The 144,179-nt window shown below is 42.0% G+C and overlaps 1 protein-coding gene and 1 pseudogene across 2 annotated transcripts; both read left to right on the top strand.

The window, feature by feature from the left end:
* The first annotated feature begins 35,881 nt into the window (after positions 1-35,881).
* On the top strand, positions 35,882-114,338 carry LOC147895441 (Spc97 / Spc98 family of spindle pole body (SBP) component). 2 transcript variants are annotated; one of them, XM_087383497.1, is made up of 22 exons: positions 35,882-36,081; positions 44,155-44,258; positions 44,350-44,408; positions 44,525-44,573; positions 44,742-44,876; positions 45,063-45,194; positions 75,518-75,601; positions 75,704-75,802; positions 76,005-76,096; positions 76,272-76,344; positions 76,448-76,600; positions 76,687-76,803; positions 76,905-76,958; positions 99,510-99,593; positions 99,811-99,885; positions 100,013-100,183; positions 100,332-100,457; positions 100,566-100,673; positions 100,793-100,855; positions 101,012-101,086; positions 101,653-101,882; positions 113,988-114,338. In XM_087383497.1, the coding sequence occupies exons 1-22, from the start codon at positions 35,967-35,969 to the stop codon at positions 114,112-114,114; spliced, it is 2,325 nt and encodes a 774-aa protein (XP_087239623.1). In that variant the 5' UTR covers positions 35,882-35,966; the 3' UTR covers positions 114,115-114,338. The 2 variants fall into 2 exon arrangements, with proteins under 2 accessions (XP_087239623.1, XP_087239624.1); XM_087383498.1 differs by having other exon boundaries at positions 101,765-101,882; positions 113,988-114,123.
* LOC147895442 (uncharacterized) lies at positions 109,954-111,662 on the top strand (annotated as a pseudogene).
* Positions 114,339-144,179: the final 29,841 nt, after the last annotated feature.

Here is a 144,179-nt window from a genome sequence, read left to right as displayed (position 1 = left end):
CATGTATCTACTCTATCCATATCTATTGGTCTTTTCACTACCATGGAAGCTTCCCCATGGCCTCCTACCAAAAGGACATATAGGCCAATAGCATCCACTTTGAGAGTCACTCCTATATAGGTTTCTTGGGTGCCACACCTAAAGCACTTCATCCATGTATTACCCTATCTCATCCCATATATCCACTCCATCCATATCTATTGGGCTTTCTAGTACCATGGTAGTTCCTCCACAGCCTCCTGCCAAGAAGACACATGGGCCACCATGGGGCTAATAGCATCTCCTCAGAGAATCACTCCTATGTAGGCTACTTGGGCACCATGCCTAAAGCAAGAGGCTGAAAATGTAGAGGATTATTTTTCTTTTCTTGCAATGTGCCCTTTCATGATGCAACAACTCCTACCTAGAAAGTTTACTATGCCTTCTAGTTGTTGCTAAAGCATGAGCATCATCTCTTACACTTGCTTCCGAGGCTCTCCACATCACACATCTGAAGGAGTAGTGGGTTGATCAAGAAAGACTTGGAAAGACTCAATGAGGCTTGGTGTCGGTATGGATGCACCATAGTCTCTGATAGATGGAGTGACACAAAGAGGAGGCACATGATATATATCTTGGTGACATGTTGTGTGGGAAGCATCTTGTTGAGGGTGGTGATGATTCAATGCTAGCCTAAACATCACATGAGATTGGAGATGGAGCCAAATTGACTTTTTCCCATTACTTCCAATAGTCCTTTTGTTATTCTCCCATGCTATGTCATTCTTCCTCTTTCCTCCTAATACCCCTCTATTATGTCCTCAATTTTTTCCATAGGGGGAGAAATCCACTACACTCCATGCCCCATTGTGGGTGTGGGGACTAACTTCTCCATCTTGCGCCCCCTACATATCATCCAATCTTCAATTTTGTCGCCCTTATCCCATGATCTAACAATTTTATCTCCATTCATATTAAAGGAAGTTAATTTTCTCTTATATTTGATTGGCCCCATCCTCTTTTTCCTAAATCATCAAGGCATCAACACTTTTTTACCACATTTATTCACTTGATATTACCCCCTAGTATGTATGTGCATGTGTGCATGGAATCATGTGTGTGTGTGTGTGTGCACGTGCGTGTGTGCATGCGCATGCACGTGCATGTGCACATGTGCGTGTGCGTGTGCGTGTGCGTGTGTGTGTGTAAAGCTTGTGATATTGTAGACCTTGGTTAGACCTTGGTTAAATGGTGACCTGCTCAATCTCAATGTTCTCGTATCTTGTCAAATTAAGTCCATACTTATATAGTATATTGATGCATTTGTATTTTCTCATGGCAGTTAAAAGTTAGGTATGTCATTAGTCTTGTAGAACACACACATGACAATAAGCATAAGATATTGAAGGATCTCCTCTCACCCCCATCCATCCACAAAAAAGATCATGCTAGAACAAAACCTAAGGACATACCCAACTTTAAGAGGATGGATTTCATTTGATAAGAGGAGTTGACAAGGTAGAAGAACATTGAGATTGAGCAAATCACAAGTCACCATATAGCCAAGGTATACAATATGACAAGCTTTATACATGACAATAAGCATAAGATATTAAAGGATCTCCGCTTACTCGTGTCCATCCATAAGAAAGATAATGTTGTAATTAAACCTTTAGTTGTGAGATTGCACGCTTCAATGCCTTGTTATTGATATCACAATATTCTCATGCCATTATCATAATTTGAAAAGGGCAAATTTAGAACCATAGCCATAGGTAATCCAAGAGGCACTTCAACGTCTGTTTCACCATCCTCTAAGTATTCCATAGCATGGAAAAGAAACGGTCTTTTGTCCTTTATCAATACCATGAATAAGGATTCAAGAAAGATTTTTTAAGGCTATTAATTGTGGTAATAACAATGTCATCCTCCCAAAATTTGTATCTGTTCTATTTAACCGGTCATAAGTTAACTTCCAAAAAGTCAAAATTGAGTTCATGGGTGAAACACCAAGTATATAGCATAAATCATGCCGCAAACATTCAAGCACTATAATTGCCCCATTAATTCAAGGTTTTTTAGAGGCAATGTTGTTGAGCTCTTTTCCAAGTTCTATCTTTAAATGGTTTTAACTAGCAATATCGTGATTACATGTAACAACATGTCTGCATTTAATATCAACAAACTTTTGAAAATCATGGCACATACAAAGCAAACCAACGTCATCAAAAAATGTCTCTTTTGGGGCATATAGAGTACCCTTTAATTTTTTATGATACTTCCAAGAGAATAGGAGATTATCAAACAAATGAATCTCAAATAAAAGACCGCATTCATGACAATCATTGATGAAAAAACACTTTAAGATCAATACCCTCAAAATGAGGTTGCCAAAAAGCACATGAATAATATGGGTATAACTATCAAACTGAGTGCTCTGTAAGAAAAATTGCCCATGCACTGAACGAGTGATGGTTCTTGGAACCTAAAAAGATTTTAAAAACACTTTTTAATAGGGTCATCATCCTCAATTAGAATAATACGTGAAGACATGTTGCTACCATCATTATCATGTCGAGTATTTTGTAAGTCCCCTGTCCACATGTGTCTTCATATATTTTGTCGCCTCGAACCGATGAGTGGGAGGGGTAAGACAACCCAACAACTAGCTTATATTCTCACTGCCCCTATAAGTAGTGATAGCATTTGAATCCACCATCCTATCATTTGAATCCACCATCATTTGTCCCTTGTCTATACAAGGAGGGGCTCTAAAACCACCTCTCCTATGATGTTGTTCCATTTCCCAACACATGCTGTGTTGACACTACCTCTCCTATCACTCCTATAAGCTCTTTCCTCAGTGGATCTAGCTCTCAAGGGGTTGATCATTTTGATAATAAAGTCTATCCCTCATCCACTGAGGCCAAGGAATAACTCAACCTTGGGATGTTAAATTGTCAATTGTACAACCTCTATGACCATCTCCTTGTAGCCTGAGAAGATCATAGCCTATCTGACATGATAGTTAAAAAAGGAAGAGCACCATTCTAGAAATGAACCATATGTATGTTACGAGAATTGGAATTATCCCATTAATTTAATCCTTCAGTATTTAGTTTAGTGAGATCTAGCATTTTTGTCGCACAGCTGATGCATGTGTACTCGCTGTTCCGTAGTGATGCATGTGTGCTCCTACATGGCTGGATATATGGCTGTGGGCTGTATGAGTGTGTAGCATTGTGTGCATTACTTACGTGATGACGGTATGTGTAGCATGTGTGCACCATCTGTATGATTTTATTCATGTATAGCATCAGGTGCACCATGAGATGGTATGTGTTGCATGTGTGCACCATTCATCTGTGATTTATTGATTTCGCGTTTCTATAATACTGAAAGGTTGATTGATTGTGGTGATTAATTCCAAGGTTATCGTATGCTTTAAATTTTTCATTACTATTGATCATGTGAATCCAGAGGAAGAGTAATTGATCAGGCGATGGCATCTGGCAAGCATGATCTGCCATATTTTGGGCATGTAGGCACAACTCCAGTGATGCGGGGATGAATAAGGCTTATGCCTAATTTTTGATATTATAAAAGCTTATGTACATATTTGAATTTTGGAATATTAGTGGCTCGGCTAAGTGTATAAACTAAAGTTAGAAAAAGCTTTATTTTTAGAAAAAGCCAGCTATTCTAGAAGGTGGATGGGCTTTTTGTAAAAGGGTGCATGGAGGAAAGCACAGCGGCTTTTGTATGATTTTTGCTCAAAAGCTTTTTGGGGAAATATACATAAATACATAGGAGGTGGAAGGAGAGCACACTCCTATGGGGGGAGATTGCACCCAGCACACTTGTTCTATCTCTTCCGTTTGTGAGTTTTGAGAGTTTGTGCGTATTTTTGAAGAGTGTTGCTATGTTTTTCAAGGATTTGCAAGTTCCGTGAGCGTTTCCCGTCGCAGTGGTATCAGAGCCAAGGTTTCATCATCCATAGCAGGGGAAGCACATGCACCTCGCATCCTCGAACAAGAAATCGCAGCACACATCAGATTTTGCGAACACAGCGTACAAAAGCGCAACGAAGTTCGAAACAACAAAAGCAAACAGTACAAAACGGCTCGCAAACAGGAAAACGTGCAGCGAAGAAAAAAGAAATCACAGCAAAAGAAGTCGGTCGTACGTAGACAGGTCGAAGCATGCGAATGCACACCCGCGCCTTAGCTCCTCCAAGCGTACGACCAAGGCAGTGACCAAGGCATAGTCCTTGGCATAACTTGCACTAAAGGCACCATTGGCGCTGTTGGCTGCGCGTGAGGAAGCTTTGGGAGATTGCTCTTAAAACTTCCCAAGAGGTCCCCCATCCCAGTACTGTTCTAGCTCAAGTCCCCTTAACAATTGGTGACTATCCACTAGATTAAGTCACTTTGTTGCTCTATTCTTTGAAGTTCCTAGTCATAAAGATATCCTTCAAGGCAAAAGTGCAAACAAGGGAGCAACCCAACGGATTTTGGAAGAGGAGCATCTCAAAAGCAAGTGTTCACAAGAGCGGGAGGCAGTTTATAAGTGCTATTCGGACCTTGCAACGTGGATTCACTTGTTGGAATCGTGTGAGTTCGAGAGCCCACAGAGATACTATCCGACAAATAGCCGCTTTCAAAGCTTGGAAATCGAATTGAGATAAGTCTTGTGTTTGTGTGTATTTCCTTTCATAGTGATTTCTTCTTTGCACCGTACACATACTTAACTATGTTTGGAACGTGTATTCCATCAGAGATAGGTTATCCTGAAGATCTACATCATGATGAGGATGTGGAAAACGATCACCATCGATCAAGAAGAAGTTCAACACCGATTTTACTGAGGAAGAATGGCGAGAACGCTATCAGCATGAGAAGCAACAAAGTCAAGAGATTGAAGATGCTCTACGCCAAGTGATGACAACTTGGAAGCCACCTATATCGATTGAGGACGAGGAACCTATGCATGCATCAGATTCACTGAATGCATGGAAACATCATGCATGGGACCTTGAGTAGGAACTTGAGTACATGCGCAACATGTGCGACACGCATAAAGCCAACGAAGAATGCACAAATCGAGTGTTAAAAGAGATGATTTAAGTCACAAAGAAACGTATGAAGGACAGAGATGATGAAAAAAGTAAAAGCAGCAAATCATCAGACACCAATGATAGTGAGCTTGGAAGAAGTAAGACGAGACATCAAAGGAAGAAGAAGCGACATGTGAAGACTTCACTACGATGACATCATGACACTACTCCTTCACATGAGTCCAGCGATGAAGACGTGGGAAAGGCCATCTTGAAAGCACTCAAGCTTCGTGATAAGAAGAAGTCTGGTAAGATTAATCGCAAAACTTTTTCTTTTCCAAAATATGATGGTAAAAGAGATGGACAAGCTTTACTTGTGTGGATTAGTTCTTTCAATCATTCCTTTTTGGGAGAACAGTACGAAGAGATCGAGAAGGTAAAACTTGCTGCAAGTCACATGACAAGCAATGCACAATTATGGTGGAGTGTGGTTGCCAAAAGCACTCATGTTCCAAAGACATGGGAAGCATTCAAAGATAAAATCAAGAAGCGCTTCCTACCTACACAGTTTGAAGAGGATACTCGTAGGCAATGGCAAAGATTGAGGTAGTTGGATAATGAGAGTGTGGATGCATACACCGAGAAATATCTTTCCTCTCTCCTCCATTGCAAACTATTGAGAAAGTGTCCCAAAAGGAGCAATGTCGTACCTTTGTTGAGGGTTTACACCCTACTATTCGTGCTGATGTACGTATGCTTCGACCATCTACAGCTTCTGATGCTATGGATTTGGCATTAGAGTCAGAAAGAAAATAGGGAAGAAGCTTTGCTACTCGCACCCCTCGAGCAAAGAAGCATACTTCATACTTCAAGCAGGAGGGTGTAAGTGGTGGTAAAGTTGGTAGATATGATGGTAAGTCTAATTGGCAACCTGCTAAGTCACGTATTAATCAAAGAACCAAAGAACTTGTCACATGTTACAAATGCAAAGAGAAAGGACACTACTCTTATGAATGTCCAAAGAATCCACTTGCTACACACAATTGCTACACACAAGACAGGTACCCAAACAAAGAATGCTACCAACAACAACAGAGGCAATGGAGGGAGAACCAATGGACATACCAACGGTAATAGTCAGTGCAACAACTCCGCACAGATCAACTACATTGATGATGGATCCCATGATAAATCTTTCAAGCAAGAGGGCGAGGATGAGGACAATGACATTGAAGATGCCGACTACACCCCTTCAGGTAAGTGTTATTCAAGTAAAAGTGCATCTTATTTTCGTACTTCTTTGTTACATATGACTGCACTATTGCATGAAAAAGAACATAGTGTCTTATTTGATGATGGAAGCACCCATGATTTCATTTCGCAATGTTTAGTTGAAAAGTTAGGGCTTGCAACCATCAAAAAAAAATATAAAGTCAAATCAGCTTTTCAAGGCCACTTGGATGACAAGAAAGGGGATAACTTTTTAAATACTACTATCTCCATCACATATTGTGAGAATGCAATAGTAGTGACTAGCAATAAGTTGATAAAATTGAACACTTAATTGTACAATGTGCCATTCTTAAAAAAGGTTAAATGTCACAGATAATGCTTATATTAGGAAAATTTCAATGCTTTCATGCAAATTAAGAAAACTGAACAAAGAGTTTGAGGATGATGGGTTCAAGCAAAAAAAGAGTCATGGAGCAATATTGAAATTCCTAGAAAGGAATTTTTAAGAAGCAACTTGGATATGGGAAGAATCTAACAATGGCCAAGTAATTTGGATTCATTGACTTTAGATTAGCATAATACATGAGCTGAATGGGAAGTAGTTTCACCCAATCCAACATGATCCGTTGATTGTTTTTCTCACTTGGATTCAGGTGAGAAATAACACCGACTAATTGGAATGGTGTGTACCACACACACACTATTTCAATATATGACAAGTAGATAGAGGAATCTATTTGATGAGCATTAAGGCAATCATAAAATAATTGCCTTAATGACATCCAAAAATAGGAAAATTTGGAGAAACTAAAGTCTCGAAAGATTCTATGATTTCTATCGTTCCAAAGAGTCTAGAGGCCCCAATATCTAACTCATGCAACAAAAAGATGAAAGTCTAGCCTCGATGGATAGATGCCAAATATCCAGAAGAGCCTACCAAAGGAAGCAATAGGGAATCTGGCTTGGAGACATTGTTGTAATAGAAGCAAAAAGTCACAAGTGACATGGCATTGCCAGAATAGATGGATCAAGGATTCTCTTCCCTAGGAGCCAAACACTTGTGACAAAGAGCAGGGGCAATATGTCATCGGGCTAGGAGTAGACCAAATGGAATAACCCCTAACATACTCACCATTAAAAAATTATTGGCAAAGAGGCAATTTGCATCTCCAAAGTAGTCACAAACTTTTGTGCCACACTTGGGACAATTATGCATAGACCAAATTTGATTTCCCCGATCTGAAATCCAATGTGGAAGCTTCAAAAACTTATACAAACTGGCCATTGTTATATTAGAAAATGGAAGAGGATCGGTGCCCAAATCCTGGCAATGTAGTGCCCAATCTCTAAGATGATAAGAGAGCTCGAACTGTGGTACTAGTAGGAAAGAATGAAGCATCTGAGAAAGAGAATGCCAAAATTGTCTATAATGCAGCCCCAAACCATGTTGTTTGACTATCAATGGAAAGGAGATCAATGTACCATCTGGATGTATCAATCAACCATGAAGTAAGAGCACATGGGTTCTTGCAAAGCAAGGAAAGGATCAACGCAGACTTTCTACACGTAGACATAGAGAAGAATTCTAATCTTTAGCATGTAAAACCAAAAGCTTTGATTTTTGGATATTACTTACAAGCCAACAACCAATCCAGACAAGGATAGGGCACTCATGAGTTGCAAAATATCTTGCTCAATATTTTTGGGTGTGAAGAAGGAATCATCCACTGCTTAAGCTTGTGCAAGCATGGGCTTTCCCCCTTATATGTCTAATCAATGCAAGGAGTTAGTACCCACAAGGTAGTCTATACATTAAAGCATCGGATGTCTAGCTATTGCATATAATAGTGAGCTGAGTAGGCATCATTGTCTCACTAATTAATGCAAAAACCAGTGATTAGAAATATCTCTAGACAAGATGCAAGCAGTTATATTGCTTACATTTTATATAACATGCTGCATTTTATCCCCAAAGCCCAAGCACTGCATGGTTTGAGATATGAAGTCCCATTGTGCAATATCAAATGCTTTGATGTTATCTACTTGTAGCGAAAACACATTTGTTATTTGTATTTTGCATATTGTATCCCAATATAAGAATTGGAAATATTATCAGTAATATGGTGATGATGTATGAAGCCATGTTGGGGGTAGGAATATATATATATATATATATATATATATATATGTATGTATGTATGTATGTATGTATGTATGTATGTATGTATGTAAAACCATGTAAAATATCTTGCTTAATATTTTTGGGTGTGAAGAAGGAATCATCCACTGCTTAAGCTTGTGCAAGCATGGGCTTTCCCCCATATATGTCTAATCAATGCAACGAGTTAGTACCCACAAGGTAGTCTATACATTAAAGCATCGGATGTCTACCTATTGCATATAATAGTGAGCTGAGTAGGCATCATTGTCTCACTAATTGATGCAAAAACCAGTGATTAGAAATATCTCTAGACAAGATGCAAGCAGTTATATTGCTTGCATTTTATATAACATGCTGCATTTTATCCCCAAAGCCCAAGCACTGCATGGTTTGAGATATGAAGTCCCATTGTACAATATCAAATGCTTTGATGTTATCTACTTGTAGCGAAAACACATTTGTTATTTGTATTTTGCATATTGTATCCCAATATAAGAATTGGAAATATTATCAGTAATATGGTGATGATGTATGAAGCCATGTTGGGGGTAGGAATATATATATATATATGTATGTATGTATGTATGTATGTATGTATGTGTATATGTATATGTATATGTATATGTATATGTATATGTATATGTATGTATGTATGTATGTATGTATGTATGTATGTATGTATACACGCACGCACACACGCGCACACATACACACACACACACACACATATACATATACATGTACATATGCAAATACATACATGTATACATATACATATACATATACATGTACTATATGTGTATATATACATATACATATACATATGCATACATATACATACGTGCACATACACATACATATATATATGTATGTATGTATGTATGTATGTATGTATGTATATCAACCACCTTATAAATGACCGGCATAAATGTGATGGGTCTCCCAATCAATGGGTCTCCAATCAATGACTCAAAGATTCTTTTTGGGGAGTAGCTTAACTAGCCCTTTCTTCTAAGCATCAAGCACTTGTCGATTTTCTTAGGCATAATTTATCATATGCAATAAAACTGGCTTGAGAGCATCCCAATATGCAATGGAGAATTCCACAGTGACACCATTCCAACCCAAAAACTTCCATTTGCCACATGATTTTAAAGCATCAAACAACTCCCTCTCTATGAAAGGTGCATCAACAAGTTGTAGTTCTTGGACGGGAGTGATAATCAAAGAGACATGCTGCAAAATCTTGTGTCTTGCAAAGTAAGCCCCCTGTGAGCAAAATCCTAGATCTCCAAATTATTGAGTAAAAGGAGTGACGCAAGCCTCAAGGTGCATCCAAGAAGAAGTCTAAACACTTCTACTATCAAAACCCGAGAATTATTTTGAGTCCACCTCTTATGATGCAGGCTCTTAAAGAATTCCTTCGAAGAACAACCTTTATCAAGGAGAGCCTCTTGCCTGGCTTTTGTTTCCCATTTCACAATCTTACAGTCATGATTGGCTAAGTAATAAAAGTCTTGCCTGATATAAACATGCAAGCACAATCTTCCACTCATCACGATATATTTCACAATCTTCCAGTCATCACGATATATTTCCTCTGAGAAGTTTGAAATCCATGCCTTCCCTATGATGGTATGTTCTCATAACATTTTCCAATATCTATTATCAATGCATTAGTATAATTTCTATCCAAAAGGTTCAACTTTATATCATACACAAATTTTACTATCCAAAATGATTTTAACAATATGTGTGTTTGTGCTAATATTGCATTACGCAATCTATCAGCTGCCTCCACAATTCAACCCTTCTAAGACTTTTTGATGGACATCATCTATCCACAAAACTTGTCCCAACCCTTAGGAACAAGACTTTCTCAATACTTTTGGGTTCGCGTCACCACAAGCAAGGGGTCAATGCACTAGGCAATGCCTATGGTGGTTCACAATCCAACACTTCTAAGCATTTTCGATGGACATAGTCTATTAATGAAACTCATCCCAACCCTTTGGAATGAAGACTTTCCTAGTACTTCTAGGTTTGCACCACCACGGGGTAGGAGTCATTGAACTAGGAAATGCCTATGGTGGCTCAAATGTTTGAGAGATTCACATCGCAACCCTTCTAATCCTTCTTGATAAACATGATTTATCAAAAAAACTTTTCCCAACCCTTAGGACCAAAGACTTTCCCTATACTTCCAAGTTCCTACCACCATGGGGTTGGCGTCATTGCACTAGGCAATACTTATGGTGGTTCAAATGTTTTAGAGATTCACAATCCAACCCTTACTAACGACTTTGATGGACACGATCTATTAACAAAACTCATCCGAACCCTTGGGAACAAAGACTTTCCTGACACTTCTAGGTTCTCACCACCACGGGATAGGGACCATTACACTAGGCAATGCCTATGGTGGTTCAAATGTCGTAGACAACCACAATTCAACCCTTCTTAGCTTTTTTTATGGAAATGATTCAATTTTGACTTTTGTCATAGATATTTCTTAATGGCAGCTTACATGCAAGTTTAAAATTTGAGTAATTTGTGATGGCCTTTGATTAAGGGGGGGACCCTAAGAAGATTATGGTTTTTAATATAATACTTTTTTGAAATTTCAAGAATTTGCAATGGCCACCAAAAAACTTTCAATGGAAAGAATAATGAGCCTGAGAAATACATTGATCATGGTTGGTACGTAATGGCAAAGCCAAAGTATTTTCACTTGGTCATCACTTTGGCCAAAGTGACAAGTCCCAAATTTACCATCCAAGAAGGTGAAAGTGGTGGTGCAATCATGAGGCTAAATGTGACCAAAGATGGGTTCATGATAGTCTTTGTGATCATAGCTGAAAAGGCAAGTGTACCACAGAGTTGTGGATAAGTGGCAAGAAGAAATTCTTGAGAGAAGTGCCAGATCTAGCAAAGTATCTAGAAATAGGTGATGCCTTATGTTGAATCGAGTGGTCCACCAGTTGGTGTAGTTGGAGCATATGTTCAAGCTTCAACATTTTTTCCTCCTTTGACAGCAACTGTCCAATGGTCACTGCAAATTGGAGCAGTGAGCAAGGAAAAGAAAAAGACACCATCTAGGTTTGATGCCCATTTGGAAGCTATAGCTATACCTAAAAGAGGAGAGAAAAAACCTCCACCTCCAGAAGTTGACCAAAGAGTAACCCAATAACAATAAGGAGAGAGGTTGAACAGTGATGATGATAGAGGATGAAGAACTACAAAAGACACCGTTTCAAATTCAATACTTGCAAATAATTTTATAACCAAAGATATACACATTGAATGTGATGAGGGCTATAGATGGTAGGAACCTCTAAATATTCTATGCTGACATCACACATTGATCGAGCTTCTTTGTTTACCCTAATGAGGGGTTTGGGCCACACCAAAGCCCATGTTTTCAACAATTTTGGTTTTCTCCATGATGTGTACAAATTTTATTGAATAGTTTGTTTAAACTATTTTATTGGGGGAATATTAAAATGCTTAATGATATATAATATAGATAGTTAGATTAATATTATAACGGTGAATATTAACTTACAAGACAATGTAAATGTACACCATGTCTCTCAAAGTACCCTTATCTTTTGATGTCTTTTGATGAGAATATAAGAATCATATAAATTGTATCCCCATTCACTTTATTCAAAATCTTTCACACCCCTAAAAGCGCTTATTTTCTATCATGCTCTTCTCCTCTTTCTACTTCTTCAAGTACTTTATTTCAAATCTTTCACTCCACTTTATTAGTCATAATAAGAATATAATAATTATACCATTCATATCCCTAGTTTCTTTATTCAAATCTTTCACATCCCTACAAAAGCGCTTACTTTCTCTCATGCTCCTCCTCTTTTTGCTTCTTCAAGAACATTTCAAAACTTTCAGTCCACTTTATTAGTCATGATGAGAACATTTCACATCCCTGCAAAATCATGTTCTTTCTCCCATCCTCTTCTCCTCTTTTTGCTTCCATCTCACCCTATAGTTGTGCACTGCATTGTTTACACTTACTTTCTCTTATCATCTTCTTCTCTTTTCGCTTCCATCTTGCCTTATAGTTGTGCACTACATTGCTTATCTCATCATTTCCAAAGCACTTGCTATCTTTTCTCATCATTATTAAGAAAGTACACTTCCTTTCTCTCAGCCTTGCAGATGGCTATGGCTCTTATAGAAATAATATTTCAAGTCTGGCTTGTAAGTTTAGCAAGCCATACGCACTAACATAGATTATATCGCTAAAACACAAGACATCAAGAGGAGTGAAAAAGAGAACCAAAAATGATTGACACAGTTAGAGAAAGAAGATTTTGTTGGGCAAAAGCGGCAAGAGAGGGAGGATCTCAAGAAAATAAAAGAGAGTACATGAGAGAGTAGATTAGAAATACAAAAATTGCATTCAAAAGATGTCTTATAGAAGAGCTCATGAAGGGCTATACCCAGCAGATGAAGTGCAAGTGATTAGGAGTAGATAGTCCATTTTGCAAGGAAGAATCTCAAATTCTTTTTCCATCTTTTGTTCTTATAATTATATCGATGAAGAATCGAAGGATGAAGGAGAGTATTCTGTTGCTTTTGAAATAGAGAGTCACAATATACATTGCCACTGAGACACACAGAGTCATTACTTGCAAGTATTCTTGTAGCTATTGAAAAGTGTTTATTAGAACCATGAGTACTTTGAGATTTTAGTAACTTCTTTTTATGTAATGAAAATCTTGTGTTTTCCCCTCTCTCACATATAGCATGTGCCTCATGTTCCCCTATTTCCCACATACGCCTTTTGTCATTATGCTTTTCATGTACTAATGCAAAAAATGTAGAAAATTGTGGATATTGCAACAACAACTATCATCTTCGACATTCCAAAATCTTCCAATGAACACTTAAAAAGTTATGCAAAGAAAGAAAGAGCCACATAAACATAGAGATGGACATACAAAAGTAGCTTTGCATTCATGCCAAATTCATGCAAATAGAAGAAACAACATCATTCATAGAAGGAAGCAACAAGCATTGTATTCATAATTTTTGGACTTGTATAAAGTCCGATTTCAGAATTGGACTAAAGAAAAGTCCAAAAATATTGAATACTATGCTAATGTGTTTCTTTAAGCTAACTTTTTAAACTAGCATTTTGCACAAAACAACTAATAAAATACTTCCTATAAGTATTTATTGCATTATACTTCTTAAGATTAACCAAATATTTTGCTATGATTAACCTATCTTAGGAAAAAAAGTACTTAAAGTAAAATAATAAAAAGAGTTATATCACAAGGATAGAATTGAAAGTTAAACATGGGCTAAACATATTTTGAATGTGCTAGTATAATGGTTTTTCAAATAAACAATATACAGTATTTAAACAGTTGTGGGTTGATCAAAGTATGAGGTTGTCTCATCAATGATCATACTCTAGAAATAATGAGCTTCCTTTTCATTGGATCCCATAACCCATATGCTTTGGGTTTCTTACTATAGCTTATGAACTACATTTAATGGATTTCACATCTAGTTTACATATGAAATGTGAGCACAGGCAAGAGAGACAAATACTATCAAACATTTAAGCTTTGAAAATTGATTCATTAAATAAACTATAGTTCTACATGATTCTACCCAACAATGATGGAAAAAAAAATTTAAAATGTTTTCTACAATAGGTCCAATAATGGCACCTATAACGATTCCCAAAAATGATTATTCTAAGGCATTCCAAAATGTGGGTCTTTTGAACCTTACATCGTGGTTGAAAACTATGTCTAAGTTGGGCTCAAAATGATTGAGCTAGTCTTATAGGAGGCTATGCAATAGGCCATAAGGATGGTTGACATCTATGGGCACTTTCAATGCCACAAGGGGAGGTTAAAGACTAGATTAAGGTTAACAAGTGCAAGGGGGTCAAACAAGGTACTTGGGCAGGCTATGTAGAGCTCTCATATGTACTCACGATGGCATTGAGCTTGAGGAGTACATACATAGATTAGGCTATGGTCACCAAGAAGCATTTTGTAGGATTTCATAAGTGTTGGACCATGTATAGGCTTTCATAAGTGTACAACCAACCATTTAGAGACTAGTAAAAGCCTATTTACATGGTTTCCTAGAAGATGAACACCCACACACTTGAGCACTAGTAGATGACACCACTTTGAAAGTTGAATTTAGTGCAAGTTAAACATCCAACACCCCTTGTATGTTGTATGTTGTCATTCATCATGGATGATCAAGCTTCATTTTATGCACTTAATTTTTTCCACAAGTAGGGATAAACGTTTGGCTATTAGCACTGGAGAGGCAATTTGGGTTTTATATATATACATATATACATGTGCGTGTGTGTGTGTGTGTGTGTGTGTGTGTGTGTGTGTGTGTGTAGACAAAAACACCCCAAGAACATGGCACTCGAAGCCCTTAAAAGCTTATAACAAGTAATCACTGTATTATATTCCAATAGTATGTAAAGCTTGCAAATACATCAAGAAATCAAAGTTGAATCTTTCAGGTGTTTAATACTCCACGTCGGGGTCCACTTACCTGCCACCATCCTGAAGAAACCAATTGTCAGAACAATGGAGTTTTAAATGGGTAGACATGTAATGCTTGCACACCCCGGTTTGTTATTGCTTTACCTAGGAGAAATAGACCCATCCAAATTCATAATTGCATGTTACAAAGTAAAAATGCTAGGAGGACATCATGAAATGTTGGAGACAGAAATGTTGGCCTGTCATATAGGAGGCATTAGGAAGGGCAATAATTTTGAAGCCAAATTACCTAGCCTTCCATATAGGAGGCATAGAACGGCATTAGAAAGGACAATTGTAACAACAGACAATGCATTTTGTGGAAGAAGCATAACATAGGTTAGCTTTCTAAGTAAAAAGTAAACAACCCATCCAAACATACAATAGAACATTACATTGTGTCATAGCTTAGTGCGTATTTATGAATTGTTTAGCAGAGGATGTACTCACCTTTCATGTAGCATTCATTATTAAGGATAATTATTTTGACAAAAATTCCTAGGCTTCCATAGAGGAGGCATGATAGATTTTTAAGCCTTCCATGTAGGAGGCATTTAGAGTCTAAAAGCAGGCAAAGACCTAGCCTTCCATAGAGGAGGCAAAATTAGCTTAGCAACAAACAAAAAGGAGAAATAAAAGGGAAATTTGTATTAAAACACAATCATCTAGCCTTCCATAGAGGAGGCATGAATCAATTATCTATGTCATTATGTTAGGAAATCATTAAAAAATATCAAATCACAAGTAGATGCCTACACAAGCAAAACATGCGACTTGACCCATACGAAGGTGGGAATAAATTAGAGTAAACCACCCAAAAAAAAGTTATTAATGATAAGTGCATGTTGCACCGGGGGATGCTTCAAACAAGGTAGGCCAAAAGAGTGTCTCAATAGATCATGGAAGGGACAAGCCCAAGTTAGGTCAAGAATAGTGGAATCTCAGTTTCACATTTTCTTGGTTTTTTGCAGAAGATAGGGTCATGTTCTAGCATTTGTATAAGCATGATGCAATGTCAATCCGTCTTTTCTAGCTTCCTCCATTTTTTAATTGACAAAGGCAATAGCGGCAAGATCCAAGTGAACGGACATACGGGCCGTCTTTCAAGGGGTGTAAGTACCAGATGTGTCCTAAAAGGAGACATCCATTTGTTAGTACAAAGGGTAAGTAGACAACAAAAAACTATCCAATATCTATAGAGTGCCCATTATCTTACTCTACAAGGAAAATTATGACATCACATAGAACTATCCAATATCTACATAGGAAAATCATGTTGTAGCATTGTACTCTAGTTAATCAACTGCATAAATGAGATGTCTCCAAATGACCTAATATGTGCACAACTAAAGGGTTAAAACGATGAAATTGCAAAATCTCGTAAAAATCTAGAAAGGAAAAGAATTTTTTTGGGGGGCATAGGCAATTAGATGCCAAGAAAGAAAAAAGATTATGTTTATTAATTAACTTACTTGCCGTAATAAACACGCTAATGTGTAAGTCAACCAAATCGATAGACTAACCCTTAGAACAAATGAACCATACGCTATCTAGAATCTTAGATCACCTAGCCTATAAGACTAAGTAAAAGACATAACGCTAAATGTAACACTAAAACTAACACTAAAAGTAACGCTACCAATAGGACTACAGATAGTACTAAGAGTAACACTAAATGTAACGCTACAAATAACACTAAATGTCGATCTGCTATCTACATCTACACACCAAAATAGGTGATGCACATGATTGAGAGAAATCATACACTATTTCTCAACATTTAACAACAGTAAAACTAATCAAGAGAGCGTGGCATTTTAGAGAGCAACACATGTTGCTTTATTAAGATTGTCATTAAATCAAAGATTGCAAAGAGCTCGGCGTCTTGCAGAAGAGACGATCAACTATGACTAGTAGGTCTTCATGGAGAGGGAGAGCAGAACTAGCTCATAAGACCACGCCATCATTCGATAGGACTGGAGCCATGGTAGAAGGAATTAGGAGGGCCAAAGAAACCATTGAGTAGGCAGGCAGCATCGAGGAAGATTCCAAAACTACCATGGAATATTGGACCATAGCAAGCATACAAGGCAACACGCAGTAGGACGACATGTGATATGCCCATGCATGAGAAGGCTAGCAACCAAAGGTAGCCACAAAGCTAGCTCTAGCACTACTATCTCACCTTTGGAATGCAACACACCAGGCGCAGCTCAGTGAGACACTAGGCGAGACACTATGCAAGTATGCGACAAGGGTGGGTAGACAGCGTGACCACCAGCAGAGCATAGTCCAAGTAGCTACGTAGCCAAAGATGCATACAGGTAAGAAGAAGCATTGAGGTAGTGTGTAGAAAGGTGGGAGAAATAGGGAGCAGCATACAGTGTCACAACAACATAGATCGAAGAGAGAGCGCGAGAGGCCAGCGTACCAAGCAGTTCATGTAGGAAGCATGTAAGTAGTTGTAAGAGTTGAGAGAGCATGAGAGGCCAATCAAACAAACCTGAGAGGAGGCCATGAGCACTAGGGAAAGAGTAGGAAGGGGAGGCGTAGCTGTAAGGAATGAGTTGAAGAGTGGGGAGGACTTTGACATCTAGAAGAGGGAGGGAGCACTATAGAAATAGGAAGCACCATCCTACTAATAAATGTCCACCATATGCACCTCAAAGTAGGGCAAGGATGCCAGCTAATCCCATCTTTTTATCTAACTGTAAAATACTTAAATAAGGCACAAATCTATTAGTTCTTAGATACCCAAATGTTCATCCATAAGTCCATAGTGGCAAAAATTATTGTAGAACGGTAACCGAGGGGGAGGGAGTAGTGCAAGAGAAATCATATGCATTTTTTACTCCCCTTAATACATACATTTTAAAAAAACTTTTGCTCATTAAATCCACGTAAGGGATAGATTAGGACTTAGTACAAGATGTCATAAAAGATTTGGGTTGGCTAGTGTGTTGTAAACCTGTGTGTATGTGTGTGAGGAGGTATGAGTGGTATAAAAAGTGTGTGTGTGTGTGTGTGTGTGTGTGTGACTATAGTAGGGCTAGGGAAATATTTTCATGAGTTTAAGATTTTAACCATTACTTACGACAAGAAATTTGGCAGCATTATTTTAAATATTCATGAGGAAAATATTGTCAAAAAAGACGTCATAACAGGTATGGACTAGTTCATGTATGTAATTCTAAAAAATAATTATTAGAAATGGACTATCAAAAAAGGTACATAATGAGCTTGCAAAGATTTCCCAAGTCTCACCAATAAAAAAAAATGTGTGTGTGCATATGCATGTGTGTGTGTGTGTGTGTGTGTGTGTGTGTGTGTATGGGAGGGGGTACAATTAAAAAGTTTGTGTGTGTGTGTGTGTGTGTGGAAGACAAGACAACAACCCCTTTTGCATAGTGAAAAGACAAAAGAGTCAGGGTAAACGATAGAAAGAGAACATTATAGAATTAAGGAAGAGTTTGAGTCGGTAGGTAAAGCACCTACAAAGTTGCATAAAAAGTATATAAGAGCTTTGATAAGAAATGACAATAATGTTTTTATAAAAACATTTCTACAAAAAAAAATGGAGCTTGGTGAAGTCATGATAAGCATCTTTTTTATTGAAGAGGAGAGTCGGCATACCTACCACCATCCAACAAGAAAACATGGTAAGAACCAACTTAACTTTAATTGGGAAGATAGGTGTTATAAACACCCCTCCCTTGTTATCAAGGTCACAATAAAATAGTGGCTTAAACACAGACTTAAACAGCTCGATGTAGACTTTAAAGGTGTAAAAAAGGGGCCTAGAGAGAATTTGAAAACAAGGAAAAAGGATTTAAAAAGTTAGTTTTAAAAAAAATCAAGTGAAATTAGGGAAAATTATGCGGAAGGAAGAGGGAAAAATAGGGAAGAAAATAGGAGAAAATTGGTTAAAGATGCAGGGAAGGGGGGAGAGAGAGAGAGAGAGAGAGATTTAGAGCTTTAAGGTAGAAATTAAAAAACAATTAGGAGGAATTAGGAAAAATTAGGGAGTGTTTGTGAGATAAAAGGAAAAGGAATTAGAAAAAATAGGAAAGGGAAATTGAGAAATTAGATGGATGCAAAAGAAAAAGGAGAATAGATTGTGTGTGTGTGTGTGTCTGTGTGTCTGTGTGTGTGTGTGTGTGTGTGTGTGAGTGAGAGAGAGAGAGGTATGTGTTTGTCCTATCAACTACCCTGCTACAACAATTCTCAATCTACTAGAGTAAACCAAATACAAGCATATATCATTGCCCTTAAAATGGCATAAGTGAGAATAATCCATTACCATACCATACCTTCTGACAAAGTGTCAAAGTGGGACTCAATTTACATACTCACATTCATGTCAGTAAATTGCAAAAAGTACAACAATACTCATGATTAGTCTCCAATAGAAAGTCCAATCCTATTTATCAATAGTTGGAGATAATCCACCGTAGAGTACTCCTTGAAGTTGCCAATACCGTATCTTCATGCCTTAGATTTTTTAGTGCAAACCCAATGGAGAGGTATGCCAGTTGAGCAGCAAGTTATGGTTGATATGGCAGCCATAGGGTTACATATGATGACTGACCCCCCCGAGCACCATGGGACGAAGGCGCGGCGGCATCGAGTTGGAGGTGAGGGTGCACGGGTCATCGTCAAGGGCACGACAGTGTCGGGTTGGAGGTGCGGGCGTGCGGGGCGACGTCGAGTCGGAGGCATGGGCGCATAGGATGTGGCTGAGGGCGCGACAGCATTCGGGGCACTACGCATCGCGACCCGACATCACGACCCGACTCGGGAGCCTGATGCACCACCATGGGATGGGGGCATAGTGGCGTGAGGTTAGAGGCAGGGCTATGCGGGTCATCACGAGGGGGCACGGCAGCGTCAAGTTGAAGGTGGCCGGGGCTGCGGCAACATCGAGTTGGAGGCGTGAGCATGCAAGACATGGCCGAGGGTGCAGCATCATTTGGGGCACCACACATCGCAACCCGACTCGAGAACCCGAGGCACCACCGTGGGACGGGGGCACGAGGGCGTCAGGTTGGAGGCGAGGCTCTGTGGGTCGTCATCGAGGCCGTGGCAGCATCGAGTTGGAGGTGCGAGCGCGTAGGGCATGGCCGAGGGCATGGTAACGTCGGGTTGGAGGCATGGGCGTGTAGGACGTGGTCGGGGGCACGGCAGCATCGCAGGTGCTCGGGGCCTTGTCACACAAAGCATCACTTTTATTGAAGAGGGGAGTTTGCATACCTATCACCATCCAACAAGAAAAATGGTGAGAACCAGCTTTAACTTAAGTTGGGAAGACAAGTGTCATAAATAACCCTCCCTTGTTATTGTGGTCAATAAATTCAACACTTGACCTCAGACTAATCAAGCTTAATGAGAACTTGCAAGTGTAAAGTTTAATTAAGGTAACCCTTAGGAAAAGACAGGGGAATAATAAATAAGGAGATTAATGTGAGCATCTAATCACACTAATATTAGTACAAGAGAAAGAAAAAAGGTTATACACAGCAAAAAAAGGGGGGGAATAAGAAAAATTTAAGGGAGGTTTAGTAAAGGAAATTTATATTAGGGAGTAGGGGGAGGGAAGATAGGGGAGAGTGTAGATGAAAATATGTATATAGGGAAAGGGGGGTAAGATGATCAAATAGAGAAAGGGGGAAGAAACGAAAAAAGTATATAGAGGAGGGAGGAAACAATAACTGTATAGAGAAAAAAGGGGGAAATTATATATATATATACCTATACATTAAATAGAAAGGGGGAAAGGTGTATGAAGATATATAAAGGGGGAGAGGAGTGGAAAATATATATTAAACAAGAGAAGGGGGGCGAGGACAATTGAGTGAAAATTAGGTGTAGTAGGGATAAATTAGGAGATAAGAAACAATAATGGAAATTTTTGGCAAATAAAGAAAAAAGGCAGGGGGGGGAGGAACCAAAAAAAAGGTGTGAAAGTTTAAAGATTTTTTTAAAAGGTTTTATTAAAGCTAAAAGAAACATGGAGAAAATAATCACAAGAAAGGGAGAAAAAAGGGAAATAGAGAGGGGAGGGAAGGAAAAAAGGGGGCTTTAATAAGTAGAGTCTGGGGAGGGCAGTACGATTTATAATAAGACTTTTTTTCCCAAGAAGGAAGACCGGGTGAAAAAAAGGAGGATCAAAATGATTAAGAAGGGGGAGGAGATAAAGTAGGAGGTACTACAGTACACTAGGTGCAAGGCAATCATCGTCAAACATGCAAAAGCAAGAAGTAGTTGGGATTCTGAGGTTGGGAATCCATGGTGGGTGAGGTACGAGCCAAGAAGAGGGGGTCACTTTAAACGGCATGCACACGAGTGGGACGTCAAGCAAAGTCAGACTCAGCACCATTGGTGGTGGCAGTACTGCATTACGGAGTCCAAAAGAGATAGTCCACGAAAGAAGAATACGAAGTAAGGGAGCAGACTATAGATGATGCGAGCGGACTCAGCAAAGGTTGTGGGCAGTCATGCAATGAGGACTAGGCACTGGGTAGTGGAGGAGATCGAAGTGTGTGATGGGTGGACCGTGGTACGCATAGTAGAGGGGGTTTATTAAATAGGAGGAGATTTAGAGTAGTCAGGAGGTTAGGGTAGGAGAGGAGACCGACACCCGAGATAATTAGGGAGGCAGCAGCCACAATGATGAAAGTGTTTGTAGAAATCGAGGAATCAAGGGAGCCAGACTCCAGAGTAGTCACAACATACGACGTGCGAGGTATTAGGAACTAGAGGTTAGGGAGGTTTTAACACGTGACATGAGGAGGGTGGAGGTTTAGTATATATATTTAAAGGGAAAAATGGGGGGCGGGAGGGGTCATTTGTTTTAATAAAGGAGAAGAGTAAAAGGATGGGAAAAGGGAACACTTAAGGAAGAGTTTGATAAAAAATAGAAAGACGTTAGTGTGAAAAACAAAGAGAGATGGGGAAGAAGAGAGAGAGAGAGAGAGAGTTAAGAAAATTTTATAAAAATATTTAGGGAAAGTTTACAACAAGTGAAGAAAATTAGAAAAATGGAAATAATAGGGAGAATTAGGAAATAATTTAAGCAAAATTAGGGGGAATAAAGGAGAAAACTAGGGAAAAATTAGAGAGGGAGTGGGGGGAAGGAAGGGAAAAAGGAAGGGGGGGGGGATTAAACATGGAAATAAATAGGGGGAAGGGATAAAAAGTAAATTAAATGTAGAGTGGGAAGTGATAGTAAGTGTGTGTGTGTGTGTGTGTTCATCCTAGCAAATAGTCTATCCTACTTCACTATGAGACAAATTTCATTTCCAACAAAATGTTCAAGTGAGCCAGATGCACCCATGTGCTCCTGCCCATTTCCAAATGACAAGTGGGAGTAATCCATTCCTATTCAACTCCTCCCACAAATTGCTAAAGTTTGAGTCAACTTAAATAGACTCTAATGGCAATCATCCATTATTACTAAGCCTCTTCTCAGAAGTTACAAAGATAGAAGTCAGATTTACAATCCTTATCATATTGAGAAACTATAAAAAAGAGACAAGTCTCCAACAAATAGGTCTTTCTCATAATACAATAATTGAAGATAATCAGTTGTAGAGTGATCCTCGAAGTTGCCGATGCACTTTTTCCAATCCGTCAAATTATGCCAAAGAATCAACTATGCAAATCCGATGGAGAGGTATGCCAACTTACCAGGTACCATCACAACCAAATGAAAATTAGAACAATTCATTCAAGCTGTGGTAGCCAGGCTTCAATGCCAGCACAAAGTTGTTATCCATGTCACTCTATCTAAACCAGCATAATCAAATCTTGGCATTATAATATTTGAAAGTAAGTTGGCATTTAGACATTGAATGAAATTCTTATAAAATGTTAGAGCAATTCCCAAGGGAGTATATAGATTAATCAAAGGCCCCATTGTCCTTTGATCAGTTCTCAACTAATCATGATGTTGAACATATTAGGCCTACAAACAAGAACCATTAGGCACGTCTGTCCGGTCAATGAGAAACTTGTAAAATAAATATTCATGAAAAGGTAGATAGTCCCAAGTTTCTTAGTATAGTGGTCAAATAGAATTTCAAAGGAGATTCCTTTCTCTTCAACCTTGGACTCTTGCCAATATTCCTCCTTGAATCCAATATATCAAATTTATAATATACACCATATACACATTGGAAAAGTAATTAAAGGATGGAATTTCTAAATTTAAAGTTAAAGACATGCTTATGAAATGCAAAAAAGTTCATAAGGGACTAGGGATGTTAACAAAATACAAAACTCCATCCTTTAGGGGTTTGAAAATAGAGAACTAAACTAACTATGCATTCCTAAAGGAAAGAACTGAGATCAATGAGATAGTCAAGATATTATTTTGTTAAGACAGAATGCACTTCTCTCTCTCATTTCTCAAAGGGAAAGAGGGAAATAGATACAACATTACACTCAGAAAAATAGTAAGGGAAACATAATGCGTAGAATACATAACAATCAGAATTGTATTCATCATCAGATAACAGCCAGAAATTGTCAAGTGGGTGGACATACAAAGCACTAAAGGAAAAACTATTTGTCAAAATCACAACACTTTTTTGGTGCATCACAGCACTTTGTTGGTGCATTTTCAAAATGTTTTGTTGGTTATGTGCCAAAGAAAAAGCTTAGGTTTTTTTATGGTGTTGAGTGTGAGCCGCCACTTCTAGGCTTCCATGGTTGAAGTTGCTACTTGATCTTAATAGAACTTCGCATTGGAAAAGCCTTAATACAATATCAAGAAATCTCATTTTGCTTTTTTTTAAATTATGAAACGTTCTTTGAACATGGAAATTGTTCATTCTCCAACATATAAGCTACTATTCCTACAATTGACAATGTTATTGTAAACATGAAACCACAAACACTCGAAGCTAAACACAATCCATTGAATTTGATTGTGTATTGAAGCTACTAGCCTTATGTTCACAATGTTGTTGTAAATATAGAAACATGAACGGACATGGGGCCCTGTTAGGGAATTCAAACGTTGTCGCAAGTGAGCAAGATGGAGTGGATTCTTCTAAAGTACTTGTTGCTAAAGACTGACTGAGTTGGGATGACTTGAAAGGGGACATTCTTGATTTGTCTAAGCTTTTTCCTAGAGTTGAGGGGATCTATCAAGGCTTCAATAGACATTTTGAAGGGTTAAACACACAACATTGCTACGAAGTTGATTGAAGGCTTCCCTCATTTGAAATACAATCGAAACAATGAGGTTCTATACTTCCAATGTGGTGTGTTTGAGTGGGACACTAGTATGGGCAAGCGGTACTTGAATGTAATGGCTACTATGTCCCATCTTGGAGTTGTTCAATCAACCTCCTCAACCAACTTGGAAATGCATTGCCTAGGTGTCAATGCATTCAGGATATGTGCAAACAGAGCAAATAATATGGACTTGAGCTTGTTGTGTCTCAAGCTTCTTCGTTTATCCTTGAGATTAATTTCTCCCATGATCCTATCACAAAAAATATGAGCCAATTGAGAGGATTCCCCACCTTGGCATAATGCATCAAAGCAAAGTTATTTGGAGAGAAGTAATCATACTTGGTCAGCAAGAGGACTTGTTTTATGAACCAAAGGCACTATTCCTTTCATTGCTCACCTTCCAACTATTTCACCTTTCGAGTGAGCTCAAGGTCCAAACTCCCTCACCATGACCTCGTTAGGGTACTTGCATGGAGCTTTTGTCGGAGCCTCAGGATGCAAGGGTAGCTAAAAAATCCTAGAAATAAGTTAAGGGGTGATAGGCATCTTGCTCCCCCCCATTATCCTTCAAGTACTAGTGCAAGGACTAGAATTGCTCATCCACCTCCATGTTCATTTCCCAAGTCGACCATGGAAGCTTACAAAACCCATGCAAACTCATAATCTACAACCAAATAGCATTTTTTGTAATTATGTCATGCCGTATCCAAAGCTAAACTCTTACCACTCTTCAGAGGTGATTCCAGTATTTCTTCATCATACTCCTTGGTTGCTCGACTACACAACACTTGACTATGCAATGATCACCTTGTTGCTCAGGAAACTTTTGGTTTCTTCATCCCCAGGTCAAATCCTATTGTTGAAATCTGTAGAGTGGTGGAATTTCTTTCAGCTTGTTCTACAAGCGCATCTTCTTCCGCTTTCACAAATGGCCATAATACACCTCACATGTTGATGAGAAGGTTGAAACAAAGGTCAACACGATTGAAGGAAATCCACAGTGAGCAAGCAATAAGGACAGAAACTCTAAAACAATGAATGATCATGCACTAGGAATTTGAGTTTTGAATAGAAAATTTCACACGTGTGAGCAAGGATAGAGTGGAACCATGAGTAACACGATATTTCATTTCTAGGGGGAGATGTCTCCTGCTCGCTCCCGCTCTTTGCAAAGGGATCAATAGAAATCGGAGAGCTTTGAGGAAACTACGGAACAACCCTCTTTTCTTTATACGAAATTTCGGTCTGAGGGAAAACGGCCAAAATCACAGTCACCATTTTGAGTACTCATGAGTCCATTTATAACTTCAAGGTATCAAAGTGCAACTTTCAACTTGGCAGATTGGTTATGATTCTCGACCAGTTCTGACCCACTCGAATCAGTTTCAAACCCTGATTGCTTCCAACCTATTGGATTGATTCCGAAGTTCAATAAAAGGCTTCGATCAAAATCCATTAACTAGTTTGGGCAAAGTGTATCCATGCATATCTAGTAGTCGAAATATCCCTTGACCCAGATCCTCAATGATTTGATATGGACCATCATATCTTAACTTCAATTTTCCCATAAATTTACCCAACTTAGAGTTAAAAATCAATGCCCAATCTTCTTCCTTGGACACCATATATTTGATATCCATGTTCACCCATGCTCATCTATGCTCTTGGATAACCTATGCTATGTATCGACTTTGTACTCTATCCTCCTCTAGCCCTGCAAGTTGATCACATCAAAATACCACTAACTCCTCGAGACTTAATTTTTTTGGCGTGATCCAAAGACTGCTAGCTATGAACTCCATTGAAACGATTGCTTCCAACCCAACCAGAAGGGTGTCATTCTGGTGCTGACTTTGTACATTGTTCGAAATGCCCACAATGCAGAATCGCGCTTAGTGTCCCAATCCATTTTGTTAGACTGCAATACTGTCAATTTCACCCCCCAAAAAATGCTTTCTTATTGCTACTCTCTTGCCTGCCCATTTCACTATGGGTGGTATGTGGATGCCATTTGTGGACAATCATATTAACTTATGTTAGTTTCTTCACCGCTCTTCCCAAGATCGCCCTGATCAAACACCAACTCAATTGGACATCCAAAACGAGCGATGATCTTCTTATACAAAAATTTTGCCATGCTACCCATGGAATTGTCCTTAAGTGCTTGCGCCTCCACCCATTTCATGTAGTAATCTATCTTGCTGCTAGAATATACTTATTCCTTGTATGCCATGCTGCAAGCTTAAACGGGCCTACAAAATCCAACCCCCAGTTTTGAAATGTTTCAAGTGGGAGAACGAGATTCAAAGGCATTCGATCAGCGCCACTGGATTTCCCATCTCTCTAACAATACTAGCATTTTGTTGCAAAATTATGAGAGTCTTTGGTCACTGTCGGCCACCAAAGTCCAGCTTAGGAAATTTTTTGTGTTGTGATGTCACCATCAAAATGACCTCCTAATGCCCCTTGATGGGCTTCCTATCACATGGTATATTGCTTGGATGACCTAGTCAATTTTGTGCATGTATAGTGCTCTTGCAACTATCATAAATGGTTTACTTCTTAATGCAAATTGGCATCTTTGGTCAATGTAATATCCACTTCCATGTAGACCCAACCATTGTTATAGAGATGCACTGACTTCTTACAATTGCAGCTTGGCAAATTTTTTTTGCAAAAAAGAGACTTCTATTAAGTAAGAAAGAAACTCGCTAGAGCAAGCTCTGTGCGGAAATACAACATGCTAAGCATGTAATAAAAAACTCCTCAAAAAATTGAGGTAGAAAGAAACCAAGGCTGAGGCTAAAAATGCCAACTCAACCCTGTAGAAGTCTCAGCAAGGAAGGGAGAGTCTCTCCAATCCCTGAGACAAGTAACTCTCCTAGAGGAGGCTGCTCGAGAGGATCCCTACATGGTCACCCAAATGGCCATCAGAGTGTGTACCGTATCTGTCCAAGGTACTGGCCAAGGTCTGAGAATGGTGAACCTAAGAACCCTCCATAGCCTCAGTGCATCTGGCTCTCCAAATGTGCCATGCTGCAATGCTAGCTAAAACCTCCCATGGAGAGTCAACTGAGGAATGAGCAGCCATGAAGAGAGTGGCTGGAACATCCTCTAGAGAGCACGACTCCACAAGATGTCATCGGATGTGAAGAGCCCAAGAGGAGTCATGTCTCTCAAAGAAAACGTGGGGCCCTAAAAGAGTGATCCAAGCCACTGGTCCCCAGGTCATATAGAAGGGGAGGCAAACAAAAGTGCTGAAAAGTCTTGCAATCCCCTTCCATATGATTCTCGCCTGTCTGCAATCCCAAAGGCAATGTTGAATTGTCTCTGAAGCAGAAAGGCAACGAGGGCAAGTAGGGTCACCCCGAACCTGGATCTCCATTGGTTCACTGCTATCCCACCATGAATAGAAAGCCAAAAGAAGAGAGTGATTTTTCTATTTCGGTGGGATTTCCAGAGCCTCTGCCAAAAAAATTTCTGCAAGTCTGCAGAAATCTGAAAATTCTCCCAATAAGGAGCTCTGGTGGGCCTCCAACCCCTACAGCTGAGCTAGAATTTCTTGGCATTACTAATTGTGTAACGAAAGAAGGGGATGCCCTTCTCTCGGTGCCCTTCATCTATCCACTCCCATTCCCCAGGGTCCCACTGCAAAAACTTAATTGGGACACCTCCATAGGGCCACAGCCTCCATGAGCCCAGGACGATAAGTAGCGGGTCAAGATCCAAGTACCACTATGAAAAAGAGCCATGCTCCATGAAGCCCACTATCCTAACTAGCTGAAACAATACCTCCAACAAGATACCGTCTGTGGATCTTGACAGCCTGCCCCCTGAAGAAACATCAAAGACTAGGGCATCCTCATGTGTGTTATGTAAAGCAATCACCTGCAAAGGAATTCCCAATCTGGAGAATGCCCCCATCCAGGTAGAACAAGTAATCAGCATGTCATCTATGTCCACCCAATCCAGGGCAAGGCTGCATCAATCTGTTGGACTCTCCCTGCACTCCCTCTAAGATTATGAACCATCTGAGCCTGTCGGTCTGCAGGAAGCCTCCTGAAGGCTTTCCATGCTCCCACAGTAGATGCATGGCCCCTCTCCCATCTTGGCCACTGCATGTAAAGAGAAGCTCCAAGTGGTCTGCCATGCTCATCCATAATACTACCATTCCACATGATAGGTTGCCTTTTAATCTCTTCACGGGTGGAAGGGGGAATCCTGTTAGGAGTACTCCTAAAGCTGGCCCATGCTTTCAAGATAGCAATCATAAGAGGGGAAGAAGGAGATCTAAGGTGGGTTGTGGTGAAAACCCATCTGGTACTGTGTGTCCAATCAGCTTAGCAATTTGACATGGCTTGTCTTCAAAACTGAAGTCGAACACATATTTTTGTGCAAATATTAAACACACGCTCATTGCAATTACATTCAATTGATTTAAATTCAGATTATAATCTCCATGTGACTTGCTTTACCTTTGTGAATCTAGAACTGCAAATCCAACAAGATATATAAACACAAAGAAATTTGCTACAATCATAGCATTTGAAGGAATGGGTACATTGCTCCTATACAAGCACAAACTCTCCTTACTTTCACATGAACTTTTACATCGCTTGGACTTCAAATGATCACAGCACATTTCCAACCAAATGTAAGGCAATCAATGTTTCTCATTTCAATATATAAAACTAAAGCATGTCACTTTCACACCTTCTTACAACACTTAGCATAGGTATTGCTTACAAAACCATCTAGTTACCCAATTGGGAGATTTCAACATCAACATGCTTGAACATTCTCAAAAGCAAATACAACTAGCAAATCTCATGGAACAACATCATTTGCACCTAGTGAACCCAAATTGACCACATTTGGACAAATGCACCGATTACCAACAATTACTTTGGAACAACCCAAGCATACTGGACTGACCATAGCCCTGTTTGCATACCAATCTCCTGCCCCTTACCATTGTTTATAGCAAGCTAGAATTCCATCCTTAATGCAATGATTTTTGGCCACCTTTGTAGAGTCATTTTCTCTTAAAGAACTCTTATGAGTTATAGCAATAGTTAATTAACAAGAAAAATAAGAGCTAGTGCTTATGTGCACTTGTGCTCTCTTGTTTATTATTGAATTTAATTGTTCGCTCATAATAGGGACGCGATCACCCCCCACGCCCCGCCTCCCCTCCAATAAAAAAGCTAACCAACAGATAATACTAGGCCAACTCAAAGTGGGCACATTGCTCGTGGCCTGTGCTACCATGTAGCATGCTTAGATCTAAAAGATGGAATACCCAACATCAAATAAACATAGACTCCCAAGAGAATCTTGCACCCTCATGCATAAATTCTTGAGCAAGGCCAATACATAGGACTCCCATTTACCAACATGAACTCCTCCATTAAACACCACCCTATTTTTAATTCTTAAGATGGCAAGAAAGGCCTGTTTCAAGTGGGTTGAAAATTGATAATGTCATTTATTGGGATTTTTTTTTCAAAGATTCACGTTAAATAGACAAGAGAGCACATGATGTGCTCGACACTGCTGCCTTCATTATTTTAAATTTTCTAACATAAGGGAGTGTATCGATAATTGATTAGGGGAAAGGGAAAAGAGAGTGCACACACTACAAAAAGAGAGAGAGAGAGAGAGAGAGAGAGAGAGAGAGAGAGAGAGAGAGAGAGAGAGAGGGAGGGAGGGAGGGACGGAAGGGGGGGGGGTGTCAAGCACAAGGAAAATGAGAATAGAAAGGAGTGAATAGAGGCAAGGGCATCCAAAATTGATTGGAAGGACATTATTTTTCAAAAGTGTTAGTAGAGCGCTGGTGCTTGGAAGGCAATGCTAATAAACGCATGCACGTGTGCACACACACACACATGCGTGCGCGCTTGACAAGTCATGTCAAGAATAGATATACAATACAGTCATGTCCAAAAAGTCTCCTCCTTTGTTGTACCTCAAGTAATAAGCCGAATGACAAAAGATTTATATCTTTTTCATGGGATTATGAAGAGGTCACTTAAATATATTTGGAAGTTCAAAAGGACAAAGAAGTTTATATTCTTTATAGTTTGCATGGTGAGATCAATCTCACAATAGTGGACCAATCAAACTAATCCAACCCAATATACAATATGGGCTATTCATGGAATCCCAATATATACATTAGCAATTAGTGGGCAATACTATTGTGTATACTCTTGGACAATTAACCGGAAATACTCTTGGCTATAGTCATGGGCAATTAATTGGGAATATTCAATGGGTATACTCTTAGGAGTACCGAGGGGCCAGCTGCTGCAACATTTGGAAACCATGGCAATAGGGGAGAAGGTGATGAAACAAAACGGCATGTATGTCAAGAGCCACCTCACATCTTTATAAAGAGGACACGTGGCTTGGAGATCTCCACTACTTGCTTATGCACAACTCTCTCTCCTCACCTTCCAACCCATTGGACAAGCTTCGTGACTAGTCGCCTCGCCCTCCAACACACCTTACACGAGCCATGCAATTTAAGGTAAGCTACTATGTGTGCAATTCTAGCTTCTCTAGGTAAATAATTCCTAGTATACTCCTACTACATGACGAGCTACCTACGTAGCCTTCCACTACCTACCGACTCCTTGCTACGGTGAAATAGTTTGCTGGTTCTACAAACCGGTTGTGAACCTTATCAACTAGTCTATAATTAACGAGCTCTTGCATGGATCAACGAATGCAGTGGGAGTCACCAATGGCTCAAGAAGTTACGTAACTGCCTCGCATCTCATAAATATAATTGAGTGGGTTTTCTAGTTCTACACACCAGCAACAATCTATGTCATGCATGAGTATGCTAGTTACAAAGGAAACTGTCCATCTATGTTCATCTACACACTATCGACACCTAGCTTTCCTTCAAAAATCCGTGTGGTTCCAGGGATGAGCGTTCATGCTGCCCATGGGATTTCGTAGATCTGGGATGGCAACAGCAATGACTACGTTGTGGGACTTCAAGATAAGACTCCGAGTATAGTCACCCTTTGGTGTAATACACAACTATTCTACAAGCTTATAAGCTTTGCTGGCATCACCACCTAACAATGCCTTGATAATGAACGAATGGGTCATGAATTTTTCACGTGTGACAACACCTCTCTCTACTCACTTTCTGGTCGAGATCTATTGCTAGATTGTATTCATAAGCCGCTGGCATTCTGTTAATCTCTACCTACAACGTTTACATATATTATGTAAGAGATATCTCTCTCTCTCTCGCTCTCTCTCTCTATGAAGGTCCATATACAGGCCTTCAAGGTGACATAGAAGGACCATTCGGGCTACTTGTTCTACTACTTTTATGAGCTATCCATGCGCCATACCAACTGCCAAGAAAATGCATGGCCAACATGCTCTTCAAGACACCGTGAGAGATAGGGTTGCCTAAATATACAAAGAGATTCATAAGCTCACTTAGGCTTAGGATAGGGTTCTATCATCTACTAGTGCCTATGGAATTGATTATGGCTTATGGCTTAGTTGCTAATGACCTTTAAGCTTCTGGTTGGGTCGTTTGTGAAGTTGGTGACTATGGCTACAAGTATGTTCTAAGGAATCTTATATGGCATGTAGATATTCTCTACGGTCGTGCAAATGCTTTATACGTAGGTAAGAACAGGCTAGTAGATATTCTCTACTGCCATGCAATGCTCTTCAAGCAAAAGCCACATTATAAGTGGGTAAATACAGCTTACAAGGCTCTTTGTACATTACCTTTGCATGCCCATATGCTTAGAAAGCAGTTACAATAAAGTACTTATGAGTATGATCAATAGTACATTCAGCTCAATAATCTATAAATATCACTGGCTCACTCTATGCTCGTAGTATGGCTACGGTGACTTTTTCCTCTCATACCTAATTAGTCATTAAAATAGTCCACAGGCTTATCTCTCCTAAACCTATGGAGCTATTACTCTCTTCTATTTACGGTCATTCTCTTATCGACCATTCTCCTAATTCTCAAGGGTGGTGGTAGTATAGAAATATGTACATAGAGGTGGATAAATTAAAAAGGACTCTAATAGTACAAATTGTGTGAATACTCCTTTCCCTTCCAGGACATCATTGAAGTTCCTCACCTTATCGATTGGCATCATCAATGCTTACCATTCTCTAATTGGCCATTCTTATATTTATTTTCACATGTGGCAATATGTGTGTATGGATTATGGAATCTTTCCAATCCATATGTTTTTTGCAGAGTAATCTTATCCTTTATTTTGGACATCGATAACAAGTCCAACAATGCTATGACACCTATCTTCCCTTCTAGTTTAAGCTATGTTCCTAACTCAAGCTTGCATTGTTGGTTCAAGTTTGGTGCAAAAGTTCTTTCATGGAAATTTTATTTTTCCCTAAAAATATTTTCTTTTTACGATTCAACCACCATTTGATGTTAGAGTGTTGTTCATATATTCTTGACCTTCTTGAGGGGTTCTGATTTGATCTTCACACACACAAACACACACACACACACATACTTTTCCTTTCTTCCTCTTGGCCACACTAATTATTTTTTCTGCCCCCTGTATATTCCTTTGAAATTCCTTTAAAACTTCCTTTCCTCCTTTTTCTCTCTCTATAATTTTTTGCTCACTCTCTCTTTACCCTTCTCTCCCCTCTCTTTCTCCTAAAATTTCCCCCCCTAAAACCTCCCAATTTGTCCCACTCTACCACCTCTTTAGTTTTCACTCGTTTCTCCTAATTGTTTCTATTATCCCTTATCCTTTCTTTTTTCTCTTTTGTTATTTTTTTCTTAATTTCCAAACTCCTCTAGTTATTTCCTAATTCTCCCTATTATTTATATATATATTTTTTCTAATTTTATTTACTTTATATTTTCCTTTTTCTAAGTATTTTTCTTTTTTCTATTTTTTCTTATTTTTTTAATTTCTCCTATGACCTTTGTTCCTTAACCCCTCTTAATTTTCCATATTTTCCCTAATTATTTCTCATTTTTGCTTAATTATCACTCTTTTTCCTCGTTCTCTCCCTATTCTTTTCCCTTTTCCCTACTTTTTAAATTAAATTTATTTTTTCATTATTTTCCTTAATTCTTGATTTCTATTTTTTCTTTCTCTTAAAATTCTCCTTACCCCCCCTTTTTTATCTCCCTATTTTATTCCTCATTAAACTCTCTCCCCCTACTTCGCCCTCCTTCTACCTAGATTTTCAATTTTTTCACAAATTTTTGCTCTAATCTTTTCCCTCTTATTTAAAATTTCCCTCCTTTTAAAAATTCCCCCTAACCTAATCTCTCACAACTACACTAGCTCCTCCTAAACAAACCACCCCCCCCCGGAGACTATCTATTCCTTATCTCTCCATTCTCCCAACTCACTATATGCCTAGCCTCTCCCTTCCTCGACTTAAAAGACTCCCTTGCCTATAAATTACCTCTCCTCCAACCATCTCCTCCTAGTCACTTCCAACCCCCTCGCTTTTTAGCCCTCTTGCGTGCTCACTCTACTACTCTCTCCACAACCCCCTGCAGTCACCTGTGCCACCCCCTCAGTTATAGCACAGTGCTTATGACCGTATTGTCCCCTGCAACGACTTGTGCTACCCCCTTTACAGTCTTTGTGAGCCGTATGCCTTTCCTCATTGTGCACGCTTGCTCTATTCCATTCCCGTCCCGTCGGCCACACTACGTAGTCCTCTGCTCTCCGCTGCCTCTAGGTCATTATTGTCGACCTCGATTGCCATGCTACTTCCTCGATTGTCGCACTGCCTCAATACTCCTTACCTCTGAGTCCAATGCGCGCCCCCACACGTTTTGTCTCTATAACTTTACATTTGCAGGTTTGCCTTTTCTCTCATCTCTCATTTCATAACTTACATGCCATTATTTGACTTACTTGGAGTAAAAAACACGTTCCTCTTTCCTTTCATATCCACCAAAGTCCCCCCTTCTTTTCTCGTTTATCTAACCCCTCTTCTCTTTCATTTCCCCCCTCTCTAAACCTCTTACTTTATTTCTCCCCTTTTATTTTCATGTCCCTCATTCTCTAGCCTTTCCCCCTTAAGCTAAATCTTTATTTTCTCAATAATTCTCCCTCTCCCTCCCTTTATTACTCTTTCCCTTGCCCCTACCCCCCGGTCATTCCTCCTTATTTAGCTCTTTGTTATTAATTATTCTTATTCATTTTTTCTCTATTACCTTCTTTTTACTATGCTTCTTGTAACGCCATTTTAATGTTAATTCTTGTATTATAAGATTTAACATAAGTTTATGCTTACATGATTATAATCCCATTAGCAAAGTTTGGGGTTTCGCTCCAGAATTCTTTTGCTTGATAATAGCTTAATGTTTCCAAGTTTATTCCATTTAGTCCACAACCTCCCCTTAATTTCATAGTATGAAAATTTAACCTACTCTCAATATATTACATCAAGCTTTGCAAGTTTGTTTGTCAAGTTCTCGTGCTTATTGTGGCACCGATAACAAGGGAGGGGTGTTTATGACACCTGTCTTTCCATTTAAGTTTTAAACTAGTTCTTACCATGTTTTCCTTGTTGGATGGTGGCAGGTAGGTAGATTCCCCTCCTCAATAAAAATGATGCTGCCAACGACTTATCAAAGCTCGACTTCTCACATTTCCTTTTTTCATAAAAAAATGTTCACCCTCTAGTGATGTTGCTTCATTCATAGTGGAATTTCTATTTATTTTACAATTTGTAATTAAACATTTCTCATTCCTACTTTAAATTATCTTCTCTTCGCTATGGAAAGGGGTGTTGTAATGTCTTCTACACACACACACACATACCTTGACACACACGACCAACTACTAGGGGAATCGAACATGGGTAGGCGCTCAAGCGGGCGAAAGCTTAAAACATTGAGAGCTGCTTGACTTCCAATTTGAATATTAATAATTTCATTTGGTATGGAAAAAAGATGAATAGCATTCATGAGGCTTGCCCTGTAAATGCGAAAAATGCTCAAAGGAAACCTCTAAAGTTAAAAACACTGTAAAGGAAGCCTCTGTTTTAATTTTCCCTAGTGGATGGAGTAAATAAAATCCCGTAAAATAATTTTAACTTATGACATTTGAATAGACTAGTTGAAGTCATGGTTTTTTGAATATCCAAGCATCTTTGACTGCAATTGCTTGGCATAGAACCCTTATCCATATGATTTGGTTGGTTAGGAATGACTTCGTGTTTAGGCATGTTCGAAATCCTAATGTTTTGCAAATAGGGTTGAGAGAAGAAATCCTCAGGAACCTTGAGTTTTTCAGTCATAAAAATTATGATCTTCGCTTGCCTTTGCAATTGCTCAGCGCTGCTATATGATTCTTTCATTCCATTAATATAATTTCCGTTGATGCTCTCAAAAAAAGAAGAAGAAAACTTTCAAAATGAACCATTACTAAGAAAGGGCATGCCAGAAATCATGGAGAGAAATATTATGAAAAAATCGAATTAGCACCCAGCACTGCTTTACTCTGGAGCAAAGCAACTATAGATTGAAAGGAAGTCTTCTTTCCATGGTGGATGGAATAAACACAAAATAATGTGAAGATCCCACAAAAATAATTTGAACTTTGAAAAGGAACCCTCACTGCCAAAAATTATGAAAAGAAAATACATTGCGTTACTTTGTGGCAAAGCTTGTGGCAATCTACAGTTGAGCTTTTTGAGCTTGGAGGCCTCGTCTCTGCTCTACATCGGAGCCTTGATGGACGCCCATCTCAGTTCTGGCTCTCCTGAGCCCAGCACCGGCGTCGCTCGACAGCTTCACCACCTCGCCTTGGATGAGAACGCCCCCGGCCGGCCATCTTTGAAACCCGACAGTACGCCCTGCCTTTTTTTCAAATATCCGTCTCATTCCGATTGGGATTTTTTTTGTATACATACATTGGCACTGCGGTCGTAGAATTAAGTAGCGGATCATGGACTCCCGAACTCCACTGGTGCTAGCAGGCGTGTACTAAAGGCGCATTCATGCATAGAACATTGGAACGTGGAGTAGTGTGCTGGCAATGCTGCTTTAACCCGAACCTCAAAATTGTCCGGCTGAATGGCTGCTTCAAAACAGTCCCTGATAACAACGATTGGGGCGTCTGTTATCGCCAGTGAGATAGGATCTGTGCTCCTGTCTCCATGTAAGGACTGGGCACGTAAAGCACACTACCTTGGGATGGCGTGGCAACCTCATCGGTCGGGATAGCCAACATTGCAGGGGCAGATTGGAGCAGCTCAGGGCCATGTAGAGGACCCACAGCAGGTTGGAAGAGGGTCAGCAATTATAGCTCCGCCTCATCTCAACAAGTCAGGCCTAATTGCGAGGTAATTGCTCGCAATCGGGTCAGCAGGCCTATACAAGGATGGTGTGCCCTCCTTATTTTTCATCTTTTCCCTCTGTCTTCAGCCTCTCCAGCAATCGGCCTTTAGACTCAGCTAGATGGGCACAATAGAGGAAGGATGGAACGAGCTTGCAGCCTTTATGTGGGCCCTCATATTCAGGGAGACCTAAATGTTGTGGACTGTACTTCAGCATTGCAGAGGGCGATCCTATGGAATAAAACTAGCGATGGGACATCTGAAATCATGGCTGTAGGACTCTGGATACATGCTTGCTACATTGGCATCCGGGAAAAGCATGGATAGTGGCTGAAGGAGGGCATGTCCAAAAGTCATCCCACCAGTTGAATGGACGCCAATCTGCTCCCTGTCACAAGCACCAGTGGGTAGTCCCAAACAATGAAACCGATAACGGGGTCCATTGTTTCCAAGAATAACCGAAATTTGAGTGCATGTTTGGAAGGCAAGGGGCCTTGTGAGTGACTTCAACACCAGGTGTTTTTGGGGCAACAGAAACATCCTATTTGCCTGGTCACCAATTTCAGCGTGCTATTGCATGTGGTGGGTATGGACTGTGGGTTTTAGGGAGAAGCAACACAAGCCTTGAATTTTTCGATTGTCTCCATCACATCACTCCACAAACATCAGAAGCAGCATCTCAATGCACAGAATATGGGGATGCACTAGCGGAGAACTCAGGCTTTCGTGAGGAACCACAAGAGGAGTCCAATTTTCAGGAAAACATAGAGTTTCAGACGAAATCCTTCTTTCTCCTTATCCCCAGTCATGGACACAGGGGTCCATGCACATGCATTTAGTAGCTTTGGGATATAGCATGTAGACCATGTATGGCTTATAGAACATAACAACTATTGGGGATTTTGTGAGGCTTCTGTTCGGTATGTCATTTGAGGCAACTTGTAAAGGAGATCTCAGAGAGATTTTTTGGTAGAACTTTAATGAGGATTTGAATTGAGGATCTCGCACATATGTCACATTTTCCACATACTGACATATTTTCTATTTAAACAAACACTAGAATTGTGCCATTCCCCTTGATATCCAGCTTAGTAGCGTCCGCAACTCCAACCATGACTGATCTAATGGCTAAAGACAGTCCCCCTGACACGTCGGTGCTTGCACCCATATCTAGCTATTGAAGTTGTCGTGTTTCGAGAGTACACAAGTCTCGTTTGCTGCCATGAGATGCTCATGCATAGTCTGCTCCTGAGAAGCAAGTTTTGTCAAAAGTTTTGAGTATTCATCACTTCAACTCTCAAATGACTGTCCCAGGTATGCATCAAAGGCATTATATGGCTGTCACATTCATTGTAAAAGATATCACCATCCTGAGGTGCATCTTGTATCATGAGATGGCTGTTCGTCACATAGGGGTGGCTGCCCATCCAAAGGCATATAATGCTTAGTAATCTCCATTGTGAAGAAACGTTCTAACATATATTTGCGTGCTCGATATTTATTGATTGATATTCAGTTTTACAGGCATAGTCCAAACCAAATGTTTGGAAGAAGCATGTATGATAAATTTGTAATGTTTGGTATATTATAGGCCAAAATACTATCCTCCGAAACATATTCAACCTAACTCTGAAACCCTTGCTAGCCCTCCCAAGGTGCAAAAAACACATAGAACACATTTAAATAACAAGATTTAAATTGTAGATGGTATAAAGTTAAAACTGACGATCTCAATGTACTATATAACTTTCACAAGTGCAAACAAGGGCGCATGTGTACAATGATAAGAACCAAAAGAGACCCAAAAGTGGGGTCTTAGATCCCCCCTTCGGTGAAGGTATGTTTGCCCTACACCATATGACTATGATACAAACGTTTGGCTTATGAACATACGAGTACATTTGAAACTATGTTTGGCGGTGTCTCGGTCATTGGATTGCATTTACTTGCTGTGTTCAATGTAAATCTGCCTTCTTCTCTCTAATTCATTGCTGTAATGCCCAATTGCCACTATTTCCTCTTGCTAGATGAGAATTATTGAGCGTATTTAGCATTTTTGACAAGCTTGCCTTTGCCCTTCCCACTTTCCGTGGGCTGCAAAAGCTTTTCCATGATCGCCTAGCATGTTTTGCACCAGTTGTTCTTGTGGATAGAGCAAGCCGAGTTCAGCTTAGTTTGTACTTGTTCCATGCTCAGTTTCCATGAGCGCTAATAGAGGAGTGATTTTGCACTAATCGTGGCATTTGGTACTTGTTTGGACTAGGTGACTGCATCCTACTTCCTCAGATGAATTGTGATTTGCTTAGGAGCCCCATTTGGAGATTATTGAGAGAGAGTACGCACAACAGAAGCTAACCTAGAGAGAGTTATTGAGCCCAAGGACCCACAGAATGATATATTCAAATCCAAAATTTCTTATCCTTAGTGTGTAGCTCAATAGATGTGCATTACTTAAATAGACAATGCTCGAAAGAGCAAAATATATTTCTGTCCAATGTGGACACAATATGGCTGAAGTATCCTAGATACATCACAAGTATAATTGCAAACTATATCATGGTTGCACACGTTCATCCAAGATGGATATAGCAACCTATGATAGTATAGGGAGATCAACATCACGTAATCAATGGTGCCAAGTGTAAGGCATGCTGAAAAGTCTCAAACGTGGGTCGTGGTAGAGCCTTTGTGAAGAGATCTGCTAATTTATCCTCCATGGGAACGTAGAACAACTGTTTATCTCTAGCTGACAGTCACTCTCAAACACAATGATAGTGTACCTCAATGTGCTTTGTACGCGCATGAAACACTGGATTACGTGCAATGGCCAAAGCACTCCTATTGATTCGTCATCTTCCAGCAGTACTGCTCTTCTGCCTCCAACTCAGGAACATGGTAGATGGGATGGCAGAGATGCACATGATCATGTTGTAATGCATTGTTAGTTAAAAAGAGTTATAATTCCTCACATCATCTTGCAAAAAAGCATCACTCAGCTCATTAGACCAGTCAGGAATTTTTTATGGAGTGGACTTGATGGCACGGCAAATGTTGCAGCGAGGATGCTTGGGATAAATTGGCCTCTTTATATTAGATCCACAATGAAGCAAGAGTTGCATACTTTAGAAAGCAATTGGATGCCTCAGGGAGTCGGATGTATATTTGACCAATGCCAAAAATACTTTAAGGAACAGTTGGCCAACATTGATGAAGTTTGTGTCCACTACACTTGGTGGACTTCCTGACTCCTATGAAAGGTTTGCAACCACTTTGAGATTGGTGGCCATGGGCAAGCCTATACCTTTGATGAGGTTGTCACTTTGTCGTTGCAAGAAGAGCAAAGCTGTGCAAATCGGAATGCTTCTAACAAATGGTGATGAAGCATTTGCTACCCATTATAAGGGTAGTTGAAAGATATCAAAGTCATGTGGGAAACCCAAGAATAACTTTGGTAATACTTATGGTGCTAATAAAAGCGCAGACAGGAAGAAGAAAAGCTGCAACCTCTGCAGAAAGCCTGGACATGACATTTTGAATGCACGAAGCACGTTGAATCAGACAAGAAGAAGAAGCAGTCTAGCCTTGCAATTACTAATGCTTCATCTTTACGTGAGAAGGATGAATCAGCAAATATTCTTCATCATGATTGGGCTTTTGTTGTCGTATGCTTGTATAATCCTTCAGTTCATGATTCATTTAGTACTGGGTACTTTGAAAGTGGTGTTTCCAAGCACATAAATTCATGCAAAAAATTGTTTTTTTCTTTTAATGCTGCACCTAAGGGGGCACTATGACTCGTGACAATAATGCTTCATAGGCCATGAGAGTTATTGGCTAGGTTGAGCTTACTTCAACATCTGGTGATCTAGTCTCTCTTTAAGATGTTTCATATGTTTCGAGAATTAAAAAGACTCTCATATCCGTTTCTGCTATTGCTACATCTGCATATAGAGTTATTTTTGATGGTACCATTGTGCTGTTTAGGTTTTCAGAAATCGCAACACCATTGTCATCATTGGAACGTTGACAAGAGGTCTGTATGCACTAAGCATGTTGAGGCTTATTATCATTATGTAAGAGAACGACCGTCAGAAGGAAATATTCACTTGTCTTATGTTCCAATGCAAGACAATTTTATAGATATCTTCACTAAAGCACTACCACGACCCAAGTTTGACGCTTTTTGGCAAGCTTTACTCTTGTTTCAATTTGTTATATGATACTCTCTTCCGTGCACTTCTATAGGTTGCCATGTGCAACCATGATATAAATTCCACATATCTTTGAGATGTTTCCAGAGTACTCTTTACTCTTGATTCAATTTGTTACATGATACTCTCATCCGTGCACTTCTATAGGTTGCCATGTGCAACCATGATATAAATTCCACACACCTCTGAGATGTTTCCATAGTAATAAAGCCATACCATGGAGGGGGGTTTGTTAGAGCTTTTTTTGGTGGCGTCTCCTTGTGTTACTGAGGAAAAGTTTGCAGACCCTGGATTAACAGTAAGGATGTTTGACATTGAGATGTGGTCAGAAGAAGCGTTAGATGACTTTGTGAAGGTGAAGGACAGCATTGGTCTAAGCACTTCGGAAATTTATTTGGAGTGGACTTGTGTGCCAAGGTGGTTCTACAGTGTCTTTTGGGTGTGAATCTGTCGAGGTGTTGATAGGGTTGTCATTCTATGAATTTTAGGATGCAGGTTAAAGCTTCCAAAGACTCGAGACTGATATTCACCTAAAGGGCCTGATCTTACTTCCTCATGCTCCTAGCAAATGTGAGACCACAGCTCGTATTCTTTTGTCCAATGGCAATGATCATATGCATGCATTTGCAACCGCTTCTTGCTAATGTTGCTCTACAACGAGTCTTCTTTCTTCTCGTTGTTTCTCCTTTTGCAAATGTTCCAAAAGGTCCTTCCATTTCCATTTCTATAATGTGCCATTTCTTTCCTCGCCCCATAATCAATTTCTTGTGACTTAATCAAGATTTTCATCTTTCCTATCTCACAGCCTTTGTTTAGCTCTTTTGCAAGCCATGAAAAGATGCATCTTGCCTTTGACGCCATGGAGACAATTAGTGAACCACCACTAGAGTAGAGATCAGCTAACTTGTAAGGCAAGCAGAGAATAGAAAACGATCTCCTTGAGTAAAGAAGATAATGTCAAACCTAAAGAACTAAGTCATGTTGAGATAAATTTGCACGGGAAGGTTACAAGGTGGAAGGAGGAGAATGTAATTTTTCGGGCAACAAGACAAGGGTGCAGAAGATCTGTAGGGCGGGAGGTGAAAAAAATTCAAAAGTGTGTGGAGAGAAAATTTTTCAACTACCAAGATTTCCCCCCTCCAACAATACATGCTAGCAAAATTGTTCACTTCCTTCTCCCTTTAAAAGAACCTCTTTTTGAGATTTCATGCTCTGCATTTGGACTTCCATTGCTTTCCCTTTCCCTTTCCCTTCCACTACAACAATTTGTCTTTCGTCCTTCTTGCTGCCTTCTCTTATGACCAATGGAACCTCAATGGTCCTTTGCGATCTCTCATCCATTCTCTTCTTTGTGCATAGTTCTGTATGTGAGCTCCCTAATGTAGAGCTACTATCCTCAGTAGTAGAGTCTACGTTTTCTAGGACTTTCTCACTTGAGTCATGCTGCACTTTTTTGCTTGATTCCACATCTGAGCTCCCTTTATCTTTATCATAGAATGTGGGCATGCAACTGAAGTAAGTACCAAAGTACTCAATCCCATGGAGGTCATCAATGACAACCACATCAATTTCTTTTCATAATACAGTCTCTGCAGCTAACCCTATTCCATACAATGTGACATACCAACCTTTCAGCCGATATGCTTCTACCATCTCTTCTATTAGAGAAGGATGCTTTGGATGTCGAAGCTTACCTGGATGTCGGTGGAAACTGCGTGGCATGTGTTTGGAGCAGATCCATTGGACAAGGGAAGCACCCATCTGGGACAGTAGGTGGAGTTTGAGGGAGGCTTGCTGACCTGGAACAGGTCACAATCAGCTCAAGGCCCTGCAGTGTCTGCACAAAAGACAGGCGGGTACTGTACGGACTGTTAACAGATGCTGTACGGAGCTTTACCAGGTGTTCTAGGGCTGGAGCATGGCTGGCAACAGGCCATGACAGAATGATCTGAAGGCGCCTCTTTTGCAGAGGCCTTGAGCCTTGGTATATGGCTGGCAACAGGCTGAACAGAGGTGGGGCAGACCCGGGCCAGTGTCAGGCTGACACGTGGCAGGTCAGCCTGCCTACAACGCTGGTTGGGAGCCAACCAGGTCGGTTGGTTGGAGGCTGCTGGTCGGCCAAAACAGGCTGCCCGTTAGTTATTTTGGGGGGGCCACCAGCCCCTATAAAAGGAGCCCAGTGGGGGCTCACTAATCATCCAGTCCAAGAGTCCAAGAGCCATTTGAAGAGCAGGTTGGAGCAGCAACACAGCCATCCTCCAGGAGGACCAGGGGCTGCAAAGAGGCTGGGTGTTTGCTGAGATAAAGAGCTTAAAGGTTTCCTATCCTAGGCTGACATTCAGGGCAGCAAGGAGGACGGATCAATGGGGGAGCCTGGGCCTCACCATTGGCTGCATTCCAGAGCAGCAAGGAGGTCGAGCAATCAAGGTCAAGCACTGCCTTACCAGTGGCTGTCCGGGAGGATTAGCCCGAAGGTGCGTTTGTGGGGCACGACAACAAGGCCCAACTTAGCTCAGAGGGAGCACGCAGGCTGAGTGTTTTGAGAGTGCCATGGAGGTAGGAGAAACATTGTTTTGTTTATGTATAGGTGTGCACATGTAGATAGCACTCTGCTACAAGAGGCTGTCACTGGGCATCACTTTTATATTGTGTCGTTGTGGATGGAAATATAAGTTTTGTTGGTTCTACATCTCTCCTTGGCATTGCTCGTTTACTTGCTGTATTCATCTACACTATGTACACGTAGGGAAAGAAGTTTAGGATTCCACATATCTTACACCACTGTGTGTTCCTGGGCTCTATTAGTCTTCCACTCTGCGTACCCTCTATTTTCTTGTAGGCCTAGTACAATTAGTCAAAGTCAGCGCATGACTCATAGGAATTTCAGTCCTGAACTAGGCTGACTCCTAGGACTTTCAATTGTACCCTAGTCCTACACTATGTTGGCCATTATATGACTTCTACTTTTAGTTTATTCGATTCTGGAATTTACGTATTGTTCTGGTACCTGTTGTTGTCTCCAAGCGTACTTGCATCTAATAGCATTGAGCGTTGGCTGCTTCTATTCTGGACACCAATTGACACAAGTAATTAGATTAAAGCATGTTGTCCATGGTTAGCAGGTTGATCTTTTGGATCAAAGCTTTCTAAGTGGACTTTGAATGTGAAAGCATATATCTAGATTACTCCAGGAACATGCCCAAACTCATACACAATACAGAGTGCAGCTTCAATCTCATGATAGTTCATAAGGTCGAAACCATCACATGCATTTTAATTGAGTTTATGTTTCTATATTTTCTCTTAAAACTCATCCTTTTATTTGTATATGAAAATGGATCTCACCACCAGCTATGTGCCTGTCATGTTCAGAATTGCTTAATCATTCAAAGTCACTGATTGAAGGGGTCTCATACCCTGCAACACCAAGGTGGAATAGTGAGAGACCATTTCTGACGGGGCAACTTTTTTACCAGGTGACAGATTTCATTAGAGACTAAGTTATAAGAGAGGAGAAATGTTTTGTTGGCTGGAGTGTTATTGATTAGGAATTGTTTATCTGTACAGGATAACAAATTAAATCAGCAAAGAACTGGAAGCAAAGGCAGTTTACCAGATACTTTCAGGTGATAATCTGTTCATCTAAAGTCCTTTACTCAAGCTTAATTTTAAGACTTTTTGTCAACAACTAGGCGTGCATTAGTTTTTATCTTAACCCAGGAGATCTGTTGTTTTCCTGCAGTACTGCCGATCTCGGTAGAGCAATTGGCGTTTTTTCCCCATCTGTTCAGGTGTGACAATAGTAATTGTAAGATAGTGAGTGAGGGATTTGGAGGTTTATTTATTTGTAGGTCTAGCAATATCATTATACTTAGAATGAGGCGCTACATCTGTGTCAATTGAAAGTATGACCATAAGATTGCAGATGATGAATTGAATTGAAGATGACTGGGGTGCAGGAGCTGCTTCTTATTGATGACTTGCTGTTTACAATGGTGGGTATAGAAGGAAAATACATTTTGGTAAAGAGGGGAAAGCTGAAGGAAGCCCTGGTTAGCTTTCAAATAGATCCATCCATGGACTTATCTCTACAGGTATAGAGTGAAGAGTGAGCTCTTTATTTGTGTTGATGAATACTTGGTGCCTTTTGTAAAGGCTAAGATTGCAACTTAAAAAGTCTGCAGTGCTTAGGGAAAGGGAATGAGAAATTGAATTGATTTTCTTTGTTTAAGTAAGATCTCAATAAAATTGACATGCTGAATTTGCAATCTTTGTTGAAGGAATCGGCAAAACGGATCCTACCCCTTTGTGAAAACTACCTCATTGTGAGCCAGTTCACAGAATCACGTTCACATTTCAAACATGGGTTGGTGAATCATGCCTTTGCAGCTGCAATTAGGGCCATTCTCCAGGTTGGCATTCCATGTCTTATCAACAATGCATTTTATCAACATACAGATGTACTTTGGGTGAAACACTTAGGTTCTTCATTTTTAACAGTAGAAGATCAGGGACAAAGCAGTGATTTTCTTGGAGAGATGGGATAGGAAAGAATGACATAAAAAGTGTATGCTTTTCCAAGTTGCAATTTCCTTTTACCTGCTAACTGAATATTATTCAGTGACCGGTGGGTCCATGTTTCCTTCACATAAAAGGGCTGGCCGTTCCAAAATGAATCTCTTATCCTGCCAATTTGTTAATATCAAGTAACGATCCCTTCAATTGTCTAACATGTATACTAGATCTACCATGTGTTAAGCCAGGCAATCTCCAACTCTAGAGGACAGGATAATCAAAGGCCAAACTGGCACAAAGGTAAGATAAAATACAGGTAAAAGGCCACAGGTGAATCTCTGTCAGGACGAAAATCAAAGCCAAAATACTCTGTTAAAACCTCGTCAAAACAGGCACCAGAAGAGCCCAGAATCGGAGGCCAAAACTGGCCAAATTCTGGCCGACCAAAAACTGGCCGACCAGACTGACCAGGTCGGCCAAAATCTGGCCGACCAGATTGGCCAGGTCGGCCAGATCTGGGCCGACCAGCTGGCCGACCAGCTGGTTGACCGATTGGCCCTTCCCTACTTAAAGGGGGGGGGCCTAGGTGCTCATTCACAACTTTTGCTCCTGAGGTCCCTGCACACCCTGAGCTCCTGCCTCCTTCCTGCCTCCTAGCTGCCTCCTCTCTGCCTCTCCTTCCTGCCTCCTGGCTGCTCCATCTTCTCCTCCAGATCTGCCCCAACTTCTCCTCCAGATCTGCCCCAACTTCTGCTCCTACTTCTGCTCCAAATCAGCCACAACTTCTTCTCCATCTACTGTTCTTTTTGCTCCAGATCTGCAGCAAACCTTGCATCAGTTTGCTGTCCTAGATCTGGTTCAGTTTCAACTTGTGGAGCTAGTGCAGAAGTCCACTACAGTTGGCTGCCCTGGAGGACTGATGTTTGCTCCCTCCAAAGCTTCTCTCTGATACCTTCTCTTGTATTGAGTTCCTTTGGTGATATATATTTCTTCTTCAGCTATCATTAGTCTTCAGTGTTGTTTTATTTATCTCCAAGAACTTTCTTTATACCATGCATCCTTTTGGTAGTGCTACCTTGTGAGCAATTTCACCATTCCACGTGACTGATCCACAATATCGAGCAATCTAGAACACTCATTAGTCTTTAGTGTTTTACAACACTCAGGGACATTCAACTAGACTTTTAATCTTCACTTAACTGGATATTTCTTTTATGTGGATCATACCTCTATCTTGAGCCCTCTAAAAATTATCTTTGGCATGTTTTAGCATTTGATGCATATCTGCAAGGAGTCCTTAACAGGTTTTATCTCTTTCTCCTTAAGCCCTTCAGACATTGGTGCTTTAGGTTAATGTTCAAAACTTCTATATGCAAACTCTGAAAATTGGAAGATACTCTGTCCAATCCTTAGTCTTTTATGCACATATGCTTAGAGCATATTTCAAAGATTTTTTTCTCTTTTTGTTTGTCTGTCTAGTTATGGATGATTAAATTGTACTCAAAACAAAAACTTATTTCCAATCTATGGAAGATACCCCTTCAAAGGTGATTATCAAATTTCTATCTTGGTCATTGACAATATTATTGGTAGCCCATATAACTTGCTAACTTAGGAGTCTTTACAAAATTTTGGGTTATAATAAAATGAGTCTTTGTGGTCAACTTAGATTCTATCCACAACTACCCATACAAAGTAGAGGTCCCTTTTTGTTTGTGTCCAAGGTAGGTCAACATAAAATCTATTGAGCAAATTTTCTATTTGTTAGATGATAATTTTGGTGAGGCACCATATAAAATAGTGCCTCTGTCTCGTCAATGCATGGGTTATAGGGAAGATCTTTTTGTCATAGGTGAGTACTTTTGTGCTTAGCCTAACTTTCCACTATGTTAGAGGTATATACACCTTTGTAAGACTAGAATATCGCCAATTGTACAAATTTAAAGTTTTTGTTGTTCTAAATTCCAAAATTTTACAAGGAAAATAAAAGAGAAAACGAAAGAGAAGAAAAAAGAGGTAACAATTTTTTTGGGAAAAAGACATAACTTTCTACTATGTTAGAGGTATATAAACTCTAGAAAGATCACCTGATTCCACTAGATCAGATCAACTGTATCATACGGCTGGACCAGCTCCACACATTGCGGAGTTGGGGGGAGGACCAGGAGTTCCCCACCAAGATGCGATTCTACCACGACCATTTCCTCAAAGTACCAGTGGATGGAGTGATTATTAGACTCCAGTACTTAGATATTAAACGAGTCTCACAAGCCTTGACGATTGTCATCCACACACACCCATAGAGCAGCAGATCCATAGACTATGCACCATGGAGGAGGTGGAGACAGAGGAACACTTCCTATCTACTTGCCTTGTATACTATGAGATCCGAGGACAATACAACTGCTTATTTCAAGAGGGACACGGGTTTTGGCCTCTCTCTCGGCTAATCCATTTCTAGGACCAGGCCTACATCAGTCTCTATTTGATGGAGCGACGATATACACAGGGGAGATCGTCCAACCAGAGGGGTCACCATCGATAGGGCCCGTCGGATACAGAGGTCACGGAGACCACGGCCCCCACCGTCGAGAGACACGAGCCGACAGACACAGATAGGAGATATCTTCATAGCTCATAGGAGAGCCACCCTTGCACCGGGCTATGTACTTCGATCTTGAGTATGAGTACTGAATTTTTATTATTATTGTTTTAGCTTACTGCATAGTACTCTGTAAAGGGCCTTAACAAGCCCTTTGTTTCAGCCCACAATGGCTTGTATGGGTTACTTTGATTGTACTTTGTCTCATAGGCCCACTAGGCCTCCAGAAGATGTAAATACATCTCTCTCTCTCTCTCTCTCTCTCTCTCTCTCTCTCTCATATACAGGTAGAGTTTGCTATGACACCACTTGATTCATGTCATCTTCCACACGGTGACATATCTTCACAGGGTATGGGCCTTGCCTAGTTGGAGGCTACCAAGGTTGGCATTAGAGCCATCCAAATGACTAGCAGAGAGTGGGGATAGCACAGCTTACACACACATATCCAAATGGTTTGACAGTCAGGGTATTCAAATGGATCGCCTCACCCCCTTTCAGTATAGCTTGGATGCTAGATCCCACGAGATGAGATCAACCGTATCATACGGTTGGATCTACTCCAACTCTATACATCACGGACTTGGGGCGGAACCAGGAGTTCCCTACTAAGATCCCGTTTCTCCAACGATCACTTCATGAGAGTATCATAGAATGGAGTGATTACCAGGCCCCAATATCTGGAGGACAGACACGCACTGAGGATTGCCATTGAACAGATGCAAGTCTTGTCCCATCAGCTAAGGATTGAAGCACGGAGAGCCACAGGCACACCTAGAGAGCAACAGATTGCAAGCTATGCGCATTGGCAAAGGTGGAGACAGAGGAGCACTTCCTAGTCTTGCCCCGCCTACTATAAAATTTGCTCCAAGGCATCACATTACTAATAATATTGCAAATGCTTATATCGGCATTAAGTATGCAAAATATACCCATCAAGATGTACTCTTATTACAAGTGGATGTTGCCAAAGCCTTTGATTCGACTTCCTTTCTCATACCATGGCCCTAGAATGGGTTTGGGAGCTCAAATGAGAAATGTCGTCTATTGGCTATATCGTGATGACAACGCATCCTACATCTTAGGTACAAAACTTACACCAGAATGGGGGACTTTGGGTAAATCAATATGGCAAGGATGCCCTTTCAGCCATTTATCATATGCCGTTGATATGCACACTTTTTTAAAATATTTGGATTATCATATTCATGAAAATGCACCACATGGTTTACAATTACCCTCAGGATGTCACTTTGTTGCTCAAGCATATGCAAATGATTCCAAGGATAGTACCACTGTTTTTTAAAGGAGGGGCACGGATTTGGGCCACTCTCCTGGTTGATCCACTTCCATGACCAGGTCTACGTTGGCCTCTTTTTGATGGAGATATGGCGTGCAGTAGATGAGACAGCAGGAGGTGACAAAACCACAGGAGACAGATCGAGCGCAACAACATGTCATTGACTTCTATGCCATCGAGTTAGCCCCACGACACATTGGGGTAGATGAGGAGGAGGTAGCTGACACGAGGGCAGCATTGATCAGCGGGAAGAGACAGCGTGAGCATTGGAGCCAGCGACACAGAGGATGACCAGAGCACACACGATAAAGGTCCAGCCCATCACTACTCCACTCAAAGGAGACCGCCCGAGTCGAGGTGTCACTCTTGATATGTCCCACTAGATATACAGATCACAGTGAGAGACAGCTTGCCAGATGCAAATACGTCGCATCTTTGGGTCTCATTGGACAGCCCCCATGGCCCCCAGATATGTTTTTGGAGCACAAGCTTTGCATGTTTGAGTTTTTGAGAATTTGAGATTATAAGCTTAGCTTAGCACTCAGCAAAGGCCTTAGCGAGCCCTTTGCTTCAGCCCACAGTGGCTTGTATGAGTTACTTTATTAACTGTACCTTGTCTCATAGGCCCACAAGCCCTCCCGAAGACATAAATACACCCCCCCCCCCCTCTCTCTCTCTCTCTCTCTCTCTCTCAGACGATGGAAGCTACAAAAAGCATGGGAGTGCACAGGGAGGCAATGAAACGGATGGAAACATGGGGTATAACCACTCATATACTAGAAGATGCATGTGAACTAATGGGAGATTGTGATGCAAAAAACCCTACAAAAACTCTCGCAAAACCCGAAGACAAAAATGCTGTTTTATAATTAACTTAATGGACAGCCATGGGATGCAAAATACCTCGTGGAAGACATCTCTGTTGGAGGTCAACATCTCCTGATGTCACCTTAGTGAGTGAAGGCCTTGCTTCTGGGTATGCCTGCCCATTGTGAGGCTAGGTTAGGTTGAGTGTGAAGGCACATAGGCATAGAGCTTCTTCATCATCTTCTCCAGCCTTCTCCTCTCCTTTCTTCCGTCACACCTGTCACAGGGACGTGGTGGTGATGGTGAAGTGTCTAAACTAATTGTCACTGAATTTGGCCTAGGGTACTAGGCTAGGGGCCTTAGTTAATGCCCACAAGGTACCTATGATCATTAAGGGCAGTGTATCTGTCTCTACTATCTCACAAAGATGAAAATACAGCCAACTTAATTGATTGCCTTTGTTCACAAACCAAACTCAAAGCATAGAACTTCACTGCACAGCATCATGGAACCATTCAAGACAAGGGAGGCTAGAATGCCCCTACTCAGAAACATAGAGAGTGACACCTGTTGGCCCCAACACTTGGCGCCGCTTGCGGTATTTATTTAAACTGGTTAGCTCAAAGATACAAAGGGACTCCCTTCATGAGCTCACCCGCAGGTGCAACCCAGTACAACGCCAACCCGTGGCTGTGCTAGTGACCAACTCCTAGTGCTATTACCTTGGTTCCTTTTAGTAGACATGCATAATCACAAGTAGACCAGTCTGACAACATGCCAAGCAATGCATTATCCATTTCCAAGCCATTACCGAGCCCAAGGCCAACCACTGCACCCCTAGGAAAAGAGTATCACAACCAGTGTCCCAATCCTCTCCCGAGCCAACAGCAGGGCATCCAACCTAGTAGGAACTCAGTAGGAATGGCTGTAGCAAAGAGTGTAGAAGGAAGATGAGAATTCAGCCAACAGAAAGAGCCTGTTTCAGCCCGAAACAGCTCCAGAAGTAGGATGAGAAGCGAATAGCAGACTGTGGTAGGAGGGAGCTGCCTAGGAGTGTCTTCCAGCACCAGAAAAGATCAGAGAAGAGTGCGTCCAGCAAGCTGTAGCAGATCAGCCAATAATGCGTCCACCAGAACAGAGTTTACAGCCCACAAACAGCTCCGTTTTCAGTGCGCCTTGCACCAGGCAGGAGCAGGAAGAGAGGCGCCCATGAATATGACTTCAGATGCAGAAAAGAAGAACTTCTGTCGTGAAGAAAGTCAAAAACAGCTTCAAAAGTGGCCCTGAATGAAGGCGTCCAAGTCCCAAAAGCATGCCAGCAACAGAGGGCACCAAGGAAAGGAGAACTGTCCCAAAGAAAGCATGAAATTCCAGTTCAGCAAGCAAAGGGAGGGCTGTAAAAATCCGCCATGAAGAGAATGAGGCTGCTCTGGCAGGGGAGAAGTCTCAAATCAGCAAGGAAGGGAAAGGAAGGGCTCCAGGGCATTCCAGGGACTTCTAGAGGTGACACAAGGCAAGCAGATAGGCCACCAGCAGAGACCTAAGCAAAATGAGGCGTGGGATTTTTAATGCCCCTAGGGGGTCAGATGGCACACCATGACCCTAGTGCAAAGGAACCAATGACCCTATTTGAAGGATCTCTAGGGGGTCAGTTTTTAAAGGATGACCCCACTGAACCAAACCAATGACCTTAGAAAATGAAACCATTCTAATAGCACCAGGAGTTGCACTTGTTGCACATAAAATCATAGGTACCTTTTGGGCATTAACTAAGGCCCCTAGCCTGGTAAATTCAGTGACAGTTAATTTAGACACTTCACCATGACCACCATGTCCTCGTGACATACCCCCCTCTTGAAACAACAAACTATCTTGTTTGCTGTCCCAAAATTAGAGGTAATAGAAAAGGGTGTGACAATAGGCATAAAACAGCCCATAATCAATAGTACAACATCACATGAAGTACCAAAAATACAATGTACATAGAACAGGACTGCAGATCCATTCGTATGTCAGTGTATCAACCAACTGGAGTGTCATGATCACTCATCATAGAAGTCTCATGGCAGAGACACTGTCAACATTAGTGCCTCGGCGGGTGAAACCGTAGTGTCACCAAGCGACCTCTAGATATCCTGTGAGCCTACTTGCATTGTGGGTGCGGAGGTGCTACCGGAGCATCCAGTAATGCTCCAGACATATGCTCTGCTGAACTGGCATGAGAGACTACCGCAGTAGGCTCGAGACCAAATGCCTCCAGATAGAGCTGTAAAATTTGAGGTGAATCTGCCAATTCACTCCCTTCCATCTAGATTGCATCGTTCGTAGGATAGTTCTTGCACTTCACACGATAGTGTCTGGCAACTCTACCATTAACTTTCCGTTCCTTGTGTGCCACAATCTACTCAGGAATCAAGACCTCATCTTGCTCATCAACTTCAGGTTGCTCTTCGACCGGCATATCTTGTGGCACTTCTCCATGAAAAGGCTTCAACAAGCTAACATGGAAAGCATTGTGGATGGTCCACTGCTCAGGTAGCTTCAGCCTGTAAGCTACCTCATTGATCTTCTCAAGAACTTGAAAGGGGCCGTAGTACCTCATATTCAGCTTAGTGTACAGCTTTACCTTCCCTTTCTTGCTCTTGAGGCGTGCTTTAAGAAAACGCAGCAACACCCAATCACCTTTAGTGAAAAACCAAGTCCATGCAATGCTTATCTGCAGCTCTTTTTTGTTTATCTTGGTTGCGTTGGAGGGATTACTTAACCTTTTCATAGGCTGCTGGCAGATCCTCCACATACTCATCTGCCACAAAAATTTTCTCCTTTGTATGCAAGATAGGAGGAACCTTCCTCGCTCCTTCCACTATTTCAAACGATGCCTTACCCGTGGAAGAGTGCACTGTATTGTTGTATGCATACTCAATCAGTGGCAAGTACTGTTCCCACTTTGTTTTGTGCTCAAACACATAGCATCGAAGCAAATCCAAAGCTGTAGAATTTGCCTCTTGTGATTGACCATCAGATTGTGGATGATAAGAAGATGAAAACAGCAGTGAGGTTCCCATGTCTTCAAACAAACCTCTCCAGAACATGCTGGTCATCCGTGGATCTCTATTGCTCACGATAGACTCAGGCATCCTATGATACTTGAAAACAGATTTTAAGAACTCCTTTGCCATCTGCTCTGAAGTAATCTTCTTCCTTACTGGAATGAAATGAGCCATCTTGCTGAATCTGCAAATTATGGTCCAAATGCCATCATGACCAGAAGGAGTGCGAGGGAGATCAAAAACAAAATCCATGGCGATACTCAGCCATGGTCAATCTGGTATAGGCAAAGGTTGAAGTAAACTGGGCTGTTTCTGCCTGTAATACTTCACCTTTTGACAAGTGATGCATGTCCTGACATAAGCCTCAACATCCTTCCGTAGTGAAGGCCAATAAAAGTAGTGCTCCACTGCTTTGACTGTAGCCTATTGCAATACCCCTATGCCCTGCATACGGTGGGGCATGACTTTCAGTGAGCACCTTATGCCTCAATGGCTGCGTTACACACAGCTTTCCATGCATCATCATAAATCCCTCCTTAAGTGTGTAACGATCATGCCTATTGCCCTCCATAAGCTGATCATAAATATGTGCAAATGCATCATTTGTAGCATACTACTTCTTCATGGCATGTAGCTCATTGTGATAATCAATGGTAACTGCAGATACCTATGGTTTCTTGGACATAGCTTCCGTACGTGGCCTTCTGGAAAGTGCATCAGCCACTACATTTTTCTTTCCAGCCACATGTACAATCTGAAAATGAAAAATGGAAAGGAAGTTTGCCCATCTCATGTGCTTTTTTGATAACTTTCTTTGAGTGAGTAAGTATCGCAGCGATTGATGATCAGTTTGCACATAAAAATCAGCACCTAAAAGATAGTGCTTCCACACAGTAAGAGCATGAATTACAGCTACCAACTCTTGCTCATATACATTCATGTTGTGTTCAGCATCTCGGAGCAGCCTGCTCTCATATGCAACCACTCTACCTTCCTGCATGAGTACTCCTCCAACACTATTGCTGCTTGCATCACATTGAACACAAGCCAAGAAAACTACAAACTTCATGTAGGTTCTTCAATGGAGCATTTCTTGATTGCCTCTATCTTGGCAGGGTCCATCCTCACTCCATCTCGTGAGATGATGTGTCCCAAGAAATGTATCTCTGGCATGAAGAACTCAGTCCTCTTGGTGTTAACCAGTAAACTGTGTTTCTTGAGTTTTGCAAATACAACTGCCAAGTGTTGCCTATGCTCCTCTTCATCTTTCAAGTGCATAATAATGTTATCAAAGAATGTACCCACAAACTTCCTGTGCTCTCTGAAAATGCAATCCATCATACGATTGAAGGTAGCAGGAGCATTGGTCAAACCAAATGGCATAACAAGAAACTCATAAAGCCCAAAAGTGGTCTTGAAGGCAGTCTTATGTACATCTTCGGGCCTGATTCGTATCTGATGGTAACCACTCTTCAAGTCAATGCGACTGAAGATGGCTGATCCCTCTAATCGATCCAAAATATCATCAATGCGTGGAATAGGAAATCGATTCTTGATAGAGATCTTATTCAAAGCCCTGTAGTCAGTACACATTCTCCAAGATCCATCCTTCTTCTGCACAAGTAGGACAGGAGAACAGTATGGAGAAGAGCTTGGCTGATTCAGCCCCTTTTGTAGCAATTCATTGACCTGACACATGATCTCCTGCTGCTGTGCCGCACTCACCCTGTATGGTGGTCAGTTAGGTGGAGAACTGCTAGGAATGATATCAATAGTATGATCTTCTGGCCTCTCAGGAGGTAACTCCTCTGGAAGTTCATTTGAAAAAAAATCTTGAAACTGAAATAAAAACTCAGTTTGCTGTTTTTCCAGCTTGGAAAAATCAGAGTTATCCTCATCAGGTTCTTTTTTGTCAAATCAAATACGCAGAAAGATGCTTTTTCATTATAGAGGAAATCGCCGAAGCGGATACAACTGGGATTGATTCTCCCTTCGAGTTTACATCAATGACTTGGGTTTTACCCCTATAAGTCAAAGTAAGCTTCTTGTCATGTGTATCTATGATAGCATGCACACGGTACATCCAAGGCATCCCCAGCAAAACATCACACTCAGGTAAAGGCATCACATAGAAATCCTCATAGTCCACATATCCCTGAATGTGAATCCATAGCTTCCCTATGATAGGAGTGACAGGGGTACTAAGCTCCGGATCAGCCATGTTGGCCTCACAAAGAGGACCAATCTCCTCTAGTCGAAGACCCAACTGAGCTGCAAGTTCATGAGTAATGAAATTTGCTTTGGCCCCTGAATCAAAGAAGTACAGACAATGCTGATCCCATAGCTTGCCCCATGCTCTGCACATCTCTGTCTTCTTCTCATCATGCTCACCCCCAATAATGTCAGGTATATGGCCAGCACTTGGCTTGGGCTTCTTGCCTCTGGTGTCCTCTCTATTGCCTTGATTAGTGTCAGCCCGAGTTGCTGCAGGTTCTTTCCTCTTCTTGTTAGGACAATCTGCTGCCCTATGAACCGTCTCTTTTTAGAGGAAACACCTCCCTTCAATAAACAACTTGTTCCTCTCCTCAGGAGTGAGAGAAGAGGGCTGCTGTTTTCTCCTTTGTCCTGCCACAAACTTTGATTTAAGGGGGACTTTTCCAGCTTGCTGTGGTTTCTTTGGCTCCTCCTTGAAGTTGCTCTTGAAACCTGAGACTTTGCTCTGTATGAGTGAGTAAGCTGTGTTGGCATTCTCTATCAATTGTGACATGCTGGAAATATGTGTCTTGGTGCAATAGTCCCTCAACTCTTTGGGAAGACCACAACAATACTTTTCAGCTTGCTCTGATATGGGGACGGTTCTGTAAGAGCTCACAGGTAGAAGCGCATCCCAAAACTTCTTGTTGTAATCCTCAAGATTCCTGCATTCCCTAGCATTCAAGTTCTGCCACTGAGTCATGACATCCACTTAAAAGTAGTGGTGAGCCATGCGGCTAAGAATGCCTTTTTGAATTCAACCCAAGTAGCAGGTGTTTGGCCCTGGAGGAGAAGGTTAGACCACCATTGCATGGCATTTCCCTCAAGGAATGTGGCTGCCTTCCTGATTTTCGAAGACTCTCTGAAGCACCCTCCAGCAAAAGCCATATCAAATTGCTGCAAGAAAGTTTGAGCCTTCATGCTATCTGCATGACCATTAAAGGTCTCAACACTGCTGCCCCCCCTTCCTTGTAATCCTTCATCTTGAGCCTGGGCTCCAGCTGATCATAGCCAGGGGGCTGCAAATAAAGTGGCTGCTGTCCTTGGGGTCCTTCAGGAGCTTGAAGAACACCCCCCACAGTTGGGTTTGCAAGCACAGGTGGTACTGGCTGAGTGTGTGACATCATAGGGCTGCCTCCCTGCAATCCAGGCTATATCCCCACATTAGCATACAAAGAATTTGGGGCTGGCTGTGAGGTCATGGCCTGAAAAATGGATCCTCCTCTAAAGTGTGTAGGCTGAACCACATACTGTGGTTGGGCTTGCTGCCCTTGCTGCACATTCTGAGCATTGCTACCATGCTCATTCCCATTTGGTCCTTGCCTCTGTGGCACTGCAAGTGGCTGTACCACTGGTGTAGGTGGCTCTGATAGTGGCTGTATCACTGGTGTCGGTGGCTCTGGTAGTGGCTGTCCCACATGCATCTGTGGACCCTGAATGGGTTGTGCCTCTGCCCTTGGCATCAAAGCTGGATTATGCACAATCTCAGCAAAGCTCTAAGTTTGTTGAGTCAAAACTTGCAACATAGAAGCCATCTGTGTTTGCATTACTGCCATAGCATTTGCCTACACACTTGGGTCAACACCCAATGCAACTGTACACACAGGATTTTGCATTTGTGGAGCTGGCTGCCCCAATGCATCAACTTGAACATTCTGCCCTTCATGGGCTGCATTTTGCACTCTTATTCCGGGGTGTGCTCCCCTTATCTGTGGCTCTGGGTCAGACTCTGAGTCTGCATCATAACCAAGCCTGATATTATCCATATCCAAAAGCAATGGATGGCTGTACCAAAATCAGCAAAGGATTTCTCTATCCAAGCCTTTGCTGATTTTGATGATTTGATGAGGGTCCCGGTAACGGAACCACTGTAACCGGCCTTAGATCACTAAGGGCAGTGTATCTGTCTCTACTATCTCACAAAGATGAAAATATAGCCAACTTAATTGATTGCCTTTGTTCACAAACCAAACTCAAAGCATAGAACTTCACTACACAGCATCATGAAACCATTCAAGACAAGGGAGGCTAGAATGCCCCTACTCAGAAACATAGAGAGTGACACCTGTTGGCCCCAACACTTGGCGCCCCTTGCGGTATTTATTTAAACTGGTTAGCTCAAAGATACAAAGGGACTCCCTTCATGAGCTCACCCGCAGGTGCAACCCAGTACAACGCCTACCCGTGGCTGTGCTAGTGACCAACTCCCAGTGCTATTACCTTGGTTCCTTTCAGCAAACATGCATAATCACAAGTAGACCAGTCTGACAACATGCCAAGCAATGCATTACCCATTTCCAAGCCATTACCGAGCCCAAGGCCAACCACTGCACCTCCAAGAAGAGAGTATCACAACCAGTGCCCCAATCCTCTCCCGGGCCAATGGCAGGGCATCCAACCTAGTAGGAACTCAGTAGGAATGGCTGTAGCAAAGAGTGTATAAGGAAGATGAGAATTCAGCCAACAGAAAGAGCCTGTTTCAGCCCGAAACAGCTCCAGAAGTAGGATGATAAGCGAACAGTAGACTCTGGTAGGAGGGAGCTGCCTAGGAGTGTCTTCCAGCACCAGAAAAGATCAGAGGAGTGCGTCCAGCAAGCTGTAGCAGATCAGCCAAGAATGCGTCCACCAGAACAGAGTTTACAGCCCACAAACAGCTCCATTTTCAATGTGCCTTGCACCAGGCAGGAGCAAGAAGAGAGGCGCCCATGAATATGACTTTAGATGCAGAAAAGAAGAACTTCTGTCGCCAGGAAAGTCGAAAATAGCTTCAAAAGTGGCCTAGAATGAAGGCGTCCAGGTCCCAAAAGCATGCCAGCAACAGAGGGCACCAAGGGAAGGAGAATTGTCGCAAAGAAAGCATGAAATTCCAGTTTGCTAAAGCGGTTCATGTCCAGAGGGGGCTTCTTCGACAATACTTGTGCCAATCTTCAGGGATGGAGTATCACACGACAGATTCCTCCAGTCGTTCCGGTGGCACGATCGATTCCTCCAATTGTTCCAGCGGCACACCCAGCTCCCTGGCGTTTGTGTTCCATCCAAGCGCTGAGAGGGGTTCTTGGAGGTCAACATCTCCTAATGTCACCTTAGTGAGTGAGGGCCTTGTTTGTGGGTGTGCGCGCCCAGTGTGAGGCTAGGTTCGGTTGAGTGAGACCCTGTGTTGTGGGTGCGCCCACCCTCGTGAGGGTAGTCTAGGGTAGGACTGACAGTAGGGTTGCGTGGCCATCCTAGGCCCTTGCTGGGACTCAAGGCAGCCTATGAGGAGGTGCCTATGTGGTGTGCATGCGTGGCCACCTATAGGGCAACATATATGTACTTGTCCAGCCCTAAGAGCCTATGTGTAGGCAAAGGTGGCCCGACCTACTAGTCGGCCACCTAGGCACTGCTGGGTGGTTTGGTCGGGGCAGGAGGTCAGCCCTCTATGGCTAGGGCGTGGAGAGCCAGTCGGCTCACTAGGGGCCTGGGAGTTGGTCCTTTTGGCAGGGGATCAGCCCCCTATATGCTATGGCTGAAATGGATATGAGGTGTTTGCGGATGCCTGGTACATAAAGTACATTGTCTAGAGTGACTAGACCACCAGGTTCGGAATAATGGCAACTTGCCCAGTGCCTTTTGCTGAATAAGATGCATTATTGGCACATGTAACTGTTACCCCCTTTGGTGCATTTACAAGTGAGCTGAATAACTTCCTGTAGGAAGTGATGTGCTTGCTAGCACCACTATCAAAGAACCAGGCATCAGAGGCATTAGGATCATTAGAAACTGTCATGCAAGCATCATGAATGTCAGGATTATATTGACAAGTAGCAAGAAAAGCCCAATGCTGATCATGTGCAAAATTAGTTGACTTGTGTCGATCATATGGACTAGGAGTACCAGAAATTGCAAGACTAGACTCCTTTTCAGATGCAATTCTCTTCCTGTACTCAGAGATATCATGCCCAGGTTTCCTGCAATGGTTACATCTCTTTTTCTTCTTCTTCTTCTTCTTCCTAGAAGAAGATGCATCATGGGAGTGACCAACATGTGTATGAGGGGGCTTACCAGCTGAAACTTTGCCTTTGCCCTTGTTTTTATGCTGTGCAGCAAAGGCTTGATCACTAGCCATAGAAGCATGTCTATTAGCACGGCTTTGTTCCTCCTGTAGTAAAAGGGCAACCAGTTCGTCAAAGGAGGAATGGTTGGCATTGCCATCTGCAACCAATCTCCTATTAGTAGCAAAGCCTTGGTAGGAATCAGGCAACCCATCAAGGGTCATATAGACAAGCTGAGAATTAGGAACCACCTCATCAATGTTGGCCAACTGCTCTTTCAAATCCTTCACACTAGTAACATAGGCATCCATATTACCACCCTCTTCAAGCTTTAAGTCCTTCAACTGCTTGTGGAGATAGGAAAACCTCGCCTCATTCCGCACTTGATATAAGGATGCAAGCTGATCCCATGCTTGCTTAGCTGTCTTGTATGAATGGATATGAGGGATAATGACCCTTTTCACTGAAAGAGCAATCAACGCATGTGCTTTGGCATCACGTCCATCCCATTGAATCTGCTCCTTAGTAGGAGGCAAAGTACATGTAGTGGAATATGCAGTTGCACTAGAAGTATACCCATCAATAGATGAGCGTGAGGCAGTACCAGATGTACCAGAGGCATTACTAGAAGCAACAGGTCTAGTAGGTCTGACCTCAGTGCTTGAAACAATATTCCAAAGATTCTTGGCAACCAAGACATGCCCCATCATATAGGCCCACATGGGGTAATTTGTGCCATCAAGTTTGTCCTCAGTCCCAAGCATCCCAAACAAATCATCCTTATTGCTAGCCATAGTGCAGAAATGCAAGGCAAAGGCACCAAGTGACAATGCAAATGAGAGGAGGGCAATCTACCAAAACCAAAAGGCAAATTGCTGCTCAAGATTCAAAGCTTTTCACTGCAAATACGTGGCTGTCTCAAGGTGTACTTGATGCAAAAAGATTCCCAAAAGTCAACACGAGACCTTCCAAGGAACACGGGGCCTTTCCACAATGCCAATGAAGCAAAGAAAGGACTCTTTTGCTGGAAATGAAAGGAATCAATGTAGTAGAAGCGTACCAAGCGATATAGACCAAAAGTGCAGCAAGGAAAATGCTCCAAATGCGAGCATAGGTAGTCACCCTCGGAGGAGAGGTGAAATGGACAGCAAATGGCAATGAAGGGTGCCAAGAGAAGGCTGCAAAATGGAATTACAGCAAGAGAATGTACCCCACAAGGAGGAGAACACCTCGAAATGAGTGCAGCAGCAATGAGAGGAGAGAATCTCGCAGCCCGAGGCAAGGGGAAGGCAAATGAGAGCAAATGGGCTCAAGGAGAGGTCTCCAAAGGGCAGCAGCAAGCTCCAAACCCTAGCAGCAGCAGGGCTGATTTAGAGCTTTAGAATGCTGGCATGCTTCACGAGGCAGCTCCAAACAGCTCTGTACAGACCATAAATGTGCTGTATAGCAGGGAAAGTGCACTGAATCAGTCCGTACAGGTTGCTGCAGCAGTCCGTACCAATAGTACGGCAGCCCATACAACAGTACGGCTCACATGTGCAGAGGCGCCTGCTGGAAAACAGATCGAGGGTGCCTAAACAGCTCCGATATGCTGAAAACAGCTCCAAAAATAGCCGAAATGCACAGCTGGAGCAGCTGCCTATGTAGCAATAGCACTAGAGAGTCGATTTTCAGTGATGGAACTCCTCCAGATGGTCTCGAATCACTTCAGCTTGCAGCAAATGCCTTAAAAATGAGCTGACCGCAGGTAGCAAGGTAAGAATGGCTGCCAAACAGCTTGAGAAAGCTGCCAATGGCTGAGGGGAAGGATCCCTAACCTGCTCTGATACTGTTGTAGGCTAGGGCAAGCAATGGAAGCTCAAGAAAAGAGGCAATGGAAGCAAAAAACGAGATGCTGAAGTGTGTTGCTGCAATTAATGAACTAGTACGAAGTATACACAATATAACAAAACCCTAGGACAGGGTGTCCTAGTTGGACCAAGTGTCCTAATTGGTACATGTACTAGTTGTAACATGTGTCCTAATTGCCTATAACTAGGCCTATAAGGCCCAAACCAAGGAATGAGTGGCACCTATAGATAGCCCATAGAATGGCCTACAATCTTGAGCATCTAAGTTGTACTGAAAGGGGGGAAGACGATCCATTTGGATGCGAAATCATTTGGATATGCGTGTGTACCAAGCCATACTAATTCCCCTATGAGCTAGGCATATAGACGACTCTAGTGCCAATCTCGGTAGTCTTCCTCTAGGTAGAGCTCAGACCCTGTGGAGATAGGTGACCGTTCGGAAGATGGCATCGACGTGGATTGGTGTCATGTCAAGCTCTGCTTGTATGATTTGGTGAGGGATAGAGGGTTTGCTCCAAATCATCCTACAGCCCATCATCACTTGCAACCTCTCGAAACGCCGTCACTCAGTCTCGCTGATAGATCAACTCCCCAGAAGGGTGCTGCATACATGGCTGTCAGTCTCACTAGTGTGTCGAATACCATCCTTTCATCGAGGGGTCCTGAAAATGTGCTTGAAAGCATAATCTCTCTAGTCGAGCTAGACCCCCCTGCACTCACGTAAGTCGTGCCCTGATTGTGTGAGTCATCATGAAGACTGGAAATGCAAAGATTGCCCCTAGGTAAGTGTATGAATGTACAATCTCCTCTGGATCCCCTCGGTAAGTGAAGGGGTGTTGGTGAAGAACTGCACGTGAGGTGTTGAAAATCATAACCTTGGTCTTTTGAAGATTGACTGTCAGATCTCTCTCTGTGCAAATCACCTGGAGGGCTTGTAGGTGCCGTTGTAGGTCCAGAGACAAGAGGACCATGTCATCTGGATACATCATGATTTGTATCATTAGGTCAGCCAACAATGATCCCTCGAGCCCTAGGCGGTCAATGAAGGTCGTGATGTCATCAATGTAAAGCCCAAATAATGTCGGTGAGAGGGGCATCCCTGCTTCACTCCTATGGTGGTCTCAATCTAGTTTGATAGGCCTTCAAGAGTGCGTACTCTCCCTCTGACTGACTCATATAAGCTCATCGCTGCCCATATCATGTCTCCTGAGATATGCATCTCCTGAAGTTGTCTAATCATGCAATATCGTGGGACAGTATCAAAGGTCTTCCGAAAGTCTACAAAACATGCATAGACTTTGTCGAAACTTGATCTTGGCGCCTCGATGACTGCAAGATCAAGATGTGATCAAGGGTGGAATGCTGCCTTCGAAACCCAGCGTGCCCCAATGCCCTTTGCCAATGTGTCTCCGTGTAGGGGCTGATCTATCTCTCTAGTACCGATCCATATATCTTGGCCAGTGTATGAGCAATCATGAGGGTACGGTAATTCCCAGCGTCCATGGGTCTCTTGCCTTGTGTATTGGTACAATAGTGGTGGTACTCTAAGCAGGGGGAAAACCGGGCGCACAACATTATTGAACATCTATGCTAGGGTCGGGGCTAGGGCCTCTGCTCAGTGCGCAATGCGTAACCCCTCGTGATCCTAGGCTCTCCGATTGTGGAGTCGGCATAAAGCAGCTCACACATTTTGTGCTGTGAACAACTTGCATGTGGTGGGTCTGGGGAGGGAAGACATATTTGGTAGTGTCTAGATAGAAAAGCCCGCCTCTTACGCCATGTCAAGCGTTGGTAGATCCACTATGCCTCTGGTCTTGTTAGGTGTTCCAAATCCTGCTCTCATGTGAGGTGAGATCTCATCTCTTGGCATCATCATCAAACCATGGATTCTGGGGCATCTTCCTAGATGGGGAGCGGGTTGCAGAGCGAGTCGTGGGAAAGGACCTGGTCCTAGCATCCTGGACCATTGCAACCAAAGTGCTTGAGGCATGTGAAAGATCTGCGTCATCTCCCAAGTGGGTCGGTAGATCGCGTGATGAGAGCGAGAGAGACATCGCGTGATGAGAGAGAGAGAGAGAGAGAGAGAGAGAGAGAGAGAGAGAGAGAGAGAGAGAGGGGCATTGCAGGCCTATGAGAGAAGGTACAATAAAAAAGGTAACTCATACAAGCTACTATGGGATGAAGCAAGGGGCTCGCTAAGTGCTATGCTAATAATGTAAAAAAACTTATCTTGCTGTGGCGGGTGGCGTGGTCTTTGTGATCTCTATATGGCCATATTAAGAGGGACACCTCGGCTTGGATGGTTCCCTTTGAGGAGAGCTGATTTAGGCTGAACCTCCATCGTACATGCTTTGGTCACCCTTTGTATCGTGTGTGGACTATGCATCTCTAGCTCCATGGGTCCACGCCATCTCTTTCCACTGATCCACTTTGCCCTCATGTCGGCTACCTCCTCCTCCTCCACTCCACTATGTTCTAGGACTTACTCAAATGCATAGGAATCCGTGACATGTCGCTGTGCTTCGTCTATCCTAGGGTCCTACGGTGCTATCTGCCTCAATAGGGTCTCTCTGTGCCGTTAGATCTTGATCAGGTAGAGGTTAACACAGACATGGTCATGGAAGTGGATCAGTCGAGAGTGTTCCAAACTGGGCAGGAACACAGGAAATGTTTCTCTGTCTCCACCTCCTCCATCGTGTAGGAATGTTTTGCAAGGACATCAAGATCTCTTTCTGTGAAAGGTCTTCCCTTAGTAAGTTGCGCATAGTCTACAGATCTGCTACTCTATGGGTGTGCCTGCAGCTCTCCGTGTAGGGGTGACGGAGATCTTATCTCGTGGGTTCAGGGGGTCCGGTGCATCCAAGCTGTATTGAAAGGGGGGGAGTTGGTCCATTTGAATACCTTGATTGGCGAACCATCTAGATACCCATGCATACCATTCTATTCTAACCCCACTATTTACTAGTCTCTTGGGTGACTCAAGTGCCAACCTTTGTAATCTCCAGCTAGGCAAAGTCTAGACCCTATGAAGAAATGTCACCATCTATTTGAAGCAGTGTCATGGTGAACTTTGCCTGTACTATCTGAAGAGGAACCGAAGGCTTACTCCAAATCATCGGGGATCCCATAGTCACTTGTAGTCTCTCAAATCTCCTCTAGTCAGCCGTTGAGAGATCACTCCCCAAGAAGGATTTTGCATACATGGTGAAGGGTGTTTTGTTGGCGTCACTAGTTTATCAAATAGCCATCCCTTCGAGGGAGGGTCCTAAAAGTGTGCTCGAAAGCACTATTGCTCTACCGAGCCGGAGCTCCCTAGTTGCTTGAATCATCGTGAAAACCGGTCCCATGAAGACTGCACCTAGATAAGGGTAGGACTGCATGATCTCCGTCGGATCCCCTCGGTAAGCAAAACTGTGTCAATGAAGCACTGCCATGAGGTGTCCAAAATCACGACCTTGGTCTTGCTAAGGTTGAGTGTCAAGTCCCTCTTCCTGCAAAACACCTCTAAAGCATCTAGGTGTTTCTGTAGGCGTGCTACAGAGGAGGATATGAGGACTATATCATCTGCGTATAGCAATATTTGGTATCATCAGATCAGCTAGTAGTTATCCCTCACCTCCCATGCGGTACTTTCACAGTGGCATGACTTGTCATACAAACTTAGCAAGAATCTTGATGATTACACCCAGAGGTTTTGGGATGTTTTGCTTCCATTGAGCTCTTACAGGCATGTTTCTTTGAAAGAGCAAATAGAGAGGTACTGTTGTGGATTGCTTAGTGAGCTACGTGATTATTGCATCAAGACCAAGGTGGGTTCTATGACTCAATTAATTGAGAATGCAAGGACAGCATATGCATGGATGCAAGAGAAGAATTTGGGCTTTATGGACAGCAAGAAAGAAGACAGCAAACGGGCTGCCAAACACCAGGATAAGGACATCAAATCTGAAAATAAAAATTATGGCAAACGACTGTTTCAAAAGGGAGGAAAAGCCCGATTCAAAGTTGGTCAAAGGCGTGGACAGCCTAATAAACAGCTCCGTACCAAGTTATCTGATGAAGAGAAAAAGTCACTCATGGAGCAAAACAAATGTTTTATATGCAAAGGAGAGGGACACCGCTCTTATGATTGCCCATCCAAGAAAAGAGACAGGTCAGATGATGATAAGAATGGTGATAAACAGGCTGATCGGAAGGGCAAAAGGCCTAAACATTCCGCAGGACTTCTTCCAGATGTGATTGGGAGTTTGCCACATGCACATGATGAAGAGGAAACGAAAAAGATTGAGATGTGCAAAGCATGGGGAAAAATCAGAAATCAGAATTGTTTGTTTTTCTTTGATTTTGGGGCAAAGGCGAATTTCATAACTCCTGATATGGCAGGAAGGCTTGGCATCAAGCCTGAGGAAATGGGACCATCCGGCATGTGTGATATGGCCAACCCTGAACTCAACACACCTGTCACTCCTATCATTGGCAAGTTGAGGATGCATATCCAGGGATATCAGGATGCAAAGGACTTCTACATTATGCCTTTGCCAGAGTGTGATGCTTTGCTTAGGATGCCTTGGATGTACAGGGTGGGGGCTGATGTGCAGATGAGAAACAAGAAGATTTCTTTAACTCATAGAGGCAAAAATCATGTACTTGATGTAAAGTTGAAAGGGGAGTCCATCCTTGTAGTTTCAGCTTCTTGTATTTCCAAAGTAATAAAGCGTCATATTTTAGTGTACTTGATTTTTGTCAAAGAGGACAGCCAACCAGTTCAGGAAGGCTCTACTCTTTCTGCTTTAGATAGAGAAAGGGCTGCTTTTATTTCAGATTTTCAGGATTGTTTCTCAGATGCACTTCCTCAAGAATTACCTCCCAAGAGGCCCGAGGATCATAATTCCAGGAAGCTCACCGCCTAATATACCTCCCTATCATGTCAGTAAGACACAACAGGAAGAGATAATATCACAAGTGAAGGAACTCTTGGAAAAGGAATTAATACAACCAAGTAATTCTTCTTACTGTTCCCTTGTGTTGCTTGTGCAAAAGAAGGATGGCAGTTGGAGAATGTGTATTGATTATAGGGTTTTAAATAAAGTCACAATTAAGAACCGTCTTCCAATTCCACGCATTGATGATATATTGGATCGGTTGGAAGGTTCCTCAATGTTCAGTCGTATTGACCTTAAAAGTGGATACCATCAGATAAGGATACGGCCTGAAGATGTCCACAAGACTGCCTTCCGCACTTCATTTGGCTTATATGAGTTCCTTGTGATGCCTTTTGGTTTGACTAATGCACCTGCCACTTTCAATAGAATGATGGACATAATTTTTAGAGCACACAGAAAGTTTGTGGGCACTTTCTTTGATGACATCATTGTGTTCTCTAAAAATGAGCAGGAGCACAGGAAACACCTTACTATTGTGTTTCAAGAGTTGAAAAGACACAAGCTGTTATTAAACACAAAGAAAAGCGATTCTTTATGCATGAGATTCATTTTCTTGGTCATATAGTGTCAAAGGATGGAGTCATAAGATACACCCTTCACAGGTGTTCACGGGTATTTGGACTGACACGGTTCACACTTTGATAGCCATTTGGGCTAGCATGCAGGGCCCTTCATGGGCAGCCTCTTCTAGAAGGACTGTTTTTCTTCGAGTTTGGAAGGGTTCTCCCTTTTTCTCGGAGGCTTCTACTGGATTGAGATGGCACTATCAGCCCCAATTCTTTCTTTTTGGCTCTTGAGCTTTTCATGCATTGCATGGTGTATCCCGTATGGAGCTTGCTCTAACGGTTTTCTTTAATACTAATTAGAAGTCTCTTTTTGGAAAAAAAAAAAAGGATGCAGTCAAGATGGATCCTGCAAAAGTTGAGGCCATAAGGAGTTGGCCATTCTTGAAAAATCTGCATGAAGTCAAAAGCTTCCTTGGGTTGTGTTCATACTATCGGAGGTCTATAAAGTACTTTGCAGAAATTGCTTCTCCCTTGCATGCTTTACAAAAGAAAGTTGTACCGTTTCGGTGGGGACCAAAGGAAAATGCAGCTTTTGAAGAGTTGAAGCAAAAGTTGTGTTCGGAACCCGTTATTATCTTGCCAGATCTTGCAAAACCCTTTGCTGTAACTTGTGATGCATGTGGGAACAGCATAGGAGGCACTTTGATGCAGGATGGCAGAGTGGTTGCATATGAGAGTAGAGTTCTCAAAGATGTTGAATTGTACTTACAAACATACGAGAAGGAAATGTTAGCAGTGATACATACTTTGACCACATGGAAACATTACCTTCTTGGAGCTGATTTTTATGTGCAGATAGATCATCAGTCACTCAGATATTTTCTCACGCAGAGAAAATTATCTGAAAAGCACATGAGATGGGCTAACTTCCTCTCAATGTTTCATTTTCAAATTGTACATGTGCCGGGTAACAAAAATGTCGTGGCTGATGCACTTTCCAGGAAACCAGAGCCTGAAGCAGTCTCCAAGAAACCCAGTGTTTCAGCAGTGAGCATTGCTTACAACAATGTGTTAGATGTGATGAAAGATCAGTATGTTAATGATGCTGATTTTTCAACTATTTATGATCAGTTTTTTGATGGTCAAAGGCATGATCACTATATGTTGAAAGAGGGTTTCATTTTGATGCATGGACGACTCTGTGTCATTGATCAGATGTGACAAAAAGTCATAATGGAAAGTCATGCTCCTCCATATGTAGGACATAGGGGAATTACAGCAACAATTACAGTAGTGGAGCAATACTTTTATTGGCCATCTTTGAGGAAAGATGTGGAAGAATATGTGAGAACATGCATGGTTTGTCAGAAAGTAAAGTTTGACAGGCAGAAGGAACCTGGGTTGTTACACCCTTGGCTAATTCTGGATAGACCATGGCAAAGCATAGCTATGGATTTTGTGTTTGATCTTCCGAATGGGAGCATTATTTGCCTTTGCTGGAATATGCTTACAATAATACGGTGCACACATCCACAGGTAAAGAACCTTTTGAAATAGTGGAAGGTGCCAAGAAGATACCTCCCATTTTGCATACAAAAGAGAAAATCTTCGAAGCTGATCGTTTTGTGGAAAGCCTTGAAGAGGCTTACAAGAAGATCAAATATGTCTTGTAAAGAAGTCAGGACAAGCAGAAAAGAGCAGCAGATAAGCACCGCAGGGAATTGGTATTCACAGAAGGTGATTGGGTTTTGCTGCGTCTTCAGAAGGCAAGGCTGAAAAATAAGAAAGGCAAGGAAAGGTTGTACACAAAACTGAACATGCATTACTATGGTCCTTTCCAGGTTTCTGAAAAGATAAACGAGGTAGCTTACAGGCTGAAGTTGCCTCCGCATTGGAAGATACATAATGCCCTTCATGTGAGCTTGTTAAAGCAATATCATGGAGATGTTCCCGAGAATTTACCTGATGAGGTACAGTCTGAAGTGGAAGAACAGGATGAACTTCTGGTCCCAGAGCAGATTTTGGCATACAGATAGAAAGCTCAAGGGTAAAGTTATCCGTCGCTACTTGGTAAAATTACAAAATTACCCATCACTTGATGTGAAATGGATGGAGGAAGGTGAACTGGCAAATTCACCTGGGAGCGAGCGTTTGGAGCATTACCTAGTGTTCGAGAGGGGGGTAGCACCTCCACTCCCTCAGTACAGACGGGCTCACCGTGATTTCATGAGGTCGCTTGATGACACTGTATGTTTCATCCGAGATACTGAGCTGACAATATTTCTGCTGTGAGACTTCATGATATTGATGCATCTTGACTATTGATCGTCGGGGATCACATAGATTTTGGGCAGTATATATGGATGGATGCATGCCTCTCCTAGCCATATTTTCACTGTCTTTGTATACTCTAGCTCCGGCTTTCTTGTATACTCTTCCATGGTATATTTCATTTTCTCTCCTGTGTTTTGGGGCAGCAAAGTGTGGTTTGCTGTTTCAAGAGAGGGGTATGACACAAGGGTGTGAAATTCTAAGTACTTTAATGTACTACAAGACCGTGACAACTTTGGTTTTAAAAGTCCAAGCGTGGGCTTAATAATGTGTAATTAAACGCAGCATGGTGCCTAGCACATAAGCGTAATTAATCGCTAGGCCCAAAGGCATTCCAAGGAATTAAAAGAGTGGTTGTTGGAAAATGATGATGTGGCATTTTTAATGGGATCCCTAGAGGGCCATGTACCTTTAGTGGCCCCCCTAGAGTTCTAGGTGGCTCTAGTGCTTTCTACATGCTCCTTTGCCATTCCTGGACCTTCGTAGGCCTTCTAAACTTCACACGTGTGGTTTTCTCTCTCATCTTCTCACTTTGTTGAGATTTTGGACTGGTTTTTCAGCCTCCTTCTGCTGAATTCCGTTTTTCTTCATAACACCTCACCCATTTGGATTCCTCGACTTCCGTTGGGCCCGATGGCTTTCCCTCTACCTCCCCTTCGCAGTGATATGCTTTTCCCTCCGTGTGTTTGGTAGAACGGGCAGAGTTGAGCACTTCTTTTGCTGGTCAAATTTGCAAAAGTGGCTTTTTCTGGACCTTTTTGCTTCTATAGCCTCTTGGGCCTCTCCTCTTGCAAAGCTACAGCTTTCTGTTGAATTTCGAGTGGTCCCACGCGCTGGTTGACTGGTTTTTCTCAGTTTCGGAGGACTTTCCGGCGACGAAACTTCTCCAAAACCTTCTCAATGCATTCCTCTCTGAAGCACGCTTCTTTTGAGCCCAAGAACTCCCACTTCTTCGCAATAGAAGTGCTTCTTTTCGCATTTTTCAGTGGAATTCTTGCTGGTCGGCTCTTGTAAATGCTCTTTCTTCATGCCTTTGCACTCCTCTTTGGCTGAGAATGCAATTGGGCATTGGCTACTATGTCCTCTTGGCGGTTGAGGACTTTGGTTTGAGTTTTCAGGGCTTGGTAAGTTCTAATTTTGCTGTTGCAATTTCTTTTTGCCATAAGCTATTGGTTGGCTTCATGTGCCGCCTCTTTCTTGGTTCATAGGTGCCCAGGCAGTGCTACATGAGCCATTCTTTGGTTGGATACTTTGCTGATTTTATTTTGGAGCTTTGAAAAGCTTTGTGAATGCCATCTGGAAACCACTCAAAGAGAGTGTAGCTGGGGTGCAGTGTGATTGCATCTGGAGAGCCAATGGAATTGCACTCGGAAAAGAGAATGCCTTTGGATTGAGCCTATGGGTTAAGTGCACTTATGTGATGGTGTTCTATGCTTGAAAGCCTTGCGAAGGCTCACATCTGATTTTTTCTTCAAGCCATAGACCCAAGTATTATTTGTGTAGCCATCTATAAATGTGACATAATACAGATAACCACCAAAAGCAGGTGTCCTCATGGGACCACAGACATCACTATGTATGAGCTGTAATTTGCGAGTAGCTCGTACTGCACCATCCTTTTTAAAGGGAGATCTATGCATGTTACCAATGATGCATCCCTCCCAGGCATGAGGAGGAGGTGACGCTAAAGGAGGCAATGCATCAACCATAGCATGCTTGTGAAGTGTCATCAAGCTGCCATAGCTCATGTGCCCATATTTTGCATGCCATAACTTTGCATTCTGCATGGCAGCAGTGGAAGTGCTTGCTGTAAGTGCAAGATTGGATCTTTTCTCATAAATATCAAGCTAAGACTTCGATACAAAGTGCCAGACAACATCGAAGCATAATCATTCTCTTTGTCTTGGACTGCACACTTAGCATCATCAAAGATAACCTGAAATCCTTCTCGATTGAGAGAAGACACTAAAAGTAAATTCTTCTTTATACCTTGTACATAAAGAACATCAATAATCCTCAAATCTGTGCCATCCATGGAGGTAAGTATAATGTCACCCACTCCACACACTAAATAAGAAGAATTGTTTGCACATGTCACCTTCTTTTTAGTGGGTGGTGCATGAGGAGATGCAAAAAGACTCTTCCTTGAGGTGATGTGCTTGGATGCACCACTATCAAATACCATGTGTTCAGTGTCTCATTGATACTGAAAGAGCATGCATCCTTCGAAGGGTCATAGCTGCAATTCAGGAAAGCATATGAGTCATCCTCAAGAGTGGCTGTAGTATCTGGACCAGCCACTGAAAAATCTGAAATGCAAGACAAAAAGGCATAATCCTCTTCCACAAAGTTGACTGTAACATCCCCTCTTTCATGTGCATGAGCTGATGCATCTGAGAGAGCCATACCCGAATCCTTTTTCTTCTCCTTTGCTATTCTTTTCTTGCATTTACCAATGTAGTGACCCGGCTTCTTTCAGTAGTGACAAATGCCCTTCCTCGTTGGCTTCTTTGCATCACCTTTAGCCTTATGAGAGGGCTGTCTGGAATCAGCTTTATGCTGTTGTGTGGGCTGATTTCCATGTTGCTTTTGTTGCCCTTTCCCTTTGGGCCTGAACTTTGAAAGCATTGCATGCTCGCCAGCCCGTGTGGCCATGTTCTTCCTTGTTTGCTCTTCCTGCAACAAGAGTCCTACCAACTCGTGAAAAGAAAGAGGATTGCTACCCCCCCTCAATGACAAATTCAGCAAGGTATGAAAACTGAGATATGACTCAAGAAAAGAATTCAGAGTGGTGGTAATCATCTCTGAATCATGAATGATCTCATCTATATTCAGCAATTGTTCCCTCAAATCCTGAAGCTTGGTGAGGTGAGCATTCATGGAATCACCCTCATCCATATGTGTGAGATAGCTCTCTCTTCAGGAATGAAACCCGGGCATCATTTCTGGCTGCAAACATGCTCTCTAAAATATCCCAAGCTTCCTTCGAGGTCTTGCATGACCGAATGTGAGGAATGATAAACCTTTTGACAGAAAGGGAAATGACTGAAAGAGCTTGTGCATCACGTGAATCCCACCTTTTCTGATCTGGTGTGGGAGCCACCAAAGCAGCAACTGCTGCTCCTACCACTTGTCCTGCACCTTGACCTCTACCCCTGCCTCCCTTGAGTAGGAGTGACAGGCGTAGCCACAATTTCTGGCCTTGTCTCATCTCCGTTGACATAATCCCATAGATGTCTGCCAACTAAGATGTTGCACACCATAAAGCTCCACAAGGAGTAGTTGGTGCCATCGAACTTATCCTCCTGTGTGAGGACACCAAAGACCTCATTGGGATTGTTTTGAGCCATTTCTGTCAGACAACTAAAAAAATGCAGCAAACCAGACAAGTGAAATCCCTTCCTGGGATGTAAGATGCACAATCAAAGTCTGCAAAAAAAATCTGTCCAATGTGACAATTTGCAGTCATAGCCTATCAAAGGCTTAAAATGCACCAGAATGCTCTACAAATGCCAAAAATCTGCAAAATCTGTCCGCAAAAAATGGCAAATGTTTGCAATGTGACTCAAACTGAGTCCAAAACTGCTTGCAAAACTCCCAAATTATTTGTCCACTGCCAAATGCAAAAGCCCCAACTTTAGGCAAGAAATTGCAACTGAAAGGAGGCAAATTGACCAAAAGCCCCAAATGTTGCCAAAATTGCACTTTGCCTGCAAGGCCCCAAAATTTTGGACAAATTGCACTTGCAATGTCTGACAAAAAATTGCACAAAAGCACTCTAAACTGAAAAAAACTAAGAAGCCCCAATCAAGAACCTGCAAAGGAAGGTGTCTGCAAAGTGATCCTGCAAGAAGACCCTGCAGAATGTACGGACGCCAAAGAAGGGACCAGACACCTGCAAAATGTATGGATATCTGTACTGTGTACGGACTGCTGCAAGGTCAATGTATGGAACATATGGGTGTATGATAGCATGGGTGTACGGCAGTACGGAGTAGGTCGTATAGTATGACAGTATGGTGCAGGTACAACTTCCACGTGCAAAGATGTACGGCGCTTGTGTTGCAGAATGCAGAGTATGGAACTTGTACGACGAATGCTGAGTTGTACATCGCTTGTACGGCGATACCACAATGTATGGAGCTGACAGCGTACGGATGTACGGCACTGTCAACGTACGGATTGTACGGCGTTGGAGCAGGAAGCGTATGGGGCTGTATGGTCGACGAGCGTGCAGGCTGTAGGTGTATGGACGAAATCCGTACGTTGTACGGACGAACAGCAGCAGCAAGAGCGCGAGCTGTAGGCTTGAACCTTGGGAGCTCGGATTGGAGGCAGGAACTTAACCTGGCTTTGATACCAAATGTTGAAGTTGGGAGCAAGAAGCAAGAGAGCAGAGAGCAAAACATAGAATGCTTGAATAGATAAGATAGAGAGTATACAAGTGAGGAGGTGGTTTTGTCTACGTGACAAAACCACTAACCCACCAACTGTGGTTAGGGGGAAAAACCTCTAGTGAGGGAAAAGTGCCCCCAACTCACTTATGGATTACATTGGTCACTGCCTAGAATATGCCAATAATTCTAACAACTTGGGCAGCTAACTTAGAGAAGAGAATGCAAGCTAACTCAGAGAAGAGGATGCAAGCTAACTTAGAAAGAAAGAGAGAAAGAAAGTTTATTCGGAAGACCGATGGGTCTATGAGACTGTGAAAAACCTGATACAATGAGCTGTGGTAGTGGAGCTACTAAACGAGCATCCACACCAATGCAGAATGCAAAAAATGCAAAATGGCAGTACTGAGTCCTAAGTACAACATAGTCATATCCTGACTATACATATCAATCAATCTTAGCATCATCATTGGCATCATCATAACCATCATCATCATCATCGTCATCAACAGGACATCAGGATGGATTAGGTTGTGGAAGTGGAGGCATGAGGTCAGCAATATAACGCTGTCGCCCCCTCAAGGGTGTAGTCCTGGTACGTCTCATGGTCGTAGCTCTGCATCTAACCAAGGCCACTGTGACCCCCGTCGGTCGGGCTCCGACCCTAAACAAGGAGGGGATGTCCCCAAGTGTGATGTGTGAGTCAACCCTTTGTCTGAGCTGTTGGGTCACAGGCTCCGGGTCATGGTCATGTCGAGGTCTCGTCTCGTGGGGGTCTATGTGATTTGGCTGAAAGAACTCCGTGATAGAGCTCTGAGGTATTAGTCGAGGGAGAAGTCTTCTCATGTCTCCGTGCTCGGAGTATCCTATCGTGGTGTCTGAGCATCTCATGAATGAAACCAACCAAGCATCGTTGGTCTGGGTAGGAGAGGACTCAGGCCAACATCCCATAACTATCTCTGAAGAGGCAGTAGAAACGCCCTTGGATCTCATAGTAAACAGGACACCTGAAGATGAAATGCTCCTTTGTCTCAACCTCCTGCATGTCACACAGTGTGCATATGCGCCTTTCCCTGGGTAACCGCTCTGCTCGGCCGCTCTCGATACGAAGTCTATGTGAAGAGACCCGGAACGGCCCAAGGGAGATCCTCAGCGAGTGGGGTAGGTGAATCTGCGTGTATCCTGGTGGATCAATGAAACCCTCCACTGTGATATGTAGGAAGTGATCTCTATAGAAGCCCAGCTTCACTAGAAGATCACTCGGGCCCAACCAAGTCCGGAGTGAATGCGAGCAACAAGATTCCTCGGGTTTTTAAGGAGGAATGCATTGCTTACACTTTTTATGGCAGAGTTTAGTGAGGTTTCTTCTAGGTGTTTGCTTCATAGTCAGGGTCAATCCTTTGGAATCTATACCCTTGTTCCAGTTTCCTAACATCCAGCTACTCCGAGCCCTCCCTTGAGAGTTTTAATAGTCCCATTGAGCTGACCGCCAATGGTTTCAATGGTTGTAATAAAACTTTTTGGCATTCTCGCTATTTTTTGGCAAGTGAGAAAGGCGGCCACCGCTCCTTATGCCTTTTATGTGAATATATGCATGTCTTAAATTTTAAGAGGGCATAAACAAAATGGAAATGTGACCTCGCTTGGGCTCCTTAAAAACTCTTGGTTTGTTGAGACATTCTTTACAATGGTAGAAGACTTCTTGTGAGCTCGTTGAGTTCCTAAAAAAATTGGGTTGTTTGGAACCTCTATCGATGGCTATGGTCAAGGTCTCCTTGTGATCTCATTGCATTCATGAACTCCATCAATGTCGTCTTCTAGGCTCATTGGGAATCTATTGCTCCTTGAAGGTAGTCTAGTCATATATGATCAAAGGTTTTTTTGAGGTCTGTGGGAATCCATGGCTCCTTGACGATAGTCATATTAATCAAAGACTCTCGCAAGTTGCTTATTCTTGTTTGCAGAGAAGAATTACCTTTGATTTGCTTAGTAGGTCTTTCGTTAATTTTTGTTTGTGTCTCCCCTCCCCCCTCTCCCCCCCCTCCCGCCCGTTTTCAGTTCTTGTTATGCATGGAAAGCCACAGAGGGGAAGCTTAAAGCTAACATTTGGTTGCTTACTGCATCTGAAGGACTAAGGTTTACCTATGTAACAGGATTACCACGCAATGGTTGCACAGCTGGAGCATCAGTTTCGGCTTGGTAGACTTTCGCTTCAGGGCCTGTGGTTCTTTTGCCAGGTAATCTTGTCACGTTGGCTAGTTTATCTTTGAAGTCTGGATCATGAAGTATAATGGAATTGGTACATATATTTTATGCAGTAACATCCTTTTTAATTGCAGCCAATGATGGGGGCTATGCAAGCGCTTTCTAGTGTAGTGCAGAAAGCGGTTGGAAACTCACTTTCAGGAGCTTCAATTCTGAACTTACTAGAAAATCAGGTGTGCTTGGTTTTGCCACCTCCAATTCTCCTATCTATCTTCATAATTGTTGGCAGTCTTCTTGCTTCTACTGACCTCATTGTGGTGTGAAGGAAGTGGAAGGCTCCTGCTGGAGGGCTGGGTCTTGCTAGTGTTGGGAGGAGGCTAATTAAGCTGTGACTATATGGGAAAGATTTGACCAATTTTTGTTTTTAATGCACAGGCAGCAGCCATAGCAGGGGATAGTGCGGCAAGATCTTCACTTCAAAAGCTTTCTCAGTATGCAAGTGCTCCATACTTGGGGATTCTTGAACGGTATGTAACTATTTCAAGTTTCAGCATTGCATTTAGCCTTTAATATACAATTTTCTTCTCTGTTAAGATTTGGACGAGTAACAATTCTGTAGAATAACTGCCATATTTGAACTTGCTCTCAAGTTCATATTTGTGTTGCTCAAGATACCAACAGTAAAAAATAATCGTCTTGAAGATGGGTGTATGAAGGAGTAATTGATGATCCATATGGAGAGTTCTTCATTGATGAGAATAAAGCACTTCAGAAGGTGAGTAGGTTCAGTTTGACTTTTGTTGCTGTAAGCCCTTTAAAGAAAGTACAGCTGCATAATGATTTCATATTTTGAAGCTAATTTGTCATGTCTTTCTCAGGAGAGCTTAAGTCAAGATTACAATGCCACCTATTGGCAACAACGCTACAGCATAAAGCATGATTTGCCAGGTTTTCTTTCAAGTGCAGCTGAAACAATACTGACTACTGGGAAATATTTGAATGCAATGCGAGAATGCGGGCATAGCATACAGGTGCTGGTTCCCAAGGAAGATGATATTCCTCTCTTTCATCCACACACCTTTGACTAATATTTTACTGATCAGGATATCATTTACAGATTCCATTTCCAGACGATGTAAAATTATCAAATTCAAGCTCTCGACATTATCTCGAGAGGATCAATGTAGCCTACAATTTTGCCAGTGCAGAACTTCTTAATCTAATTGTTCAAAAGGTCAGCTGTCATGGAAATACAATGAGATCTTTACATTTTTAATTCGTTGCAGGGTTTGCTGATAGATATTATTTATATGTGTGACTGGTTGGTATGCTTAGTTTGATCTTATGGGCCGACTCCGTTCTGTGAAGCATTACTTTCTTGTGGATCAGGTGAGTTCCTTCTCTGCAGAACTGCAGTCATTCATTCATGAAAGCTTTGATTTTTAATCGAAGTATGCTGATCTTATCTTTTAACACGAATGCATTTTAGAATTGTTGAAAAAGAAGAGGATGGAGGGTTTAACATCACTGAGAACTTGGCAAGTATTTTTGCTATATTTCCCTCGTTGTAGAATTCAATGGATCTTCTTGTTAAGAAGAATGGCTTAGAAGGAAAAATCCCAAAATGAGACCCAGATACCATGTTTATAGAATTTGCAAAAGTAACTGATTACTTGTTACATTGTGATGTTTTTACAGGTCGATGCTTTGTTGTATGGAAAAACTTTACCCGTAGTTGTATGAGAATGTGTTCAGAATAAATTGAAGGGTTCGATGAAATTTTTAGCTGATAGTAAGAAGTACTTCCAGAGCAAAGAAGAATGATCTGTCTTGAACAAAAGAGACAAACTTATAGTGCAGTACGTTTTCCTTGTTGGGGGATGTAATATGCTCCGATACCAACCAGCTTCCCTTGAACAATGTGCAGTGGAACCACGCTATCACTTTGAGGGATGACTCACAAGACAAAAGCGTCTCCACTCACAGTCCTACTTCAATGGGTTATCGAATACAGCCGACGACACGAATTTATGAATGCGGATAATGCAAAAAATGCTTCTTGATCACACATAACTATCAAGGAGCTTAAATCCTGCTCAACCTCTATTGAACTGTTACAGTGGCACTTAGGCTGCAACAGTGAAGAGATGGTGTCGATCCTGCTTCCTTGAATGAGGGCTTCAGTAGGTTCCTTGTTCTTGCTCATCTTGCAGTTCTTGGCTGCTCCAACTCGCCTTGCGAGTTGCGACTGCATCAACTCACTCGCAGCTTGCAATTATTATCCTGGGTTAGGATAGAATAGACAAACTAGAGCCGCCTGCCTGTTCTGTAAGATCGGTATGATGGAGTAGAAGCGCCATCACCTCAGCCACCATTCCGCTCTGGCGACTATCTATCTCAGCTTCGCCATTGCTTCGATGATTGTACCACTCGTCTGTTTGTTGCTGAGCCTGTTTGTCAGATTGCTGAGCCCATTTGTCAAACAATTGTGTTATTTAGGCCTTGTCCATCTTCTTTTGTACTGCTCCAGGCGCAGTCTCTCATACAGATCTAGTTCAGATCTGTCAAGCAGCTGACCATACCTATTCAGATCTGTTCAAATCTTACTGCAACTTCCTTGACCAGCTGCTTCTAGATCCTTACCACACATGCATCGTTATACTATTCCAATTGACCGCCAAACCCGTATAGATCCATTGGCACAATACGGCTTAACAAGAGCTCTAGTTCGTCAATACATTTCTGTATAAATTTGCATTTGCAGATCTACCTAGCAGCAAAAATCAGCCATACAGTTCTGTCAATGCATTCACAGTGTTTGCCTTGTTGGCATTGGCAGAGAATTCGAGGCTTTTGCAGATTTGTGACCCATTTGCAGATTTGGTTCATTTTGCAAGAATTTGGGATCAGTTTGAGTTAGCATTTGTGGCTTTCGCAACAGATAAGTTCTGCTGCAAAATTTGCAGGTCAAATTATACTTCGGCAGAATTTGCAGACAGTTTCCAGTGCATTTGCAGTGTTTTTTTGGTCTTTCAGATTATCTTGGATTCTTTAGAGACCGCACAGAATGCAATTGATGTTTTTTGGGTTTTGGCCCAAGAGGATAAGTTGGATGGTATCAATTAAGCTTATGGTAAAAAACGTGCTTGTGGTCAAAAGCTTGTGGAGCTATGCCAAAGGGATGATGATACTTGTCCAAGTGATAAAGTTCAGAATCTACCTCAAGGAGGTGTTGGACGAGGTGATGGGTAGAGATCAGCAAAGATGGGAGCCGTCAATGGACAATGGCGGTGAATCTTTTGAGGCCAATTACGAAAAAACATAGAATTGGTGATAGCTAGAGCTCCTTTCGCCTGTTGAGTGCAGGAGATTTTGCAAGAATACAAGCATCAGCCCTAGCTGCATTGCAAGAGACTACAGAGATGCAAATAGTGTCTCTTTTAAGATGCCACTCTGTTTGCAATACATTGAGGGACAAGGACATAACACTTGCTATCTGCATAAGACACGATTGCTCCACTGAGCAAATGACTTGTAAATTATATTGCTCAAATGATCTCAATAATTACAATATCATTTTTGGATGAAAGACCTTTAAATTAATTGTTGTACAATGATGTGTTGGAATTGATACAAATATCTTTAGTGCTATTCTATTTCATATTGTTCCTTCTATGTTGTGTAACTTTGAAAAAGATTTGTTTTTAAAGTGGCTTTTATTACACATGTAGAGCAAAGATAATTGCTTGAATGCAAGCTGTGTAAGTCAAATGTCATAGCTTTTGATGGTTTTGATACTTTGGTGCATCTTTCAAGGATAGTGTTTGTGACTACATGCAGATATAATCACTAGAAGCTTGCTAGAGTTCTAGGACAACCCTTATCTCTTTTCTTTGCTATCTTACCACTCACCCTCAAGCTTCTAATGCAAACCTAATCCCCAAGTTCATGTTGTCTTATTCATTCCTTTTAATAAAATAATAATCAAACAAAGGGTAAGAGTACTTAGCGTCATTAGTGTCCAATGGTTGTCCCTATTGTCTTTCTTTTTGTGCACCTCATGGAACTTCTCTTGCAAAGTAAACAAATGGTAATGCTCCAAGTGATCAACTGCTCTTCTATGCTAGCATGCCTCTGAGTATCTTTAGAGTAATGCATTGAGTAATATATTGCCTTGGTTTCAGTTTATCAAGCTGAAACAGATTAACAATTGGGTGGTGAGTCCAATCCTCAATCCCTTACAATGTATTCTCCCATTTTACTCTCAAAGATACAATTGGTAACCTCCTTTTGAACTCCACAGGTATTGTAAGTAGGCAGGGATCAAGAGGCAACTGACCATGGCGAGGACATCCAAACAAAATGGGGAGGAGAACGAAAGAATTTCCTATACAAATACTTGGATATGCAACTTTGAACGCCCTGAAGAAGTCTTCGTGCATTGACGATAAAAGAGCAAACAGCGTACGTTATGTGGCACACTACAGCAACATAGAAGACAATTTCAATACACAGAGATGGGGCACAACATGTATGCACTATACAACATTATTTGTGCTATACACCCCACAAAATCTGCTATGTAGCACACAGTTTGAGTGCACACATGGATGTGGATCTAGGTATACTATATAGCTCACTATTTGTGCTCCTCAAACCTATATAGTTGATGATCCTCGCCTTCCATGCAAGCATTGCATGCTTCCTGATTGTCGATGAGTTGGGGAAGCCTGTCTACTATTCGGGATTCTTGCATTGGATCTCGAACTAAGTATTTGGCATGGCCAAATTCTTCATGCCATAGCTTTATGACATCCTTATCGTCCTGAATAAGTGTAGCACGTATCTTGTAGATGCTTTCCTCCTCTATTCCATTGGCAATTAGGGATCTTGTGGCCTTGCACAACACCATCTTCGTCAAAGACCACACTCATCCCATTTCTTGCAAGCTGGACAGTAGGTTCTTGAACAGATCCGAGATGTAAAGTACCTTGTTGAGGACTTTTCCTTCTCCAGCGGTTGCCTCGAACGGCATTGTTCAGATTTCCTTTATATGGGATGGCTTCATTGTCACTCATAGTGGCACTTGATTCGGACCTCACTGTGGTGATGGTTTGAAACCAATACCGATCTTTCACATGCGAGTCAATGTACCACTTTTGGGCACTTATCTTTACCACCCAAAGTTAGTGCGAACACAGAGCATCTTTCCATCACCCGGTTAAACATAGGTCTTTGTTGATGATGTTTACTGATTTTTTCTTCACGTTGGCCGAACTACCTTGCATTTGTCGTCTTTACCTTTGCGGAATTGATTTACTTTTGATTTGTCTTTTCTCGTGTTCGAACCTGAACCTCCTTCTTGCTTCGGTAGTCTCTGGCAAAATGTCCTAGTTTGCACAGCTGAAGCACATTTCGTGCTTCCTATTGGATTTTCACTTTGTAGACCTTGAACCCTTATCTGGCTTCTTGCCAGGTCTTCCTGTGTTGTTCGCTTTTGCTAGAAAGGCTTTGTCCCCATATCTGCCAAACTTCTTCTCTCAAGCCTAATGGCACCAACTCTTCTAACAAGACTAGAGCCGATCTACGTTTGCGAGAATCTCCATGCTCGAATACCCAAATAATAATATAAAGCCCTAATTTTGTTTGGATAAATCAGTAGTCACAGGTGCACCATTGTTTCTATCTTTGAGTTATCATCAAACATATAGATACACAAGCATGCTTTGCTTGCTAAATATGTCTACCTTTTGTTTTTCAATTTGTTTTTCGTTAGCTGTTGCTTCTTTTATTTTTCCCCCCTTCTCCCCGCCCCCTTTCTCTTTCGTTTTCTCTTTTATTTTCTTTTGTAAAATATGAATCTATATGATTGGATATATTCTAGTCTTACAAAGGTATATATAAGACTGCTAGAATACAAATTGTACAAGAGAGCATGAAAGCTCTGAAATTTATAGACTAGATGGCCAGCCATGCTTTTTGGCTTTCCGCCCCAAAAATGCTGGAGCTTTTTCCTAAAGAAAGCTGGCTGGATAGGAAAGTATAGGCTTTTCCCTAGATGGCCAGCAAAGCTTTTTGTCGTGCCCCCTCAAAAAGCTGGAGCTTTTTCCTAAAGAAAGCTGGCTGGACTAGATGGCCAGCCATGCTTTTTGGCTTTCCCCCCCGAAAAAAGCTGGCTGGACAGGAAAGCATAGGCTTTTCCCTAAAAGCGGTCGCCTAAAATCTTTGCAGTCACTTTCTCTCTTGTGGGGCCTCTCTTCAAAGCTGGTTGCCCACTTTATATGCTTTTTTCCTTAAAGCGTGGGAAAATTTAGCACTCTCTAAGCTTCATAACACCATTAGAGGTTAGCTAATGCATGCATTCTTGTATTTTGGGCTAATCCTAGTCCTCTGTGGGCATCGTGACTATGTACATAAGCAAATGCAAATAATAAAATAGGAACTTTCTCTAGTTGACCAAAGTTTGCTCTCTTTCATCAAAGGCAAAATAGTTCTCTTTATTGCTTGGGATAAATACAATACCGTGACATCCCTTCGGCTTCTAATCAATCGTCCTCAATTGAAAAGCCTCTTTATACAACTGTAAATTTGTGGTTACTTTGAGAAAAATTCTTCGTCAACCCACTTGGCATCCAATGTCGAGTAGTTCTTGAACTTCTTAAGGTATCTGCGGATGACCTTTTCTTGGGACTCTTTCTTTTTTGTGCGATGCACAATCTGCTCGCTTTGGAGGATCTCGTGCATCTTTTCCACCTCTAGTGGCTCTTTCAGTACTGGTTCTATAGGCTCACTTCTTTAAAAGACTCACAAGAAAAGCATTGTGAATCTTTCAGTATTCTAGAAACTCTGACTTGTAGGCCACTTTGTTAATCCCTCGGTTATCCAAAAAGGTTCATAGTAGCTGGTAGAAAGGTTTGGATACACGTTCTCTTTGCCCTTCATCCTTTAGAGTCTTGCTTTCTCGAACTTGAGTAAAACCTATCCCCTTCTTGGAGATCCTTCTCTCTTCTATGCTTATTTGCTGGCCCCTTATGCTTCTCTGTAGATATTTCTATTGCTGACAGAACCTAAGCAAGCAAAAGCTGTATGAAGTGTGCCTGTTTGTTGAATTTGTTAATGATAGTCCATATTCAATCATTCCTATACTTTGATCTAGGAAGAGTAAAGATAAAGTCTATTGCTATGCTTTCCCAAGGTGCTTGAGGCATGGGAAGAGGCATCAAGAGTCCTGGTGTCTTTTTTCTTTTTGGCAAATGAGACATTCTTTCAAGCTGCATCTTCTACTACAGGTACTGTGCCTCCTACACAGGAGCAGATTCAGTGGGATGGTCGTGATGCCAAAGCACATGCCTCGATTGCTCTTTCAGCTAAAAGGGTCATTATCCCTCATATCCCGGTCTTGCAAGACAATAAAGCAAGCATAGCTTGCATCCTTATATCAAGTGCAGAATGAGGCGAGGGTTGCCTATATCTGCAAAGGTAATATGGATGCCTATCTTACCAACGTGAAAGATTTGAAAGAGCTATTGGCTAACATTGATGAGGTGGTGCGTGATTCTTAGCTTGTTTCTAATACCCTTGATGGCTTGCTAGAATCTTATCAGGGCTTTGCTACTACATTGAGGTTAGTTGCAGGTGGCAATGCCAACCATTATTCCTTTGACCAGCTGGTTGCCCTCTTGCTTCAGGAGGAACAAAGCCGTGCAAACCGCAAGGCTTCTATGGTTAGTGATCAAGCCTTTGCTGCCTAGCACAAAAACAAAGGTGAAGGCAAGGTTTCAGTTGGTAAACCCTCTCATTCACATGCTGGTCACTCCCATGATGCTTCTTCTTCGGGGGATAAGAAGAAGAAGAAAAGATACAACTATTGCAGGAAATCTGGACATGACATTTCTGAATGTAGGAAGAGAATTGCATCTAAGAAGAGTCTGGTCTTGCAGTATTTGGTTCTCCTAGTCCAGATGATCGACATGAGTCAGCTAACTTTGCTCAAGACCAGCATTGAGCTTTTCTTGTTACATGTGAGTATAATCCTGATGTTCATGATGCTTGCATGACAGTTTCTGATGTATCTGGTGCCTTGCTTGTTGATAGTGGTGCCAGCAAGCACATCAATTCCTGCAGGAAGTTATTGAGCTCACTTGAGCATGCATCTGAGGGGGGGATCGTTACATGTGCCAATAATGCATCATATACAGCGGAAAGGCATTGGCCAAGTTGCTATTACTTGTGTTTCTGGTGGTCTAGTCACTCTAGACAATGTGCTTTATGTTCCAGGCATTCGCAAGAACCTTATCTCTATTTCACCCATAGCTGCTTGTGGCTATCAGGTTCTCTATGATGCTGCACATGCAGCCTTTACCATGGTGTTGTTTGGGACATTGCAATACTTCTGTTTCTAGTTTCTTCTATAGATGTGAGTCTTTTTGTAATCCATCCTTAGCATGAGATGTTTAGTATTTTTTGTTTTTTTGCATTGAGCTTTGTTCCTTTGTAGTCTAGTGATATTGCTTTGTGTTTAGACTCCATGGTCTCCTTCTCAGTCTTTAGGTATTCTATTGTGTGTCTTGCGGCCGGCCTTATGATCACGGAATCAATTGCACTTGAACTCTGAGGGTTAGGTGATGAATTAACACCCTTAACCCAAACTCCCTTACACATGGATTATAATCCAAATGCGAGGAGAAGAGAAGTAGAGTCTCCCCTTGATAAGCTGGTTTTAGCTTGCTCTAGTCGCTCTTAGTTTTGTATTGTTTCAGGTCCCATAGGCCGATTTTTGGTCTGCAGAGGACGATAATATATTATTATTATTATTCTTCTCCGTATCACGGGTGGCCTCCACGTCCCTCTCTCGGTAATCCAGACTTCCCGCATATCAGCTAGCTTCTCCTCCTCCACCCGTTGTGTCCTGGAGCTGACTCAAATGCATGAAAATCTGTGACACGTCGTTGTGTCTGGTCAGCCTCTGTATCTTGTGGTTTGGTCGCCTCCTGTTGCTCTCTGATCTGTCGTAGTAGAGTCTCCCTATGTCGGTGCATCTCAAGCAAATAGAGCCCAATGCGGACCTAGTCATGGAAGTGGATCAATCGTGATAGAGAATGAAGGATTTTCTCTAGCATGTAGAGCTTCTTATAGGATGACAGACTGCAATAGAAGAGTTAGAAAACTAGATTGATGATCTAGAGTTTATATAGACTAAGCAGTTGTCCATCGCAAAATCATTTATGCCTAATGTTTACCTACTTCAATAACACCGTTGTGCGAGAGAATATTTTTCACTACTAATCAGTTTGTTGAGGATATATTGCAAGTTATTGAGCAGATTATTAAAAAGAGATTTCAGCAGCATGGTATTCAGAAGAGGATCTGAGCATAAGAGTTGAGATTACCAGTTTAGTGGCACATGGAAAATGTCTTTCATGTGAGCACAAAGAGATATTGAAGAGAGATTGCAGTGATACTTTTGTATTTTTTGACATTCAGCATCAAGAGGAACCGTAACTTGAAGATGTACTATTAAGAGAAGAATACTTGCAGATGATAAAGAGGCGATGAGAAGTAAAAGAGAGAGCATACGGCAAGGGCAAGAGACAAGACATATCTAGAAGAGGACCTTTGTTCATTCAAGCAAGAGGGAGTGTCATGACAAGAGAAATAGTCAGTGTTGTCAATGATACATATTAGAACATTATTACATTATATGCCAATTTAATGGTGCGACATGTATTTATATTTATGATGGACACCGATCGATATTGTTATGGCGGTGGATCATTTGAATAGATAGGGCCCGTTGAGCTAAAGCCATTGCTTCAGACGGCATCAAATTGGACATGTAACACTTATTTTATTAATAAAGATGTGCACTCACGTGTCTAGGTCTTAGGGGCAATAGAAAAGGCTAGGGTGCATTAGAGTGCATTGAATGGTAGATGCATGGGTCACAAGCTAGGGGTAGGTCTAAATGGGAAGATGGAACTTGAGTGATCTCAAGGGACATTGATGAAAGGGTATCCCCCTTCATTGTGAATCTCACGTTGTCTACCACTTGCATATCGATTATCAAGGCCCTTTCATTATGCAATTTTATCATTGCCTCATATATCTGCCCTCTTGAGCCTTGAGGATCTGTAAAAATTGGGATGATGGGACATAATTATCAGAGGGGATCTCTTAGGAGTAAACATATCTCCCAGTCTGTTTAACAACTATATTAGCAGTGTGTCTAGCTTATCAGCTTTTAGCTTCTCTTTGTAGATCTGGGCCTGCTGTTCAAACATATTTAACAGTGGTGCATCCGGTTCAGCAGTTACTAGCTCCCGTTGTGGTTCTGAGCATCATTTAATCGCTCCAACGATTAATCTAGGTTGGAATTAGAAGATGTCCTTGTATTAGTTGCCTAGGTGGAGACCAGCAACTCTGAACGTACATCAGATGGCGCAGATAGTCCAGCTTATCTGGGTCAACTGTAGCAGCTACTGGCTCGACAAGACGACAGCAACTGGTGCGTTTGACAGCAGCAGAATGATGCGATTTGACAGGTGGCTTGATGGCAGCAGCATTGGTGCATATTCTCACATTTTTTACAATGAGAGAGAGAGAGAGAGAGAGAGAGAGAGATTACCAACCTCTACGAAGGACCAAAGGTTCTATGAGATTGAAAATAACATGATACAATGAAAGCTAAGGGTGGGGCCACTAAACCAGCATCCCTACCCAAAGGTTGATGTTTGTGATGAGAAAAATATACTACATTGCGTTGTCACACGAGAAAAACTAAAAAACGGAAAAAACATTGAGGAATCCCCTAGCCATCTACCCTCGGCCTCGTCGAGCATGGGATCGAGCATGCATGGCGCACAGGACGGGACCCCACGCGCCCATAGCCACTCATCATCCGATTCAAGGATACTCAGGCTCGACTTGCAGCACTCAGGCAACGTGCTACACTACGGGACCACCCTACTATCTTCATGGATGAGGATCTCACACCTATGCAGGTGGAAGAGCGGCGCACCCTGCTTCAGCAGTGAGATGTAGCCCGTCAGGAGGGGAAGTGGGCTGTCGTCCGAGATGGCCGCCTATTAGTTGGCCCCCGCCGCCGAGCCCCACCAGGTACTCCAGACACGGTAGCAGACTCCCCCCCCAAATAGGGAGACATGGTCTATGAGACTCAGACTCAGCACACAGTACCCTTGGCATGCACCGTATGGAACTGTAATGGTACCCTATGGTCTGACCCTGGGAACTTCTCAGAGTCATACACTGGACGCGACATCGTTTTCTATACAGAGACACATGAGAGCCCCGAGCGCCCTCTCCCCTTGGTCAGTGGCTATACCTGGGAGTTAGTATTCCGTGAGGAGACCAGATATACTGGGGGGGTCCGAGGGTCAGGCGGAGTTGCAGTACTCCTTCGCTCAGCGCTCATGAGCTTGACATCCGTGGTTAGACGGGATGTCCATGCCCGTTACCTATGGCTCCGATTCCGATGCCCCTCCACACGCGACCTCTTTATTGCAGTCTGCTACTTTTCTCCTGAGACGTCACATTTCGCACGGATGCTTCGCGAGGATACGGGGGTATCCCCCTATCTAGATCTCTACTCAGACATTGTGGAGTTCTCCAGACGCGGAGAGGTCCTCCTAGTTGGGGATTTCAACGCAAGGATAGGTGCACGTCAGACATCACTCCTGGACTTCCACTCAGATCCGGTCCTATTACCTGAGATGGACACAGAGGACTCGGGCTTCCCTCGCTCCTCGGCTGACAGTCGCGCTCCCGTTACTGGGTATGGGCAGGCTCTTTTGGACCTTGGACGTATACATGATCTGGTCATCTACAATGGACTAGATCGGTGGCCTGCCTCCTCTGGTTTCACATGTTTCCCACATGGCGGAGGCGAGAGCAAGTTCAAAGCGGAATACATCATGAAACCATGAGGATAAATAAACCCCCTCAAAATGGGGTGGAAAACAACCAAGGCTGAGGCTGAAAGTGCCACCTCAACCCTGTAAGAGTCTCAGAGAAGAAAGAAGAATCCTTCCATTCCTTGAAGAAAGAAGCCTTCCTAGCTGAGATTGCACGGGAGTCTCCCTGCATACTTGTCCATATAGACATCAAAGTATGTATGGTGTCTGTCCAGATACTAGCCAATGTGTGCGAGGGATGAACCTCAGTTCCCTCCAATGCCTCTGTGCATCTGGCTCTCCAAATATGCTAGGCTTCTATGCTCGCCAGTATCTCCCAAGAGGTATCCACAGAGGCATGTACAGCTGCAAAAGGAAGGTGTGCGACCAACACCTCCAGATGGTTGAGGAGAGACAAGAGGAGCTCCTCTTACAGTGGCTTAGGTTTGGTGAGGGCTGGCGTCGAGGAAGAAAGCCAGTGATAGATTGTTGCTGGTGGTCGACCTGTCCAGGTCCATCCCTCCTCCTCTGTAGTATCCGTGATGTGGCCTACTATCTGACACGTGCTATCATCACTCTAGTGTTCTGTCTCCGCACGTTGAAGAGAGGGGATGTGTTTGTGAGTGTCCATCCGGGGTCAAGTCTATCGAGTCTCCTCGCTGGCCCTCTGCTATGTCTAGTTCCTTGCTGTCGCTTACGCAGGTCAATGGAGGAAAAATCCGTGATCGTGCCTTGATTGGGCTCAGCCGGCCCCTTGTATTCTCTCCTTCATACAAGTTGATCTCCATGTCTTTGGGCCTCAATAAAGAAAATACCCACACACTGTTGATTTGGATGTTCCTGCTATGTGTGATGGAGTTTATGGTTTTCAACCTTATGAGTGACTATCATGAGATTGAAACTGCACTATTTTGTGTTTTTAGGGGATGAGTTTGGGCATGCTTTTGGACTCATCTAGATATATGCTTTTGTCGTATTAGCGGACATGCAAATTTCACCTTGTGAAGTTTTTGTCCATGTTGCGGCTTGCTAGTATTGCAATAATTCTTTCTATCTTAAGTGGTGCGTTGCTCTATTAGCTTGATTTAGATGCTCTTTTGGGAGAGACTAAAATGAAATCGTTTAGTCTTCACAAGTAGTTGTAGCTTGAATGAAAAGATTTTGGACAACTTCTTGATTAGCCTTCTCCTTTAGTGCTAGCCTTCGTCATGGCTGAGTCTGCCCTTCATTTCGGGAGTGTTGATAGAAACTCAGTACGAAGACTTGGTATAAATGGATGCTCAAGTATGTGGGGGTGTGTGTATTTGTATGTGTGAGAGCATATCTTTACACTATGGTCTACACCCACTGTTGGGCACTGATGACGTCAGTGGGGATGTCATAGTAGCTAGTCCCTGCTATGTGTGATGGAGTTTATGGTTTTCAACGTTATGAGTGACTATCATCAGATTGAAACTGCACTATGTTGTGTTTTTAGCGGATATGTTCCTGGATTCATCTAAATATGTGCAATGAACTCTCTGAGTGGGCCAAAATCGCTATTGAAAAGACAGTGGTGCCCGTACATGGATCTCATATTATATAGGGCATTTGAATGCATAGTGATCCTTTGTCTCGTCTCTTGCATATCACATAAAGTGCAAATCCGTCCCTCACGCGGATGCTCTCTACCCGTCTTGTCTCAACCTGTAGCTTGTGTGAAGATACCTAGAACTGACAAATCAAGATCCTCAGTGCATGCGGAAGATGAATTTGGATGGGTGTAGTCTCAGGTCTGGTGGTTCGATGAACCTCTCCTTTGAGATCTATAAGCAACGATCTCTGTAGAAGCTGAGCTTCACTAGGTGCTAACCAGGTCCTATACGTGTGGAGCTACAAGAGATCCTCTCTGATGACTTGACTCGCCCCCTGATAGGTGAGGGGAATGAATGGAGCCTTGAGGCTATACTGAAATGGTGGCAGTCTGTCCATCTGTAGTCCCAAGCCTGCAAACCATTTGTGTGTCCGAGCATACCAACTCCTGTGTTCCCTCTATGCCCCCTATGCCATCGATGAAGTCAGGCCCAGCTATGGCAGTCTGCGTCATCCGGATGCCGTGGTACTAACTCCCTAGACCCTATGGAGATAACTGACCACTTGGAAGATTGCATCAAGCTGTATAGGGGTAGCCCCAAACTCTCCTAGTTGATTTGAGTATAAACTCTCTCCGTATCTCTGTTGGAGAGAGAAGATTATTGAAGGGTGAAAATACTCAATATAATGAGTGGAGCCTAAAGCGGAGCGTGCTCTATTCCATTTTGGTGCCTCATATATAGGCAAGAGACTACAATTTATTGACTTCAAGTAGGCGTGGTCCGATGTGGTCTCCTTGTTGTGGCCTTGCGTCGGACAATTGCCATTGTCACACCCATCGGTTGTGCCTTTGGTTTGGTGAACATGGAGGAAAGATCCCCGAGCTTGATCTATGCATCGACACGTTGATGGGTTGGGTGCATCTCTTGCTCTGTGATCACATTCTGAGTGGAATCTAGCTGAGCACCCTGCTCTCGTCTATGTGCCTTTAGCAGCTGTTCTCTTTGTCGTACGGCCTCATGAATGAGAGTCACTAGACAATTTAACAGTGACAATTTGTAGATTAGGCAATGTGTGTAGGCCTTAAAGATGATCTACGATCCTAAGGACCATTGAGAAAATCTGACTCGGGCCACGAAAAAGGACAAATGTGTAAATAAAGATTATTTGCTATTGGACAGATCTTCTTATGACTATCAACTCATTTGGAATCTAATAACTTCTCACATGGAAGTGCTTTGGTGAAGATGTCTGCAACATTGTCATGTGTTGACACATAGATCATACTGATCTCCCCTGCATGCAACTTCTCTATGACATAATGATAATGAACTTCAATGTGCTTCGTGCGAGCATGAGACACATGATTCTTTGCCACTGCTATAGCACTCTGACTATTAGTGAGAATTGGAGGACCCTCCAATATGAGATGAAGATCAGCGAACAAACGTCGCAGCCAAACACACTCAACTGTCGCTGTGAAAGCTGCCCTGTACTCAGCCTCACATGAGGAAGTAGCCACTATAGATTGCTTCTTGCTCAACCAAGAAATGCAAGCATTGCCCAAAAAGAAACAATTACCACTAGTGGATTGCCTGGTATCATAGTCTCCAGCCCAATCTGAATCACTCTAAGCATGCATCTGCAAGTCACCCCCCCTGGGAAACATCAAGCCAAAAGACTTTGTGCCTTGCAAATATCTGAAGATGCGTTTTACAGCGTGCCAATGTGTTGTCTTTGGGCTGTGCATATATCTGCTCACCTGAGATACTGCATACTGACTATCGGGCCTGGTATTGCACAAGTATATGAGACATGTAAAGTGTGACATCCACTGATTCACCAGCATCATACATAGTAAGCTTCAGCCCGGGCTCCATGGGAGTGGAAATAGGCTTACAATCATGCATTTTGGAAACCAACAGGGCGATCTCCTGGGATGTCATCTGGCTCCTGTGACATTCCCTTCTAGTAGTAAGGGAGGAGTTACCTTGGGACGAGTAACGACTGTGCAAGCAAGCCCCCCCCTAAATACTAGTCTCGCTCCTGCTAGAGTTAGGGGATATAGCAAGGGAGAAACTGCCTTGGGATGGGCAGGGAGAGTGCAAGCAAGTTCCCCAATGTTGGATCGTTTGACCTCACCAGTGATCGTCTTGTCTCTTTGGTAGGTGATTTAGTTGGGTCTAGCTCGGTAAATCAAAACAAAAAAGTTAGAAGAAACATATATAGAGAAAGGTATAACTTTTTAGCTAGGTCAAACATGAATAATCCTCATGATTTTGGGGAAGGTAACATTAATTGGTCTAACTTTAAGGCTTTATTAATTAGCACTCATTATACTAATAATAACATAAGAATTCTTAATAAACTAAGATGTCTTAGAAACAAGCATCTCAAGACTTCTATTCCTATTAGTCCTATTCATGCCACGCAAGTAATTTATGTTGTCGATAACATACATAGTAGTAATATGCTTTTATTTGTTTTCAAGAACATGTTAGGGAAGCTAGAAAAGTTCATAGGAAGAATTCCTTAATTGAGAATTCAAAACCCTTATATGCAGCAATGGCAAAGTCTGGTTTCAAATCTTTTCGTTGCTTTCCCATCGAGCATATAGAAGGCCATTTTAATAATGCCAAGGACTTTTACAAGGCTGCTCGTCCTCGTGAATTGTTTTGGATGAGAACTTTACACACTTTCTTCCCAAGAGGTTTTAATTTGGAAGGAAAATCAACTCTTCGTAAAAATAAAAGAACCTCTAAAAAGAACCCTTTGATGTGGAGAACTCATATCAAGCCCTTTAACATTCCTCATTACCAACATAATCATACACCTAACATCGTATGGAAACCTAAAGTTATGTTACGAGGTTGTCCTAGCTCTCCTGTAATCTCACATGTAGTTCGTGAGTTGCCTCCCTCACTTCCTCTTCCTCCACTTCCTCCTCCTTTAGTTCCTTTAACTTCCTTAGTTCCAAGAGTTTTTTCTTCTCGAGACTATAAAAGAAGACTACTCTACCTAGATAGATTAATGTCACTGGGTCTTTTTTCAATAAATTTTTTTGAAAAATATAATGTCAAAGTTCTTTTTAAACTTCAATACACCTTGGAAAACTTCTCTTTTGAGGATTTGAATCTAAATAAGCTCCATTATATACAACTTAAAACTTCGTTGGATCGCTTCTTAAAAGTAAAAGCTTCCTTTTAAAGCAAAGAAGTCTATCTAAATAAGGAACTCTTGATTTGTATTTTTACTTCTCCCTCACTTGACAAGATAGGCTTAAACTCCATTTTGAAGTCTCCTAAAGTAATGGATACTCTCCCTCATTTTGTAAGAAGAATTTGGAAGCATCCAGTAGTAGCTTGGAAGTATGTAAAAACTTTAGGACAAAAGGCTTTCAACTATGGAGCGATAGGTAAAAGGCTTTCAGAGCATTCAAAATATTCTATCCTTAAAGAACCTTGTTGTTGTAAAAGTAAGAGATTCCAAAGCTTTATTAATGCTGATTTAGGACATGTAGTCACAACTGATACCTCAATTTTGCGTTCTAGTAACCTAAGAGACCTTTTCATGAAAGGCACAAAATTTCGATTGTACTCTTTTAAAGAGTCTTGCCTATTAAAAGCTATCGATAAGGGAATCTTAAAGTTTGTTTTGTAATTAGAAGAATGTTTAGGAGTTTAAAATATCTTATCAGAATGGAAAGGGAAGATTTTGAAGAAAGTTGCTTTGAAACTAGAAGAAGTCCCTTCGGTTAATTGCTCAAAGAAAAGTAACCATCTTTCTAAAGAAGATGAAACTCTTCTTCGAAAATTCCATAGGAATTTTGTCATTTCTTATGTGGACAAATGTTCCAATAACTTTGTTTTTATTTGCAAAAAGTTTTACTTAGAATGTCTTTTGAGAGAAGTGAACTCGTTTGCCAAAACTTACGTCCCTACCATAGTTTCTCAAAAGGATTTGATCTCAAAACATCAGAGTTTTTGTAAGTCTTTCGGGTTTATTTGCAATCCAAGCATACCTTTTCTTTGTGTTGCTTGGAAGTTTCACAAAACTCCAAAAAAGCCAAGATTTATTGCAGCTGCTTGTGAGACTACTTTGACGAATGTCTCTAAATGGCTAAGCTACTACTTCAAAGCCATGTTGCCTAGTGTCCATGAACTTTGGAGGGACTTATTAAAAGAGGCAGATGTCCCCTCGAACTCAAGCTGGATTTTAAATGACTCTGTAGGAGTGATTCCTGTTGTAAAATTTTTTAATTCCTCTCGAAGCATTCAGGAAAAAGAGTCTCCTATTCTCCTTCAAACCTATGATTTTACCACGCTTTACACAAAGATTGAGGTGGAAGACTTGAAGTTTAGAATCTGAATAGCTCGTTTTTCTTTTAGTTTCAAAAGAGAGTTTGTTTGAGTATACTTGTGCTTTCTAAGTTAGAAATGTATTTTTGCCTCTTTGTAGAAACGGGGCCATTTAGCTTCTTATGTTTTAAATATAAGAGAGAGAGAGAGAGAGAGAGAGAGAGAGAGAGAGAGAGTTTCTAGTTTTTTGGAAGTTTTTGTTTCTTGACTTGCTTGTTTATTTTTGCTTAGTCACCTGCTTTGTTTCTTCTTTATTTCTTGTTTTCATTCTCTTCTGTTTATTTGACGTATTTTAGTAAGCACTGGGTTTGCCCAAGAGACTCCGCGGGTCTTTAGAAACCCAGTAGAGCTACTTATGCTTGGGCACTGATGACGACATAAGTGTTGCTTTGCTTGCTAAGTATGTCTTCCTTTTGTTTTTCATAAAAGTTTTTGTTTACCTCTTTTTTCTTCTCTTTCATTTTCTCTTTTATTTTCTTTGTAGATTTTTGATCTTTAGAACAACAAAAATATGATTGGACTTATTCTAGTCTTACAAAGGTATATTACAATCATGCATGTTGAACCTATCCAAGAGCTTCTGCACATACTTGGATTGAGACATAACGATGCCATGCTTGTCTTGTATAAACTGGATTCCCAAATAAAAATTTAACATCCCCAAATCTGTCATGTCAAATTCAGCTTTCAACTCAGCCTTAAAATCTGCAATTATATCCTCATTTGACCCCGTGAGCAGCATGTCATCTACATAAAGAATGATGACCAAAATATCCCCCCCTTCCTTCTTGATGTAAAGGGTGCTTTCCGTGGGACTATTGTGTAATCCCTTACTTGCCAGGAATGCATCTATCTTGGCATACCATGGACGTGGGGCTTATTTCAGCCCATATAAAGCTTTGTTAAGCTTGCAATAATTGACCGTATGGTGGTCATCCAGGATGTAGGAGGAGAAGTCTCCTCATAATCTATGCCCTTCTTCTGTGCATAGCCTTTGGCAACGAGCTGTGCTTTGTGTCTGTCAATAGACCCATCTGGCTTCCTTTTCACCTTGAAAACCCACCTAGTACCAATGGCATGCTTACGTGGTGGCAAATCCACAACATCCTAAGTCTGATTTTTTTCGATGGATTGCAACTCATTGTGCATGGCATGCATCCAATGGACATTATCCTTTGCTTCTTCAAAAGAGTCAGGCTCCTATTCATCAAGAAGAGTCCCTGCATAAGCTCTCTCAACTGAAAGAGCCCCCCTTGTGTGCCTTACTGCACTATGAGTCCTGCCAGGCAATGGGGCCTCAAGCTGACGCTCCCTGAGAGTCTGAAGCAACCAATTCGGGACTGTTTTGGCTGCATGTCTCTTTTGAATCTCTTGCCTGACAACTTCATCCACACCCTGAGGAGGTAGAAAATCAGCCGGTGGCTGAATCGGGGCATGTGGATCGGGAGGAGGTTGTTGTAAATTCTGATTGTCAGCGGGGGAACCGAATGTTATAGGAAGCATCCCCTCAAACACATCATCTGAAGAAGCTGGAATCTGAAATTCAGCATGTATATGTGCTGAATTTTCAGAGAACATAACATCTCTACTAACAAAAATCTTGCGTGGAGCAGGATTGTAGAGACAATAGCCTTTGCTTTGTGAACTATATATCACAAAAATGCATTTAAGTGCCTTATCTGACAACTTGTGTCGAAATTCCACAGGCACGTGGGCATATGCAACATGACCAAAAACTATGAAATGGTCCACTGAAGGCTTTCTCCCATGGCATGCCTCATAGGGAGTGATTGTCGTCTTTAAAGCCTTTGTGGGAGCCCGATTCAAAATATAGTTGGCACACATGAGGCCTTCAAGCCAAAACCTGTGAGGCAATTTCTTACTTGTAAGCATGCATCTATCCATCTCCATGGCAATGCGATTCTTCCGCTTAGCTTTGCCATTCTGTTGAGGTGTAAACCTCACTGTAAGCTGATGCGTGATACCTTTCTTCTTCAAAAATGCCTCAAATTCATGAGACATTTACTCTCCCCCTCGATCTGTGCGAAGTATCTGCGCCTTGAGTCCTATCTCATTCTCAACCATAGCCACAAAGTGTTTGAAATGCATAAACACTTCTGATTTTGCCTTGAGACCATAGACCCAAGTGTAGTTGGTGAAGTCATCTATGAATGTAACAAAATATAGATACCGCAGACATCACTGTGAATAAGCTGTAATTTCCATGTAGCTTTCACTTTACCATCCTTCTTGAAAGGAAGTCTATGCATCTTGCCAAAGATGCCAAAGATGCAACCTTCACATGCATGAGGAGGCGACTCTAAAGGAGGCAATGCATCAACCATATCGTGCCTCTGAAGTGTCATTAAGTTGCCATAGCTCATGTGTCCATACTTGGCATGCCATAACTCCGCATTTTGCATCGCAGCAGTGGGAGTGCTCACTGATAATGCAAGATCGGATCTTTTTTCATATAAATCAAGTTGAAAAAGACCCCGATACAGAGTGCCAGAGAAAATCAAAGCATAGTCATTCTCTTTGTCTCCGACTGCGCACTTATCATCATAAAAAACAACTTGAAATCCTCCTCTATTGAGAGAGGACACTGAAAGCAAATTCTTCTTTATGCCTGGCACATAGAGTACATCTGAAATTCTGAAATCTGTGCCATCAGTGGATGTGAGAATAATGTCTCCCACTCCACACACTGAATAAGAAGAATTATTTGCACAAGTCACCTTCTTTTTGGTGGGTGGAGGATGCAGAGATACAAAAATACTCTTCTTGGAAGTGATGTGCTTTGAAGCACCACTGTCAAAATACCAAGTATAAAGTGTCTCATTGACACTGAGAGAGCATGCATCCTTTGAAGGATCATAGCTGCAAGTCAAAAAAGCATAAGGGTCATCATCATTAGTGGCTGTAGCATCTGAACTATCCATTGAAAAATCTGAAGTGCAAGACAGAAAGGCATAGTGTTCTTCCACAAAGTTGGCTGCAACATCTCCCCCATCTTGAGAATGTGGAGTTGATGCATCTGACATAGCCATACTTGAATCCCTTTTCTTCTCTTTAGCTATGCGCTTCTTGCATTCTCCAATATAATGACCTGGCTTCTTGCAATAGTGACAAATGCCCTTCTTTTTTTGCTTATCTGCATCACCCTTAGCCTTATAAGAGGGCTGTCTTGAATCAGCTTTATGTGCGGGCTGATTGGCATGTGGCTTTTGCTGCCCTTTACCCTTGGGCTTGAACTTGGAAAGCATGGCATGCTTGCCAGCCTGGGTTGCCATATTTCTTTGTGTTTGCTTCTCCTGTAACAAAAGTCCTACCAACTCGTGAAAAGAGAGAGGATTGCTGCCCCCCTTCAATGACAAATTCAGCGAGGTGTGGAAACCAAGATAGGACTCAGGAAGAGAATTCAGAGTGGTGGTGATCATCTCTGCCGGAATGACTTCATCAATATTCAGCAATTGTTTCCTCAAATCCTGAAGCTTAGTGAGGTGAGAATTCATGGAATCTCCCTCATCCATATATATATGGGAAAGCTCTCGCTTCATAAAGGAAACTCTAGCATCATTTCTTGCTGCAAACATACTCTCTAGTATCTCCCAAGCTGCCATAGATGTCTTGCATGACCGAATGTGAGGTAAAATGAACCTTTTGACAGAGAGAGAAATCACTGAAAGAGCTTATGCATCTCTAGAGTCCCATCTTTTCTGGTCTGCTGTGGGAGCTCCTGGAGCGGCTGCTCCAACAACTTGTGCTGCATTTGCACGTCTACCCCTGCCTCCAGCTGTAGGAGTGACAGGTGTAGCCACTGTATCTGGTCTTGCTTCATCTCCATTGACATAATTCCAAAGATGTCTACCAACCAAGATATTGCGAACCATGAAACTCCACAAGAAGTAGTTGGTTCCATCCAACTTATCCTCCTGTGTGAGAACTCCGAACACCTCATTGGGGTTGTTCAGAGCCATTTTTGCCAGATAAACTCAAAAAACACAGCAAACTAACCAAGTAAAATCCCTTTTTGGGATGTTAAATGCACAAGTAAAATTTGCAAAGAAAATCTGCCCACAGTGACAAATACTATCACAGCCTATCCAAGGCTCAGAATGCACCTCAATGCTCTGCTGAATGCCTAAAAATCTGCAAATAATGACAAAAGTCTGCAAATTGACTAGTACTGAGTCTAGAACTACTTGCAAACTTCCAAAATGCTCTTTTACCTGCAAAATTGCAACCCAAATGCAAAAGCCCTAATTTGTTGCGGGAAATTGCATACATAAGAGGGCAAATGCTCTGAAAGCCCCAAATGTTGCATAAATTGCACTCTGCCAACAAAAGCCCCAAATTTCACTGCCGAATTGCGGTGTAATTGCAAAAGCCCCAAAATTCTCCAAAACTTGCAGATCAACTGCAATGTTTGCTAAAGCTTCAATGTGCTCCCAAAAGCTAAGCCAAACAATGGCTGAATGCACAACTGAACCTGCAAATGAACCTTGCCAAAAAACGACGGACACCGGACACCTTTAGTCTGCTAGTACGGAATAGTACGGAATCCATACAGTTTACGGACGATTGTACGGACGGAATATATGGAAGCAAAGGTACAAAATGTAGGACAATACGGACTGTCAGTTTGTACAATTGTACGGATGGCACAGATGTACGTTGAAACCTGTACGGACGACGCATGTGTACGGATGGCGTAGGCGTAAGGCGAAATGCAGGACTGTACGGTGAGTACAGCTTGTACGGCAAAGTTTTGTGCAGGTGTACGGACTGGAGCCGGCAGCTGGTATGGAATCCGTACAGTTGTATGGGACTGTACGGAATGGAGGCTGCAGGTGGCGATGAAGCTGAAATGCGGGAGCTGAAAGAAGAGAGCAAGGAGCAGGTCCGGGAAGGAAGTGCTCTGATACCAAATGTGAGAAAACAAGAGAAGAGCAAGAGTGTGCAAAGAGAGAGTGAGCTGAACGTAGTTCACTCCCCAAAACGTACTGAATTGAAGTGACTGAAGTGAAGTACAATAAAAGAGATGAGGGTTTTGTCTAAGTGACAAAACCCTATCTAATCACTAACCGTAGTTAGAGATTAGACCATGGTTAGGGGGAAAAACCTCCAAGAGGGAAAAGTGCCCCTAACTCACTTATTACATTATAGTGGCCACTGCCTAGAATATAATAATAATTCTAACAAAATGAATACTTTGAAATGTGGCAGCAGACTCGCTTGGGTTCTTCCCTTTTTGTTCAAGCTGGCTTCCTGCCAGATGTTCCATGTCGAGGGGCTCGGGGTTTTTATCATCGAGCCGGGAGAGTTCCAAGTAAAGGCCCTGGTCCTATAGACAATCTGGGGCCGTTAAAGAACATAGACAGGTATTCTATGTCATCACCTCCAAAAATGACAGCCTAAGGAAGAAGTCTCGCTTTTTGGAACTTTTTGCAAACTTCCACAGACAATTATGTAAAAACCTTCATGTTCTTCAAGCTCCTATTCTAATCTAGTCCTAGCAGCCTATGTGAGCTTTAAAAAGTCCCCACCACCATCTATAAAGTGAGGGAAAACCTCTGGGACTACAGGCTGGCTGCTATTCACCGGATGAGAATTATCTTATCTGACTTCCTGCCTATGAACTTGTCTCCCTGGGTGATTGCAATTATATCTGCAAGCTGCTGATCATGGCAGGGCGATGTTTCTAGCTGTGAGGATATAATCAACTGTGATTAATAGTTTTTTATTTTATGATTGGTCAATCTACCGATTTTCAAGCAGCTTGAGGATGATTCTATTTGAATATGTGGCAAGATATGAGGATCACAGTGGAGAGCTATTAAATGGAAGGTCAGCAGACAGGACCTTGAGTACAATACATTATTCCACCCTTAAAGTTAAAAACAATTGCAACCTTGCTGGCTGTATGGACTTGAAGTCTTCTCTGTTCTATGTTTTCATATTTTTAAAACATGAATCAGAACTTCACAACTTCTCTGACTGGCTATCTTGGGCATTCACATGTTTTATTCCCTTATTCCATTTACTTTTCACAGAATTGTGCATCCATGAGTAAACTTACAGATGGAGTGGTTCTACAGGGTGATTTTCTTGTTCACTTCATGGACATTGCTAAGGATGAACTAGCAAAAAGACCATCGACAATATCTGTTGAGAAGCTACAGGTGCCTTAATTTTCTGCTTGTTTAGGTAGTGCTTGTTTCCATTTTCTCTTGAAATTGGTTTTTGTGCTTCTATCTTACTGAAGGGATTTACAAAATTATATATGAAAAGTTGAAAACATTGTGCAACACCAAGGACAAAGGTTTGTGGCCCAATGATTTGTTCTAATGTGATAAGAAAATGTGCGTATATTTGTGCTGGGATTGTCTCTTCTTGCAGTCTCTTCTTGATCTGGCTTTGCGAACATCAGTAGCTGCATCAGATCCTTATCATGAAGACCTGTTTTGCACTGTTGTACGTACCTTTTGAATGCAAACTTCAATGCCAACATTCTTTAGATTTGACATGTTTTGTCTAGAATATGTTGCGTTCTTCAATGTCAAGAGGTTTTATTTGCCTGTGTTTCATCGTAAACTTGTAGGAGAAGATTCCACTCTTGAAGCAACTAGAGAATTTGCAAAAGGTTGGCACTGCTCTGACAGATGTAAGCTTACGGATAGAGAGAGCTGGAGATTCAGGCAGTTTAGATACTGCAACTCAAGCTCCATCTGGGGTCATCACAGGCTTAGAGACTTTTGCTTTAAACTATAAGGTGTTTCTATTATTGCCTTGTAATAGTGATATAAAAGAATTTCTGTACAACATGCTGAAAGTTTTACAATGTCTGGGAAAAACAACAAAAAAGAAGCAAATTTTTGGTGTGATTGATGCAACTCATGCTGAATGCTGGACGGTAACAGGCTCAATGGCCATTATCCCTGGTAATATCAAGGAAGGCTCTTATTAAATACCAACTTATATTTAGGCTACTTTTCCACTGCAAACATGTGGAGCGACAGCTGTGTGGCACATGGCAAGTTCATCAGGTATGCTTTGTGTTTTGTCATATTTTGTCTCTTTTTTTCTTGATTGGCACAGAGGTGCAAGGGATTTTTCTCAAAATGCTGTTTTTTTGCTGTTTATATCTCGGCCAGGCAACTCGTGGCCTTCATTTCATTGGAACATCAATGCCACAGTCTTATGTTTTATGCCAACGGATGCTGCATTTCACACAGAGTTTTGTACACTATCTGACATTCGAGGTGGAATGATAATACACAACTTTCTTTGTGGATTTTTATACAGCTCCTTGATTTGCTTCATTTCAAACTTTCAGTACAATCAAAGTTATGAACCCATTGTTGCTTGGCATTTTTTACAGGTTGTTGAGCCGAATTGGCATGTTATGTATGGAAAGCTGCAAACTGTGAAAAGCATAGATGAGGTGCAAAATGATGTCTTCTTACCTGACAGCTAAATGAAGTCTTCTGACTTGACTGTATCTGGAATTTCGGCTATGTGTATATGGGAAGGATTCGAATAAGGTTTAATACATTTGTTTAATGCATAGCTTGTAATGTTTCTCTCTTTCAAGTTTCAGGTGATGATGCAACACGACTTTTTCCTGGACAAATGTTTAAAAGAGTGCGTGCTTTTGTGGCCTCAAATTTTGAAAGTAAGTGTTTTACCCCATAGGAGGTTCCTCCTCAGACCAAACATGTGGTTGCTTTCTCTCAATGATTTACCTTAAAAAATCGTGGTTAGCCACTATTGTTTATAAACATTTCCATCCACTATTGCAAGTTACTATGATTTTTGTCCTTGAGGTTGCAGGAGAGCAAATGCGCTGTCTCCTCTTCCCTTTCATTAACTATTTTGTCTCTCTCTTTTTGATTATGCCCCTTTAAGAGGGATATAGTGGTGTTCACCTTGTGAAATATATAATTGGTATATGCAAGGAAGACTATCCCATTTATTGCAAGCTCTTCAGGTTATTTTTTCTGATTAACATCGTACTGGATTTATCTTTTTAAAGCTATTTTATTTCTTTATTTACTGCATATGTTACATCTCGGTAAACATTATGTGTTTTATGAAATTTCCAATAAGAATGTCTAAGAAAGGCTCTGGAGTGTCCATGCTATATTACCTGGAGAACTGCAAGTGTTTCAGTTCAGATTACGCTGTTGCTTAGATTTATTTGTAACTCTTTCTCTGTCTGCTTTCTTGATGCAAGTACAGAAGGTTGAGAAGCTGAAATCTATCTGCCTTCAGTATGCAACTGCTACACAATGGTTAATACCATCAATGACCATGCCAGATTCAAACTCTTTTGATCTAACCACTCCTAAAGCGACAGGCACAGAGAAATCAGAACTTGGGAAAAAGCCCACAAGGAGCAGACAAAGGGGTGATCAGTCTATGAAAGCTTTTAATCCATCAGATGAGGCTACTTTCAGAACAACAATAGGGTACGTACTGAACTTGAAGGCAATTGCTTTTCCTCTTTCCTTTTCCTCCAAAGTTATGATATTTGTGAATGTGAATAACGATAAGAATCTTCTGACATCTTGAAGGGCCTTTGTCTCTATTAGGGTTTTTGTAAGGGGGAGAGGTCCTATTGCATTGTTGATTAGGGATTAGGAATGAAGGGAAATGCTTAGGAAAAGGGTGAAAATGAGAGCAGGGGCAATGGAATAGTCCATTTCAACTTCCATATACTAGAATAAGCAAGTAAAGAACAGTGGTAGTGTTGGAAATAGGACTTCAAGCATGTGTTGATGCAAAGGTCAAGTTGATCAGAGGGTTGTCTTGTGGAGGTATCAAGATTTCAGCTTGCGATGCATGAGGTTAATTTTGAGTGAGATATATCTCTAGGGCCTTTGGTATGAGCCTACATGTACAAGTATATCTATCCACTGAAGGGCCACAGAGTCACAAATGTAAGATAGCAATTCACCTTCTGTGCTAGGATAAGCGTCCCACAGATTTGTTGATTTGCCTAAAAGTTAGCCTATGTTTCGTCTAAGAGAGACTATGAAATCACTGTCCAGAGGTTTTCCCAGTTTGCATAAAGCGGGCTCAAAATTTTTTAAAACGTTGATGTGCAGTAGGGCTGATTGATTGCTGCCCCGTCCACTAGTTATGGAGCTTTATTTGTCAGCCTTGTAGATGTCAAGTTGCGGAAACACAAAATTTTCCTCCCAATGTTATCTAGGCGTGATCACCTCTATTGTTGCAAGATTTGTGCATAGGTAAATTTTCGATAGGATGCCAAAAAGTGAAGAAGTGACCATCTTTCCATCTTTGGAAATCTGAGGGGAATTTCAACTTCAATTTCTCTTTTGCAGCTTACCAGGAATGAAGACTGCTCAACTTTTGAAGGTTAAATTGACACAAAACAGATGTATAAAGATTGACTTGACGAGCTATATTTGATGGCAATTGTCTTTGTCAGTGTGATCTTCATATGAAGTCATTCAATGAAGCCTAAATATTGGCTATGCTCTAAAAAAAGCCTTTTTAAGGGGAACAACCTCCTCCTTGTTTAATGTATCTCTCTCTCTCTCTCTCTCTCTCTCTCTCTCACAGGAGGGCTTCATCACACCTTCGGGTTACACACAACTTCATCTACCACATGCGCTCCGGATCTCCCTCGGTCAGTTTAGGGTCTCGTCACACCGATTACGGATCGAGAGTGGACGCGCAGAGGGTATCCCACGAGAGGACCGCCTTTGCCCACTTTGCGACTTACAGGAGATCGAGTCGGAGGAGCATTTTGCTTTCAGATGTCCTATCTATTATGCCATTCGAGGCCGATACCACTGCCTCTTCCGCAACGGATTCGGCTCCCTCTCACACATGCTACAATTCCCGGATCAGCGGTGCCTTGCCGCTTTCTTACATGAGATGACCCGCCACCGAGATACTTCTCTCCGAGCACGGCGACACAAGCAGCACACACATCGTGAGGATATCCAGCGGCCTATCACTGACTTCTTTCAGCCACAGGATACCTCTTCTCAGTCTAGCCGACGACGCGGACGTGAGCGAGAGCCAGAGTCATGACAGCTGCGTCAGCGGACAGATTCACACATCCAGGTCCATGACATCTCGTCTCTGCTCTCGGCCCGCCCCACTGGGGTTACCGTTGCCCTCATCCACAGGGCCACCTGCCGCCCCCGACGACCGAGCTCGACTAGGCCGCGTGACGTCAGAGGCCAATCATCTATCGCAGGGTTTTTTCCGACTTCCCATTTGACGGCCCCTCTATGATTGGTCTCTGACGATCACCACCTGCACATGTATACTGTATCTCCCCCCTCTGCTCGACTTTTTTGTGCCCCCCCCCTTCTTCTTCTTTGTATCATCTGGAGGTAGACACATATTTTTTGTATCAGGACTAGACACATAGTCCTTCATAACCTCTTTTTTTGTAGAAACGGTTGGTTGGCCCGTTTTGAGACCACCACCGTTATGCTCATTGTATCAGTTATCTTTAGTCTCATAGACCTTCACGGTCTCCCGAAGACTTTAATAAACTTTCTTTTTCTTTCTTTCTCTATGTGTGTGTGTGTGTGGCGAGTTTTACTAGGAGTTCTCCCATTTGGACTGCTTTTGGCTCGTCGTCACATTGACCCTACCTCGTCGACGATGTCTATCCTCATGGGAGTCTATACCAGATATCTTTTGGCAATGCTCTGAATCTTGCTCTTATTAAGCCAACGGCTGCATGCTCGCTTTCCTAGTGCTTGTTTTGACAAGCGATTCTGGCTCTTTGGTTTTCAGCAAGGATTTGATCTGCTTTTTTATTGGGTTCGTTATTGGGCACTATGGACTCTATGGAGAGTCTTTGGTGATCCCTCCTTGGCTAAATATCAGCTCTTCCGAGCATTTTAAGGAAATCTCTTTATGATTGTCTACATGCATGGGATATAGATTATCCTACTTTCTTGTTATATAATGATATCTTTTGATGCTTGTAATTGGTTGTCCCTTTTTGTGGGACTGTTCTTTGTAATATAAGGACAAATGAATTTCACTAAAAAAAGAAGTGTTTGTCTTGAAAGATCATAAGGGCCTGCATAGTGAATTCATTGCATACGGGATAGACACCTGGCCCCGATTCGCTAGCGAAGCTCTTCAATGAAGCAGCTTGTATGGGCTTCTCACACAGTTGGACCCTCAACACTATCACACCCATACACAAGGCAGGAGATCCCATGAGCCCCGGAAACTACAGGACCATTATGATTGGACATGTTATGTCCAAGATCTATGGATAAGTACTTGACGTAGAGGTGAGCTTGGTTACAGAGCTTCGGGGATTTAGAGCCATGGGGTAGGCGGGCTTCTGAGTAGACCACGTGACCATGGACCATATATATACTCACACTCAGAGGGGTCATCGGGGAGGCCAAGGCACGGAGACCGAGGGTGTATTGTTGCTTTGTGGATTTCGTCCGCAAGGCCTTTGACATAGTGCCGAGCGCTCGACTCATTAGACGCTTGCAGGAGTTGGGATACAATTAGGAGATCATCTGGGAAGTCATGGCAATTTATGAGAGAGTCTTCGGATTGCTGCAGGGTGGACAAAGGAGATCATGAGTACCATTGGGGTCAAATTAGGTTTCCTTGATGAGCTTGAGACCTTTATCGCGACCCTAGGGGGGACTGGTTGCTGCCCGGCCGATAGTAGAGGGACTCCAACGACAACTCTAGGCACTACATACTTTCTGTGAGACACATGACTTGAAGGTCATGATCTTCAAGACATCTCGGGCAGCCATGCATAGGGAGAATTTTACCTTGGATGGGTTACCAATGGAGGTAGTTTCATCCTACACCTACTTGGGGTCTTGTTCTCCGGCTTGATCTTTACGATGCGACCAGCACTATAGGTTAGACTGAGTAGGGGGTACGCTGCGCTGGCCAGACTTGAGCGATAGTGCTTTCACTCTCACTTCCAGGACCCTCATGAGAAGTCTCTCCTCTTCGACTCTTTGGTTCAACCTGCAGGTATGTATGACAGCCCTTGTTGGAGGCCTGACCTATTAGAGATGGAGTGTGCTCGAGTTGAAGATGCTTTAGGTTCTCATGCTGAAACGGATGATCCGCAGTAAGTATTCCATTCCAACCAGATAGTTTTGGCTGAATTCGGGGCATCCCCACATTCCAGGTCATCACATATCTCTTCCGCATTTGACAGTATGGATCTTGCACCTTAGGGCAACGTAGGCTTCGTTGGTTCGCTTTGCACTTCTCCATGACACTAGCAGCAAGAGGGGACTAGAGATGGAGTGTGCTCGAGTTGAAGATGGTTTAGGTTCTCATGCTGAAACGGATGATCTGCAGTAAGTCTTCCGTTCCAACCAGATAGTTTTGGCTGAATTCGGGGCATCCCCACATTCCAGGTCATCACACATCTCTTCCACATTCGACAGTATGGATCTTGCACCTTAGGGCAACGTAGGCTTCGTTGGTTCTCTTTGCACTTCTCCATGATACTAGCAGCAACAGGGGACTAGAGGTGTTGGTATGCCCATACTTGTAGATGGTTTGAGAGCCTGGGGCTCAATGTAGACAGATATCCCCATTTCAGTATAGTGTTAAGGCCCTCTCTATCCCGCTTACATATCACTAGGTGAACCAGGTCATTCGAAAGGATCTCCTACAGTTACACGCTTTCAGGACTTGGTTGGCACCTCGTGAGCTCCCTGTGAAGCTCAACTTTTACAGAGACCATTGCCTACGAGTCTTAGAGAAGGGCTTCATCAAACGACTAGGATACACACGGATCCAACTTCCCAACTCCATGAGGATCTTGATTGGGTAGTTCCGGGTCTTACCACACCACCTCTATATAGAGAGCGGTTGAGCGGAGGGCATAGCTAGAGAGGGCCACATTTGTACCTTGTGCGACTCCCACTCCTGAGAGTTCGAGTCAAAGGAGCATTTTGCTTTCAGGTGCCTGGTATATTACGAGATCAAAGATCGATACTACTGTCTTTTTCAGAGATGGCTTTGGCTCCCTACCCCGTTTCCTGTCTTACCCAGATCAAAGGTGTTTGACAACATTCATTCATGAGGCCATACGACATAGGGAGTGTTTGGTCCGATTACATAGGGGAGATCATGACACACATTGAGACCCCACCCAGAGCTTGATCAGCGAGTTTTTTCAGCGAGACAGTTCTGTCTAGCCGAACTTACAGAATCGTCGGGCATGGGGGCCCAAGCCAGCGATAGAGACACGTCAAATCCGTCAGCGCCCTGAGGCACATATCACACTTGGGGACATGGCTTCCATGTTTACTAGACTCGATATACGACCCACAGGACTGATTGGCACTTGTTCACTGCAGAGCTACAGCCAGGAGACTTCAGCGAGTTGTACACGCCAATAGATACCAGTGCCCTATCACAGGGTTTTGCAGCCTCACATACTGACGTCCCCTCCTAGGGCTGACACTCTCACTGGCTTCCTCTTAGAGAGTTTTTCCCTTCTAGGTACCGATGCCATCATGGGCAGGGTTGTGGATTATGGATTTTTTATTTGTCCTGGATGTTGATGCCCGTTTAGTGGCTCCACCCATCAGTTTCATTGTATCAGTTTCTTTCAGTCTCATAGACCCTTTTTGGTCTTCTAAAGACTTTAATAGACTGTGTCCGTACCATCTTTACAGTCGACTCTTCCATTTCAGGTGCCCTATGTGCAACCCCTGCAGTCCGTACATCCTTTTGTCTCTTCTTCGGCTGTTTGCTCCTCTGCTCAGCCCCTTCCTGCCTCCATTCCCTCTACCCCTATCCCCTCTCCGTTCTCTGTGCCTCTTTCCTTTTCTTCTCCTTCCTTTTCCAGCCCTTCATCTCCTACTTTTCATTATGCTCGGAAGAAGAAAAGGGATTCCCTTTCCCCGTTACTTTTGGAAGGGGTGAAGGCTGCCAAATTAGATTCTTCCGCCTTCCCCTCTTCTTCACTTCAACATGATTTGCTTTGTCAACTATGTGCTGATTCGGTGACCTCGCCTTGTGCTGTTGGATTTTCCTTACGAAGAATTCTTTCCCCTGAACCTTTCCTTCAGAGTATTCGCCAGGAACAACAACTTGGTGTTTGCCTTTATTTTACGGGAAGAGTTATGACGGTGGCTTCTTTGCAAGCTTGGTCCTCCGTTGCAGTGGGTGTCGGGAAGATTACTTCTTTTGTGTTCATGGGCAAGGGATTCTATTTTGCTCATTGTGCCTCTGTGGACACTGTCTTCCACTTGCTTACTTTGGGTGGAGTTCATGGAGCAGGTCACTTTGCAGTTGTTATGCCTTAGGATCCTCTTTTTGATCCAGCCCGCTCCCTCCTCCACTTTTGTCCTGTTTGGGTTACCCTCAAAGATTTGCCGGTCCCGCTTTTTCAGCATGTTCCTTCTCTTGCAGCCCTGCTAGGCCGTGTTCTTTTCATTCCAAAGCAGGACTTCTTGGTCACAAGTAGAGATATTTGGGTATGTGTTCTTTGGGATATGGAGCAACTTATACCTTCATGTCTGGATGTGGACTTTGGATTGCCTCATCCTCTCCGGATTCCTCTTCGCTTTGCCTCCTTTTCTAATGCTTGCTATAAATGTCGCCAGTTAGGCCATTTTGCTAGAGTATGCCCATTGTCTTCTTCTCCAGCTCCTGCTTTGCAGACTTCTGCTCCTTCTGTATTGGTTCTTGCGGTTCCTCTTTCTTCCTCTAGCACACAAGAAATCCGGCATTTTTTCATGCGTTCTAAAGTCTAGAGGAAAGTTTAGGATGCTACGTTGGTTAAGGATTCTAATCCTTTTGCTGTTTTGTCACTCCCTACAGTGTCAGATTGTCAGGTTTCTTGTGATCTGGTTTATGTTGCTACTTCGACGCCTGAAGTTGTTCTGTTAGATTCATCTTCACTGATGCAAAATGCTGCTGTTATGCAAGATGTGGAAGAAAATCTACAGTCTTCTTCAGCTCCAGATACTAGTATTCCGAATGCAGATATTTCTCTGGAGTTTCATGTTCCTTCCCGTGAGAAGCTTGTTGATATGCCTGCCCCTTTACAGAGCCTCTCAGTCTTGGATACTGTTGTTCCTTTTTCCCCGGAATCTTTTCATCCTTGGTTGTAGCAGGTTGTTGATCCTGTGGTTCAGAAGTTTCGGCTTCCAGCTTACATTAAGAAGAATCACAAAGGAAAAAAACAACTTTGTTTTATTGATGGGGATGTCACTCCGTTCCATCACTTTTTACAAGTCAATAATTTGAAAGTGGTTGATGTTCTATTGGATTCTCCTCCAACTGATATGTTAATTTTTACTTGGTTGCCTCATGAGTTTTTTTCTCTTGAGGTCTTACTTGTAAATTTTATCTTTGTACTTATTGGTGGGTTTTCACCTCTTTTTGAGGTTTCCCACGCAGAAATAAAAGATTTCACTTAAAAAAAAAAAGAAAAGTGTGTGTGTGTCTCTCTCTCTCTCCAACCTCTCTTTATTCTTCAAGTTAAATCTAAGATTGATGGATGACTAAGTCTAAAGTAAGCATTATTGCATGATTTGTAAAAGATGGAAACCCACAGGTGGTAAAAGCATTCCTCAATTTTTTGGCATCGAGGCATGTTAGAACTGTATCTTCAGGTTGGCCCTCTTATCACCGTCGAGCTAACTTGCAGCACCCTAGCCTGTCTTTAGGTTTTCTCCGCAGCATTATGGATGATTTATAAAAGATGGAAGCCCACGGGATGTAAGAGCATGTCAGGCTCACTTTTTTGGTGTCCATAGTTGCATATGAAACACGTTTCATACTTGTATGAAACCCGCATGAAACGTCTAAACGTTTCATACGGCCCCAATTTTTGGGTAGGGTTCAAAAGGGGGCAAAAAAGCGATTTGACGTACGCCTGTGCACGACGTATGCCCATACGCTCCGTCCGTGCAGCCCGTACACTCCCTCTTGCTCATTCTCGAGGTTTGTGCCCCCAATCATCCCCAATGTGCATTCAATCGTCCTTTCTATAGTCTACCCTTCTTCTTGAATTTGGCGCTGCATCCTTTCATGCCATCTGCTCTTTCTTATGTTTATGAAATCTAACGCTCCTCTCTTGATTCATCTGCTCATCTTGCATGCATGATGTAGGTTGCAAAGCTGCAATTACTTTTGCTGTTCTACATCGCTTTTTGCAAGCAAAAAAATGCCTCGAAAAGGTAGTGCATTGTGGAGCAATGTCACCTTCAATTCCTTTGGTGCACACTATGATAAGAGTGGCACAGGCAAGTGGACCTGCAACTTTTGTGCTGAGCCGCATCATGGGACATTTCAGAGATTGCAGGCTCACTTTTCTCGAACAAAGGGCTTTGGTATTGGCCCTTGTTCTCATGAGCCAAAGGAGGTGTATGATGGCTTGAAGGCCTGGAAAGCTAAAATGCTAGGGATTCCAATTGATAGAGTCAATGCATGGGATGAGCTTGAATTAAATATCTCAGCTATTCCAGCATCAATGAGGGAGGAGAATGACATTTTGCAGATGTCGCAGTCTTCAGGCTCCATATGTTCCTTCGTGCTATAGATGCATCAGCTTCAAGGACAGTGGTGACAGGTGCATATATATGGTCTCATTTGCGCACAGCTATTCTTGAGATTGGTGTAGCAAATGTGGTGCAGGTGATCACAGATAATGGCTCCAATTGTGTGTCCATGGGAAGGATGCTTGAGGATGAGTTTCCCACTATTGTTTGGACACCATGTGCTTCTCATAGTTTGGATCTTGCCATTGAGGACATGGCAAAGTTGCCTTGGGTTTCTCATATATTTTCTAAAGCTTTGAGCATGGTAAATTTTGTAACCAAAAGACCCAAGGTCTTGAGCATGTTCAGGGAAAATAGTGACCTCGACCTTTTAAAGCCCTCGAAGACACGGTTTGCTTATATGTTCATAATGTTGGAGAGGGTTGTTCAAGTGCGGCATGGCTTGCTGTGTATAGTTGTTTCCCGTGACTGGCAGCAATGGGGGGATAGGAATGAGCCCAAAGCAATTGGTTTCAGCCGCATGGTCATGAGAGATGCATGGTGGGAGGAGGCTGCAGCTCTAGTAAAGACAATGAACCCCATGTACAGCGTTCTTTGATTGACAAATATGGAGGGGAGCACCATTGGGCTTCTCTATGAGTTCATGGACAAAGTGGGGGAAGCCCTTGATGCGTGTACTCACCTATTTGCAGACAGGTATCCCGTACGCATGAGTCATCCTTCGAAGTTTAGCATTTTTCCAATTAGCAAAGTGGCAATGCTAAGAATTCCTTTTAATCTATGTTTTCATTTTTTCTAAACATTATCGGTTTTGCCTTTGATTCATAATTTCTTATGAAGGATTGAAGACCTTAAGGAGATTTGGAACATGCGTTGGGATTGATTTAATAGGTCAATCCATACTGTTGCTCATATCCTTGATCCTCTATGGAGGAATGAGCAGCAATATCTCGATAGAGAATTAGAGGATGGGTGGTCAGCTTATATGAGCAAGATCGTGGGAGATGATGATGATCTGCTTTTGAAGCTGGAGGATGAGTGTCTTCTTTTCCGCAATTGAAGCGGTGTTTTTGGATCACGCAATGCACAGAGAGAGGAGACTCAGCTAGCAGCAGTTTCTTGGTGGGAAAAATATGGCATTGAGGCACCCCACTTGGTAATACTTAACCCTAGAGAGAATACTTTCTTATTACTTGAAAGCATGTGGGTATAGCTTAGCAATTGGAAGCTGCCACTAAACTGTTAAGTCTGAGAATGTCTCTTGTTTTGTTTCAAAGATGCATAGCGATGCGAGTTCTCTCACAAGATTGCAGCTCTGGACCTTGTGAGAGAAACTGGAGTACATGGGCCTTACTCCATGCGAGAAGAGGAACAAATTGTCCACTGTGCAATTGGAGAGGTTGGTCTTTTGCCATTGCAATCTACGATTGCTCGAGCAAACGGACTACCCCATTGAGCCTCGGCAGGTGAATCCCTACAAAATCGACATCACAAAGTGCAAGGAGATGCCAGGAGAGGGATATCTACGCCATGTCGTACGAGGAGATCACGACTTCATCTCACCACACCCGATCCTCCCAGGCAGCTGGTGCCAGTACTTCGATTGCACCTGCATCTCATGAGGATGCTTTTTATGAGTCTTCTGGGAGTTCCAGTAGCAGTGAGGAGGAGGCTAATGAGGACATGGATTCGGTTGAGGAGGAAGATGCTGACATTGATGATGAGGCTTGACTTTTGATTTGTGACTTTGTCACTTATTATTGATAGACAGTACTTTGGATTCGAGTTGTAGTTTGACCTTTTTACCTTCATGGTCCATCACCATGGATGACTCTAGTTTTTAATATTATCAGTATTCAGTATGTATGATCAGTATGATCACGATTCAATTATCAATATGTATGATCATTCAGTATGTATGTGTGAAGATGATCATTGAGTACTCTAGTATGTATAATGTATGATCATTGATGACTAGCTTTTTATATGATCAGGATTCAGTATGTATGGTGCTTATACTTGATATGTATGTTTTTTGTATCATGTCTGCACTATGGAGTCACTTACAATCTTTATTTGCACATTTTTGTATATGGCATGATGCATACCCTAGGTATGAATGCACATATTTTCACATTCCGAATGAAACCCGTTTCATTCATTTTTCGAAACCCGTTTCAAACGTATGAAACCCGTTTGAAACCTCCCGTTTCAGAAACTCCTGGCAACTATGTTGGTGTCAGAGGCAGATTAGAATTGTATCTCCAGGTTGGCCCTCTCATTACTTTAGTGCTGACTCGCAGCACCAAAGTATGTCTTCAGGTTGGAAAGGCTAGGGAGAGTCCTTGAAGAAAGAGGCGCCTCAAAGAAGCTCCTGCTTCCCAAACCCGAACACACCCAAGGCTTGAGGGTGAGACGAGAGAGGGCTGAAGGGATGCAGAGGGTCCTTTTGAAAAGGAAACGGGAGTGAAGAGAAGGAAAGAATGAGAGAGAGGAGGGCGGCAGGGAGGGAATGGAGAGGGAGGGCGAGAAGGAGAGGGGGAAGGAGGCGGAAAAGAAGGTGGAGGGAGAAGGAGGCGGGGAGGAAGTGGAAGGGAAGGAGGCGGAAGGGGAGAAGGAAGGGAGATGGAAAGAGGGGGAGAGAAGACGCGGAGGGGGAGGCGGGGAAGGAAGCGGAGGGGGAGGCGGAGAAGGTGGTGGAGGAGGTGGCAGGGTGGAGGCACAAAGTTTGCCGAGGAGAGGCGGAAGGGGGGGCGGGGCTGGAGGCCGGGAGGAGGAGCGGAGGCGGGGATGGAGGCAAGAGAAGCTGGGGGAAGGAGGCGGCAGAAGGAGGCTGGAGGGAGGAGGAAGATGGCGGGCAGGGGGAGCAGCTAGGGAGCTCACAATAGCTCCACAGGGCAAATTCTTTGCCGAGAAATTCATTATTTAAAATTTAAGTGTTCTTAAAAAAATATCAAACAAAGCCACGTTAATAGTGCTTACTAAGTAATCCCAGTAATCCCAATCCAATAACAAAAACTTTAATAGCAAGAAGAAAGAAACAAAGCAGAAAATAAGAAAAAGAAATATGGAAGAAACAAAGGTCAAGTTTACTTGGTTAATTTCTAGTCTAATGAACCTTTCAATGGCTTTGTAAATAAGTAGTCATAGTTTGGAAACCCATGATTCTGTGTGAAATTTTTGGAGGACACATATGGCCTTTTGTGGTGCTTTTGAGAGGACACATTTACAAACTTGGGACCTTGCATTCAACTACTTCTCAACGTTTGAACCACCTAAAATCTGGATCGTCAAGTTGTTTGATTGCAACTGTGTACTCATCTTGCACCAAGGAGAATGAAACAAATAAATGTGAAAATTCAAGGCACTAGTTATTGTACACGAATGCTCTTACCCATGGCAGGCCGTATTGCGCTCACCTTCTTCTCTTTGGGAGTTTTGGTCATGCAGCCTTGAGCTGTACATGCTGCAGTTCATGGTAATTAAGCTACTAGTAGACAAGGACTCGTTAAACATTTGCGAGTACCATTTGGACTACTTCTAGACAAAGAGGGAGGACTAAATCAAATACGTAAGAACATAAGTCTGCAGGTTCTGTTTTGATGAAAAGATTGGATGCTTTTGTGGGACATTACTCGCGCGCTTTTGCAGTCAGTGGCTTTATTATTTCTTGTGTGGCGTTACATTTCAAACAAGAACTCCGGCTGAGATTCAGAATCATGTTCTGAGATACACTGTGTCTTCTTGTGCAACCAACACACGTTGTTTTGCATATTACACTAGTTTGATGCAAGTGTAGGGCACATTTGTTTCTTAGCCTTCTGTGGGTCCGTCGTGTGATAAAGATAAAGAGGGTGCCTAAATTGTTGGACAAGCATGAGATGTTCCAGTAACAAGCTCTTTAAAGGATTATGGTATTTGGCTGCATACTCTAGTTGGTTTTTTTCTTGGATCCACATGTATCCAAAGGGGGAATGAATGGTCCATTTTCGAGTATGTGAGGGGTTTGATCAACAGTTTGACATTGGAACTCTTAACTGATAATACTTTTTCCAGGAAAATTGAAGAGGAGTTCGACAAGGAGCTGAAGAAGCTTGTGCAGCTTTTAAGAAATGGTTCACAAACTGATCCCTACCTGGCACATTTAGCACATGGTCTGCAAGGCGTTGGGCAGGACTCTTGACTGCTTGATCTTCATTTGAGAGACATGTCTAATGCGCTTGCATCATACCTGTTAATTTTTAAGGTCATATGACCATACATATTTCTTGTTTACCTTGAGAGAACAAATTGTTGGATTATATCGTCACGAGTAGAGTTGAATTATGGTTCTGCTAATATATGTGGTTTGAGATGGCTTCTGCTAATATATGTGGTTTGAGATGGCTGCAGAATTTGACAATATTAGCTGAAATCCAGAGATATTTTCTTCATTGAAACCTTAATTTGCAAATTATTAGGCATGATGTTGTATGATAATTCAAAGAAAAGCTGTTAACTTCACCTACTTGTATGTCTTCACCTGTTAGTATGTCTTCTTTGCATATGCTGATTGTGTTGATCCTTGCTCAAGGTTTTGTTGAGGCAATCAAATTGATGACATAATGCCTTTATGCCTTAAGAAATGTGGACGTTCTTTGTTTTGATCGTTGCATATGTGGATTACCCATCTTGTTCACCTTTATAAAAGTTTTGTTCTATCAAATTTCTTTCTATAATGTATATTCGAGTTGTTTCATGCAACTTCCAGCTCCCTCAGGATCAGACAGGCTTATGTAGCCTTAACCAAATGAGGCTGGTGTAAGGGTTCTTACAGGAAGCCAGGGTCATCCTTAAGGTTGGCAAGACTTTTTAAGGCATTGAAGGCTGGTCAGTCAGGCCATTGTCAAATGGCCAAGGGAGCACAGCTCATTCTATTCTATATAGATCTGATGCAAGCTACTCACTCCCTAAAACTCTATCAAGGGACATCTGACAAATCTTTCAAAGCACGTCCTCTTTTTCAGTATCTTGGCTTGTGCTTGATGAAGTGAAAAATACAGGAACACAGAGAGAGCAAAGGAGCAACAGTGTGTTGCATATAGCCACACGGCAAATTAAATTACTGAACATAAAATGAGTATTAATCTTATATATTAGGCTTGCGTTTGTGATGTGGCACCAAACCCTTAAAAAAAACCCAACGCTGGAGGCAGCGAAAGCATTCCATTGTAAGATAAATTAAACTCTCCCTCCATGGAACTGATGTATCTATCGGTCTAGAAGTACATGGTTGCTAATGAACTGCGGTAGGATATACCCATCAAGGAAATGAGAACAACGGAGAAGACAGATTGCAATACAAAATGAACATCGACAAGTAGTGTTAAACCATCTAGAAGATTTCTTGTATTGCAATGAATGTTACGGAGCATCAAATAGAGTTTGTTGTCATTTCAACTTTCAAGAACTCATTGCATATGGTGAAGTATACAAAAACCTTTGATGAACTCTTCCTCAAACGAAGTAGTTTAATGATGTTGGTGAATGTGTTGCATGATGACGAAGGCATTATTACACTCCCAAAGCCTCAACACAAACCAAGTTTACTCGTGTTGCCTAATTAGTTGTGAAAGATGTGGCAAAAAGCAGTATTTCTTGGACTTTGTAAGAGTTGCATGTCATTGTTAAGAATGCAATAGCACTTTTTCGTTTGCAATTCGATTGCTATTATGTAAATATGGTAATTTGTACAAGTTGCTATATTGCACAGTGATTGCTTGCTTTCTATTTCATGTAGCATATTCTTGTGTCCCTCTGTATAGTTACCCCATGTATAGTAGTGACTGCCAATATATATATACTAGTCACTCTTATGTAGCTATACTTGATATTGTAAGAGATTGTAGGACGTAATTGATTGTTGCATAGCACCTCGATGCTATGCAACGCTAATTACTCTATTGCTATATGGCAGTGTATGCCAAGTCTAATATGGTAAGTAATACTATGCAGCAATTGCTATTATATTAAGCTTTACATAGAAATGGATGTTAAATAGTAGCTAACATTGATTGCTACAAAGCATTGAAATTGCAATATCACAATCATTGCTTTATGGCAACCTCCATGATATAGTAGTGACATCGCTCTATAACAATGAAATTGGTATGTAGTTGTGAAATTCTTGTAACAATGTCATCGCTTTATAGCAGTGAGATTGCATTGCTTTAAGGTAGTAGCTTTGCTCGATTTTTGTTTCTCAGGATGGTATCATCATGATTGCTTACTTGGGACAAGCTTGTTGCCTTGACTTTCTCGTACCTTGTTAGATGCTTGAAGTTTCCAATGAAATTGGTAATAGGGCAGCTAACTTGTACCATCTTTCATCAAAAGTTCATGAGGCCATATACTAGGCCTTGCCTTTCAGGCTAGCATAGATGTAGTAGGCACGTCATGATGGCATTTTCATCTTGTGATGGTGTCTTCTATTTTCATCCTTCGTACCCTAATTGCTCGCTCCCTTGTCTACCAACTTGTTATTTTAGACTTTAATTTTGTTGACGTTACACTTGTAAATAAATGGCATCATTTTCAAACACAAAGTTAAAAGTAGGTCTATTTCTAAATCGCCTAGGCTATTTCCCATACTTGGAGTAGAAAATACACAAGAGCTTATTGGAATTGAAATCACTTTAGGAGTAGAATCTTTTTAGAAGTTCTAGAAAATGGTTTTATTAAGCTTACTAAAAATAGCTTAGTCACCAAATTAGAGTAATCCCTTATTAGGCCTTTTATAATGAACGAAACCCCTTTTAAAAATTGGTGATGAGCTAACTTTGCTAAGAATTTTATAGTACCCCCAAACAACATCAAAATAGGTGACCATAGTGCATGAGATTACGGGTTACAATTGCAGCATCAACTTCTTATTCGGATGAAATCAATCGATCATCATTCTTGAGGTCAAAAAGTTGGCAAATACAACAAGTGTACACTTGCAACATAACAAATGGTTTTGAGATTGTAAGTAATGAACATCTAAGGCAATCAAAGAGAAAAAGCTTGATCAAAATTGTGAATTCATATCTTGTGTACAACTATTGTTTGTCTTTTATGGAAAATGCTTGCAATACAGAAAACAATTTTAATACTGCAAGTAATGAGAACACGTAAGCAATCACAAGGAAAGAGTGATCAAAATTGCAAATTTATCCTCAAATCTCCTCCTTATGCTCCTTATACTTATTATAGTAATCAAACACTTGTGTGGACATTGTGTCTTTTTTATTGTACAACATGTACTTTTTGCAAAAGCCATGTAGATCCTCTGCAAGATTCCATATATATAACCAAGGGGCTAGTCCTCTTATGAGATAGAAAGGATCTTGGTCATTGTCCCCAAGATTAAATGTGTTTGTATAGACATAGTTTTCCCAATCATTGTCTAGGCTTTTGTATCTCATGTCATCTCCCAACAGGATGTTTGTGTTATCAAAGTATCTGTGTTATACCCATATGGTGTCAAGGTTTTTTCAAAATAGCGGCATGATCTAGCATTGGTGAGACACCCTTGCAATATTAAAGAAATGAGATGGAGCCACCTCACAAAAATATTGGTTGTAGGGTGCTAGCTCACCACTCCTGTGAGTGCTAAAAGGGGCTATATGTTGTAGCACTTACATATTCCACGTATAAAGACGTATACATTCATATAGCACTCACATGGTGGCACTTACATAGTTTACCTATAGGAAAGTGTTATGATGATGCTAAGATGGACTATTCTCAATTGCCATGGCAAGGAAGGAGAAGCAATGATATAGTAGTCAATGATATGTAGTTATATAACAATCTAATGTCATAAAGCACTCATATAGCACTCTCATAGTCACCTAGCACTCTCACATAGCACTCTCATTGCACTTACATAGCACTCTCACAACACTCTTAATACATTAGATTTTGGAAATACTATCCATCATCACTTTCCTTTAAATACAATGATCAACATCATGTGCAAAGATGCTAGCATGGAAGAAGTCCGGATCAAGTTGCTCACACATAACATCAAGGAGGATGAATCAATGTGACAGCTGGAAGAGATTCAAGCATGCTTTTGAAGAATGAATGACTCTTATGCTTTCATACATTCATTATCCATGTACATTTACTTCAATGAGAGTGTTGTGTGTCCCATATGCCAAAATCCTTTCAATACCGCCAGTAGATATTATTATTTGAAATGCAAGCATCAATTTCACTTGGTATGCCTCATGAATACTATGAAAGTTAGAAGTGCTCGTGTTGCTTTGCAATGCTATGTGGCGCATCTATTATATGATATTTGTGTACTAGAACAACTTATAATACAAACCCCTATTTCTAAAATATACAAACTGAGCATTGAGCCATGGATGAGTTAAATTTTTTATATTACATTTTGGCATATATGAGGAATTGGATATATTTGAGCCACCAATGCATAGCAAATTTTGTAAAGACAAATGAATTTTTCATTTTTCCATTTTTGCAAGAACATATTGTAAAGACATGCGATTGTCTTTTCAAAAATCTCAACAATGCTATCAAGCATAGGATTATCATGCAAGGGTCCCTAGAAATTAAGCACTACCCACTTAGGGAGATCACCATGATTGGGTTCTCATCTTACATCACCAATATCCTTTTGTTCACATCACCAATATTATTCAAGATTCTTAGCCCTATTTAGTCACAAGCAATGCCTCATGACTCAATGCACAAACTTGTAGTTATCTAGCTATGCTTACTAGAACACTTACTGTAGGGCTGCAAGAGAACTTTCATCATGAGAGATTTCAAGTGAGGTATTGGAATCTAGCAATCTTCTCACCATTGCCAATTTGGGTTCACTAGTTGTTGGGTTCTGATGTTTGCAAACTATGCTTCCTTATTTCAAAACGTTCATAGTTTTTGAATTATGAAAGCATATTCTCAATTGGATTAGTGGAGAACTTGAAACACATTGTGTGATTGGAACCATTGCATTACAAATTTTTTTCCTCAACAATGCATGCTTGTGTGATGTGTGAGGACTATCACCTCAACAATATTCCTTTCAAACATCTTGTTCAGTCATACACCAAGCCATTCACACACTACCCATGCTTGGGTTTTAGTCTCCACCACATCACTTATCTCTTCAAAAGCTAGAATTTGCACCTACAAATTGTCTCATTGATAATTGGTTACAATTCTTGCAAGTGCTTGTAGTATGTCTCACAAAGATTGAGAAACTATAGGGCCGTTGATGTAGGTTGTATATCCCTAAATTTTTGTTATGGAAATTGTATTTATGATATATCTTGTTTTGGATATTATTATTTTTAGTCGAGTGCGACTATGGCAAAGTACTCCATAGGAGCGCACCGGACGCGGCGGGGGTCCTAGTGGATACTTTGTGTGGTTAGTTGGGGATGCCTGACTAGCTTGTGTTTTGCCATACTAGATGATCGGTATTGTGGGTGATTCCATGTTAATACTGATGTTGCTAGTATTATTGGTATTGTGCTTGATTATTGTGCTTTGAGCGCGGTTATGTTGGGATCGGTTGATTCGGTGATTCGTTCAATTGATTGTTAATAACTAATGTAATTGGCGGCTTGAGTACAGGTGATGGAACTCATAGCGAGGATTGGAGTAAGTGCGAGGGTACCGATCGAGGTGTCAGACAGTGCATTATATATGGCCATGGGCCAATTTTGTATTTGTTTAATTATTACAAGTTTGAGCAATATATATTTTGTTGAGGACATAAATCATTTTGGGCCCCAAGATGGCTATGTAAAGCAAATCCCTCATTTTTGGATGAGAGGGATAATTTTGGCTCCTTGGTGCTTTTATGAAAAATCATAAATACTCTAGATGAGGAAGCGTGAGCCACTCATCTAGGGGGGGGAGATTGTACCCATTGTGCTGTCATTTTCATGGTATGATTGCGTTCTCTTTCTCCAGTTGATTAAGTGGTGAATTTGTGTGAAAAGAATTACCTTCTGGTTTCAGTGGTATCAGAGCTTGGGTCACGCTCTTGTGAAGAAAAGAAAGTTTGAAGCTTCCTCGTGTGGATTCAAAAAGAAAGCCCACGGAAAGGGAAAAAAAAGATCACGAAGCTTTTAGAGGGTCACCGTCCTTTAGAGGGTCACCGTCTCGTGTGCGCAGACTCGAGAGCCAGAAGACTAGAGTACTTGGGATGCATTGACTCACTACGCACTGCAGTGAGCATTCCGATGCCTACGCACCCATCAATACCTCCATGCACCCACCTATAGCCCGCAATAGTTAAGAGGAGCCTAGAGCCCTCCACAGTCTGCGGCTCTTCTTGTGCAGCTCCTCAGCTAGCCGCGAAGTCGCCTCGGGACTCCAAGTTCTCTTGGTCTGCGTGTGCCCATCTGCAAAAAAATTCGCACCAGCCAGCGTTCGTGCAGTCAGCAGCTTCTAGAGACCATGGGACTTAGGAGTTCCCTCTACTCGAGCCCGTCCGCAGAGTACGGAGTCTGACACCCATAGTCTTTGGCAGTAGGCTCATCAATGCAACACTAGGAGTTGCACCAATCGAAATCTCTGCCTGCAAAACTATGAGCCGCCGCAGCCTGCTAGCCGTGTGATTTTCAAAAATAAAATAAAATATATCACCTCTGAGTCCACGCGCAGAGCAGACAAGCATTCGAGCAGTCCCATAATCTCTTGTCCTCCGTGTCCTACTCCTCTATCTGCACGCCTGCGTCAATGAAGTTTTAAATCACCGCCTCTCTACCCGATTGTCGCTCGGTGATTTTCAGACTCAAGAGCAGCCTCTATGAGCAGTTTTACGCGTGCAACGTTTTTTTTCTTTTTCAAGTCAAAGTTATCCTTTGACCATATATATGGAGCAAGGGTAAAGGACCTAAGGTTCAAAAAGGCCTCTAAGGAATTTGTTTTATAAAAAAAAAAAAAAAGAGAGAAGAGGAAATTCAACAAGACGATCGGAGCTCGCGACAAGGCGAAGACCATTGCCAAATCTGAGAAGCTTGAATCAAGAAGGTGATTGGAACCACGAATCACCGAGCAATTAATTGGAAATCAGTCGAGCGCAAGAGCAAAGACGACTACGAGCGACATCATCGATCACATATCCCCCACTCTAGTCCTTTCCACCTCCGATTAGAGAGTGAGATAAGTGATTTCTTTTGCTTTATATTTCATACACTTAGTATCTTCCGCTATCCATTTCTTACCATACACTCGAAACGCACTTTTTCCATCCGTTTAATTCTCATACACTTAGTATCTTTATTTTTCTCTGCTCCGCTTTATTTGTACTCATTGCATTATCATGGCGCATCAACCACAACCACCCACGCTCCAAGAGCAGTTAGATGCACTTCAGGCACAATTGGCCGATGAGCGTGAGCATAGGGAGAGATTGGAAAAGAAAATCAATGGTAAGAAAAGGAAAAGACATTCATCTGATGATGAGTCATCCGACAATGATACTATTATCAGGATAGTCAAAGCCACATTGAGAGCACAAAATTCGAGGAAGAAGAGTAAGATGAGTAGAAAAGTTTTCTCATTTCAAAATTTTGATGGAAAGAAAGAAGCACGCACTGTCTTGTCTTGGATCAATCAGCTAGATGATAATTTTTCGGGGGAGAAATTCTCCGAAAAAGATAAGATTAAATGTGCTGCAAATCATTTAGTAGAGAGTGCTGCACTTTGGTGGAACATCACTAAGCACAGTAAAAGGCGACCGAAATCTTGGAAGTCTTTTCAAAAGCTCATCAAGCGAGATTTCCTTCCCTCACATTTCAAAGCAAAAACTAGACAACAATGGGACACTTTCAGGCAGTTCGACAAGGAAACGATCTCCACATATACTGATAGATTTTGGCAAACGTTGATCCAATTACAGTCTTTAGAGAAAATTAATGAGCGCGATCAATGAAGGAAGTGTGTGGCAGGTCTAAAGTCTAAGCTGAGAGCCGAGATTAACATGTTTCATCCTCGCTCACTGAGCTCAGCAATTTCTCTTGCAATGAATTGTGAAACGAAGAATGGGATCCCAAAAGAAGGAAAAGATCAGGAATGGCATGTACCCTTCCATAAAAAAAAGAGATTTGATAAAAAGCCCTTCTTTAAATCTAAAAATGGTTTTGTACCACAGAAGACAGATTCTTCTTCGAAGCCAAACGGTGGGACTTTTCCGAAGAAAGAAATAAGGTGTTTCAAGTGCAACAAGCTGGGACACATAGCCCAGTGTCTTGAAAGAAAGAAGACCTCGACAGCGAAAGTGCACATGATTGACGACGAAGTAGCCAAGCAAGAGGGAGGTAAGCATAATTGTCATGCTCTTCTAAAGATGAAAGGTTTCATTAATGGCAAAGAAGTTGTTATTTTGCATGACGATGGTAGTACACATGATTTCATTTCGGAAAGAACCTTAGCAAAGCTAAACCTAGAGTCTTTCCCATCTAACTATAAGGTCAAAGCTGCTTTTACCAAAACAAAGTACAATTGTACTAGAGAAGTCAAGAATCTTGAAATCTCAATCAAACCCTACAAGGATACACGAGACTTTTTAGTGGCACCCCTATAGGGAGTGGACATCATCTTAGGAATGCCATGGAGGCATCAATACAATCCTAAGATAGATTACGGTTCACATCAGATGTGGATTGACAAGGACATATAAGAAATATGTCTGAAAAGCTCAATGAAATCTGAGGTCAGTCCTTTACTCAACCACACACAAGCTAAAAGAGCAATTAGAAAACGTGAGAAGACATATCTTATTTTGGTGAATACGGTTACGGCTACTCAGCCAAACACTAAGCCTACACACCAAAAATTTCTTTCTCAATTTTTTGATTGTTTCTTAGAGGATTTACCGCCTGGACTACCATGTTCTCGACCGGAAGATCATATGATAGAAATCCTACCGGGCAACACTCCACCTTGCAAAGCTCCTTATAGAGTCAACCAGCTAGAGCAAAAGGAAATACAAAAGCAAGTGGAGGAACTGATAAAGAGAGGATTGATAAGACCCAGCAGTTCTCCTTATGGAGCACGTGTCTTATTAGTCAAAAAGAAAAATGGAACCTATCGAATGTGCATAGACTATCGTGCACTGAACAAAATCACAGTGAAGAACAGATATCCAATCCCTAGGATTGATGATCTTTTGGACAAATTGAAAGGGGCCAAGGTAGCAGTAAGATAGATCTCAAATCCGGCTATCATCAAGTTTGTATGGTAGAAGATATATACAAGACTGCTTTTAGAACTCAAACGAGACATTATGAGTTCTTAGTTATGCCTTTTGGGCTAACTAATGCTCCAGCTACTTTTAGTAGGATGATGAACCGAATCTTTCTTAAACACCAAGATTGTGTGGTAGTATTTTTCGATGATATTCTGGTGTTTAGCAAAGATGTTGAGGAGCATAAAGAACATCTGAAGCTAGTCTTTTCACTCTTGAAAGAAAATCAATTGTACATAAATCCTAAAAAGAGCAGTTTCTTTTAAGATCAGATAGAGTATTTGGGTCACATTGTATCCATCAATGGGATTCAAGTAGATCCAAAGAAGATTGAGTGCATAGTCACATGGCCTAAACCCTGAGATATACATGAATTGAGATCATTCTTGGGATTGTGTAGCTTTTACAGAAAGTTTGTCAAGAATTTCGCATACATTGCATATCCATTGACAGACCTTCTTAGGAAAGCTAAGCATTTCTTATGGACCGAGCGTCAAGATAAATCTTTTACAACTTTGAAAGAAGCTCTCACACAAGCTCCTGTGTTGCAATTACCCGATTTCTCTAAACCATTCTTTGTTGTCGTAACTGATGCTAGTGGATATGGAATTGGAGCCGTACTTATGCAAGATGGACATCCAATAGCATATGAGAGCCAAAAATTAAAACCAGCAGAATGCAATTATAGCACATATGATAAAGAATCAACCACTGTTGTTCATGCCTTACAAATGTGGAAACATTATTTGATGGGATTTGAGTTTCTTATCAAAACTGATCAGCAAAGTATCAAGCATTTGTTGACTCAGCCACATATCCGATAGGCACATCAAGTGGGCATAATTTATACAGAGTTTTCAGCCCATGATTCAGTATCAACCTAGAAAGGAAAATGTAGTTGCTAATGCTCTTAGTAGAAAGCTAAGTATTAATCACATCACTGCTATAGAGACCTAGCCTTTTGAAGGTATGAAGAATTCTTATCAAGGGGATCCAGACTTTTCCGATATATGGAACAAATTAGAAAATAACAACTGGAATCCTATGTTGGACTATTCATGCAATGATGGATACCTCTTTTATCAAAAGAAATTATGCATCACTCGACCCTCTAGACAAATTGTAATGGAGGAAATGCACCAACCACCATATATGGGACATAGGGGAGTGACTGCCACTTTACAAGTGATAGCAAGAGAATTCCATTGGCCTACTATAAGAAAAGATGTGGCTAAGTTTGTAGCCGAATGCATCACTTGTCAGAAGATCAAGAGTTACAAAGGCAAGACCCTAGGATTGCTTATGCCTTTGCCTATTCCTACGCAACCTTGGGAACAAATTGTTACATATCAATGCTCCACTCTCGTGTAACTACGCGGGAACCAGCTAACTCTACTTGTAAGCCCCCCATATGAGGAGAAGGCATTTGAGTAGCTCGGTTATCCGGTAGGTCCTGGTTTGGACACCAGATGGGGGCCATGTGTGAATTGATGGCTGGATGGCTTCAAATAGAGTTGGCACACCGCCAACTAGGCTACATGCAAGTGCGGGAAGGCATCCCATGACTAACTGCACTGAGGGTAGACGGAGCATTTCTCGGGGCAGCCCACTCTTGGGTTACGGGGCCCGTTTGGAGCCTCAGATGATCCCCGATGGCTCTGGGCTAAACGGTGTCAATGGTCAGTTGCTCTATTTTGTGCACCGGTTCTATCGTGTGGTCAGTGGCCTATTTTGGGACCGACCCCCAGTCGGCCGTTTTGGGTGGACTGGGTGGATCACCCAATTGGCTCTAACTGACTACTTATGGTGGCTATATAAGAGCAAGCCCATGAAGCCCATTTCATCACTGGCTACGGCAACCCTGATTCCTTAGCATCCAGCCTCTGTCTTCTACTGTTTCCAGCTCGCCATCGAAGCTTCTTTCATAGGAGCGCACAACGGGGAGGTAGTGCCATCTATTGTATCAGTTTTACAGTAATCAAAATTTTGATTCTCCATACTATCTGTTTTCTCTCTTGCGTACGAGATCATGTTATTTATTGAGCACAGACATTGTATTGTTTTCTTACATGGTATCAGAGCCTGGACTCTAGCAAGAAGATTTGGTAGTGTGTTTCTGTTTGCGAGTAGATTGTGAGAGATGGCCCAGCCCACAAGACTGTGAATCCCACCGTTCGGCGAAAGCGAAAAGATGGACGGCACTAACTACCCACTCTGGAAGTTCAAGATGAAGACCATCTTAAGCGCATACGAGCTTTGGGATACTGCTACTGAGGTGGACCTGAAATCGGTTCTGAGACCGAGAATCTGGCCAATGCAGCACAACAGATAGTACCAACTGCGGATGAGATTCTTGCGCAGATAAGAAGAAATGCAGATGCGCTGTGTTCTATTGTCTGCAGTGTAAGTGATTTTGTCATGGCGTTAATTCAACATGTCACCACAGCGGAGGAGGCATGGACGGTCTTGAAAAATCAGTACGAGACCACGAATCAGACGTGGATTCAGAATCTGGAGACTCAACTCGCGAACAAAAAATTGTCTGAGTCTGAAGCGGCAGAGAAGTTTATCACCAGGGTGAAGAATATGTGCGATTAGATGATTGCGATTGGCATCACCATCACTAGCGAGAATCTAGCACGAAGGTGCACACAGATTCTCCCACCAAAGTATGATGGTCTTGTTACAGCGCTGAATACGTAGAATAGAAATCCGCCCCTCAACTTTGAGGATTTCAGCGCAATGCTTCTAGAGGAGGAGATGCGTCAAAAGACGAGGACTAGAGAAGATTCGGCTTTCTACGCTGGATCAAAGAAAGGTAAGGGTAAGGACTCTGGTAACCCATCTTCTTCTGATGATAAAAAGAGAAAGAAGAAGATCAAGTGCTTCTATTGCAACAAGGCAGGGCACAAGCAGAATGAATGCCGGAAGAAGATTGCAGATGAGAAGAACGGAGTAAAGAAAGAGTCCAGCAACAATGCACAGGCAGTACCCGTAGAGCTAATCGTAGCAATTGAGGAGATTTGCACGGAGGCAGTTCATAAACCTACAGATGAACTGTGGATTATTGACAGTGGTGCATCGCGCCACATGACAGTCGGAAGGATTGGTATACCTCTCTACAGTCGGTAGGGAATGACATCTTGGTAGCAGTCGGCAATGATGCAAAATGTCTAGGAAAAGGAAAAGGTACGATTGATCTCAAGTCAGATGGAGTTGTAAAACAGTTGTCCGATGTTCTTTATGTGCTAGATATCAAGAGGAACTTGTTGTCCGTTTCTGGGATCACGGATCAGGACCTCAAAGTTCACTTCGATAAGAATGGCGCACAGATTTTGGATCTTCAAGGGAAGGTCGTTGGTAAAGGTACACGACACAACAACATCTACGAACTCTTAGCTTTCAGTGCTCGAGCGGATGTGAAGAACACTAAGCTGTGGCATGAGAGGTTTGGTCATCTAAACCTTAGTTCTTTAAAGGAGATGCATAGAAGTGGAATGATTGCAGACCTACCAGAAATTGCAGATTTGCCCGATGTATGTGAAGCTTGCATGATGGACAAGCAGCATCAGCATCCCTTTCCTAAAGAGGCCAGCAGGGCAAAGGCTCCTCTAGAGCTCGTTCACACGGACCTCTGCAAAAAGATGGAGACGGAAGCTTTGGGTGGTTCCTGCTACTTCATGACACTGATCGACGACTACAGTAGAAGGATATGGATATACTTCATGAAGACTAAAGACGAGGCTTTTAGTAAGTTCAAGGAATGGCATGTAATGGTCGAGAAAGAATCGGGGAGGAAGGTGAAGAAGTTGAGATCAAACAGAGGTGGAGAGTTCACATCAATTGAATTCGAGAGTTACTGCAAAAGTCACGGGATCAAGAGGCAGAAACCCTCGCCACATACATCACAGCAAAATGGAGTAGCAGAGCACAAGATGCGCGTCATCTGCGAAATGGGCAGGAGTATGATGAAAGGGAAAGATTTGCCAAAGACTTTCTGGGCTGAAGCATGTAACACTGCAGTTTACATTCTAAATCGTAGCTACGTGAAGGCTGTGAATGTGGGATGACTCCACTGCAGGCCTTTTTTGGTAAGAACCTTCAGTTGCACATTTCAGAGTTTTTGGATGTGACTGTTTTGTGCATGTCCCTGATGCTAACAGGACCAAATGGAAACCGAAGAGCCGGAAGTGTATTTTCTTGGGCTACAATGAAGAGGCAAAGGGTTACCGTCTCTATAACCCTGTTACCAAGAAGGTAATTGTAAGTCGTGATGTGGTCTTCTCAGAACAGCTGCATCAATTGGAGGAGGATGCTTCCTTCCCAGACAACCAGGACTAGGATATCCATCCAGTACAACCACCAACAGCAGACTGAACTCCCCCAACGGTGCTTGGGAGGATTCAAGATAAAGAAGAGGAAGAAGAGCCTACAGAACCACAATGGCAATAGCCATTCCCGAAGTGGGTAAAGCAGCTTTTGGACGGCAGAGAACCTCCAGCCATTGAGGAGGAACCATCCAAACACCACCGGTCCAAGAGATTAGAGGAGCAAAGAAGGGCGCAGGAACACTTGGTCAACTACGCTTTGATGACAGAGGTGATCTGTGCGAACCCAAGTGTCTTGAAGAGGCACAGGGTAATGATAGGTGGATGGAGGCTATGCAGTCAGAGTATGGCTCCATAATGAAGAACAACACTTGGGACCTTGTGGATCGACCACCAAAATGCAAGGTAATCGGCACCAAGTGGGTGTACAAGACCAAGTACAAGTCCGACAGCACGTTGGATAAGTACAAGGCTTGGCTCATGGCAAAAGGATTCGCACAGGTACATGGTTTTGATTATCAGGATACTTTTGCTCCCACAGCTCGACTAACCACAATTCGCAATGTTTTGGCTTTAGCTACCCAGGGAAGTTGGCCCGTGTTTCAGATGGATGTAAAATCCACCTTTCTGAATGGAGATCTCAAGGAGGAGGTATACATGGAACAACCACCAGGTTTTGAGATCCCCGGTTCAGAAGGTAAAGTCTATAAACTGAAGAAGGCACTTTACGGGCTGAAACAGGCCCCATGAGTGTGGTACCAGTGAATTGATGCCTACTTTCTACAAACCGGTTTCAGGAGGAGCCCATCTGATGCAAATTTGTATATCTTCAGAGAAGGAGGCAAGTGTATGATCATGGTCCTTTATGTGGACGACCTTGTCATAATAGGGAACCATGAAGAGAAGATCTCACAGACAAAGCATTTGCTAGGAAGAGAGTTTGAAATGATAGACCTCGGGGACTCAGACCTCGGACTCTGATGCATTTCGGTTTGGAGATTGAAGTTTGGCAAGAGCCGAAATAGATCTTCATTTCACAGTTGAAGTATGCTGGAGAGATATTGAAGCATTTGGCATGGCTGAGTGCAAGACAGTTAGTACCCCGGTGGACGAAGCAAAGTACAGAAGGCTTGTGGGTAGCTTGATTTACCTGTGCAACACACGGCCGGACATGAGCTTTGCGACTGGTATACTAAGCAGGTTTTCTAATAAGCCCCGAGAGAACCATTGGTGGAGGGCAGGGATGCGGGTGCTGAAATACATCAAAGGCACACTTGATTATGGCATCACCTATACCAAGGGCAACATCTTGACCGGATTCTGTGACTCGGGTTGGGCAGGAGATGTGGACAGTAGGAGATCAGTGACAGGTTACTGTTTCTCACTTGGATCTGGAGTTGTGTCATGGGTTAGCAAGAAGCAACCCACAGTTGCTCTTTCTTCTACCGAGGCTGAGTACAAATTAGCATGCTTTGCTTCTTGCGAGGCAGTGTGGTTGAGGAGGATTTTAGGGGACATGGGTGCAGTGCAGAACAAGCCTACGTAGTTATCATGTGACAATCAGAGTTGCATGGCGATTGCAAAGAACCTTGTGTTCCACGCTCGCACAAAACACATTGAGATTCAATATCACTTTGTACGCGAGCTCATCATGGATGGAGAGGTTGATTTGATGTACTGTTCGACTACAAAGAATGCTGCGGACATCTTCACGAAGGCTCTTGGAAGAGACTTGCTGGAGAGGCATCTTCATCGACTTGGCATTGGGCCGAAAAAGTAAGTTCACTTGCGGGTGGACATTGAGGGGGGGTGTTAGATATCAATGCTCCACTCTCATGTAGCTACGCGGGAACAAGCTAACTCTACTTGTAAGACCCCCATATGAGGAGAAGGCATTTGAGTAGCTCGGTTATCCGCCGGTAGGTCCTGGTTTGGACACCAGATGGGGGCCATGTGTGGCTTGATGGCTGGACGGCTTCAGATAGATTTGGCACACCACCAACTAGGCTACATGCAAGTGCAGGAAGGCATCCCATGGGTGACCGCACTGAGGGTAGATGGAGCATTTCTCGAGGCAGCCCACTCTCGGGTTGCAGGGCCCGTTTGGAGCCTCAGATGATCTCGGATGGCTCTCGGCCGAATGGTAATTGTAGGTCTGTTGCTCTATTTTGCGCACCGGTTCTATCGTGTGGCCGGTGGCCTATTTTGCCGACCCCCAGTCGACCGTTTTGGGTGGACTGGGTCGGTCACCCAATTAGCTCTAACCGACTACTTGTGGTGGCTTTATAAGAGCAAGCCCGTGAAGCCCATTTCATCACTGGCTACTGCAACCCTGATTCCTTAGCATCCAGCCTCCGTCTTCTACTGTTTCCAGCTCGCCATCAAAGCTTCTTTCACAGGAGCACATGGCTAGGAGGCAGCGCCATCTATTGTATCAGTTTTACAGTAATCAAATTTTTGATTCTCCATACTATCTGTTTTCTCTCTTGCGTATGAGATCCTGTTATCTATTGAGCACAGACGTTGTATTGTTTTCTTACACAAATATCTATGGATTTCATAACAGGTTTTCCTACTACAGCGAATCAAAATGATATGATTTGGACGATAATAGATCACTTTAGTAAGCAAGCTTATTTCATCCCATGCAAGAAGACTTTAATAGCTCAGCAAGATGCACATTTATTCATCAAGCATATCTTTGTTCATCATGGCTTGCCAAAGATTATAGTGTCTGATCAAGATTCAGAGTTTTGCAGTAATTTCTGGACTGCATTATTTCATAATCTAGGCACTAAATTAGACTTCTCATCAGCTTTTCATCTAGAATCGAATGGACAAACTGAAGTTACAAACAATACTATTCTGGATATGATAAGAGCTTATGCAGGAAGTCAACCAAAGACTTGGGACAAATACATTCATCTCGTATAGTTTGCTTATAATAATACTCCTCATTCTGCAACTGGAAGAGCACCCTTTGAGATTATCTATGGGAAGGTTTTACCTATTCCTATCACATGATTGACCCATAGAGTGGAAGAAACAGATGCATTTACCCATGATTATCAAAATATTCTCAAAAAAGTTCAAGAAGCGATTGCAATAGCTCAAGAGAAGTACACAAAACAAGCTAATAAGAAACGGAAACACATGCTTTTTAAAGAAGGCGATTATGTACTTCTTCGGATTGAGAAAAGAAGATTGAAGAGTGTTGAGAAATGGCCAGTAATCAAGATGTCACCATGTTTTTATGGACCATTCAAGGTGATTCAGAAAATCAATGATCTAGCTTATAGGCTTGAATTACCTGATAATTGGAAAATACATAAGGCTTTCCATATCAGCCTCTTAAAGCCCTTCAAAGGACGTTTACCTATTCATCCCATCTATGAAGAGGCTCCATTGATTGTTGATGAAGAATAAATTCTAGAACCCGAATGCATTGTTGATCATCAACAGACCTGGACCCGAAAAGGAAATGTCTATACTAAATACTTGCTCAAATTTAAGAACCATCCAAGAGAAGATGCTTAGTGGATGCCTGAGCGGTTCTTTTGAACTTTCCCAGACCTCCTTAGTTCCTATAATCGAACACGCAACTGAGGTCAGTTGCAATCCAAGCAAGAGGGATGTTACTGAAATGATATTTATGATATATCTTGTTTTGGACATTATTATTTTTAGTCGAGTGTGACTATGGCAAAGTACTCCATCGGAGCACACCGGATGCAGTGGGGTTCCTAGTGGATACTGTGTGTGGTTAGTTGGGGATGCTTGACTAGCTTGTGTTTTGCCATACTAGATGATTGGTATTGTGGGTGATTCCATGTTAATACTGATGTCGCTAGTGTTATCGGTATTGTGCTTTGAGCGCGGTTATGTTGGGATCGGTTGATTCGGTGATTTGTTCAATCGATTGTTAATAACTAATGTAATTGGCGGCTTGAGTACAGGTGATGGAACTCATAGCAAGGATTGGAGTTAGTGTGAGGGTACCGATCGAGGTGTCGCACAACGCATTATATATGGCCATGGGCCAATTTTGTATTTGTTTAATTATTACAAGTTTGAGCAATATATATTTTGTTGAGGACATAAATCATTTTGGGCCCCAAGATGGCTATGTAAAGCAAATCCCTCATTTTTGGATGAGAGGGATAATTTTGGCTCCTTGGTGCTTTTATGAAAAATCATAAATACTCTAGAAGAGGAAGCGTGAGCCACTCATCTAGGGGGGGAGATTGTACCCATTGTGCTGTCGTTTTCATGGTGTGATTGCATTCTCTTTCTCCAGTTGATTAAGTGGTGAATTTGTGTGAAAAGAATTACCTTCTGGTTTCAATTTTCCCAACAAGTCACAAACCTAGCCATTTTGAATAACTAGGTTTTTAATCCCCATGCTAATCCTTGAGGATAAAATCAAGGCTATAATAGTAGAGTGGAAAATTCTAGATGGTGGGGTGGTTTTCAAGACTTGAATTTGAGAAGGTATGTGAGATGTTTCAATGATATATGTAGAGAAGATATGACACATCTAGGAAACAAAGAACATACGGTACATATTAACACATCTAGATAGTGAAGACTAGACAATAACCATGAATATTTTGCTTAGATTTCCATATAAACCAGGTTTCATGACTCGTCTTTCATAGGGTTCAAAAACCTAATCGGGGAAATTTTCTTTTTTTTGGGTAAAAACTTAAGATTAAAAACCTTTAGTCTAAAAAATTGTAATTAAGATAGAAAATCTCAATCTTTTCTTTTGTATTCTATGTATGCTAAACTAAATTCATATCCTCTATTGTAGATCAAATCACTAATTAGTACAAATAAAATTTGAAATTTATGCATGGGAATCCACATTTGACGAGTTCACACCATCAAGTTCATGGAACTCCACTCGTATGCTCTTGTCTTGATGACATCTAACAAGTTGCAAATGGTATGCATATTCACACCATCAAGTTCAAGTACCTCCACTCGTATACTCTAGTCTCCATGACATCTAACAAGTTGCAAATGGTATGCGTATGTAGACCACTCAAGTTCACACCATCAAGTTCATGTAACTCCACTTATATGCTCTAGTATCTATGACATCTAACAAATTGCAAATGGTATGCATATCCACATTTATAATATAGAAAAATATGCTCATGGATAACATGTCAACTATGGTGGATTAGAAAGGCCTATGCATTCTTAATACCATGTCCAAGAGGATTATAAACTACACTCATATGAGCAAGAGAAAAGAGAGTCCTAAATAGCCCTCATCAAGACACAACACAAATAAATTCATCTACTACACTATCACATAAGAAATCTAAGAAACCAATTCTATCCTTAATCATGATCCACCTGTTCACCTCGGTGATAGACATGGCATCATGTGATAGTAATGTACTTTAGATGTGTCACTTGCATTGACCAAATTCCAAGCTAAAGAGGAAGGAGAAACCTTTGTTTGTCAATAAGATCTTGGACCATCATTGGCACTATGACAAAACTAGGTTTCAGAGGTGGACACAAAGTCATTGCTATAAACTATACTTTGTTATCATTACATGATCACACGTGCTCTTTTGAGCTTCAAATACTAGAAAATGAAAAAATTTGTACTAAACACGCATATGCTAAAATGAATTAGAGTCCAAGTAAGTCTATTCCATAGATAAATCTTGTGTGCATGAAGAATAACATTCTTCTAAGCTATGATCCTTCTACATGTATTTTTGTAACATCATTTTTTTATGTGTCTAAAGCTCAAATCAAGATTTCATCTAAAGTTGCATATTCCTCTTTGAATGATAAAACACTTGCTATTCTAGATGGCCCTTTGCACTCCTCATCAGACATTGGCATCTGGCATAGCATCCATGCAGGTTAATTGAGAGATTTTTTCTATCTGTGCAGTGCTATTGCTTCCAGATGTAAACCTATTTACTAGCATTGTTTGCCTCCTAGTTTTGCAAGAAGACTCTTCCAATTCTTAGTGCATTTGTGGATGCTCTCTTGTAGCATATGCAAAGTAGCTCATTGGTATTAGTTCCCTCAAGATGGATAGGGCTTACATTGCATGCGACTTGTCGCTCAATGAAAATGGAGGTGCTAGGTGTGTGTGCTCCCATGTGCACAACCCCACCATCTTATATGTTTTGCAAACTTATGTTCAAAGAAGGATCAATGATTGGTTCTTGGCTACATACAAACTATCACCGCTGATGCTATAAAATAGATGGTGTTAGGGTGTCATGTTGGTCCCTCCATCGGATACTCAAAGGGTATGTTCTTTTATCGCTACTTCATCACTCAGATGTACCCCATATTATCACTTTGTTTCACTTGTGCATGTTAACCAATTTGCCTTTTGCCTTTTGCCATCTTGAACTTGTTTTGAAGCACTATTATAGCTTTTTAGCACCTTTTCTACACTTTTTAGCACTTTATTGAGGCAATTTAGCACTTTTGAGCACTTGTAGGAAATTCAAGATAATACCAAGGAGTATTTTATCACACTTCAGCTTCCCTTAGCACTTCTAAGCACTCTTGTGGCACTTTCTCTGAGTATTTAGCACCTTTTTATCATGTCTTCACTTTTTTCTCTTTTTTTTAAGTTTTGACACTTTTTCGCACTTCTTGAAACTTCTTAACAGCACTAAGCACTTTTTTGAGGCTTTAACTCTTATGGAATAAGCTAGGGCTCTTTAGCACCTTTTCAACACTATTTTTGCACATTTTAGCATGTTTGAAGCAATTTTTAGCACTATTCGAGCAATTTTTAGCAATTGTTAGCACCTTTTGACACCTTTTAGCATGTTTAAGCACTTTTGAACATGATTGAGCACTCTTTAGCATAGTTGGAGCAAGTTTTAGCACTTTTGAGCACTGTTAAGCACTTTTAACCACATTTTAAACACTTTTTTCACACTTATTTGCACTCTTTTAAACTTTTTAACACTCTTGAGACTTTAATGTAAGAAAATAATACAACGTCTATGCTCAATAGATAACTCGAGAGTGGGCTGCCTTGGGAAATGCTCCATCTACCCTCAGTGCGGTCAGTCAAGGGATGCCTTCCCGCACTTGCATATAGCCTAGTTGGCGGTGTGCCAACTCTATCTGAAGCCGTCCAGACATCAGGCCACACATGGCCCCCATCTGGTGTCCAAACCAGGACCTACCGGATAACCGAGCTACTCAAATGCCTTCTCCTCATATGGGGGGCTTACAAGTAGAGTTAGCTGGTTCTCGCGTAGTTACACGAGAGTGGAGCATTGATATCTAACACCCCCCCTCAATGTCCACCCGCAAGTGAACTTACTTTTTCGGCCCAATGCCAAGTCGATGAAGATGCCTCTCCAGCAAGTCTCTTCCAAGAGCCTTCGTGAAGATGTCCGTAGCATTCTCTGTAGTCGGACAGTACACAAAGTCGACCTCTCCATCCATGATGAGCTCACGTACAAAGTGATATTGAATCTCAATATGTTTTGTGCGAGCGTGGAACACCGGGTTCTTTGCAATCACCATGCAACTTTGATTGTCACATGATAACTGCGTAGGCTTGTTCTGCACTGCACCCATGTCCCCCAAAATCCTCCTCAACCACACTGCCTCGCAAGAAGCAAAGCATGCAGATTTGTACTCGGCCTCGGGAGAAGAAAGAGCAACTGTGGGTTGCTTCTTGCTGACCCATGACACAACTCCAGATCCAAGTGAGAAACAGTACCCTGTCACTGATCTCCTGCTGTCCACGTCTCCTGCCCAATCTGAGTCAGAGAATCCGGTCAAGATGTTACCCTTGGTATAGGTGATGCCATAATCAAGTGTGCCTTTGATGTATTTCAGCACCTGCATCCCTGCCCTCCAATGGTTCTCCCGGGGCTTATTGGAAAACCTGCTTAATACACCAGTCGCAAAACTGATGTCTAGTCGTGTGTTGCACAGGTAAATCAAGCTACCCACAAGCCTTTTGTACTTCGCTTCATCCACCAGTGGTGATGAATCCTTGTTTGAGAGCTTCGCGTCAACCTCCATAGGGGTACTACCTATCTTGCACTCAGCCATGCCAAATGCCTTCAGTATCTCTCCAGCATACTTCAGATGTGAAATGAAGATCTGTTTCGGCTCCTGCCAAACTTCAATCCCCAAACAGAAATGCATCAGTCTGAGGTCTGTCATTTCAAACTCTCTTCCTAGCAAATGCTTCGTCTGTGAGATCTTCTCTTCATGGTTCCCTGTTAGGACAAGGTTGTCCACATAAAGGACCACGATCATACACATGCCTCCTTCTCTGAAGATATAGAAATTTGCATCAGATGGGCTCCTCCTGAACCCATTTTGCAGAAAGTAGGCATCAATTCGCTGGTACCACGCTCGTGGGGCCTGTTTCAGCTTGTAAAGTGCCTTCTTTAGTTTGCAGACTTTACCTTCTGAACCGGGGATCTCAAAACCTGGTGGTTGTTCCATGTATACCTCCTCCTTGAGATCTCCATTCAGAAAGGTGGATTTCACATCCATCTGAAACACGGGCCAACTTCCCTGGGTAGCTAAAGCCAAAACACTACGAATTATGGGTAGTCGAGCTGTGGGAGCAAAAGTATCTTGATAATCAAAACCATGTACCTGTGTAAATCCTTTTGCCATGAGCCGAGCCTTGTACTTATCCAACATGCCGTTGGACGTGTACTTGGTCTTGTACACCCACTTGGTTCCGATTACCTTGCGTTTTGGTGGATGATCCACCACAAGGTCCCAAGTGTTGTTCTTCATTATGGAGCCATACTCCGACTGCATAGCCTCCATCCACCTATCATCGCCCTGTGCCTCTTCAAGACACTTGGATTCATCAGCACGAATCACTTCTGTCATCAAAGCATAGTTGACCAAGTGTTCCTGCACCCTTCTTTGCTCTTCTAATCTCTTGGACCAGTGGTGTTCGGATGGTTCCTCCTCAATAGCTGGAGGTTCTCTGCCATCCAAAAGCTGCTTTACCCACTTCGGGAATGGCTATTGCCGTTGTGGTTCTGCAGGCTCTTCTTCATCTTCTTTGTCTTGAATCCTCCCAAGCACCGTTGGGGGAGTTTGGTCTGCTATTGGTGGTGATACTGGATGGATATCCTGGTCCTGGTTGTCTGGGAAGGAAGCATCCTCCTCCAATTGATGCGGCTGTTCTGAGAAGACCACATCGCGACTTATAATTACCTTCTTGGTAACAGGGTTATAGAGACGGTAACACTTCACCTCTTCACTGTAGCCCAAGAAAATACACTTCCGGCTCTTCGGTTCCCATTTGGTCCTGGTAGCATCAGGGACATGCACAAAAAAGTCACATCCAAAAACTCTGAAATGTGCAGCTGAAGGTTTCTTACCAGAAAAGGCTTGCAGTGGAGTCATCCTGTTCACAGCCTTTGTGTAGCTACGATTGAGGATGTAAACTGCAGTGTTACATGCTTTAGCCCAGAAAGACTTTGGCAAATCTTTCCCTTTCATCATACTCCGGCCCATTTCGTAGATGACGCGCATCTTGCATTCTGTTACTCCATTTTGCTGTGATGTATGTGGCGGGGGTTTCTGCCTCTTGATCCCGTGACTTTTGCAGTAACTTTCGAATTCAGTCAATGTGAACTCTCCATCTGTGTCTGATCTCAACTTCTTCACCTTCCTCCCCGATTCTTTCTCGACCATTACATGCCATTCCTTGAACCTACTAAAAGCCTCATCTTTCGTCTTCAGGAAGTATATCCATATCCTTCTACTGTAGTCGTCGATCAGCATCATGAAGTGGTAGGAACCACCCAAAGATTCCGTCTCCATCTTTCCGCAGAGGTTCGTGTGAACGAGCTGTAGAGGAGCCTTTGCCCTGCTGGCCTCTTTAGGAAAGGGCCGCCAATGCTACTTGCCCATCATGCAAGCTTCACATACATCGGGTAGATCTGAAATTTCTGGTAGGTCCGCAATCATTCCACTTTTATGCATCTCCTTTAAAGAACTAAGGTTTAGATGACCAAACGTCTCATGCCACAGCTTAGTGTTCTTCACATCTGCTCGAGCACTGAAAGCTGAGAGTTCATAAATGTTGTTGCGCCATGTACCTTTACCAATGACCTTCCCTTGAAGATCCAGAATTTGTGCAACCATTGTTATCGAATTGAACTTTGAGGTCCCGATCCGTGATCGCAGAAACGGACAACAAGTTCCTCTTGATATCTAGCACATAAAGAACATCGGACAACTATTTTACAAATCCATCTGACTTGAGAGCAATCGTACCTTTTTCTTTTGCTAGACATTTTGCATCATTGCCGACTACTACTAGGATGTCGTTCCCTACCGACTGTAGAGAGGTATACCAATCCTTCCGACTGGTCATGTGGCGCGATGCACCACTGTCAATGATCCAAGGTTCATCCGCAGGTACATGAACTGCCTCCGTGCAAATCTCCTCAATTGCTACGAACAGCTCTATTGGTGCTACCTGCACGCTGTTGCTGGACTCTTTCTTTACTCCGTTCTTCTCATCTGCAATCTTCTTTCGGCACTCATTCTGCTTGTGCCCTGCCTTGTTGCAATAGAAGCACTTGATCTTCTTCTTTCTCTTTTTATCATCAGAAGAAGATGGGTTACTAGAGTCCTTACCCTTACCTTTCTTTGATCCGGTCTAGAAAGCCGAATCTTCTCCAGTCCTCATCTTTTGATGCATCTCCTCCTCCAGAAGCATCGCGCTAAAATCCTCAAAGTTGAGGGGCAGATTTCTGTTTTGCATATTCAGCGCCGTAACAAGACCGTCGTACTTTGGTGGGAGAATCCGTATGCACCTTCGTGCTAGATTCTCGCTGGAGATGGTGATGCCAATTGTAGTCATCTGATCGCGCAGATTCTTCACCCTGGTGATGAACTTCTCTGCTGCTTCAGACTCAGACAACTTCTTGTTCGTGAGTTGAGTCTCCTGATTCGTGGTCTCGTAGTGATTTTTCAAGACCGTCCATGCGTCCTCCGCTGTGGTGACATGTTGAATTAACGGCATGACGGAATCACTAACACTGCAGACAATAGAACACAGCGCATCTGCATTTCTTCTTGTCCACGCGAGAATCTCATCCGCAGTTGGTACTATCTGTTGTCCTGCATGGGCTGGATCCGGTCTCGCAATAACTGGTCTCATGTCCACCCTAGTAGCAGTGTCCCAAAGCTCGTATGCGCTTAGGATGGTCTTCATCTTGAACTTCCAGAGTGGATAGTTAGAGTCGTCCAACTTTTCGCTTTCGCCGAACGGTGGGATTCATAGTCTTGCGGGCCGGGCCATCTCTCACAATCTGCTCGCAAATAGAAACACACTACCAAATCTTCTTGCTAGAGTCCAAGCTCTGATACCATGTAAGAAAATAATACAACGTCTATGCTCAACAGATAACAGGATCTCGTATGCAAGAGAGAAAACAAGATAGTATGGAGAATCAAAAATTTGATTACTGTAGAACTGATACAATAGATGGCGCTGCCTCCCAACCTTGCGCTCCTATGAAAGAAGCTTCGATGGCATGCTGGAAACAGTAGAAGACAGAGGCTAGATGCTAAGGAATCAGGGTTGCTGTAGCCAGTGATGAAATGGGCTATGAAATGGGCTTCACAGGCTTGCTCTTATATAGCAACCACGGTTAGGCTCAATTGGGTGACCGACCCAGCCCGCCCAAAACGGTCGACTGGGGGTCGGTCCCGAAATAGGCCACTGACCATACGATAGAACCGGTGTGCAAAACAGAGCAACTGTGGCTCCAACCGTTCGGCCCAGAGCCATCCGGGATCATCTGAGGCTCCAAATGGGCCCCGCAACCCGAGAGTGGGCTGCCTTGGGAAATGCTTTGTCTACCCTCAGTGCGGTCAGTCAAGGGATGCCTTCCCGCGCTTGCATGTAGCCTAGTTGGTGGTGTGCCAAGTCTATCTAAAGCCGTCTAGCCATGAGGCCACACATGGCCCCCATCTGGTGTCCAAACTAGGACCTATCGGATAATTGAGCTACTCAAATACCTTCTCCTCATATGGGGGGCTTACAAGTAGAGTTAGCTGGTTCATGCGTAGTTACACGAGAGTGGAGCATTGATATCTAACATTTAATAACAATACAAAGTACTCTTTGGCACTTGTTGAGAACATTTTAATGTTGTTTGAGTAGTTTTAGCACTTACGAAGCACCTTTTAGGCCCCTTTTAGCAAATTTGAGTACTTTTTGGAGGCTTTGTAGCACTTCTTAGCATGTGTAAAAAGTTATTAACAATATCAAGTGAATTTCAATCACTCTTGAGCTCTTTTAGCACTGTTTAAGCACTTTTATTGCATTTTCTAGGATCTTTAGTACTTTACCTATACTTTTTAGGACCCTGTAGCATTATTTAACAACTATTGAAAGAGTCCCTTTGAGAGAGATTTCACCTAAAGGCTAAGCCCCAAGATTTCACTTTAATGCATACTCAATCTAAACATTTGGCACAAGGATTGGCACACATATCCCAATTACTACCACCTTGCCAAAAACAGGTGATGAAGCATCATCGAGATATCTTTATCTTATACTACAATACTCACTGGCTTACCTTTTGGGCACCTTATAAGATTCTTTAGTAGCTTCTAGCCCTTTCTAGCACCTTATAGCTCTTTTGTGCATTTCTTATCTCCTTTTGTGTAGTTTTTAGTAATGCTTTAGAAAATTTTGGACACTTTTTCAATAAAATGGAGAGAGGAGAGTCTCCATGGAGAAAGATGAAGGAGGTATTGGCCATGCTTTGTAGCATATACAAGACAAGATGCAACTAGAAAAACTTTTATAAATCATGTAAAGGATGCCTTTATAATGTGAAGGTATGGTATGGAGTTTCATGTTATCTCTTTGTCTATAGGATTCAATGATGATGAAGATGAGAGGTTACAATAGAACATCTCCATTTGCATCCTTGCGTGGTCCTTGAGTTGTTAAGTGACACTCGCCAATTACATTTGAGACATTGATTATGTTGGGTGCCTTTCAGATGCAATATGTTCATTCTTTATGTGAAAGAAACACTGGAACACACCTTTCCTTTGGTTGACACATAAGACATTGGTCGTCGATGAAGATACTAGGACAACCTCCTTTGTTTGCTCATGTAGCATGAAATACTCATGTATCAACATAAATCTATCTAATCTCTTCCTAATGTGACATGTCTAAACAATAATTTTATAATGCATGACACGTTTTCTTTAGGAAGGTCTTGTTTGGTACTATCTTTCCATCTGCAGTGTGTTACATGGCTTTGTGGAGTACGTTTTTGAAATGAATACTAAATTTTTGTGAAGTAATTTCATGCGCAATTAACTTAGGGTTAGTTTTCCACCAAAATTTTTAAGGTTTTTAGGGTGTCTTCACACTAAAGAAAGATTAAGATTGTGGTATGTTATGCGTAGACTCTAATGTAGATAATGGAGTGTGGCAAGCTACCAAACTACTTATGGGCTAACTCAGATAAAGCCCTTGCTGTCCTCTTCAACATGGTGGCTTCATTTCTCAAGATATGGACTTGATGATTTTTTCATGAATTCTACAAGGATAACCTTGATGGCTCAAATCTTGCCCACTTGAATCAAAGAAGCACTCAAATGAAATCTCTTCACCTCCTCTTCCACATGATTGCTTCAATTCTCCATTTTGTGGCTTGGTGATTTTTCCTTTGAACACTTACTTTCTTCTTCCTCTTTTGGTATAATTAATGGAAGAAATTATGTATTGGCTTCTTTTGGATGACGATGTTGCTTCCTATAGGAACATAGCCCTATTGAAGATGGATGAGAGCATGCCATAGTCTCTACTCTCTTTGCCACTAAGACAACTCCTCTTGATCTATATGTGTAGATCTCTTGTGGTTTCAAGTGATTTTTCTTCTTACTTTTCTATTTACACACAAATCAGCTTGGTGCCTCCTCTTCTTTCTTTTCTTCTCTTTGCCTCTCAACCTCATGTTGGTGGCTTCTCACCTCTTTAGCTAGAACATGTTGAAGATGCTCCACCACTTGAAAAGATGCTCCAATTGTTCTCTTAATGCTTCTTCTTAATTCTTCTTCCTCCAAATTTCCTCTATGTGAGGAAAAGGATGAAGAGGCTTATGAGTAAAAGAGACCTTAAAAATGACTAAGATCTTGTTGCCATATGAAATTTCACAACACAAAAAGTAGGTGTGTGAGAGAAAGAGAGACAAACAAGACGATGAGGAAGGCTTATAATGAGACTTTATATTTGATTGGTTCAGGTTAATTGTTGGGCTACTGAACAAAATTTCCTTGTCCAATTGTTGGGAGTTCATGTCACTTCCATCCATAGCCTAATCATGCATGGCAATTACTAGGAATTTGCTTTAAGTCCAGAGCATGGAAGTGGTGGCTAGAATTCCATCTTCTTTGTTCTTTTACAAAAATCAGGCAATTCAAAACTTGGAATTGGCATTTTTGTCGGTCATAGCATATGGAGATGATAACATCAAAAGATGGCATGAGCTTATTACAACATCATGAGCAGATATGATGGTTCTGTCACACACTCTATAAACAAGGATGGATATTGAAAAGGTTAGAAGTCTTGTTTCAAAATTTTAATGGTGATTCTCCTCCTCTTTTACAAGCTCGATGAACAAACAAAAGATTGTTGAGTTGCCATCACTCATTACGTAAAGGGTGGAGAATCTAAGAATATATCTTAAGGCATCCTTAATACTCTTGTCAAGAATGAAATCTTCACAAACGTATGATGAATTCTCCACCATGGAAACCCAAGTATATGAGCTCAATACTCGTAAGCCCAGCTCGAATAGGAAGTGGGGAGGATTAAATTTGAGCCCTTCATTGCCACAAGAGACATTGCTTCAAATAACAAACAATTTCTAGGATTGTACATCTGGATTGTGTCTCTTCTCAGAGTATAAGAGAGTCCTCAAGGATGATGAAGACTTCATGAATTTTCCATTGTGGATTAGAATTCAATCCTAGTCTTCACATTCCAATGATTGCAATATGAAGCCCCACAAGCACATTTGCACACACAATCTTTAGAAGCCTTCCAAAGGGAAGTAGAAGCCTTTCAAAGAGAACAAAAATACTTCCCAAGGATGGTGGACCTTGCTAACAACAAACTAGAATCCTTATGCAAGGAGATATGTGACTCATACTCAACAATGTTGTGTGGAAGGATTGTCTCACTTGGAAGAAAAGTTAGAGCCTATCCTAAGAAGCTTTGTAGATCCTATCATGAGAATTTTTGTAGAGACTCGTTGAATGGCAATATCAATTACTCCATTGGCATCCAAAAGGAGTTGAAAATGTACAGAGATTGTTAGGGAAATTGTTGATGACCTCTAATTATGTGAGAGGTTGCCAAAGTAAAAAGATTTATGTAATAACATTTGCATGGATACTTAGTGAGGGGTTGATGAAGAGTTTCCTAAAAATTCTAGTGGAAAATATTGAGTAGCTATAATCTATGAAAAAAATAGCAGGCCAACAGATGTGGTTAATAATCTCAATATGGCTGCAAAAATAACGTTATGGCTAGATTCTCTAGTAGCATGTGCTTATTTGGATATTGTGGATACATTGAGCTACATAAAGGAAAAAATGAAAGATGATGTGAAAATGATCATGGATATGATTGATGATATTATAGATCTCTATCAAATCGCATTGGGTCCACCTGTGAATACAAGGAAGGAGGTTGGTTTCAAGGAGTCATGGAAAATGATTCTTCTTTTTTGAGGGAGTCAGATTTTTTAAAAAGGATCTTGAAGGGAACAGTAAGATGTTCTCACATCGAGATTGACCTTATGGTAGACTTACCTGGGAAATAGAAACTTTTACATGGCATGCTTGTTTTGGAGAAATTAAATCATCTAAGGAATTGCCTTGCAGAAAGACGCAATTAGAGGTGATCAAAAATTTCATTGCAACATAAATGCTGTAATAGAAATCTGTTCACTTTTGCAACTTCTTTGTCTGTAATTGGAGGTGATCACAAATTTCCCTGACACTTGTGGCATCCTTGCACTCTAGTCACTGAACATTTCCAACTCCTTCTGAAGGCCAATGGAGTATTTGATATTCCTATTCAATGAGGCTCTACAAAGCTTCTCATAATAGGCTTTGACTTTTCTTCCAATTAAGTCAATCCTTCCACACAACTTTGTTGAGTAGATCTAGGAGTCGATCTTGGATAGTACCTCCTTGCATAAGGATTCTTGTTTGTTGTTAGCAAGGTCCTTTGAAAGACATTTTTCCCTTTTTGAGAGGCTTCTACGTCCCTTTTAAAGGATTCTAAAGATTGGGTGTGCAAACCCACTTGTAGAGGCTTCATACTTTGAGGTATCTCTTATACCCTAAGAGGAGATGTGATCCAGATTACCAATCCTAGAAATCATATCTAGGCCTGTAGGCATTATGTACGAGTCCTTCACCGCCGCAAGGGCCATTGCTTCAAACAACAACCACCCTCCCAATTCCTAGAATTCCAGTTGGGCTTACAATTATTGAGCTCTTATAATCGGGTTTTCACATTGGGTAAGTCTAAGTAATAGAAATGAGGCCCTAAAATTGTCTTAGTTGGGTGGTTTGGTAGTTGCAGTTATCCTCTAATGTATTGGA

Source organism: Dipteris shenzhenensis, chromosome 13 (assembly GCF_047967505.1).
Source record: "Dipteris shenzhenensis isolate YYH24624 ecotype China chromosome 13, Dip_SZ_1.0, whole genome shotgun sequence".
Classification (NCBI taxonomy): domain Eukaryota; kingdom Viridiplantae; phylum Streptophyta; class Polypodiopsida; order Gleicheniales; family Dipteridaceae; genus Dipteris; species Dipteris shenzhenensis.
Note: the sequence above shows the minus strand (reverse complement) of the source record. Positions and strands in the feature narration are given on the sequence as shown.

Excerpts from the sequence above, each read along its gene's own strand:
- LOC147895441 (XM_087383497.1), top strand. The coding sequence starts at position 35,967 with ATGGACGCCCATCTCAGTTCTGGCTCTCCTGAGCCCAGCACCGGCGTC. Across the intron at positions 76,097-76,271 it reads TACTTGGGGATTCTTGAACG|ATGGGTGTATGAAGGAGTAA; the intron begins GTATGTAACTAT and ends ATCGTCTTGAAG. Across the intron at positions 100,856-101,011 it reads CTGTGAAAAGCATAGATGAG|GTGATGATGCAACACGACTT; the intron begins GTGCAAAATGAT and ends TTCAAGTTTCAG.